The sequence below is a fragment of the Cetorhinus maximus genome, chromosome 2 (assembly GCF_964194155.1).
Source record: "Cetorhinus maximus chromosome 2, sCetMax3.hap1.1, whole genome shotgun sequence".
Lineage (NCBI taxonomy): Eukaryota > Metazoa > Chordata > Chondrichthyes > Lamniformes > Cetorhinidae > Cetorhinus > Cetorhinus maximus.
The window spans coordinates 21,471,418-21,615,596 of record NC_135880.1 but is presented as its reverse complement, the minus strand read 5'-3'; the positions used below and the strand labels follow the sequence as shown (position 1 = coordinate 21,615,596).

At 44.4% G+C, this 144,179-nt stretch overlaps 2 protein-coding genes across 7 annotated transcripts in view; one reads left to right on the top strand and one right to left on the bottom strand.

The window, feature by feature from the left end:
- spata4 (spermatogenesis associated 4) overlaps positions 1-8,454 on the top strand; it is a 17,492-nt gene extending 9,038 nt beyond the window's left edge. The window contains exons 3-6 of the mRNA XM_078561718.1: positions 69-187; positions 3,521-3,741; positions 7,120-7,233; positions 8,091-8,454. Coding sequence (XP_078417844.1) covers positions 69-187; positions 3,521-3,741; positions 7,120-7,233; positions 8,091-8,215 — 579 coding nt within the window. The 3' untranslated portion in view covers positions 8,216-8,454. The remainder of the gene's footprint in view (positions 1-68; positions 188-3,520; positions 3,742-7,119; positions 7,234-8,090) is intronic.
- Positions 8,455-26,845: 18,391 nt separating this feature from the next.
- wdr17 (WD repeat domain 17) lies at positions 26,846-141,692 on the bottom strand. Of its 6 annotated transcripts, XM_078561690.1 has the most exons (31): positions 141,570-141,692; positions 140,171-140,354; positions 139,703-139,933; positions 138,252-138,503; positions 132,664-132,786; positions 130,040-130,227; positions 129,684-129,852; positions 127,231-127,322; positions 122,576-122,658; positions 119,355-119,441; positions 116,450-116,614; positions 113,011-113,213; positions 110,170-110,319; positions 108,447-108,577; positions 103,716-103,841; positions 97,643-97,798; positions 93,831-93,895; positions 83,878-84,010; positions 81,518-81,612; positions 78,336-78,435; positions 74,657-74,796; positions 71,509-71,529; positions 67,562-67,575; positions 59,189-59,198; positions 57,766-57,877; positions 55,029-55,170; positions 53,715-53,817; positions 48,337-48,438; positions 35,499-35,597; positions 32,824-33,007; positions 26,846-27,344 (listed from the first exon to the last, which is right to left on the bottom strand). In XM_078561690.1, the coding sequence occupies exons 1-31, from the start codon at positions 141,690-141,692 to the stop codon at positions 27,225-27,227; spliced, it is 3,903 nt and encodes a 1,300-aa protein (XP_078417816.1). In that variant the 3' UTR covers positions 26,846-27,224. The 6 variants fall into 6 exon arrangements, with proteins under 6 accessions (XP_078417816.1, XP_078417800.1, XP_078417790.1 ...); XM_078561674.1 differs by lacking the exons at positions 59,189-59,198; positions 67,562-67,575; XM_078561664.1 differs by lacking the exons at positions 59,189-59,198; positions 67,562-67,575; positions 71,509-71,529.
- Between the last annotated feature and the right edge of the window lie 2,487 nt (positions 141,693-144,179).

The window sequence follows — 144,179 nt, the reverse complement described above, 5'->3', positions numbered from 1 at the left end:
AACTGTGCAGCCTTTTGAAGCATGTGTTCTTAACAATTAATTCTTTTTGCTGTACTTTTCCTTCCAAGTTTTTTTTCAGGAAAAATTTGAATATTCCCAAGGAACTAATTTATGCTACAATGCATTCAAAACCTGGGGGAGCAGAGTATTTGATACAACACATATACACCTTGCTGACAAATAGGCAGTAAGTATTTTTATTCTATATTATAATATAACTTATTAAAGGCATGCAGTCATTACACTGGGGATGCTCAGATATGGGAAATTTTGTTGCTAATTACTCAGCCCACTGCTGACAGCACTGGCTGCATGCAAAATGTCTGCAGGCTGGAGTGCATTGTTATTCATGAAAGTGTAAATTGTGTATTCTTTGGGGTTTATTGGGTAAGTATTGCCACATTGCTGTGAAAATGGGAACAGGAAGGTCCAGGCTCAACCTCTGTTCTCTGCTGAGTCCTGGCTAACTCATTGTTCTCTCAAACTATTCTAATTGGCTCAGCAAAGAACAGAGATTGAGCATTTATTCCCCATCCCTAAATGTCCTTAAGAATTTGGTGGTGAGTCCCCGTGTTGAACCGCTGCAGTCCATGTGGTACAGGCACATCCACAGTTGCTGCAGTCCATCTCCTAGGTGATACACACTGCTGCCACTATGTATGGGTGATGGAGGGAGATAATGTTTAAGGTGGTGGATAAGGTACCAATCAAACGGGCTGCTTTGTCCTGGATTGTACAAACATATGAATTAGGAGCAGGAGAAGGCCCCTCTAGCCTCCTCTGCCATTCAATAAGATCATGACTGATCTGAATTTAACCTCAACCCCACATTCATGCCTCCCTTGACAACCTCAACCCCCTTGCTAATCAAGAATCTATCTAGCTCTGCCTTAAAAATATCCAAAGACTCTGCTTCCACTGCCTTTTGAGGAGGAGAGTTCCAAAGGCTCTCAACCCCCTGAGAGAAAAAAATTCTCCTCATCTCTGTCTTAAATGAGCGACCCCTTATTTTTAAACAGTGACCCCTAGTTCTAGATTCTCCCACAAGAAGAAACATCCTCTCCACATCCACCCTGTCAAGACCCCTCAGGATCATAAAGGTTTCAATTAAGTCACCTCTTACTCTTCTAAATTCCAGTGAATACTAGCCTAACCTGTCCAGCCTTTCCTCATAAGACAACCCGCCCATTCCTGGGGGAGAATTTTCTCCCGGTCGGGGGGTGGTGGGGGAGAGGGGTGGGGGTCGGGGTGTGGTGGGGGTGGGGGGAGCGGGGGGCGGTGGCGTGCAGCTGATCGGTACCCCTGATCGGCTGGGCGCCGGCATTTTATGTGGGCGGACCAATTAAGGCCCGCCCAGCGTGACGCACGTCCGGAAGCACTGAGCGCACCCTGTGCAGGCGGGTGGGGGGTTGCCTGAGTCGGAGAGTGTGCTCTTTCGAGTGTGTGCATGAAAGAGCACAGAAATCTCCCTGAGGTACAGAGGTGCCTGAGGGAGATTACTTTCACTTATAAAACATTGAAGAAAGGTTAAAAAAAAATAAATTTTGAAGACATGTCCCCTCATGTGAAACTGTCACATGACCTGGGACATGACCATTTAATTTTATTAAAAATTTTGCAAACACTTAAAAAAACGTTCATGAAACCTCATCCTGCCTGTCGATGAGGTTCCATGAAAAATGCGAAGGCCGCCTGGGCTCTCCGCCTGCCCGCCAACCTTAAGGTTGGACGGGCAGCTCAGCTAATTGCATTATTGGCTTTTTAAATGGTTTAATAGGCCTTCGACAGTGCGGTGGGTGTGCAGCCGAGTCGGCTCCATGCTCGCCGAACTGAAAATCTAAATGACACGCGGTGACGTTGGGACGGACACCCAATGTCACCGCGCCTGATTTTACACCTCGGTGAGCAGGCCCTACCCCTGCTCACCGAGCCGAAGATTCTGCCCCTGGTATTAGTCTAGTAAACCTTCTCTGAACTGCTTTTAATGAATTTACATCTCTCTCTTTTCAAGTTTCTTGAGCTTTGTTGGAGCTGCACTCATTGAGTCAAGTGGAGTATTCCATCACACTCCTGACTTGTCCCTTGTAGATGGTGGCAGGCTTTGGGAAGTCAGGAGCTGAGTTACTCGATGCAGAATCCCCGGCCTCTTACCTGCCCTTGTAGCTACAGCATTTATATAGCTGGCCCAGTTAAGTTTCTGGTCAGTGGTAACCCCAGGATGTTCATAGTGGGGGATTGAGCGATGGTAATGCCATTGAATGTCAAGGGGAGGTCATTAGATTCTCTCTTGTCGGAGGTGGTCATTGCCTGGTACTAGTGTAGTGCGAACGTTACTTGCCCCTTATCAGCCCAAGCCTGAATATTGTCCAGGTCTTCCTGTATTTGGACATGGACTGCTTCAGTATCTGAGGAGTTGCGAATGGTGCTGAACATTGTGCAATCATCAGCGAAAATCCCCACTTCTGACTTTTTGATGGAGGGAAGTTCATTGATGCAGACACTATCCTGAGGAACTCCTGCAGTGATGTCATGGGGCTGAGGTGTGTGGCCTCCAACAATCACAACCATCTTCCTTTGTGCTAGGTATAACTCTAATAACTCTAATCAGTGGTGAGTTTTCTCCTGATTTTCATTGACGCCAGGTTTGCTAGGTCTCCTTGATGCCACACTCGGTCAAATGCTGCCTTGATATCAAGGGCAGTCACTCTCACCTCACCTCTTAATTTCAGCCCTTTTGTTCATGTTTGGACCAAGACTGTAATGAGGTCAGGAGCCAAGTGGCCCTGTCGGAGCCCAAACTGAGCATCGTTGAGCAGGTTATTTCTATGTAAGTGCTGCTTGACAGCACTGTTGATGACCCCTTCCATCACTTTGCTGATGAATGAGAGTAGACTGATGGTTGGATTGGACTTGTTCTGCTTTTTGTGGACAGGACATACCTAGTCAATTTTCCACATTGTCAGCTAGATGTCTGTAATTGTAACTTCTATGGTTTTCTTTTAAAATTTGTTTTTGGTGTTTGAAAATGGAAAGGAAATATAGATTTGAGTAAGTTCCCAAGGAAGACCATTAAACTAAATAATAGAGAGGGTCTCAAGAAACACCTATAGACATGGTTCTGAAGAGGGGTTTAAAGGACAAATTTCCTCTGCCTGTTGTACGATGATGACTTTGCATACATGACAAGAAGATTTCCTGTGTTCATTATGCCCAGTGAAATTACAAATTTATTCTAAAAGAAAACACTTGTAATCTTACTAGAAATGTCATTGATGAAATCTTCTGTGTGTGCACGACGCTGCTCGAGCAATCAGAATAAATATCCCTCCCCTCCCAAATGGTGAGAGAGACAGGAAGGTGAGGTTGAAATAAAAGAAGCTGGCGCTTAGGGGAAAACATAATTTTCCTATTTCTAACATTGATTAGGGTAAGAGCATAAAAAAGCCATTAGGGCCAAAAAACACTTAATCACTTCCCTGCTATCTCACTGTGTCCTAATGACATGTTAATTTGCTTTTAGAGCAAAGCTCATCCTTGATGATGAAATGGACTTTAGGGACCATGGCTACCAGTTGAGGCTGCCTTTGATTGCCAGGGCAACTGCCACCAATGCTATTCGAACTAACCTGAGATTAACTGAGCTGTTGGAAGACCCTGATATCTACACAATCAACCAGAAAGCTCTGGCGATTATCAACATGCACATGCAAAACAGGCAATTAGCAAGATTGGAACATCCAAGTGAGTAAACAGACAAAACCCAAATATAATTGACTAAATGCATTCAAAATATTTAAAGCGGAAAGTAGTCCAATGTGTAATAAATAACAGAATTTAATTTCCACACATTTCATGTCTTAATCTGGCTTTCTATCGGTATCTATCTTAACTTGTTTCACGTATTGCAATGCAGCATTGGGCTAATCTTGATTTGTTTTAGATTCCCTATCTTACATCATCAATTTGTCAGAAGTTGTTAGTTAGAAGGTATTAACTAATCAGAAATGATCAGTTAGGACAGAAATAAATAGGTGCACCGGGATAAAAATATGATAAGATGTATGGCACAGGAGAAGGCCATTTGGCTCATCACCACCACTGCCACCCCCACCGCACCTCAAAAGAGAAAAAATACGTTAATATTTTTGGGAGACACCCTGTCTCTTTCCTGATGCTTAACAATGAACACTTGCATTCAAATAGTGCCTTTAATGTCATAAAAAGTCCCAAGATGCATCACAGGAACATTATCAAACAGAAAAAATGACATAGAGCCAAAGAAGGAGACATTACAGTTTGGTTTTAAGGAGCATCTTAGAGGAGAAAAGAGATGTGGACTGGCGGAGAGGTTTAGGGGGGTATTTCCGGAGCATGGGCCGAGGAAATTTATAAACCTGCTCATATCTCTGATTTCAGATTTCCAACCTTTCCATCTTTTTTGTCTTCTTTCAGCAATTAGTCTTGGCTGACATCATTTTGCAATCTTCTGCAAATCAAGCTGATTTAATTACATTCAGTCAAAGTGAAGTCTCAGGTTAAGTTCTTAACAGTATATTGATTACCTCTTACTACTAACGTGTCTACTAACAGCTAATGTGGTTCTGCTATTTAAGAAGGGTTGTAGAGATAAGCCAGGGAACTACAGGCCAGTGAGTCTCACGTCAGTGGTAGGGAAACTATTGGAGAAAGTTCTGAAGGAGAGAATCTATCTCCACTTGGAGAGACAAGGTTTGATCAGGGATAGTCAGCATGGCTTTGTCAGAGGGAGGCCATGCCTAACAAATTTGATTGAATTTTTTGAGGAGGTGACCAGGTGTGTAGGTGAGGGTAGTGCAGTTGATGTAGTTTATATGGATTTCAGCAAAGCCTTTGACAAGGTCCCACATGGGAGACTTATAAAGAAGGCAAATGCACATGGGATACAGGGTAATTTGATAAGGTGGATTCAAAATTGGCTTCGCTGTAGAAGACAGAGGGTGATGACAGAAGAATGCTTTAGTGACTGGAAGCCAGTGTCCAGTGGCGTACCGCAGGGATCTGTGCTGGGTCCCCTATTATTCGTCATTTATATAAACGACAGAGATGACTATGTGGGGGGTAGGATTAGTAAGTTTGCGGATGACACAAAGATTGGCCGGGTGGTTAATAGTGAGGTTGAGTGTCTTGGGCTACAGGAAGGTATAGACGGGATGCTCAAATGGGCAGATAAGTGGCAGATGGAATTTAACCCTGAAAAGTGAGGTGATACACTTTGGAAGGAGTAATTTGACAAGGAAGTATTCAATGAACGGCATGACACTAGGAAGTCCTGAGGAATAAAGGGACCTTGGCGTGTGTGTCCATAGATCTCTGAAGGCAGAGGGCATGTTAGTGGGGTGGTGAAAAAGGCACATGGGACACTTGCCTTTATCAATCGAGGCATAGATTACAAAAGTAGGGAGGTCATGTTGGAGTTGTATAGAACCTTGGTGAGGCCACAGCTGGAGTACTGTGCGCAGTTCTGGTCGCCACATCATAGGAAGGATGTGATTGCACTGGAGGGGGTGCAGAGGAGATTCACCAGGATGTTGCCTGGGATGAAACATTTAAGTTATGAAGAGAAGTTGGATAGATTTGGGTTGTTTTCGTTGAAGCAAAGAAGACTGAGGGGCGACCTGATCGAGGTGTACAAGATTATTAGGGGCATGGACAGGGTGGATAGGGAGCAGCTGTTCCCCTTAGTTGAAGGGTCAGCCATGAGGGGACATAAATTCAAGGTGAGGGGCAGGAGGTTTAGGGGGGATATGAGGAAAAACATTTTTACCCAGAGGATGGTGATGGTCTGGAATGCACTGCCTGGGAGGGTGGTGGAGTCGGGTTGCCTCACATCCTTCAAAATGTACCTGGATGAGCACTTGCCACGTCATAACATTCAAGCCTATGGGCCAAGTGCTGGTAATTGGGATTAGGTAGATAGGTCAGGTGTTTATCACGTGTCGGTGCAGACTCGATGGGCTGAAGGGCCTCTTCTGCACTGTGATATTCTGTGATTCTGTGTCCATTGTTAAAACCACAATAGGAAGATGTGGTTTGCCATCAAACACAGAAGTACCATATGCAAGCTTTAGAAATCTTACATTAGCAGAAGAATGTTTAAAATGGTCACATGATATTCCTTTGCTGTTTTAGCAGAGATTTTACTCATTTAGAATTACTGGATCAATGCCAATTAATTACTAGCAGACACAAGAATTTAGTATGAGCATGCTAAATTTTTGTACAATACCATTGTTCAATATAGGTTCTGGCCCTGTTTGAAGCATGCTGTGTTAAGTAAAAATTGTGGGTCATCTTTTTATGCTTGAACTAAATCTAGTTCAGCGCTATTTGTATATGGTTTTCAATGGTAAAAGAAATCGTCAAATATTTTTCCATGAAGAATACTTCCCGGTTCAGTCGAGATTTGGAGGTTAAGCCTGGTATTTAAAACCTCTCCAGGCCTTGACATAACTTAGTTATTCGCACAGGCCCCTCGCATCGCCTGATCCCATCTCTCGTTAAAATCAGAACCAATGTGAGAACATGGAGGTTTGCTGTGTGCTGATATACTGATAAGTTGGTCATTGTAACCCAGTATTGGGTCAGTACAACTGGTTACTTTACTGGCTTGTGGATGTTTCACTGGATCTCATTTCCCAACAGTATCATCAGCTATACTCTTCAGATGTCACAACAGCGAGATCATTTTCTAGACTCAGCAACCTGACAGATGGACTGCAGTTTTTTTTATCTCTCTCGTCCTGTGCATTCCTATGTGTCTGTGTCATGAAATCTAGGCTCCAGAATCTGGAGGAATGTTGGGATATTTTTTTCTTTTTCTAAATACATGTCACTTTGCACTAAACAAACCCTTCTGAAATTTAAGAAGCATCGCTTAATTTCCGATTTGGCATGGTAACTGCGGCCGCAATTTCCTTTCGGAGAAGGTTACCTTAATTTCCTTTGATTGAACTTTTTCTCCCAATAAAGGCATGTCTCATATGTCTCACGTGTCTCATATTTCTCAATGTTTGATAGCACGGTTTACATGTATCTAGTGCATACTTTTATTGATTCTAAACATCACTTTTTTTTTATAAGAGCGTTATAATTTGAAACCCACACTGGGCGAGCGAGCAACAAGACTTCCACTCCCTCAATATCAATATGAGTGCCTGTACCCTGACAGCAAAAGAGCACAGACAACTGAATCAAGTAAGGTCAAACTCTCCTATTTCTATCTCACTCTGAAAATCTTCTACTGTTTCCTTATGGCGCTAAAACTCCTTGCCTCGGTCTTTTGGTATTTTGGGTTATTTTAAACAGGTTCCTTGACTCCCTTCAGTTTTTCCCTTTTTGTTCTGAAGCCATGGTCTCTTTCTGGGTGGCAGTGAAGCCAGCTCCCTGGTATTTCTGTTCGTCCTGAGTGAGCTGTGGGTGTTGTGTTGACCTGTTTGATTTTGAGGGCCATTCAAACCAAGCCTGATCTAATGTCCCTTATAATCCAAACAGCCTATGCATTATAATTGCTTTTCCTGTTATGTCAGATAGCAGTTTGCAGAATATTCTGTGTGGTTTATTTTGGCACCTACTAAGGTAAGGTTTCTTGCTGGGTCAGTGATATGTGTACCTTCACATATCCTGATATTTGTGCCCTGTCACTTTCTGAACACCTCTGATTCATCTTTTCTTTGTTCCACTCGTCATCCCCTTCCAGACTTTCTGAGGGCTAGTAAAGTTTAATTGAAGGGAATTCTAAGTCAGGCAAAGATATATCCTAGAGGATTAGAGAAGATTCTGTAACCTGACATTAAAACAAAATGTTTATGTATGTGATTTCCAATTCAACTAATTTCTTATATCTCTCCCTCAACAAAGAACATCTCTCCCTTATAGCTTAAAATGTATTTTCTGATAAAGTGTTAACTTGCGTCCTTAACCTCATACCATTAAGAGTTAGTGACCTATAATCTTAATTTCTAAATCCGATTAAGCCTGTTTAGTAACAAGTGTGTTATTATTTGGGGGTGGTACATTATTTCTCCTATTTATTTCATTCGCTCTTGTTTCAGAATCCACCAGCTCAGAAATCCGGAGTAAGAGCAATGTTCACTTTAAGGAGATCAATGTGAAACAGGTGGTTAGAGATTCACAGTTACTGTCTGCAAACCATCAAAGGTGCAACTTTGGACAGTAAAAAGGGTCTGAAATGGAGTTAATGATGTTGATATTCAGTTCAACAATAAAACTGAACTGCAGTGTTTTTTTTAAAGATGTATGTTAAACATATTACTATGGAATACCATTAACTGTACGTTACTCAATTAAATTATGTCAACAATTTGCCAAAGCCTGGCATGGCAGTATTACCAGCATTTCAGCCATTGCTAAAGCTAGGTCTTTCACTGTTATTTTAGAATAAATAAAATTCTTTACCGCATAATGGTGCCTGGCAATCTTTTTAAAATTGTATTTAAGTTCTTTCCCTCTCCCCGAACAGCTGGACTTTTGTGTATTTTGTCAATGCATCATCCACCTTCAGTACCTCATCCAAGATGGCAACCTTCATGCTTGAACCTAGATATTTATATCGATCAGCCACTTAAGCATAGGGGTACGATCCTATCCTCATGATCCTTACCTCATTCAATAGCTATATATCCAATCCAGCACACGTTCCAACAAGGTCACAGTTTAGTGGTCGGTAGTCGTATGGCACTGAGTATTGAGCGTTCCAAGGCAGCCAGAGGGGTGGGCGTGCGGAGGAACAGAGCCCTAAGAAAAAGAATATTCTTTTTTCTGGAACTAACTTCATTTTGCTCTCGAGACCCGTGCAGATTTTGGGTCCACAGAGGATCTTGGTGCAAACCCACTTGGAATCATAGCCATTTACAGCACAGAAGGAGGCCATTCATCCCATCGAGTCCATGTCGGCTCTCTATTGAGTAAACCAATCAGTCCCATTTCCTTGCTCCATTCCTGTAGCCTTGAAAGTTTATTTCCTTTAAGTGCCTAGCCAGTTTCCTTTTGAAATCATTGAGTGTTGCAGGCAATGAGTTACAGCTCATAAGGCTTGCTACATGAGAAAACTGTTCCTCACATTTACCCCGTACTTCTTGCCCAAAACCTTAAATCTGTGTCCCCTAGTCTTTGTACCATCAGCTAATGGGAACAGTTTTTCCTTGTCTAACTTGCCCAAACCTGTCATGATCTTGTACACTTCTATCAGATCTCCCCTCTATCTCCTTTGCTCCAAGGAGAGCAATCCCATCTTTTCCAACCTAACCCTGTAGCTACCCCACCCCATTCCTGAAACCATTCTGGTAAATCTCCTCTCCATCCACACAAGGACTCTCACATCCTTCCTAAAGTGGGACAAGCAGAACTGGATGCAATACTGCAGTTGTGGCCTAACCAGAGTTTTATAAAGATTCAGCATAACTTCCCTGCTTGTGCACTCAATGCCTCAAAGTAGCCCACAATCCCATATGCTTTGCTAAACACTTTCTCAATATAAAAACAGAAAATGCTGGAAAAATTCAGGTCTGGCAGCGTCTGTGGTGAGAGAAACAGAGTTGATGTTTCAAGTCCAATTTGATTACTCTTTGGAACTTTTATTTCAGATTTCCAGCAACTGCAATATCCGGCTTCTGTTCCACTTTCTCCGTATGTCCCGCTACCTTCAATCAATGCACATGCATCCCCAGGTCCCTGCACACTCTTTAGAATGATGCCATTAAATTTATATTGCCTCTTCCTATACCTCCTGCTCAAAATGTATCACCTACACTTCTCTGTATTAAATGCCATCTGTCAGTCGCCTGCCCTGTCTGCTAGCCTATCTACACCCTGTTGTAGCTGATCGGTATCATCCTCACTATTTGCCACTTCTCTGCTGGTCAATGAAGAAGAAATAAAGGCTAGGAATTCTTTCTGTCTCATTGTGATATTTACCTTGGCCCCGCGCCTACTTAAACTGGGCTTGTATTTTATGCATCAGGTCTCAAGCTAGTGGTTTACAATTTGCGGCAGTATTTTGCAGTCAGCGGGGAAGCGCCAGTGTTTGCTGCTGACTGAACTGAGAGATGCGAACTTACCTAGTTTGTTGGCTGCAGCATCATTGACTGATGAAAGGAGTGGTGAGGCATAATCCTGGTGAAGTCTTTTGAAAACCTAAAATCACTTTAAAAAACTTTCATAAACTTATAAATACTTCAGCAAACTTTGCCCTGGGGAACATTTTGGACAAACTGCCTTGGTTTCCAACAGAACCTGCAAATCCATAGTGAACCTTGGAACTTGAAATACTTAGAGCTATCAGAGAAAAGAGCAAACAGTAGCTCATGAACCTCTCACCTCTCTCAAAGCCTGGAATTGCGCTGAAAATTTACAGAGTCATTCAGAAGAGGTTTCTCACTCCTCCACTCTTCAAACATGTGTAGAGGAAGGGTATGCAGAAATTAGGGGTGGAATCTTGTGGAGGCAATGGAGTTCTTGGTTGAGCTGGTGAGGTTGATGAGACTCCCGCGTCGCTTATTTTCAGGAAGACCTGCATCTTGTACAACTCTTGACACTTAACAAGCCTGTGGTGGGCCTTCCCTGGGATCAAGGGCCCTGGGGGTGGAAGTCGTGCCCGCCGAGAGCTGGCAACCAATCAGAGGCCGGCAGCAGTTCTATACTCAGCAGCGCCACTGGGAGTGATGGCAGCAGGGGGTCGCCGAGAGGGGTGGTGAAGGGATGCGGCAGCAAGAGCAAGGAGTGACTTTCAGTGGGTTCCCCCTTCCCAATGCTAGCTCCCTTGATCAGGCTCTGAGTTTTGTGTGCCTTTTGATGAGGCCCCCACCCACCCCCCCCACTGCCCCACACCGGGAGCCCGCAAGCAAACACGCCTAGGGTCTGCAGGTCATGCTCCCTGCATGGCAAATCCCCTGTCCCCTACTAGGTCAATACCAGCAATGTGGGATTAGGCCGTTAAGTGGGCATTAATTGGCCACTTAAGGGCCTCAATTGGCAGAGCACGAAGGCCATTTGCAGGCTTTCTCACCACAGATTTAATGAGGGTGGAGGCAGAAACATGGCGGACTCCCCACCTGCCTTCCTCCTGCCCAATTAAATGCCACCCGGCCACCAGACTCGCCGTGGGGGAGGGCACAAGATTTCTCCCTAGGATTTATAATCCTTATTACACTGCTAACTTAAAATGCTTTTGGAAAGCAAGCGCCACATTTGTAATCCTTCGATTTGGAATTGCCCAACTTGGATATCCTGTTCTCAAATAAACGTGAGCATTCAGAGTGACATAATGCAATTTTGTCATGCATTATACATAGCTCTTTCTATTCTTCGTAGTTGTTTTATGAACTGAGGAGGGAGTTTGCATAGTTATATCTCCAGTACAACGCTAACCAATAATTCATTTCTCCTGAATAAAAATGTACAATAGTTGAGAAATCAGCTCTCCCATGCCTTAGGTTGAACACCATTTTAATTGAATCTTTTGGATTTTAATGTAATTAGGATTTCTGACTTATTACTCGTTTTTACTGAACCATGAGCCACTTCTCTCTACAGGCATTGTTTCAGAACATTTCTTGGTGCTTGAGTCTTTGAAATGAAACAGAGCAGCAGCATTGAGGAAATCATTCAGCGAGATGTTTATTTTGTATGACTATTTTAATTACAAGCTGGTATCAGCCTAAAAATTCCTTCAAACAACCTTGATTTGTGTCTCAGTATTTCATTGTGTGTGTGAAAGTAAAAGCTGGGTTACTGAATAAATTTACTGATTTTGGTGATATGCTATGTTAATAGTTGCCATGAATGCAAAATCTATCTAATTGATGCATTTGTTGAGAAGTGAATGTTAATTAGCCGTATGAGGTAAGCAAGTGGTTCAGCGCCCTGTGTTAGGCTGAGTTTGGCAATGAGCAAGCGAATGAGGCAATGCTCTTTAATCCGTTAGGAAGGCTGTTTGTTAAAAATTACGTGAGGTCAAAATGTCCCACAGGCATTTTATGTTAACACACATAGTGAGAGATGGTAGCCCTAATGTTGGTACACATGCTAGTGTATAGTTAGGTGACTATGGGGAGAATTTTTTCTGTGGCAGGCAGGTGGGCGGGAGCAGGCGATCGGCTGCGCACTGCCATTTTACGCGGGTAGGCCAGTTAAGGCCTGCCCAGCATAACGCACGGTCAGTAGCGCTCAGCGGTACCTGTGCGGGGTGGGGAGAATCGGGGCCTGCGCTCTTCCGTGCATGGGCGTGAAAGAGCGCAACAATCTCCCCGAGGCACAGAGCTGCTTCAGGGAGATTGAATGGATTAGAGAACTTCTTAATAAATAAAGTAAAAATTTATTTAAACATGTCCCCTCATGTGACAGTGTCACATGAGCTGGGACATGTTTGTGAAGTTAGCCAAATTTATTTATTTATTTTATAAAAGCTTCAGGAAACCTAATCCCACCCCGTGGATGAGATTTCCTGAAAAACACGAAGGCCGCTTGGGCTCTTCGCCTGCCCGCCAACCTTAAGGTTGGATGCGCAGTGTTCTTAACAAGTGTAATTACTTTTTAAATGGCCTTAATAGTTTGGCGGGTGCGCAGCCGCCTTTGGCAGGCGCCCGCCGAACAAAATATCGAAATGATGCACGATGACATCAAGACGCGTGCCCGACGTCATCGCGCGTCATTTTATGTGTTGGCGTGTCAGGCCCACCCCCGCACGCCGACCAGAAGATTCAGCTCAATGTTACCAATCCTATTGCTTCCCCTAAAAGGCAGCAAATAACTACAAACTTTATGAAGCGACAACACCAGTGTTTATCTCATTCAATTTCAGTGAATTCTCAGAGGGCAAACCACAAACAAGCAATGTTCACAATTTCTGCTCCTTTGCATAGACATAATCAGCATTTCAGTTAAAAAAAAAAATAAGCAGCCTCAATTTATTTTGCTTAAGTGGTGTTACGAATGTGAGGTTTTATGAGATGGTTATTGTTTTGACGAGGTTCCCCTTACTCTATGAGTGACTTAGAAATAGTCGATATATAGTTTTTCTTGAAAATATTTATTTACACTATTTACAAAGGCCTCATGGTAAGTGCATTACTCTCTGGGCACAGACTTGATCTCTTGGAGCCTCTTAGTTATTTGACCCTTCATTATGCTTACATCATTAACATCATTGTCTAATAAACCTAACCATTAACCCTTTACATTTCCCCCCCAAGTATAGTCTCGAAACTGTTAAATTGTTTTGTAAAACTAATTGCATTCCCACCATCTCCCCACAAAGTCATAACCTCACAAGTTGAGCCTGTCTGGTGCTTTAACAACTCTCCCTGATCTCATCTTGAGTATTCTTGGTTGAGGGTGCTGGTCTACGCACGGTTCATCCGTTTACAGTTTTGGTTTCCTTATCTAAGGAAGGATATACTTGCCACAGAGGGAGTGCAAAGGAGGTTCATCAGATTAATCCCTGGGATGGCAGGATTGTCTTATGAGGAGAGATTGAAGAAACTGGGCCTGTATTCTCTAGAGTTTCGAAGAATGAGATGTGATCTCATTCTCTACCCCAGAGGGCTGTGGAACCTCAATCATTGAGCAAGTTAAAGACAGAAATCAATAAACGTCTGAAGACTAATGACATCAAGGGATATGGAGATCGTGCAGGAAAGTGGCATTGAGGTAGATAATTAGCCATGATCTAATTGAATGGTGGAGCAGGCTCGACGGGCTGAATGGACTACTCCTGTTCCTATGTTCCTGGACTTGAGCCGTCATTTCTGGGGGTGTTTGCAGCAGAGGCCATCTCATCAGTCCCATCATGGTAATACTGGAATGATTGTCTCCTTGCAGCTTCTAAGGGTATCAGAGCCTTTCTGTTTCTTCACCCCAAGTCGTGTTTTACCGAGGTGTGATTGCGGCTGCCGAGTTTCCTGTACGACTATACCTTCTGCTTGACGGACTCTTATCCACACTTTTTGCCCAGGCTCTCACGTGGGTCGTGGTCTTGCTCTATGCCGGCGATTATACCAGCTGGACCATTTATCTTTGTGTGTTTGTTTGTGACTCGTTACTCGGTCATGGTCTTGGAAGGAGATGCTGAGTTTGAGTTGATGTTGCAATTAAGGGAGTTGGGTATTCAGCCTTCTCCCCACCAGTAGTTCTGCTGGTGAAAAGCCATTACTTAACAGCATTGTCCTGTAATTGAGTAAGGCTAACTCGAGGTTATTGTTCTGTTTGATCAACATTTTTGATCGTTTTTACCCATCTCTCTGTTTCACCATTCACCTGCGGACGGTGTGGTCAACTGGTCACATGGTGAAATTCATATTCTGCTGTGAATGGCCGGAAATTTTCATTCATAAACTGTGGACCGTTGTCCGAGGCAACCTCACCTGGGATGCCATGGATAGAGTAAATGTGCCTCAAAGCTTTTATCACAGCTTCTGCGCTTGTGGAATGGACTCTGCTGATTTGCAACCAGCAAGAGTAATAGTCAATGACTATAAGGTAGATTTTTCTTCTGAAATCAAACAGATCCATTCCTAGCCTTTGGCAAGGTCGGGACGGGAATGTTGATGGTAGTAATCATTCTGTTGGTTCTTCGCTGTTGATGGCACAAGTATGGCACACCAAAATAAACTCTTCAATAGATTCCAGAATTCCCAGCCACCATACTGATTATTGTGCCCATGCTTTGCATTTGGTAATGCCCAAATGACCGCAGTGGAGTTTTTGGAGAATGTCTTCTCACATCACTCTCGGGTTTAATAGCCTGTTTTTGAAGACTAGAAAGTCATCAACCATCGTCCAATATTTACGTTGTTTGTGGTATTGTTTTAACACCTGATTTTTTTGGGGATATATTCAGGCCAGCTGTCTTGGCAGTATCTTCTGAGCTGACTGAATTCTGTGTCCTTCAGCTGGGCTTGCCTATTCTCCCTGAGAGGCCAGTAGGTGACTTGTTATAGATAAAGAATATTCTTTCACCTCAGAGGTGAGTGTCAAGTGATGTCCTGTAGCCTGGCCGACTGTAGCTCTCAGCATTGTGTTGGCAGTTGTCTGACTTTTCCCTGGCGTGTACTCTGTTGTAGAGTCATAGCGCATGAGTCTTAGCCAGAAAAGCAGTATCCTTGGAGGAATCTTAGCAATTTCCTTGCAGTTCAGGAGTTCACTGAATTGTAAGCCCATTCAGTAATCTGAAAATTTTTCACAGGCCCGTTTCGCCACTAGTGCTTCCTTTTCAATCGTTGCATAATGTTTTTCAGTCTCTGTCAATGACCCGGAGGCAGAGTAAATCATTTTTTTCCTGCTATTGTCCTGCATCTGTAAAAGAAAGTCTCCAAGCCCCATCGCTGCTGCATCAGCTGCCAATATTGTTGGGAGATTGGGGTCATACTGTGAAAGCACATCCGAAGAGATGAGCAGCTCCTTAATCTTGTCAAAGGCATTCTTTCTGCTCGACTCCCCTTCCCTCAGCAGGTCTCGTAAAGATTGGTTGATAGCAGACAGTTTTGGGATGAAATTCTTTAATTGCCTTGGTCACATGCCCTAAGAATCTGATGGCAGTCTTCCCTAACTCGCACTGTTCATTCAGAGTGAAACCTGCTTGTGCAAGCACTTTTAAAACCTCCAGGATTCTGTGATCATGTTCTTCTTTGGTAGACGCGTGGATGAACAGATTGTCTAAGTGGCGAATAATGCCCTCTTTGCCTTCAAGGATATTGGACATAACGCAGTGAAAGATTTCTGGCACAGAGGATATGCCAAAGGGAAGTTGATTGAAACAAAAGTGACTGAAGGGAGTGGTAAACAACCTTGATTCTTGCTCAAGGGGAACCTGCCAAAAAACCACTGTTGGCATCCAGCTTTGTAAAGAGAACGCTTTTGGACAACTTTGCCAGACTGTCATCAATAGAAGACATTGGGTGTATTTCTTTTTGAACGGCTTTATTTAGCTGTGTCAGGTCAAGGCAGAGCCTGAGTTCGTCATTAGGTGTAGGGACTGTCACTCGACCTGAGGTCCGTTTTGTGGGCACTGTGACAGGAGAGATCATCCCTGATGCAGCATCCTGCCAGATTGCTATTTGACTTCCTCAATCAGCGTGTTTGGCACCCTCCTAGGGGTAAATAAGCAGACGGGTTTGGAACCTGGGCGTAGAGTGATGTGATACTCACTTTTTGAACTTTCCCAGTCCCCAGAACAACCTAGGAAATTCATTCCTAAATACAGCTTCTCCCTGTCACCCTCATCGGCCTTTTGTGGAAGACCAAGTTCTGAACACGGTGTCCTGCTAAGCAGAAAAAAAACTGCTGATTCTGGAGGATATAAAGAGTTTCATTCATTTCTTTATCTTTATGTCTAAGGGTTGTAGTGACCTGGCACCTCACTTTGAAGTCTGTGCCTCCTGGCCATTGTGGCTTTATTTTTGATTGCTGGATCTCAACATTATTAAGCCAGTCCAATTTACCTGATAAGACTGTGACCACAGCCCCAGGGTTCAATTTAAATTCTGCCTGTGTCCTTTGACTCCCAGTTCCAAAGACCAGAACAGTTTATTGGGATCTTTTATTTCCCCCAGGAAATCTTCATCCTGAATGCCTTTATTTACAATTTGCTGTACTTTAGAATGGTGAGAAGCCTGTTCCCACTTTCTTCCCTTCAATTGTGCTTTAGATCTACAGAATTATTTAAAATGTCTGGTTTTGCTGCAGAGAAAGCATTCGGCTTCCCCAGCTGGGTGTTCTCTGTGGTGATGCTGCTTTTGGCACCACATCGGGAACATTTTAAAATAGATGGAAGGGCTCTTCCCACCACTTTGATGGTTTTAGTGGGCTTTTTAATGAGATTATCGGTGGGCAGGGCTCCTGGCTTTGGGCCTATATATTGGATGGACCCCTCCCGAGCCAGGACCTCTTCCCAAAGTACACCCTGCTTCTGCTGTCAAAGCTCTACCTGCCTTGCAAACTGTTCAGCCTTCTCTAATGTTAAATTCTCTTTGGTTTGTAAAAAGTCTGACAACATGTTGTCAAGCGCACTGGCTACGATATAATCACAAATTAACTCATGCTTTAAAGCTCTGTAGCTGCAACTACTGGCCAATTGATACAAGGTTGTTAATATATGGATTCACCCAGCTTTTGGCTCTTTTGGTTGAATCTTGTTCGTTCAATGACCTTAGGGCTGAAGCAATTATTGAAGGGACTCATAACCTCTTCTTAGGATGCTGAGGCCTCCTTGTCTTGCCAGGACATCATCAGCTTTGGCCCCAATTGCATGTAGAAGGGTACAAACCTCATGTTTTTGTGCCTTTTCTTGTAAGCCTGAAGCTGTTCAGCACCTTTCAAACTGTCGTCTCCAGAACTCCCATTGTTGCCCTTGCTGCAGATCCTCAATGTGCTGGAAGGGCTGTGGAAGGGGTAGTGACTGTTCAATGGCTTTCTGACATCATGTCTGGTTCACTGTACCCTATCAAGGTACGTGTTAGTTTGTTCTTCTTCGTTGGATAGGTGAGCTGTTCCAAGGTTTTCACCCATGGGTTATCAACCTGTGGTCTTAGTTTATTAAACTGAGACCTCCAGCACTGCCACCATGTATTAATGATGTTTCCCTCACTCAGAGTGAACATACAAACATATGAATTAGAAGCAGGAATAGGCCACTCAGCCCCTCAAGTCAGCATTTGTTGGCTAATTCCTAATTAGCCTGAAAAGACAGTGGAGAGCTGCTGACGCCTTGTCCTTCTAGGTGGTAGAGGTCGCAGGTTTGGAAGGTGCTGTTGAGTTTTTTGGTGAGTTTTTTTTATATTCTTTCATTGGATGTGAATGTCACTGGCTAGGCCAGCATTTGGCCATCCCTAAATGCCTTTGAGAAGTTGGTGGTGAGCCCCTACCTTGAACCGCTGCAGCCCATGTGGTGGAGGTACATCCACAGTTGCTGCAGTCCATCTCCTAGGTGATACACACTGCTGCCACTGTGTATGGGTGGTGGAGGGAGGGAATGTTTAAGGTGGTGGATAAGGTACCAATCAAATAGGCTGCTTTGTCCTGGGGATTGTATGAACATACGAATTAGGAGCAGAAATAGGCCCCTTGAGTCTGCTCTGCCATTCAATAAGATCATGGCTGATCTGATTGTAACCTCAACCCCACATTCCTGCCTACCCACAATAATCTTTCACCCCCTTGTTAATCAAGAATCTATCTCGCTCTGCCTTAAAAATATTCAAAGACCCTGCTTCCATTGCCTTTTGAGGAGGAGAGTTCCAAAGACTCACAACACTCTTGAGAGAAAAAAAATTATCCTCATCTCTGTCTTAAATGAGCGACTCCTTATTTTAAACAGTGACCCCTAGTTCTAGATTCTCCCACAAGAAGAAACATCCTCTCCACAACCACCCTGTCAAGACCCCTCAGGATCTTAAAGGTTTCAATTACTTCAACTCTTACTCTTCTAAATTCCAATGGATACAACCCTAACCTGTCCAGCCTTTCCTCATAAGACAACCAGCCCATTCCTGGTATTAGTCTAGTAAACCTTCTCTGAACTGCTTTTAACGCATTTACATCTTTCTTTAGGTAAGGAGACCAGTACCATACACAAAATTCTAGATGTGGTCTCAGTAATGCCATGTATGACTGAAACATAGCCACCCAACTTTTGTAATCAATTCGCCTCACAATAAATGATAACATTCTATTAGCTTTCCTAATTACCTGCTGTACCTGTATTCTAACCTTTTGTGATTCATGCACTAGGACACCCAGATGCCCCTGAATCTCAGAGCTCTGCAATTTCTCACAGTTTAGATAATAAGCTTCTTTTTTACTCTTCCTGCCAAAATGAACAATTTCACATTTGCCCACATTATATTCCCCAGCACTGATCCCTGTGGCACACCACTCGTCACATCCTGCCAACCAGAGAAAACCTATTAATGATAACTCTCTGCTTCCTGTTAGCTAGCCAATCTTCTACCCATGCCAATATGTTACCCCCTACACCATGTGCTTTTATGTTCTACAATAACCTTTGATGTGGCACTTTATCAAATGCCTCCTGAAAATCTAAGTACAGTACATCCACCAGTTCTCTTTTATCCACAGCACATGTGACTCCTTCAAAGAACTCCAATAAGTTGGTTAAACATGATTTCCCTTTTACAAAGCCATGTTGACTCTGCCTGATTGCCTTGGATTTTTCCAAATGCCCTGCTATAGCATCTTTAATAATAGCTTCTCACATTTTCCCTATGACAGATATTAGGCTAACTGGCCTATAGCTTCCTGTGACTTGGAGATAGTCAGTGCATAGTCTTTTTCTTAAAACTATTTATTCACACTATTTACAAAGACCTGATGGTAAGCACATAGACTATTCTGTGTCTTACTCTCTTGGAGCCTCTTGGTCATCTAAACCTGATGTCATGCTTACATCATCATTAACATAATTTTCTAATTAACATAAACATTAATCCTTTGCTCTAAGGTTATGTTTTAAATTGTCCCTTTATTTCAAGTTAAAATGGGGTAATGGAGTGGATAATGTGACCTGCTACAAGTTCTGCCCAATGACAAACCTGTGTAGCTTGGTTACTATGGAGACCGGGGGCCCAGGTCGAGTGATATTGAAATGCTAGGTTTAACACCTAAAGAAAGCAAGAAGCAGATATTTTTGCTATTGCAGGCATACTACCTCAGAGACTTTGGACAGAGAGGGAGACCCCCGGAGAGAGACCGAGGGACAGGGAACAGCTGCTGTGGTCAGCAGTAGGTGATGGGTGTTTTCGCTGTTGGCTAGCAGACAGAATGTGGGTCAGAAGGTGTTCTCTGCCTGGAGAAATGGAACCTGCGGAAATTTAAGAACTCTGGTAAATTCATCCTGGTGTGGCCTGGGGAAGGAGTCATTGGAATGAGCCATATGGCTAGAAGCCGGTTTGGGGAGTCTCAGAAGATTGAGGGAAATGACCTTTGATGGTCACTGGACATTATGACTCAGTGAAACAGGGAGATGACTTGGGACTGTTTCCTGTAAAGGTTGCAATTCTGTGGAGTGTTTGCTGTAAGCATATATGCAGTGTGAGCTTATTGGTGATGTTAAGATACTAATAAGCGTTATCTGTTCTCTTGTTTAGAGTATTCATTTTGTGCTAAGTAATGAGTAGTCAATGTTGATTTTAGTTTGTTTGTTGGAGTAAAACTCCTAAAACTTGAAATCTTGTTGTGTAATTCTTTTAAGATTGTCACTGGGATTTCAATTTTTAAAGAAATAGTTATCAGTCTCTACAGGAATCATAATAACGTAAATGATTCAGCAAAGGTACCCTGATGCAGAACACTGAAGGTCACATAACTATTAATATTTATTTTGTTAAAGTCAGCTATCCTGTTTATATTCTCATCCTCTGAATTTGCAATTAGATATTTTTGTTTGAAAAGCAAATCGCTAATGCTATGTTTTTATTTATAATAACAATGCGATTATTTTAAATTAAAATGGTGTACTCATTGTACTGCTTCCTGAAGCGTTAGCTATACTTCTAAGCATAGCAGTATCATTTTCATACTGGAAAAAGATTGCACAATGGATGACACTTTGAAGCGAGTTTTTAATAACAGCTCATTTTACTGAAGTTGGTTCATTTTGGACATTGTAGAGAAGTGACATGCAGTTTACCTATTCATAATTGCCCTGCAGATTATCCCCATTTGCCCCTCCCCACTTTTTCAACTGCGTGAACCCCATCACATCTCTGCCTCTCTTCTGAAGAAGTCATATTGAACTCAAAACATTAATTCCTTTTCTCTCTCCACAGACGTTAACAGACCTGCTGAGTTTTTCCAGCACTTTCTGTCTTTATTAATGCTGCACTTCTTCAGACTCCTATCCATACCTGCTTCCAATGTATTCCACTTCCTGCTCTGCTTCTGGGGGCACAGCCTTCAGACATCTCAATCACAGCCTCATGATCTCCCGTTCTAAAAGCTTCCATCCCTCTTTGCTCTTAAAAATCTCCTCAAAATCCATCCCTTAAATCAAGCTGCTGATCACTTCTCTTAGTTCCTGAAAAAGATACCACATCCACTCCTTCCTTCCTCTGAAGCACCTTGGGGTATTGGCTACACATAAGGTTCTATATAAATGCTAGTGCTTGTTGAACAGATGGTATGTCTTTTGAGGTCTAATATTTCTCCATCAATCACATCACTGAAACAAATTATCTGGTCATTATCATATTGCTGTTTTCGGGACCTTGCTGTGTGCAAATTGGCTGTTGCCTTTCCTACATTACAATAATGGCTACACTTCAAAAGCATTTCATTGGTGTAAAATGCTTCAGGATGTCCTGAGGTCGTGAAAGGCACTATGTGACTGTAAGTTTTTCTTTATGTGGCAGATCATTCCATTTAATAAAACCTGAAGTCCATTTATCCAACAGACAACGTAAATGTGTGGCTGATCCATTGGACCTTTGAGTGGAATCCATTGCTATTGTGCAGGACAGGAAATGTCATACTAAGATGAGTTACTCTTCAGAAAAACATCTGAGGGACTAAAACATGATATGTTAACATCAGCAGCATAAGGATGTCTTGCAAATGTGTCAAACATTTGGCCTTTAATATTCACAACTGTATTTTTTTAAATTTGCTTATTTTACAGCTATGGTTTTTCCTCACAATATATTGTTTTTCTTACATGAGATATATATTCCTTCTGAGAGAAATTTTTCCATCCAATGAATCAGCAATTATGTTTTAAATGAGTTTATTATACAACACAACCCGAATAAAATACATTCTTCAGTGGAACAGGTAGAACACAGAAATGGCAGTCTGTACAGTACCACATTAATACAAAGACATTTAGACTAAAGAAACAATCACAGGGACTTTGTCGACTAATTTGGTGTAACGTTACATAGTTTGGAGTAAAACACAATCCTGTAAGATCACATTAACTCAACACAATGACATTTCAACACTATGATTGTTCATTTCAAAAGGGATTGTCAATACTTGCAAAAAAGAATATGGATACTTGCAAGCAGATTTCACTTTATCCTCAGTATTCTTACCAAGACAGCGGTCTGCATGCATACAAGTAACTTGGGACATTGTCTTGAAGAAAAATTAGACCAATAATCATCAATGCATGATGAAATGGTACAAATCAGATTATTTACGTTGATGAGACAAATTGTCTGCAAAGGGTGATGAAAAATAATAAATGTCTTTAAATTTCTTGTATTCAGTTTAAAACCGTGAGATTGCTTACCATATTCCTTAACTTTACCGCTAGAATCATCTTGCCAGAGACATACTTGGTGCTAGATAAGACTGATGATGTTTCTCTCTCCTTACCTCCTCCCCATTCCTTATACGTGAACTCGTATGATAAGAGCAGACAAGAACATGGGATGAGAAGAAAAAGACATTCATCCCCTCCAAACCCTTTCCTTTCACAAAGCTCGTACAATTTACCTTATTGCAGGCACTATCTAATCGATTAACCCCACTGTGAGAAAAGTTTTCAAAAATAGATTTTTAAAAACTCACCAAAATATCAATCTAACCTCACTTGCCATTTATGATTGGTTGGCTTTCTTGCTGTGATATTTCCAACTATGTTCTAAAGAGCATGTGATCATCACCATTTGCATTTACCCATATGACTCATAATTCCAATCCCATATGTTCATCTAGCTCTTTACTAAAGGCGTTAATCAGCATCAATTTAGATGGTAGTCCATTGACTACGGAGATAATTTTATACACTCCTCACTTCCTCCACATCAAGCTAATTGTATCTACATCTTCTTCTCAGATTTTAAAACAGGTGTATTTCCCCTCACTCTTGTCTCCAATTTGAATTGTTAGCTTCTCTCATAAATCACAACCCCATAGCCTGGACTCATCTTTGTCAAACTTCTCTCATCTGCTGCTAATGCTTTTGTGAGCTTCTGAAGTTAGCATACCCAAAATTGCACAAACTATTCTATTAAAATTAGTCGATTCATTATCAATACATTTTTAGTGGGCAACTGCCATTAACTTACCAAGGGTAAGACTTCCTTATTAAACTAAAATCTAAGAATTTGAAAAGAAACCAGTTTGGTGCATCATTCAATCATCCCAATGGTCTCTTTGCTCAGCATGGCCTCATGGGCCAGTCATGGACGATGGTAATTTTTTAATGTAGGTAGAAAAGGCATCCTCAGTGCTACAAGAGGCTCCCTCAGTCACTCGGAAATGGAGTAATAATTTCTGATTAAAAAAAATGCACTTCCAAATTTCTTGAAGGAGCCCTTTCTCTTGCAGTATCTGTAGCTAGCAGAGAATCAGTAGGAAACTGGACCTAGGGTGATCATTACTGGTAAAGGGAGTATTTCTGCTTAACACAAAAAACCTGCAATTTACAGCCTTTCGGCTTTTAAAGGCCAAATGTGTTGTCAAAGTTGATTACTGAATGTCCGGTTCTTTGTGGTCAACCCATTCAAAAGCCACCTCAGGCAACTAAAACTCTGGCGGTAACTGTGCTATATTTGATCTTGATTCGCCTAAATCAGGAGATAGTTCCTACATGGGATTCTAAAGAAACCGAGCAGCTCTAGGCACCAGGCCTCTGCAGACCATGAGGGGCACTCCAATGATTATTGTCCTCCTTATTTCTGTGCTATGAAGGAAAAATGTTGGGGGGGGGGGGGGGAACAGTTCAGAAACCCATTGGTTTGGTGGTCTTATTTTATACTGTACTTGACATGTGAATGAGAGATGTAAAGAATAGACAAAGCTGCCCTGCTTGTTCTATACACGCAGACCCTTCCTCTTTCCATTGGACTGAAACACTGCAAAATCTTTGGTTTGATACATTTAATGAAAAGTGCAACTCATCAATTCCTAATAGTTCTAAATGAACCATGCTGCTGAAATTGCAACATGCGACACTGATGGATGAATGCTTAATGCTTTTGCCTGAATTTTTTTTCATTCATGGGATGTAGGCATCGCTGGCTAGACCAGCATTTATTGCCCATCCCTAATTGCCCTTGTTCAGGGGGCAGTTAAGAGTCAACCGCATTGCTCCGGGTCTGGAGTCACTTGTAGGCCAGACCAGGTAAGGGTGGCAGATTTCCTTCCCTCAAGGACATTAGTGAACCAGAAGGGTTAAATTCCTCTACCTATTATGTTATTGGGGGTGTTATCCCATTTATTTTAAACTGGTTATACGACTGCTAATATAAGAATTCCACAGTATTTACAGCACAGAAACAGACCCAACTGCTCCGTACCAGTGCTTATGCTCTGTATGAGCCTCCTCCCACCCTATTTCATCTAACCCTATCAGCATATCCTTCTATCCTTTCTCCCTTATATATCTATCCAGCTTCCCCTTAGAGACATCTATACTATTCGCCTCAACAACTCCATGTGGTAGCAAATTAACTTCCCATAAGTAGAAACTTGTTTTCTATATGTCTTTACTATCAAACCCCTTTCATGATTTTAAAGACCTCTATTTGGTCCGCCCTCAGCTTTTTCTTTTCTATAGTAAAGAGCACCAGTTTGCACAATCTTTCCTGATCGTAGTCTCCCAGTTCTCCCAGCACAAGGTCTCATCCTTGCAAATCTTCTTGAACCTCCATATATCAGAAATCCTTTACATCCTTTTTGTAATGGAGACCAGAACTGTACGCAGTGCTCTAAGTTTGATCTAACCAAGGTTCTCTGCTTTTCAATTCTGTTACTCTGGAAATGAACTTCAGTGCTTTGTTTGAGCTTTCTAAGACCTTGCTACATTTAATGATTGCAAACATGTATCACTTGGCCCCTTTGTTCCTCTATGCCATAGTGGGGGTGGGGAGAGGAGGTAGCGCCTATGTTTCTAAGGCAGAAACTCTGGGTTCAAGTCCCATTCCAGGACTTGTTGACCACAGAATGAACTTCCATGGTGTAGTTGAACAGGTTGATAATCAACCTGCTAATTCTTCCAACCATTCCCCAAAGGGAAAAAGATGAAAATACGGAATAAACAATAGTAGGAGAGTGATTTCAGATGAGCGCCATAAAGATGTGTACATAATAATGCCCAGTCACCTGGTAGCACAAAACTTCAATATTGATGAAAAGAGAGACAATGTATGCCATTTCTAGCATGTGTAACCACATTATGAGCTCAACTGAATATTTTAAATTGGTTGGTCGTGTAGCTATTATCCTAACAATTAGGATTGTTCATAATAGGCAGAGTATAGGCCATACTCAACCAGCCTGTGCTTGCAAAACACAAAATCAAATGTCTCTGTTAGATATGATTCTGTGATTGGGCAGCACTTGCTGAACAATCCTGAGTATGCTAATAGCTACGCTAACAACCAATTTAAGATAAGCAGTTGAGCTCGTAGTGTGGTTCATTTACGCATGTTATAAGCGACATACATTCATACGACAGGACCCATTCTTTGTAAACATAAAGAATATATCTTCAAGCCTTGCATCTTTCTTGGATTACCTGGAAGCCTAGGAAGCCCCATTGGTTTCTTCATGGCAATGCCTCAGCCAATCAAAGTCAACTTGCCAACCAATCAGCACCCCTTTTGTCCTGTAATATAAACTGTGATCGTTTGAAACTTGGCATTTTTGCATTTGCCCTGATGAATGCTTTTCAGCAATATTTTAGAACACACGGTGTAACTTCCCACCTGATTTGCAGACAAAATGCCGGTAAACTGAAGAGGTGACTCCATGACCCAGTGGAGCGTTGCTCAAAAGGGAGGGTATTTCAAGTGAGATGCCCATGAATTTCCATCCATTCACTCATTTTAATGGAAGGAAGATAATGGGCATGCATGTCTGTGACTCCCATTATGGAATCACCCCTTGCATTAAGAAAATAGCACTGTATTTCCTCCAATTATTCATTAACTAGGGTGGCATTCAATTTTGAGGGTTTGTGTCAGTCAATTTTACTCAGGTCTATAGGGAAGAGAAAATGCAACCCTGCAAAAAAAAAGAACTGAAATTTTAAAGAAGGAATTGGATCTATCTCACCTATATTAAGGCATGGCTTCCATAATGAACTTAACTAACTGTTAAAAGACAAACAATATCATACCAGGAGACACAGTCAGTTCAGGTCTTCATAAAGAGAATCACTGTGATATAACTCCAAAATCATTGTACTTTACCAAGAGGCAGCAGCGCAGTTACTTCACCTGTGTGAATTGCGCTTTGCAGTTGTTTTAAAAAAATAAATCTACAGATGTAAACTTAAGATTAAAGAGGTATTTGGCAATGGGCTGATCTGATGTTTTAAATAAAAATGTGTTACGTTTTCTGCAGTTTAGTTAATTTGCCATAATTCAGTAATTATTCTGATCTAAAAACATTTACAGTGCCTGCCCGTGGTTTAAAAAAAGCCCATTCTACTAATAAAGTTTTCTTTTTATTTTGATGCATGCACATAGTGCTAAGTAGCACATGATCATAACCTTTCAAAATTTGATTTATAAAATCTAAATGAAACAATCATTCTACCGTTTTAGCTTATATCATTGACCAGCTGACCAGTAGCTGTAAGTAGCATCCATAGATTGGTTGTTAATAGCAGACCATACTATCAAATATCATATTTGCAAGGGAGTCTTAGCGTTTCTCTGGGTTATTTTGTGAACTTTGTCAGTAATCACCATGCATCTTTCACTTATGCTGACTATTGGATGATAAATTACTTGCAAACATTTTTTTTTCCAGAATCGGATCATTCCCTTCAGTAGGTGAAAAAATATTCCGAGGCGTCAAAATTGCAAGAGGTGACAAAACGTACAAAGTGCTAAAGCTAGATTTTGTTTGCTGCGGTATGAGGCATGTCATGTTCCTAGTTACTATGGTAACTACAACTTCTCTCTATTTTGTATCTCAAAGAAATATCCTTTCCTGGCATCAGGGATAATTTACTCTGTCAGCAGGTCTATATGTCAATTATCTAGCGCTGAACTTTGGAGAACCAGTCAAGTGGGGGGGTGGGGGCAGTTCCTCATCATTGTGCTATTACAAAGAATGTATTGTAGAATATACAGTGTCATTGTGTGATGCCATACTCCAGTCACTCATCCTCTATAGTCAGTACACCACCAACCTTAGCAATAGCCACCAATATAAAAGTACTAAAAAAAAGTCATCTCTTTATAATACTGTTCCTATCAGAATGGATTCAGACGTATTCCTGTTCCTAAGGGGGAAAATGGGTTGACCTTTGCCCACATTAATGCATCGTTAAGAGAGATTGCTGACTTTCCATCCTCAAGGAAATACACTGGTCCCTGAAAGCAAAATTAAAATATAAGTGATTAAAAGATGCACCATACCTCAGTAATTATGCTGACCTAACAGCATTTCACAGAGCTCATAGTTTTAAAAAGTCCATAATATTAATAAACGTTTCGCTCTAATTTTGATAATGCTAAGTTGGACATAATTGTAACCTTTCAAAATTTACTTTATAAAATCTAAATGATATGATTATTTAATTGTTTCAGCGTTAACCATTGGCCAGCTGACCAACAGCTGTAAGTAGCATCCATATATTGACTGTTAATAGCTGATTAAACTATCAGACATTGCATTTGCAAGTGAGTCTCATTGCTTTTCTGGTTTGCTTTGTGAGCTTGGTAGCAGCAATCACCATGCATCTTTTATTTAGCTGACTCTGGACGATAAATTATTCGCAAATGTTTTCAGAATTGGATCATTCCTTTCAGCAGATGAAGGAATATTTTGAGGTGTCGACATTGTACCAAGTGGTAAAATTAATTAAGTGCCAAATCTGGATTTTGTTTGCTGTGATATGAGGCATGTCATGTACATCAACACTATACTTATATCGGATAAACTCTTAACCCTAAAAGGCAGTCCATATGGGGGTCGTTTAGATCGGACACTCCTGCTGTTTTGACTGCACCCAACTTTAATTTTAAATGTATACTAAATGTAAGAAATGGAACTATACATAAGCGATTAATTATTAATTAATAATTAATCACTTGTGTGATCATTTATTAATAATTTAATGATTTAATAAATCATTAATAAACAAATTAAATGATTTAATAAAACATTTAATAATTAATAAGTTATTAATTATACAATAGTTATTCTGCTGTGCAGTTTTTCTATACACCAGCATGTGCTGCCATGAAATTCTGCTACATTAATGCAGTGGTTCTCAAATACTGTTGGTCATGGACCACTTCGATGGGACAAAAGACCCTGTGGACCACCTACTAGTCCCACCCCATCCCTTTTGGCTTGGCACCACAAAAAACTCATCAGAAGTCATAGGATGAATAGAGCTGCTTCTGACGAAAGACCAGTGAGGTGATATCTGGAGAGCTTCAGTCTCATGTCGGGCTCCATGTTCCGCTGTTTCCTCTTCTTTGTTTTCAGCCCCATGAATGTTGAAGACCTGATCTTGCAGCTGTTGGGAATTGCAGCAGGTACTTCAGAGCTGAGTCAATGGGCGGAATCATCTGGTCCCATTGGCATCAGGCGTCATGGGAGGGGGGGGGGGTACGATATGGCGCGGGATGGGACGATATGACACGAAAACCCGCCATCATGGCCGGTGGGTAAAACGGCTTTTCTCATGCTCACTGCCACACTTATTGCAAATCTGGGACGATTATGCCCAATGAGTCCAGGGTACAGGGACCATACATGGAGCCAAAACACCATCAAACTTTCTAGCCAAATCCAACTTTCAGTGACTTGCACTTCTGACCAGCCCTCAGACCATGTGGAGGACCCTCACGGGCCACCAGTCGTCTGCGCACCACACTGTTGAAAACCACTGCTCTAATGGAGGTGCTAATCTGTTCATTTGAGTGTTGTACGGTGTGATCACATCTCATATATGTCATTTCACTACTGTACAGATTTTCAATGCAATTAGATTAAAGAATACACTCCTGAAAGGAAATACAAGATTTTCAACTTTTTAAAACTTTTAAAGAGATTATTTTGGCACTTGACCATGACACATGGGGATGGATTTTTGTTTCCACATCACCGCCACACACCCTCTCTAACTCCGAACCTTCCCCCACAACTGTCATGTCTTTTATGTTCAAAACAAAAACAGAATTACCTGGAAAAACTCAGCAGGTCTGGCAGCATCGGTGGAGAAGAAAAGCTTTGATGTTTCGAGTCCAATGTTTTTTGTTTTTATGTCTTTTATGTTCATTGATTCAACCACGGTTGAGCTTAGTTTTGCAATAATTTGGGTTACTGCCAGATAGAATTACCGGTTGAGAGTCAATGTCAGTGTGAGGTACAGATTTGAATCTTGCATTCACCAAGGATTATTAAAAAAATACATGTCAAGCACAAATGAGGCAGAGATCTGCATATGAAGTCTTCGCACCCAGATTTCTTTTCTCAAAAGATGTGTTAGGTTGAGAAATTTCAGTCGTCTCGAGTTTGACCAGTATCAAGAAGAGGAATTCAAGTGGAATGGAAACTTCAGTGTCCTTTCAGCACCTTGTCCTCCACTGCCTCTTCCCCTCACTTCAGTTTTTGCTCTTCCTCCACTTTTCTTCTCTCTCTTTCTCCTGACTAATATTTATCTTTCAATCAACACCACAAAAACAACCTGCTCTTTGTGGGACTTTGCTGTGTGTGAGTTGGCTGACATGTTTCACTGAATTACAATGGTTACGACACTTCAAAGAGCTGTGAAGCCCTCTGGAACATACTGAGGTCATAAAAGGCACTATATAAATGCAAGTTGTTTTTTTCCTCTGCTAATTCTGTCTCCCTCTTTTATTTTTCAATCTCTTGTACGGTCATCTCTCTCTCTCTCACTCAGACTTCTCATTCCCTGATAATCAGCTCTTTCCCTCATTTTCCTCCTGCACTCTGTCATTCTCCTCTTTCATGTCCCAGTAGGGCAGGAAGCAACCAATAGAGTGAGGGAATCGGGGAACATTCGGAGTGAGACAATGGCCGGGTGAGCACATGGGTCAAATGATTCGGGAGCAATTTGGGATGAGCAGAATGTCGAGGAAGCAATCAGGGCAGGTGGCTAGCCAAGATGGTAGGCTGCAAAGCATCCAGGAGAGGGCAGCAAGCAAGTGTGCCAGCAAGTATACCAATCAAGCAGGAAACAATTAAGCTGGATACAATGGCAGTGGGCAGGCTGAAGCTCAATGGCTGAGGCAGAAGGTCACGGGTTCAAGTCCCAATCCGGGAACTTGAGAACCCAGGTTGATCTTGCGGGAGTACCACACAATCAGAGGTGCTATTTTATGGATGAGATGTTAATACATCGGCCTCTCTGTCTATCTGGCAGCTGTAAGTGATCCCATATTGGAAGATGAGCAGGGTAGTTCTCCCTGCTGCCCTGGTCAGTATTTATCCCTCAACCAACATAGCTATATTACACTATCTGCTCTTTGTAGCATTGCTGTTTGTTGGTCCTTCCTGTGCACAAATTGGCTGCCATATTTCCTACGTTAGAACAGTGACTACACTTTGTAAACTGCTTTGGGACATGAACGGTAGTGTGTTAATACAAGTCGTTTTTTCAAGAGCTTTGGCCTCTATTTGGAATTTCAGCTTTTTCTAGATAAGTTGAGTTCTAGGCAATTGTTAGGCAGGATACTCCCCACAACCCTTCTTTGAAATAGTCATGGGTTCTGTACATGGGATCTGGGAGGCTGATGGGGCCTTACTTTAATGAGACTAAACCTGTCTGTTCGCAATCTTGGTGTCATATTTGACCCCAAGATGAACTTCTGAACACATATTCATGTCATTATTATGACTGTCTATTTCCACCTATGCAACATTTGCCTCTGTCTCAGCTCATCAGCTGCTGAACCCCATATTCATACCTTCATTACCTCTATTCTCAACTATTCCAATGCACTCCTAGTTGGTCTTCCACATTCTACTCTCTGTAACCTTGAAGTCATCCAAAACTCTGCTGCCTGTGTCTTAACTCTTGCCAAATCCTGTTCTTGCTGGGTTACATTGACTCCCAAACAAGCAATATCTTGAGCTTAAAATTCTCATCATTGTTTTCAAATCACTCGTTGGCCTCACTCTTTCATATCTCCAATCTCCTCCGGCCCTAGAACCTCTCCAAGATATCTGTGCTCCTCCAATTCTGGCCTCTTGAGCATCCTTGATTTTAATCACTCCACCATTGGCTGTGCCTTTGGTTGCCTAGGCCCTAAGCTCTGGAATTCCCTCCCTACACCTCTTCACCTCCCTAACTTGCTTTGAGCTTTAAGACACCCCTTAAAACATAACCTTAAACAGTATATTATTTCCCCGCATTTCTACTTCCCTTTAGCTCTGAAGAAGAGTCACATGAACTCGAAACGTTAACTTTTTCTTTCTCTCCACAGATGCTGTCAGACCTGCTAAGCTTTTCCAGCAGTTTTTTTTGTTTTTGTTTCAGATTTCTAGCATCCACAGTATTTTACAGTATTTTGCCTTTATCTTAAAACATAACTGTTTGACCAAGCTTATGACCTTCTGACCTAAAATCCCCTTATGTGAAAAAGCATCATATTTTGTTTTAAAATGCTCCTGTGAGGCACTTTGGGATGTCTTAATACAGTAAAGGCACCCGCATAAATATAAATAATTATTGTTGTTGTTTATCCAAAAGACAAGAGTATACCTCTCTGAGGAAACATTTTCCAGTGATATACAGGGAGCTTGGTGAGTAGGAATAAGCATTTTACTCTGAATAGTTTCACGGGAATGTTCGGCTTGGTAAACAATTCAAGGTGATGTCTCAAACTCATTTCATTAAGCTTCTGAAGCAATTTGATTACTCAACTTCTGCTGCTTGGTCATTCCTCACTGACCAAAAGCAAACTACTTTTGATTTGTTCATATTCAGTCAATTGGATTTTGGATTGGTAATTTAATAGGTTATATCCTCATTTCAGCCATTCACAAATCTTTGCCCCATTGATTTGGCACCCTGAAGTGTGACACTTTCAGATGTCATGTGTGAGGCCAGTGAAAGGCACATCATGTTGCACTATAGGATATGTGTGTGCAGCATAAACAATGGCATAGACCATAGGATACACTTGCACTGGAGGTGGCACAGCCAAGATTCTATTAGACTGGTGTCCGGATGAGAATGTTGCCCTATGATGAGAGGCTAAGTAAATTAGGTGTATATTCTCTAGAGTTTAGAAGAACGAGAGGTGATATCATTAAAACGTGTGAGATTCTGAAGGGTAGACACTGAGAGGTTGTTTACCCTGGCTGGGGAATCTAGAACATGGGCCACAGTTCAGGATAAGGGGCCAATCATTTAGGTCAGGAGAAATTTCTTCACTCAAAGGGTTGTGAATCTTTGGCCTTCTCTAGCCCAGGGAGTTGTGGGTGCTCCATCGTGGAGTATATTTAAGGCTGGAGTAGACAGATTTTTGGTCTCTCACGGAACCAAGGGATATGGGGAGAAGGTGGGAAGTGGAGTTGAAGCTGAAGATCAGCCTTGATCATATTGAATGGCGGAGCAGGTTCAAGGGGCTGTATGGTCTCGTTTTCTTATGTAGACCAGTTGGATGAATGGCCTGTTTCTGTGCTGTAAATCTTAGGTACTTCAATGAAATTCCATGTCTATCAGCTATACAAAATAAACTCTAACTGCTCGGCTGTGCTGATAGACAATCTTATACACCTGAATATCAGTACAAATTATGCAAATAAAATTGGTATTACATCAAAGGCAAATTAATTTCAACTAATATTAAAATAAAAATAGGCATATACCTGTATTCGTAAACCTGTGAGGCAGGAGGTATGGACATCAGAGTGACTGGGAAGATTAGAACCTGTGACATAATCAGGGCCGATCAGTCCTTCGATGGGTTCCTCCCTAATCCTATTTAGCAAAATGCCGTACACCTCTCTTTGAGATTCAGAAGGAGGTGTATATGGTAAGTCCTCAAATGACCTGCATAATTTGGAAATCAACTCTGCAGTTAACATTGTAAATCATGAGTCTGAACGTTATAATCAACACTGTAGAGCAAGTGATGAATAATTTAGAACACAACTGAGGCAGAATAAAGGTGATGAATTCATCATCATCACTGCTGGGCAAACAAAATAATTGAAAAGTAGATCTTTATCAGGTCAAGTAGACAGATTTACATAAGGTCTAGCTGTCCAGTTACTAAGATAGGCATTAATTCAGCCTGACAGACCGGCATATTGGGAATCTAAGCATGAAGACCAATGCCTGAAACATTAACCTGCACCATGTGCTCTTTATATAAATGACCCTGTACCTAGTGCTAGTCCAGACTGGCAGCCACTAGTCCAGACTGGCAGCTGCGAGTCCCTCCTCACCATGCTTTCCAATGTTGGTGCAGGAGTTGAGGGATTCCTAGGCCATAAGTACAATGTGAGTACCTTGACATTATTGCCTTGACCACTTATAACTGTTATTGAAGTCCTTGAATGTGTTGTCACCTCCGAATCCATGCCAATCCTTCCTGGAACTCCACGTTTGAATCCCTCTAACCAGGTTTCCGCCCCTGCCACAGTACCAAAACGGCTCTTATCAAAGTCACAAATGACATCCAATGTGACTATGACAAAGGTAAACTTCCCCTCCTCGTCCTTCTCAACCTGCCTGCAGGCTTTGGCATGGTTGACCACACTATCCTCCTCCAGTGCCTCTCCATTGTCGTCCAGCAGGGTGGGACTGCTCTCACTTGGTTCCCATTCTATCGAATCCTAGTCTGAGTACCACTTGCAATGGCTTCTCTTCCTGCTCCCACACTGTTACCTCTGATGGCCCCAAGGACTTATCCATGGCCTCCTCCTATTTCTCATCTACATGCTGCCCCTTGGCAACGCCCGTGTCAGTTTGCACTAGTACACTGACAAAACCCAGCTCTACCTCGCCACCATCTCTCTTGATTCCTCCTAAGTTATCCGACTGCTTATCTGTCATCCAGTTCTGGAGAAGCTTAAATTTTCTCCAATTAAATATTGGGAAGACTGAAGCACTTATCTTTGGTACTCACTCCAAACCTCGTTTTCTCACTACTGACTTCATCCCTCTCCCTGGCAACTGTCAGAGACTAAAACAGTCTGTTTGCAACCTTGGTGTCATATTTGACCTTGAGATAAGCTTCCAACCACATATTCACACCATCGCTAAGACTGCCTTTTTCAACCTCCATAACATCAGCCGACTTCATCCCTGCCTCAGCTTAACTGCGCTTAAATCCTCGTTCATGCCTTCATTACCTCGGGATTTTACTATTTCAATGCGCCCATGGCTGGTCCCCCACACCCACCATAAACGTAAGGCCATCCAAAATTCTGCTGCCAGTGTCATAACTCGCAGCAAGTCCTGTTTCCCTATCACCCTTGTGCTCACTGACCTACTTTGGTTCCCAGTCAAACAATACCTTGATGGCTCATGGTTGTTTGCAGACCCCTCTATGGCCTCACCTCTCCCTATCTCAATATTCTCCTCCAGCCCCACAAACCTCTGAGATTTCTGCGCTCCTCTAATTCCGGTCTCTTGAGCACCCCCAATTTTCATCACTCCACCATTGGTCGCTGTGCTTCAGCTGCCCAGATCCTAAGCTTTGGAATTCCCTCTCGACACCTCTCTATGTTACTTTCCTCCTTTAAGACACTCCTTAAAACCTACCTCTTTAATTGCTATGAGGGGGGCAGATGGTGGTGTAATGGCAATGCCACTGGGCTGGTAATCCAGGGGCCCAGGCTAATGATCTGGGGGAATGGGTTCAAATCCCACCATGGCAGCTGGTAGAATTTAAATTCAATTAATTAATAAATCCGGAATATAAGGCTAGACTCAGTATTGATAACTATGAAAATTATCATCAATTATCATAAAAGCCAGTCCACTAACATCCTTGGGGGAACAAAATCTACCGTCCTTACCCAGTCTGGTCTCTATGTGACTCCAGGCCCAGCAATGTGGTGACTCTTAACAGCCCCCTGAAATGGCTACTTATCCTTCAGCTTTTCATCCACAACAAGATGAGGTCAATTGGTAGTTATTGTAATGCAGTGCTAACTTGATTCCACATTTAGCTTGAAGTACTACTGGTGGCAGCCCTGACCTTGTTGGTAGAAAATAAATGAGGAGTATTTTGCTCCTTTTGGTGATGCAAGGAGATGTTACCAATAACTGTCCTTTCCCACCCCTTCATCCTCCAATGCCAGTGGGTAAACAGCTGCAGCTGTCTGGTGTGACGACTTCAAAATTAATTCCTTTTATTTTAAGAAAAAAAACATGCTAAATTCCTTGGCACTGCTCCCAGACCTCCTTGGTGACCTCACCATAAAGTCATGGCGTAACACTCCAAAGCAGGAGCAGCTGAGAGGAATTTTGCCAGCTTGTACAATTAAACAAGTGCAATAAGTTTGGTTCGATTCAGCGGTTACACACTTACTTGCTGGCTGAGTGCGTGCATGCTCTCCATCCATCTAGCTCGGCCGATAACTGCTCGATCTGTGTCGGGACTGTCACCTCTCTGCATTTCAAGAGTTGGCTGTAACAAACAGGGCAAATCTTTGAGGCACAACTGAAAGTCCAATGGGCAAGTAAAGTGTGAGATGAAGTGAGACCTGACTCTAATTGAGCCACCATCGTTTAAAAAATAACTTAAGAAAGCAGACTAGTTAATGGAATTCGATAGATACAGAAAATAACAGAACAGACTTGAGGGGCTGAATGGCCTCCTCCTGTTCCTGTAGTCTTTCTACTGACAGTCCAAGTGGATATTGAATACTACTGATCCATTAGTATTGCTAACAGCATTGCAATTACTATGGAGGGGGAGACGGTGGAATAATTCACCAGCCAGACTGTAAAGAGGTGACTGCTTAATTCTTTAGTGTGAGGGGACTAAGACCTCACCCTATATATTTTTATGAAATAGATATAAATATCCTCATGGCTATTTCTAAAATTTAAAAAACTGGACAAATACCTTTTAAATGGCTAAAGCTATGTCTGTCTGTGACCCTCGAACAAAAGGAGACATCATAGTAGTATCGTAGAAACTTGCTCCTCATTATCTCTGAAGAGGCACTAACGGCCCCCGTGGGCTGCAGAGAACAAATTCAAAGAGAACTATACAAAGGCCATCTGCATTTCATAAGCCAAGCTGGCCAACTGGAGCCTATTTGTGTGCCAGGACAAAGGACCCCACAATCATCCTTCCAATTCTTAACGGTTGGAATATTTAACAATCTCAGGGACCCAGACAAAGGCTTGCACACCCTCTGTCAAAGCCAGAGTGGAGAGGTGTGAGTCATGTGACATGGACCTAGCTTGTGGAATCAGTAATATTGTCTTGTGGAACTGCAAAGCTCAGTTTGCCATTTAATCAACTACAAGCAGCCTCATGAGAAAGGAGCTCTTTCCAGATTAAATATTTGGCCACAACTACATCTATGCTGGAACTTCTATACCATTGCCTACAAGACAGGCACACAGAGATGAAGCAATTTCATCGCGGAAGTCAACTCTACTCGAAATGTGAATTATAGAGCATCAATTTTCAACTTGCTGACTCTGTGAAGGAATACTTCATTGGACTTTGATTCTAGATTCTGGACCCCTGTGAAACAATAATTCTTTTCTCTGTGGTCTTTGCCCTGTAAATCTTTCTTTTTTCTATCCCTCTTTTACAGTATGAGTACACAGGAGGCAAAGTGGCAACCCTCCTCCCACGGTTTGAGAGTGTGCAAATAAACTAAGCCTTTGAGTTCATCCTATCTTGAGTTTGCTGTGGAGTTGTTAATAGAAAATTGCATCACACCAAAACAGAGGGGTTGGGAAACACGACTCCGCTTATAAAGGTCGGAGGGGGGGGGGGGCGCTGGCGGAGTGGTTCGGCAGAGCTGCGGACACTGCGATACATCAATGAGGGGAAAAGTTAACTGGACTATTTATTCCAGGAGGCAGTCACACCCCTTAGAATAGGGTCTTCTGATTTGGTCAGTGATTAGGGACAGGAGGGTGTGACTGCAAGTGAGGCAGGTATGGGGACCCAGAGGGTAGAAGTGGTGGAGCCTCAGCCTTTGCAATTGTCCAACAGGTTCGAGGTTCTTGCAAACTGTATGGATGAAAATGATGGCTGCAGGGTGGATGAGCAAACTGACCGTGGAACCATGGTACAGGAAGCCATTCAAGCAGAGGGAGTTAGTAGTAGGGGGACAGTATAGTCAGGGGTATAGACATAGATCTCTGCAGTAGAAAGCGTGAGTCCAGGTGGCCATGTTGCCTGCCTGGTGCCAGGATTTGGGACATCTGCTCTGGCTGGAGAGGAACTTACAGTGGGAGGGGGAGGATCCTTGGGTCATTGTCCATGTAGGTACTAATGACATAAGTAGAAGTAGGAAAGAGATTCTGCTGAGGGAGAATGAGCAGCTGGGGCTAAGTGGAAAAGCAGGACTTCAAAGATAATTATCTCTGGCAAAGGATACACAAGATTAGGGAGGTAAACACGTGACTCAAAGATTGGTGTGGGAGAAATGGGTTTTGATTCATGGGGCACGGCACCAGTACTGGTGGAGAGCTGTACAGTTGGGGTGGTCTTCACCTGAACCATGCTGGAACGAGTGCTCTGTCAAGTTGTATAACTGGGGCTTTAAACTAAATAGTAATATCTGTGTATGATTTAATTACACTGGGCAAGAGGTTGATAGCAGTCAGGTTGTCTGGGGGGTTGGAAACATGAAAAGGGTAAAAGTGATAAGTTTGAGGTGCAAGTAAATAGGTTAGATCTAAAGTTAGCATTTTTAGACAAGTTGAGAATTTGTTTGAATATCAAAAGGGAGTCGGTGGTTGAAAGAAACATATTTGCATCTTGCAGGAGTTCCATAAGTAAATAGTAGTGGGGATATTATATTTTATTCTCCCAAAAGCAAAGACAAGATGGAAACATGAAAGATCTTATATTTGGAAGGGTTGGAGCTTCAAAGAGATATGCGAACAATGAAATGGAGGTGACAGGGGAAAGGGGTATATTAGAGTTACAGTGGATAGTTGGATATAGATATTGAGCTAGAGGTGGCTGGAGATAGCTGGAGCTGTTTGAGCTGTTGAGCTATAGATGGAGCTCTGGGCTGGGAGAGGATGCAGTTTGAATCACCAATCAAGTCAGAGAAATCTTGGGCTGCAGCAAGCACTTTTATACTGAAGTGGATTCCACCGCAGAGTCGAAGAGGGTAAGGGTCATGTGGTACACCTTTATCGAAGCTACAGCAGTTTGCCTTGTGTAATATTACTGGATTTCATAGTAGACTTCTATAGGTGGGTATCTGATCAAATAGAGTGTTTTGGGGGAATGTTTTGTAAGGCTAACCTTAATTGTGTAACTGTAACCTTGTGTGCTTAAGTTTCCTTTTATTTTTGTTAATAAAACATTTAATTTAATTTTTAAAATCCCATAAGTGTTACTGGACCTTTTACGGCTGAGATCGATACGTTGTCTTCTCAGTTTCCGAATACAGAAAAAAAGATTATGGCCTGTAAGCCAAGATTCCCTCTGTGATTTGGTTTGCACAGCAATTAACACCAGCTGTGGGCATAACACTGGGCTGTGAATGTTCAAGGGTGCATGACATTTAGGGAGGACAGGAAACTTGGAAAAGATAGAGGAATAGTTCTGATAATTAAGGATGACATTAGTATAGAGAGTGATGACCTTAGTTTTGGAGATCAAAAGCTAGAATCAGTTTGGGTACAGGTGAAAAGGTAAGAAGTCACTTTTGGGAGTGGTTTATAGGCCCCCTAACAGTTGCCACACTGTAGGATGGAGTATACAGGTAGAAATAATGGGGGTTTGTAAGAAAGTTATGGCAATAATCATGGATGATTTTAATCTACATATAAAGATTGGACAAATCAGATTGGCAAAGGTAGCCTGGATGATGAGTTCATAGAGTGTTTTTGGGATAGTTTCTTAGAGCAGCACATTCTAGAGCCAACCAGAGGGGAGGCTATATTAAATCCGGTAATGTACAATATCACAGGATTAATTAATGACCTGATAGTGATGGTGCCCTTAGTGTCAGCGATCATAATATGATTGAATTTCACATTCAGTTTGAGGGAGAGAAGAGTGGCTCTAAGACTACTGTTTTAAACTTAAATAAGGGCAATTATGAGGGCATGAAGACAGAGTTGGCTAAAGTGAACTGGGAAATTAGGTTAAGGGACAGGTCAATAGAGATGAAGTGACAGGCATTTAAGGAGATATTTCAGAATACTCAGAAAAGATACATTCCAGTGAGAAAGAAAGACTAAGGGAAGGACACACTATCCGTGGCTAACTAAAGGAGTCAAATTGAAAAAAAAAATGTATAATCCCACAAAGATGAGTGGCAGGTCAGAAGATTGGACAGAATATAAAGAACAGTAAAGAATGACTAAAAGATTAATGAAGAGGAAGAAATTAGAGTACGAGAGAAAGCTAGCTAGAAATATAAAAACAGATAGTCGGAGTTTCTACAGGTATTTAAAAAGGAAAAGTTTATAAAGTGAACATTGGTCCTCTAGAGAGTGAGCCTGGGGAATTAATAATAGAAAACATGGAAATGGAAGATGAATTGAATAGATATTTTGTGTTTGTCATCACCATAGAGGATACAAATAACATCCCAGAAATAATTAATCAGGAGGTGAAAGGGAGGGAGGAGTTTAAAACAATTACAATCACCAGGGAAAGGGTACTGAGAAAATTATTAGAACTAAAATTGGATAAGTTCCCAGATTCTGATGGACTTCATCGTAGAGTCTTAAAAGTTGTTGCTGAGTTAGTAGATGCATTGGTTTTAATTTTCCAAAATTCCCAAATTCTGGATAGGTCACATCGGATTGAAAAATAGTGAATATGACTCCTTTATTTAAGAAAGGAGAAAGACAGAAAGCAGGAAACTACAGGCCAGTTAGCTTAACATCTGACATTGGGGAAATGCTGGAATCTATTATTAAGGGGGTTATAGCGGGGTACTTAGAAATTTTCTATGTAGTTATGCAGAATCAACATGGTTTTGTGAAAGGGGAATAATGACTAATTTATTGGAGTTCTTTGAGGAAGTAACAAGCAAAATGGATGAAGGGGAACCTGTGGATGTAGTGTACTTAAATTTCCAAAAGGCAGTTGACAAGGTGCTACATCAAAGGTTACTACACAAAATAAGATCTCATCATTTAGGGCATAACATATTAACATGGAAAGAGGATTGATTAGCTAACAGGAACCAGGGAGTAGGCATAAATGGGTTATTATTGGGTTGGCAAGACATGACGAGTGGACTGCTACAGGCAGAGGCAGAGGCCCCACTGCTGGGGCCCCAACCATTTACAATATATATCAATGACTTGGATGGAGGGGCCAAATGTATGGTTGCTAAATCTGCTAATGACACAAAGATAGGTAGGAAAATAAGTTATGAAGATGACATGAGGAGTCGGCAAAGGGGTATAAATAGTTTAAGTGAGTGGGCAAAAATTTGGCAGATGGAGTATAAAATGGGAAAATGTCAGCTTGTCCACTTTGACAGGAAGAATAGTAAAGCAGTATATTTTTTCAATGGAGATAGGTTGCAGAACTCTGAGGTACAGAAGGATCTGAGTGTCCTGGTACATAAATCACAAAAAATTAGTATGCAGGTACAGCAAGTGATTAGGAAGGCAAATGGAATGTTGTCATTTATTGCGAGGGGAATGGAATATAAAAGTAGGCATGTTTTGCTACAGCTGCACAGGGCATTGGTGAGATCACATCTGAAGTATTCTGTGCAGCTTTGGCCTCCTTATTGAAGGAAGGACACAAGTGTGTCAGAAGCAGTTCAGAGAAGGCTCAATTGACTGATATCTGTGATGGGGGGGGTGGTTATCTTACGAGGAAATGTTGGACAGGCTGGGCCTGTATCCATTGGAGTTCAGAAGGTTGAGGGGTGAGCTTATTGAAACATATAAGATCCTGAGGGGACTTGACAGGGTGGATGCGGAAAGGATGTTTCTTGTTGTGGGAGAGACTAGCACTAGAGGACACAGGGCGGTATTGTCCCAGATTTGCACTAAGTGCACCAGCGGGTGTGAGAAAAGACATTTTATCCGCTGGCTGCAATGGCAGATTTTCACGTTGTATCATCCCCTTTCTGCCTCATAAATGACTCAGTCACAGGAAACACACTAGATCGCTGGTGGCCAGCTTATGATTTGCCCGTCACACTGTTACCTCACTGCTTTCTCACTCCATACACACAGTTCTCAATGTTTAGCCTAGGGCTGCTCCAGTGAAGACATGGCCCCAAAAGCCAGGAAGAGTGCGGCCCCCTGATTCAGTGATGCATCCCTGGGACGCCTTTTGGGCCCCTTGGAGGCCCACCGGGATGTCCTCTACCCCAGGTCTGACTGCAGGAGGCCCATTAGACTCACCACTCTGGTTTGGGAGGCGGTGGCAAAGGTGGTCAGTGCCAATGCTGCACACAGGTCGGCCGTCTAGTGCAGAAAGAGGATGAATGATCTCATCCGTGTCACCAGGGTAAGTCAACCATCTCACCAATCTCAACTCACCCACTCACAAGCCCATCACTCGTTCACTGGCATTTCACTCACTGCCGGCTCAAAAGGACATCAACACTCACTCTGTCACACACACCCTCACTTCTCCATCTGGCCTCCTCTCCTCTGGAGACTGCATCCTCATCCATCCACTCAGCACACATGCACACCTGGCATCCTTCTCATTTGGCCTGGCATGCATCTTGCTCACATTCTCTCCACCTGTCTTCATGCATGACAAGATGGCGCACAATCAATGGGAGAGGTCCCGAACCGGGGGGTGGAGTGCCAGATATCAATGTCCACACTCTGTTCGAGAATCGCGCGTTAGAGCTGGCCAGAAAGGATGTCGACCATTCCTGCGGCGATGGCGAGGTCAGTGCCAAGCAGCCACATGAGGATTCAGCACCAGATCATCCCTCTCTCAACGCTACTCTGAGTCCACTGTCCTGTGTTCAGCGTGACTGCCAAGCACTAATAATCTCCATTTTCTCTCCTAGACACATATGAGACGTCATCCTCTGGCAAACTTGACCCTGACCCTAGCACCGAGATAGCCTCGGATGAGGACCCTCGGGGGCAGCACCATTGAAGACTCGTCACGATGCTCACCCATACCCTCCACTAGCACACTGACATACACCTCGGTGGGACCTAGCTGCAGAGCAGCCTCTGGATCGCAATCCAGTGATCACAGCATACAATCTGTCCCACTGCAGGTGGAGGCAGGGACATCCGAGGTCACTGGCACTCGGAGGACTGCTGGAGGCAAAGGATCTGCTGAGTCTGAGTCAGACGATGAGCCTCTGGACTCGATCCTCAATCAGTTGTTGGACCTGCAAAGGCAATCACAGGAACATCAGGAAGGGATGTCTGGTGCACTCCTCAGATTGCAAGAGAAGACGGAGGAGTCCATCTGCCTTCAGTCCGAGGTGATAGCGCGGGCATGCTGATGCACCGAGGTCAACACTGGCAGGATGGCAGCTGCCATCCAGACCTTGGGCCAGGACCTGGGTCCTGCAATGCTGTGCGGGCTGAGCTCCATCGCTGATGCCACAGTTGTTCTCCAACAGTGTCAACGTGAGTGGGGTGCAGGCAGTTCGATCTCATTCCAGCTTCCCCTTCACCTCATGGACCCAGCCAGGGGCCGTTGGGTACCCATAGGGAGGAGGACCAGCATCTCGACACCCTGGGGCCATCCACCCAAGTGACTCTGGGAATTTCTGAATGATCCAAATCCCCTCTTCCGGTGACTCCATCATCTCCAGCTCCAGAGGTCAAGGAGAGCTGTTTAATTGTCCACCACCATTCATGACTGGATGTAGCAGGACTGCAGAGCTTAAAACTGATCCGTTGGTTGTGGAATTGCTTAGCTCTGTCTATCACTTGCTGCTTATGCTGTTTGACATGCAAGTCGTCCTGTGTTGTAGCTTCACCAAGTTGACATCTCATTTTCAGGTATGCCTGGTGCTGCTTCTGGCATGCCCTCCTGCACTCTTCATTGAACCAGGGTTGATCGCCTGGCATGGTGGTAATGGTAGCGTGGGGGATATGTGAGTTATGAGGTAAGATTGTGTTTGGGTACAATTCTGCTGCTGCTGATGGCCGTCAGCGTCTCACGATTGCCCAGTCTCGAGTTGCTAGATCCGTTGAAAATCTATCCCATTTAGCACAGTGGTAGTGCCACACAACACGATGGAGGGTATCCTCAATATGAAGGCGGGACTTCGTCTCCACAAGGACTGTGCGGTGGTCACCCCTACCGAAACTGTCATGGACAGATGCATCTGCGGCAGGCAGGTTGGTGAGGATGAGGTCAAGTATGTTTTTCCCTCTTGTTGGTTCCCTCACCACTGGCCACAGAGCCAGTCTAGCAGCTATGTCAGTTAGGACTCGGCCAGCTCGGTCTGTGGTGGCAAGGGTGCAGAATGTACTCTTGGTGATGGACATTGAAGTCCCCCACCCAGAGTACATTCTGTGCCATTGCCAACCTCAGTACTTCCTCCAAGTGGTCAATACTTCCTCCAAGTGGTCAACATAGCACTGATTCATCAGCTGAGGGATGCCAGTGCATGGTAATCAGCAGGAGGTTACTTTGCCCATGTTTGACCTAATGCCATGAGAATTCATGGGGTTCGGAGTCAATGTTGAGGACTCCCAGGGCAACTCCCTCCCGAGTGCACATCACTGTGCTGCCTCCTCTGCTGGGTCTGTCCTGCTGGTTGGACTGGACATGCCCAGGGATGGTGATGGTGGAGTCTGGGACATTATCTGTAAGGTATGATTCCGTGAGTATGACTATGTCAGGCTGTTGCTTGACTAGTCTGTGAGACAGCTCTCCCAGTTTTGGCACAAACCCCCAGCAGGATTTTGCAGGGATGACAGGGCTGGGTTTTCCGTTGTTGTTTCCAGTGCCCAGGTTGATGCCGGGTGGTCCGCTCGGTTTCATTACTTTTTATTGACTTTTTAATGGTTGAATACAACTGAGTAGCTTGCTAGGCAATTTCAGAGGGCATTTAAGAACCACATGTAGGCCAGATCAGGTGAGGACAGCAGATTTCCTTCCCTAAAGGGCACTGGTGTACCAAATGGATTTTCAAAACAATCGACAATAGTTTCGTGACTTTTAATTCCAGATTTTTATTTGATTCAAATTTCACCATCTGCCGTGTCTCAGTCCAGGGCCTCTTCTCTGTGCAATGTGTAACCTTCAGTCCAAAGTGATGGTCCGGCTTCACACTCACTGGACACATCAGTGATGCCTGAACCTCGATGATGCTTGTCATTGCTGCCAGAATGTCATGGACAGGCGTCACAGAGTTCAGTCATTCTCTCTGTGTGCTCTCAGCACCTTTGAGGTGGGGCTGGATCCCATCTCTTCAGCATCTGTGACCAGTGACCCTGTGCTCCTGAAGGGCTCAGGTGCTGAAGGCTGACAAAGGATCAGGTGTACTTAAAATTTCATGGCTGTTTCTCCACGATATGACCCTGATCACAGAGCACAAGCGAGCTGCCCTCAACTAGACAGGAGTCGGACACTCACAGAGGCTATGTGAAGATCTATGGAGTGTCCTCACTGCATGTTGTCATCATCCCCCTGGAATCTAGAGACTATTAGGGCCTCCGCTGGATCTCCATGACATGATCCTGAGCACTGAGGCTATGTGCGCTGCCATCAGCCACACAGGAGTCAAACTTTCACAGATGCAAGGTGAGGATGTCAGGACTGTCCTCACTGCATCTCATCATCCCCCATGAACCTCACAGCTATTAGGGCCTCATGAGTGCGCCTTCCTCGTCTGGCCAGTGCAATGGCCTCATCGTCAGCATCCTCGCCTTCGAGGACCTCATCACCCTCATTCCCTTTGACGTCCTCATTATCGGAGGAGATGTGAAGCTCTTCCATTCCCCCCTCAGCCAGTTCCTCCCCCCCACTGTTGCAGCGCCAGGTTGTGTAGCACATAGCAAGCTATGATGATGCATGACACTCTCTGGGGACCGTATTGCAGTGCTCCTCCAGACTTGTCAAGGCACTGGAACCTCATTTTCAACATGTCTATCATTTCCTCCACTAAAGTCTGGGTTGCGGTATGAGCCTCATTATACTGTTACTTTGCTGTAGTCTGAGGCCACTGTACGGGTGTCATCTGTGGGTAGCCTTGTCCCCAAGGAGCCAACCCTGCAGCCTTTCTGGACCCTGAAAGATGTCAGTGATCTGAGACCTGCTAAGGATGTAGGAGTCGTGGACCCTCCCTGGGAATCGTGCACAGACCTGTAGGACGCATTTGTGGTGGTCGCACACCAGCTGAACATTCAGCGAGTGGAAGCCCTTGTGATTGACTTAGTTGACTGCTTGTTGCCATGGAGATCTAAGCACCATGCTAGTGCAGTCAATGGCACCCTGGACCTGTGGAAAATCAAAGATCTGCGCAAATCCCAGCGCTCTTGCTTCCTGGCTTTCCTGATCCCAGGCAAAATGCACAAAACCCAGTGCCTTCGTGAATGTGGCATCCTTGACCTCCTGCATGCACTTGTGCGTGGAGGCTTGTGAGATCCTGCACAGGCCATCTGTGGAGCCCTGGAAGGAGGCACTGGCGTAAAGATTGACCGCCGCAGTCACTTTCACGGCCACTGGCAGTGGATCCCGTCCACATCTCTGTGGCGCCAAATCCTGCAGCAGGTAGGGTGTGTGACCGACCAGTTCCATCGACATGTACAGTCTTCGGTGACACTGGTTCTCAGTCTAGCAAGGCACCTACGAGTGACGGATCACTGTGGACCTTCAGCTGCGTGCACAGGAGGCCCTGCCACTCCTTCATACAGAGGGAGGTGCTCCTCCCGTTGGTGACACAGGCGTCTCCTTCACTTTTCTTCTCCTTCTTCTCTGCTCTCTGTAAGCCATAAGCTATACCACTAAATCAGCAGTCTCCATAATCCCAATGTTCTCCTCCTGCAGAATGAAAGAGAGAGACGCGTGGGTTAGCCTATGTGTCCTAAGGACCTCTCTTGGTTAAGTTTCAATGCCCCTTCATGCATGCCAGAGTGTGCTGGCCACCACTTGGATGGCCTGTATGTAGTGTGCTCATTGGCTGTCCGAAACTCCACCCACCTCCGCCCCACTCCACTTGACCGACTGGCAACAGCTCCGGCCAATGTACTGCATGCTGTGCTCTCAGCTGAGGCGCAGGCATTCTCCTAACCCGCACAGCAAGGCGGCACAGTTAGCTTGAACCATGGTGGATACTGGTCCAAACCTTAATAAAGACATTGCAAGGGGCTGTGAGCGCCTCCACCAGTGACTGCGCCATGGCCACCTTTCACACGGGGATTCTACAACTTGTCCAATTGTTTGGCTGCCCCCCTAAAACGTACATTAATTTACAGTCTGTGCCCGAGGGGTGAAAAGTTCAGGGGCATTTGGTGGCATTTTCATGCTTTTGCGTTGCTTGACTGGGTACAGTAAAGCTTCAGAGGCCCAACTCCAGGCATGTCAATGGAACTGCAGCTGCGGAAGGATGTTGACTTTTGACAAGCTTTTCCAAGTGCATGGCCGCTTCCCTCACCCTCCAGCCCTGCTCTGCCTTGGACTAGAGCAGGGTCTCAGGGACGAATCACACACTTACATCTGGGGCAAGCCATTTAAAACCTCCCCTATCCCAATAGCCTATCAGGCCTCAGGACAACAAGGCTGAATAGTTAGCATTAAAACAAAAGCAGAACAAAAGGCCAACAACCTGAAATGTTAAACTCTTGTGTTTGTCTCTCTGCAGGTTCTGCAGAGTGGTTCCTACATTTCCTGTGTTTATTTCACTAGCTAACAATTGGGAATGAGAATTCTGGGCATCCTGTTAATTTAGACCTCAAGGTCAAAGCAATTCAGGCTTATTTGTGCCTCTTCATCATCCCCAACTCAGTGAGTCCAATTGTGGTATCAGCATAGCAGGAGGCCATTCAGCTCACCATGACTGTGCTGGCTCTTTGGAAGAGTTGTTAGTTTTTTTTTATAGAGTGTTTTTTTAAAACACTTTTTCCTCTTTGAACTTGAAAGTCGCTGTAGAGCTGTCCCATTCAGAACCGAGTAGTGCACTTTTGACCATCAGCCTTCAAGTTAAATTTCCCATTTTCTCTCCCCTTCCAATCAGTGTCATCGCTTGCTCTTGCTCTTTCCCCATAACACAGAAAACTTTTCCTTTTCAAGTGTTTATCCAATTCCCAAGTGAATCTACTTCCGTTACCCTTTCAGACAGAACAGGTCAGGCCTCAGTCTAAATGAATGGGCAAGAACATGGTAGCTGGAATTTAACGTGAATGAGTGTGAAGTTATCCACTTTGGTAAAAAAAAACAGAAAGGCAGAATATTTCGTAAATGGTAAGAGGTTGAGAGGTTGACACTCAAGAAGCTCGACACCATCCAGGGCAAAGCAGCCTGCTTGCTTGGAGCATTCACAAACATTCACTTCCTCCACCACCGACGCACAGTGTCAGCAGTGTGTACCATCTACAAGGTGCACTGCAGAAACTCACCAAGGCTCCTTTGACAGCACCTTCCAAATCTATGACTGCTACCATCTAGAAGGACAAGGGCAGTAGACACATGGGAACACCGCCAACTGGAAGTTCCCCTCCAAGCCACTCGCCAGCCTGGCTTGGAAATATATCGCCGTTCCTTCACTGTCGCTGGGTCAAAATCCTGAAACTCCCTTCCTAACAGCATTGTGGGTGTACCTATGCCACATGGACTGCAGCGGTTCAAGAAGGCAGCTCACCACCACCTTCTCAAGGGCAATTAGGGATGAGCAATAATAAATGTTGGACTAGCCAGCAACATCCACATCTCATGAATGAACACAAAAAATTGCTGTACCCTATCATTGTCCAGGCTGATACTGACAAAGTCCACAGCTAGCAGCCGTTCAGCCTGGGGCTTTGTTACTATGTGTGGCTCAGCGCATTAACTATCCCGCACCGAGAGTTTTTCTTTAACTTCGGACCACATTTTGACTTTCTAGGCATTTTGGGTAAGCAAATTTACTCAGTGATCGGTGTTTCTAAAATCTAAACCTTTCACAGGATAAATATTTACTCCCTATAATGCATCAATCAAATTGGCATTAACATATTTCGCAAAATCTATACTTTAGTTGAAGATTTATAATAATTACTTGTCTTAATTCTGGCAGGAATGTTTCGGTATATACTGCCCTCACCTGGTGTATTCATAAAGTGCAGGTACAATGCTGTTGTAATGTCTTCTGATGGCCAGTAATGCAGCAATGTAGCCACAGAATATAAGCAGCTCGTTTCGAAATCTGAAAGGCAAGAATGGAGTTCACATCATGTCGCACAACAAAATTAAGATTGTATATTTCCTATTGTTTCTTTTAGTGAAGTCATACGCTCTGTCTGAACTTGACTAGAAAACTCCTGATTCCTACCTCCCACTGCCACTGTCTCTTGCCACAAATAGACGAAAGTAAATGCGTGATGGAATTAAGGAGAAAAGACAAGTAGACTATGAAACAGCCCAATCCTCCTACCTTATAAAACTCATAAATAGTACGTAACTGACTGAAAATTCAATAAACTCAAACTGACAACATCTGACCTATGGATTTTAAAGCAGAATGCAGATTGCAGTAGACCTTTCATTTCTATTTTGTAAATTAAGGAGACCTGTATTTTGCAACATATTGTGATTATTTGTACGCTGAAATGATCTAAATTGTGCAATCATTATATTATTTTATATATTACTTTTATTTTAATCGTTGTTTCTAACTATGTCATAAATTATGATTACTTGTTTTATTCATATCATCATCACAATTTGGCATCTGCCACCGCGATGATTTTTTTTCAATAAATGATCTGTCTATCTGACTGGCTGAGGCAGTGTGATGTAAACTAATCCCATTTCCCAGTTCTTGGCCTGCACTCTTTTTGCTTATGGTACTTCAAGTGCATATTCAAGAGCTTTTTAAATGCAATGAAGGTTTCTGCCTTTACTACCCTTTCAGGCAGCGAGTTGCAGATCCCCACCACCCTCTGGGTGAAAAAAATTCTCCTGAAAATCATTCTTCCAATTACTGTAAATCTATTCTCCCTGGTTATTGACCTCTCTGCTCAGGGAAATAGGTCCTTCCCATCCGCTCTATGTCTCATAATTTATACATTTGGTTTGTCTACACTTTATAAGTCCATGTGAATTTCTCTCACACTGTCAAGGGAATCGCAGAATCATGCACAAATAAGCCATTCGCCCATCGTTTGGTGCCAACTCTTTGAAAGAGCTACTCAATTAGCCACACTCCCCTGCTCTTTGCTTACAATTCCTTTTCAAGAACATACCAAATGGCTCGATCAGGCTAAAAATAGTTTAAAGCTATCAAGATTACAAGAAGCACGAGCAGGAGTAGACCATATGGTCTGTCAAGCCTGCTCCCCCATTCAATATGTTCATGGCTGATCTTGGGTTTCAACTCCATTTTCCCACCAGATCCCCCTATCCCTTAATTCCCTGAGTGACCAAAAATCTGTCTGTCAGCTTTGAATGCATTCAACAATGGAGCATCCACAGCCCTGTGGGGTAGAGAATTCCAAAGATTCATAAATTTCTCCTCATCTCAGTCCTGATGACACCACATTTAAGGACAGATTGCAGAGAGTCCATCACAGATACTCCTGAACCTTCCTGTGATGATCGGCCTGTGAGCTATAGAGTCATAAAGGCCTACAGCACAGAAAAAGGCCCTTCGGCCCATCGAGTCCGTGCCGGTCAAACAGGTGCCTAACTATTCTAATCCCATTTTCCAGCACTAGGCCCATAGTCTTGTATGCCATGGCATCGCAAGTGCACATCCAAATACTTCTTAAATATGGTTCCCAGGTGGAAGGGCATAAAAATGAAATAAAAGGAAGACTTGCATTTATGTAGCACTTTTCATGGCCACTGGACATCTCAAAAGCACTTTACAGCTGATTAAGTACTGTTTTTGAGGGGTTGTGACTGTTGTAATCTAGGAGATGTGGTGGCTAATTTTCACACAGCAAACTCCTGCAAATGACAATGTGATGATAACCAGATAATCTGTTTGTTGTGATGCTGATAGAAGGATAAATATTGGCCCAGACTCTGGGCATTACTCCCCTGCGCTTCTTCAACATAACGCTATGGGGTCTTTTACATCCACCTGAGCAGGCATGTGTCCCTGACAGTCTACCCTGATTTTTGTTCTCAAGCCCTGGACAGGGACTTGAACCCGGAACCTTGTGATTCAAGGGTGAGTATGAGCCACAGGTGACACTAAAAGAATAACACTGGCCCTCACATCCATGAGTTAAAGAGTGAAACATCCCAGTGGGTCCTGCTGGCCTCATCCAATATTCCGCTGGGTTTATCCAGGACATTTAACAAGTCTTTACCTTAATAACAGTCTTTACCCACATAACTGTCAGTGCGTTACAAAATTCTTTGATTGAAACTTGCTTTCTAAATGCAATGTTATGAAGCTATGCTTTATATCAAAAATGACTTGATATATTTACCAGGCTGAAAACCACTGGTTGAGTTTTTAAAATATCGTTTGATCCCTTTCGCCCCAAGAGCTATATCCAACTCCTTCTTGAAAACATACAATGTTTTGGCCTCAACTATTTTCTGTGGTAGTGAATTCCACAGACTCACCACTCTCTGGGTGAAGAAAGTTCTCCTCATCTCAGTCCTAAATGGCCTATCCTGTATCCTCAGACTGTGACCCTCCAGGTTCTGGACTCCCCCACCATCGGGAACATCCTTCCTGCATCTATCGTGTCTAGTCCTGTTAGAATTTTATAGGTTTCTATGAGATTCCCCCCTCATTCTTCTGAACTCCAGCAAATATAATCCTAACAGACTCAATCTCTCCTCATACATCAGTCCCACCATCCCAGGAATCAGTCGGGTAAACCTTCGCTGCACTCCCTCTATAGCAAGAACATCCTTCCTCAGATAAGGAGACCAAAACTGCACACAATATTCCAGGTGTGGTCTCACCAAGGCCTTGTACAATTGCAGCAAGACATCCCTGCTCCTGTACTCGAATCCTCTCACTATGAAGGCCAACATACCATTTGCCTTCTTTACCGCCTGCTGCACCTGCATGCTTACCTTCAGCGACTGGTGTATGAGGACACCCAGGTCTCGTTGCACATTCCCCTCTCTCACTTTGTAGCCATTCAGATAAAAATCTGCCTTCCTGTTTTTGCTACCAAAGTGGATAACCTCACATTTATCCACATTATACTGCATCTGCCATGCATTTTCCCACTCACTCAGCTTGTCCAAATCACACTGAAGCATCTCTGCATCCTCACAGCTCACCCTCCCACCCAGCTTTGTGTCATCTGCAAATTTGGAGATATTACATTTAGCTCCCTCATTTAAATCATTAATATATATTGTGAATAGCTGGGGTCCCAGCACCGATCCCTGTGGTACCCCACTAGTCATTACCTGCCGTTCGGAAAAAGACCCGTTTATTCCTACTCCTTGTTTTCTGTCTTAAAAACCATTCAACTATGAATCCATTCAAGTCAGCAGTCTACAAGATCCGTATACTTTTAACTCTTATTGCATTGTAAAAATACTGCATAATCCATCCTCCCACTTTGTGACTTATTTATGTGTGTGTGTGTGCACGAAACTTGGAGTGCACATGTGCATGAAAGTCAGGCCGTTTTGATTATTTTTTTAGATCAGTTTAATCACAATAAATACCATTCTCTTTTATCTTAAGAAAGCCTATGAGGAAACTCGTCTTCCTGTGTCTTTTACAGCCACAGGAAATAAACAGTTAAACACTCACTGAATTGGCAAGCATATCCTTTAAAAAAAAACCTGTTGTCGTCAAACAAAGAGTGGGAAAAGAGGGGAGCTATTCTACCCCTCCTCACCTGATCATAACAGAAAATCTTGCTGATCATTACCCATCAGTGCAGCACTCCTTCAATAGTGAACTGAAGTGCTTCAACTCTTCTGCTGCTGAAACCCTCATTCATTCCTTTGTTACCTCTACCTATACTTGCCTATTCTAACACACTCTTGGCCAGCCTCCCATGTTCTGTCCTGTGTAATCTTGATGTCATTCAAAACTCTGCTGCCTGTGACCTTATTAGCACCAAGTCCCATTCACCCATCACCCCCATGTTTATTGGCCTGCATTGGCTACCAGTTGAATAAGAACTCAATTTTAAAATCCTTGTTTTCAAATCCCTCCATGGTTTTGCCTCTCCCTGTCTCTGCAATATCCTCCAGTCCCATGTCTGATCTCGAAAAACTGTGAGGTTAAGGGTAGACCCCTGACACCTGGTCTTTATACACTTATGTAACTTATCTTGACAGAGACAGCCATCACATATCGTGGACCTTTAACCAACAACCCTTCCTTAAGCCTGCTCCTATATACGTGAGCACAAGTGAGTCCTGAGTTAATATCCAATACCTGAACACAATTAAACATCCAATTGATGTATAATTAACATCATGAGGGAGGTCTTGTGGTGCAGTGGGTAGCCTCCCTGTCTCTGAGCCAGAAGCTCCAGGTTTGAGTCCCACAATGGGACCTGATGGCCACAGAAGGTGTGTTCAAAATGTGGTCAGGCAGGTTAATTATCAACCTGCAAATCCTTCCAATTTGCCTACGGCAGGCGGAGAATCTTCAGGTCAGCCAGAACTGTGTGGTAGCTGCAGTTCAACAGCCTCCCCATGCTAAAAAATACTCCTCTTGACACAGGATGCACTACCAGAGAGAGACAGAGTTAAGCCCCCATAGCCCTCCGAGATATCTGTGCTCATCTAATTCTGACCTCTTGAACATCCCCAATTTTAGTCACTTCACCATTAGTGGCTGTGCCATCAGCTGCCAAGGCCTTAAGCTCTGGAATTCCCTCCATTCCACCTCTCTTCTCTTTCTTCCTTTAAGACGCTCCTTAAAACCTACCTCTGCAGTCAAGCTTTTGGTCATCTGCCCTAATATCTCTTTATGTGGCTTGGTGTCGAGTTTTGTTTGCTAAGGCTCCCGTGAGGTGCCTTGCAGCGTTTTATTACATTATATTTACATATAAATAAAAGTTGTTGCTGAAGTGACAACCTTGATCATGTGGTCAAGTCCTGGACTGGAGCTTGAACCCATGACCATCAGACTTAGGTATAACAGTGCTGCTACTGACTGGAGCTGGCAGCACTGTGGTACGGTTTACATAGAGCGGCACCATCACATGGCTTGTTGAGATACAGGAATGGTAGCTGAGGTTGCTGCTAAATGAGCTTGGTGACACACACAATGTTGGTACACAAGACTTGTGCTCTCCCACCCATAACATATGTATAAAAGCACTGTGGAATGGCATGTCGGTACGCAGGCTAGCACTGTGGAATAATGTTTCTACATGGACAGTGTGTGATGCAGCAGGTCGGTTTACTACCCTTTCAAGCGACTGTGATGGTTCAACAAATGCCTTGTTACAGAGCAAATTAAACCTGATGACCTTTAAGCCAAGAAGGGTGCTTTTCATTTAAATAGGCAGCAATACTTGCATTCTAACTTACTCACTACACTTGTGTAGCATCAGCCGATCAGTGCGGATGTAGCTGAGCAGGTCCAGGATCCCATGGACGGAGTCCAAGGTCCAATCACAGCTACTTAGCTGTTCTGTCAGGTAGGAAGAAGCAAGAGTCAGTCAGCTGCCATCTTTCCAAGCGGCAGAGAAAACATTGATATGATTTTCAAACATATGTTGCAACAGGCGTTATATTAGACAGTAACAACAGGGTTCTAAACAAGCCACAGAGGAAAAAGCCAGAAAACCGGAGATAGAAGGGAGCTGGGCTGGTCCCTGGCTGGGACATAGGCTGCTTTGAATAGAAAGTAAATGTCTTTACAGATAATACTTGGTCCACGTCATCTCAAGGGCCTAGTTTGATCACTTTAGAGGGTCAGGGAGGAACTTTACAAAGTACTTTTTTTCCCATATTAGGTCTGGATTTTTTCACCTTTCCCTGGAGTTCAAAGGTCACCTGGACGTCAGGGGAGCTGCTGGGGAGTGAAGGATTGTTTAGCCATGAGGGTCGAGCCATTGTGGCACAGGTTGACTTGATGGACCAGTTGGGTTACCAGTCAATGTTGTATGTTTGAAACTAAAAATAAATCAAGGGCAGAAACTTATTGAATTCGATGGGGTTGACTTAGGGCACAGTGTAAAACAATCCATTTAACATCTTTGTACAATTTTATTTCCATTGGCTTCAGGGAAAGTTCTGAACCTGAATTCTGAGCTAACACCAGAGTGAAAGAAGATGCCAGATGGTAAGATCCCCCCTGCTTTTCGCTGTGTCCTTTAAGGAAGGGAATATGCCTCCCTTCCAGGCCTGCACCTACACATGGCTACTGGTTGGCAGCCACTGGTCCAGTAAGCCCATTAGCTATAAACAAGGAAAAGGTCCCTGTACTTTCTTAGGCCTTCTACAATGGCCAATAAACGTGGTTTGTTGTATATTTTATATCTTGGATCTATGCTGAGATGACACTGGTTTCTATGTGTGCACCAGGTTTTATTTACAGTGCCTTAACAAGTCTACTCCATGCTTCAGCTCTAGCTTTCAAGTCTTTCTACAGTGTGTTTACTTTACTCTGAGTCCACACCCAGGCTTAACCAATCAAGCACACTGGGCATCAATAGCAAACCGACTCAAATAATCAAACACAGAACAACAGAACACTACGGTAACCTTGTCAGTGTAAGCCACATCCAGAAAATGAATTAAAACAGCAATCAAGAAAATACTGCACCCTCATTAATTTTAAAACACAAAATATTTTAATTACAGAACAATCAGTAAGGCAACTGTAATCAGTGAGATTACCTTTAACGTAAAGAAGGCCAATTGGAAGTGCTTTTTCTGGCACAGGACTCAATAAATAATATTTTACTGCTTGGAATGTCTCCCCTTCATTGTGATACGTTTCCGCGATTTGTAAACATTCTTCCAAGGTTGGTAAGTGACACTGTGAGGAGAATTTTACACATGTCAATCACAGCATTAGTAAACTAAGTATAAAATAATTCACCATTATAAAGAGCATAAAAAATGCTGGAGTTAGCCATTCAGCCTCTCGAGACTGCTCTGCTCCATAAGATCATGGTGGACATCTACATCAACTCCTGGACTATCCAATATCCCTTAGTACCCAAAAACCTATTGATCTCTGTCTTGAATACACTCATCACCTGAGCATCTAAAGGTAAAGAATTCCAAAAATTCACAATCCTGAAGTGAAGAAATTTCTCCTCATCTCAGTTCTAAATGTCTGATCCCTTATCATGAACAATGACCGCTAGTTCTGGACTCTCCAGCCAGGGGAATGAAGTTACCTCTCGTTCTAAACTCCAGGGAATACAGATCCATTCGACACTGTCTATCCTCATAGGACAGCCCTGTCATCACAGGATTCAATCCAGTGAGCACTTGTTTCACCTGCTCCAAGGTAAGTATATCCTTCCTTCGCTGAGGAGGCCAAAACTTTTCAGTGTACTCCAGATTTTGGTCTCACCAAAGCCCTATATAATTGCAGCAAGAATTCCTGAATCTTATATAACCATCCTCTTCCCATAAAGGCTGGAATACAATTTGCCATCCTAGTTGCTCGTTGTACTTGCATGTTAATCTTTTGTGACTCATGTACAAAGACGCCCAAATCCATCCAAATACCAGCAATTGCTAGGTTCTCACCTTTAAAAATTCTGCTTTCCTATTCTTCACGAGGTTGCCACCTTCTTGCTCACTCAGTTAATCTACCTGTACCCCTTTGAAGACAAGTTGCATCCTCCTCACAGTTTACTTTCCCACTTGGTTTTGTATTGTCAGCAAACTTGGATGCGATACACATGGTCAATTCATTTTTAGTTGGCTTTTATCATGCCTTGCACAGCTCCTTTGCTGCCTACAGCTTAGGCTGGATGAAGAGAAGTTACCGCTCTGTTTTTAGATGCTGATCAACCTTAAAATCTTTACTCTAGTTTCCTTTTTCTCCGTATAATAACATTTAAAAAAGACCTACTATGTTTGGGATTCTTCTGCCGCCCCATTACCCCACCCCAACCTCCGTCAGCACAACACCCACAGGGCACCAACAGATGGTAAGACTTTTAATTCTTTTTGTGGGTCAAGATGGGGCAAGGGTGCTTCATCCGATCTGACCCCTGACCCCATCCAACCCTCAACCAGAAACTGCCTGAGGATTAAAGATGCAGCCAAGAACCAAAGTGAAAATTTCAAGATGTCCTCAGGCCTCCGTGTTCTGGCCGAGACTAATTTCTGACCCACTGAGAAATGAGGGGAAAGCCCTTCTTTTTAAACTGTTTCTCCCCCTCTCCTTCTCTGGACTCCCCTTGATTGTGCCAAACAACAAAGGGACTGACTGTCTGCCCCTCTCTTCCACTTTGTCTGTGATAGGCACGCTCCTGAAGTCTGGCCTCCCTCCCAATGAGTTTGACAACCCACCATGCGGGGAAATAGTATATTTAACATCCTGATATCTCACACTCCCAAAGGCACAGCATAGTGTCATTCCCATCCATCCGCAGCACCGTGCCTCTGATTCTATGTCTTGTACCCGAAAAATACTCAAAAACCCAAGCAATAAAATTCTATTAAAATCAAACGACATTAACCTGCTTCAACACAGCAGCAGTTCCCCGCCACCCCACCCCAACACGCAATATCCCATATTGGAATAGCAGTTATGCAAAACACAATCCTAAACTGCTTTACTGCTGTTTGCTTTCACGTTGTGCGTGCGGGAAAGCAGCTGCAAAGAGTCAGGGAAGAACAAATTGGATGCATTTCCACATACAGGTTAAATATGGTCAGCTGAGGGTGGGATGAGATTATAGGCATATGGATGCCTCCTTGAGTTGGGGGGTTCATAAACTATTGGCTTAAGGGGGATGGGTAGAAAAAGAGCAAAGAAACAGTTACAATACATGATAGCCTGTTCTCCAAAGGGACAGGCTCATGTCCACTATTTGCATTTACTGCCTCATTGCTATGTACTGTATTATTGGTGCCAGGGTATTGGTTGCCTTGTCAAACTGATCAAGCTGGCTAGTTAGTATAAATAGGAAATTAAAGAGGGTGGCAAAGAGAGGAAAGGGTGGCGGGGTTGGTTAAAGGGAAGGGGTTAAGGGAGGAGAGTAAACAGAAGGGGGTAAAGAGAGGGGAGGGGTAAAGAGAACTGAAAGGGAAAAGAGAGGTGAGAGTGGGTGAAGAGGCAGGCGTTAAAGAGAAAAGAAGAGGGAAGAGACGCAAAGGGGGTGTAAAAGAGGCAAGGGGTTAAAGAAACGAGAGAGTTAAAGAGAGGATTGAGAGGGGGCAAAGAGAGGCGAGGGGTGAAAAAGAGGATGGAGGGAGGTAAAGAGAACTGAGGGAGGGGGAAAGCGAGGAGGGAAAGGAAAGAAAAAAAAAGTCTCTGGAGAAGTTTGGGCCGGCAACTGTAGCAGACGTAAGGAAATGCTGTTCCCTGTGAACCTCCTGCTGCAGTTTATTGCATAAACTGTTCTGAAAAATCGTACAATGCCCCCTCACAACTCCCAAACTTTACCTTCTCATGAAGATCATTCATCTCTGCAGTGCTTCCTGGATAAAGCGCACACAGCTTGACCAACAGAGGCTCACTGTCAGGTATCATAGTCAACAAGTCAGCCGCTAGATCCCTGCAAAAACATATCACAATAATTAAAATGAACCTAACAAGAGAGACAGAATGGATCTATTGGACCAGAGTCATTCCATCATGAGTAAACAAGAGCAAAACACTGCAGATGCTGAAAATCTGAAATAAAAACAGAAAATGCTTGAAATTCTCAGCAGGTCCGGCAGTATCTGTGGAGAGAGAGCTAAAGGGCAGGATTTTTTGCACAGGTTTCAGGAGCCCAGCATGGGGACCAAAGGGGGGGTCCCGAGCCTGTACTTGTCAGGAGCCAACTGGAGGAGCTATTTTCCAGGAGGCGGTCTCTCCTATTGGTTACCTCAGTGCTCACTGGCCTATTAAGGACAGCGGGTGGCCTCAAACGTACGAAATAGGAACAGAAGTGGGTTATTCAGCCGCTCAAACCTGCTCCACCATTCAATAAGATCATGGCTGATCTATTTGTGGTTTGAATTCCACATTCCCATCTACCCCAGATAACCTTTGATTCCCTTGACGAACAAGAATCTATCTACTTCTGCCTTAAAAATATTCAATGATCCTGCTTCTGCCGCCTTCTGAGGTAGAGAGTTCCAAAGTCACACAACCCTCAGAGAAAAAAAATTCTCCTAATCTCTGTCCTAAAAGGGCGACCCCTAATTTTAAAACAGTATCCCCGAGTTCTGTATTCACCCACAAAAGGAAACATCCTTTCCACATCCATCGTGTCAAGACCTTTCAGGATCTTATACACTTCAATCAAATCACCCCTCACTCTTCTAAACTCCAAGCCCAACCTGTCCAACCTATCCTCATAAAACGACCCACTCAATCCAGATATCAATCTAGTAACAAAAACAGAAAATGCTGGAAAGACTCAGCAGGTCTGACAGCATCTGTGGAGAGAGAAAAACAAAGTTAACATTTCGAGTCCGTATGACTACAGACATTACCTTTGTTTTTCTCTCTCCACAGATGCTGTCAGACCTGCTGAGTCTTTCCAGCATTTTCTGTTCTTTTTACAGAGTTCCAGCATCCGCAGTATTTTACTTTTATCAATCTAGTGAACCTCCTCTGAACCGCCACCAATGCACTTACATCCTTCCCTAAATAAGGAGACAAAAACTGCACACAGTATTTGAGATAAGGTCTCACCAATGCCCTGTATAACTGGAGCATGACATCCTTACTTTTATGTTCAATTCATCTTGTAATAAAGGATAACATTCCTTTAGCCTAAATTAAAAGCAAAATACTGTGGATGCTGGAAATCTGAAACTCTTGATTACATACTGTACCTGCATACTAACCTTTTATGACTCATGCACAAGAACACCTAGATCCATCTGAACTTCAGAATTCTGCAGTCATTCTTTGTTTAAGTAATACTCTGCTTTTTTATTCTTCCTGCCAAAGTGAACGACTTCACATTTTCCCACATTATATTTCATCTGCCAGATTTTTGCCCACTCATTGAACTTATCTATAACGTCTGCAAACTCCTTGTCTTCTTTACAACATACTTCCCTACCTATCTTTGTGTCATCTGCAAATTTGGGTAACATGCCTCGCTCTCCTCATCTAAGTTATTGATGTAAATTGTAAAAGGTTGTGGCCCCAGCATAGGCCTCTGCGGGATTCTACTAGTGACATCCTGCCAATCAGACAAAGACCTATTGATGCATACTCTCCTTTTTCCTCCAGCTAGCCAATCCTCTATCCAGGCTAACATGTTACCCCCTACACCTTGAGCTTTTATTTATGCAATAACCTTTGATGTGGCACCTTATCAAATGCCTTCTGGAAATCCAAGTACAGTACCTCTACAAGCTCCCCTTTATCCACAGCACATGTTACACCTTCAAAAGAACTCTAATAAATTGGTTAAACATGATTTCCCTTTCACGAAACCATGCTGACTCTTTCCAATTACCTTGTGTTTTTCTAAGTGCCCAGCTGTAACCTTTTTAACGATCGACTCTAACACCTTCCCCATGGCAGATACCAAGCTAACTGACCTATAGTTCCCTGTTTTCTGCCTCCCTCCCTTCTTGACTAGAGGGATTATATTTGCAACTTCCCAGTCTGATAGAACCTTTCTAGAATCTAGGGAATTTTAGAAAATTAACACCAACCCACCTACTACCTTATTAACCACCTCTTTTAAGACCCTAAGATGAAGTCCATCAGGACACAGAGACTTGTCCGCCCGCAGCTCCATCAGTTTGCTCAGTACTGCTTCCCTAGTGGTTGTTCCTCCACCTCGTGATCTACAGTTTTTACTGGAATGTTTTTTATATCCTCTATTGTGAAGACAGAAGCAAAATATTTGTTCATTTCATCTGCCATTTCCTTATTATCTATTATTAACTTCCCATTTTCAGTCTCTAGAGGACAAACACTCAAATTACCTGTTTAAGTACCTGTAGAAATTCTTGCCATCTGTTTTGACTTTTGTAGCTAGCTTCCTCTCATACTCTAATTTCTTTCTCCTGATTAACCTTTCAGTCATTCCCTGGCGTTCTTTATATTCTGACAAATCATCTGACTGTCACTCAACTTTGCACAATTACATGCTTTTTCCTTAAGTTTGATGCTTTCTCTGACTTTAGTTAACCATGGATGGAGGGTCCTCCCTTTAGAATTTTTATTTATAGTAGGGATATACTTATTCTGAGTATTCTGAAATATTCTCCTTAAATGTCTGCCACTGTTTCTCTATTGATCTATACCCTAACCTAGTATCCCAGTTCACTTCAGCTAGCTCAGCTTTCATGCCCGCATAGTTGTCCTTACTTAAGTTTAAAATACTAGTCTCAGACCCACTCTTCTCCCTTTCATACTGGGTGTAAAATTCAATCATATTGTGGTCGCTGCTACCCTGAGGTGCCTTTACCCTGAGGTCGTTAATTAATCCTGTCACACTACACAATACCAAGTCTAATATAACCTGCTCTCTAGTTGATTCCCCTCGGACTGGTGAAAAAATCCTTCAATATGGTCTTGTTGGGGCTGGAGGTGCTTCCGCTGATGCCCATGGTTCCCTCTTTGGAGACTGGTGCCTCTGGCTCAAGTGGGTCCCTGGACTGCTGCAGGGAGGCCTTCTCCGTTAAGCTGCTGACCTCCACACGCTATAGGGGGGTGGTTGCTGGCTGCTCCATCATCAGCAAAATGTAAATTGACTGCCCTGCTCTCTGGTGTGAGCAGCTGGTCCACATTCCTTCCCACCCTTTGGGAAACCTCCCCAGCGGTAGGAATGCATTAGGGAGCTATACCATATATATATACCGTATATATTGCTCCCTGCTACTTTCCTGGTCTCCTCCACTTCCAACTCCTGTCCCCAGATGGCTGGGTAAATTCAGACCAACATTTCAGGTCAGTGACCTTTCATTTTGAAACACAATTCTGTTCTCGGCAGTTGCTGCCTGATCCTGCTGAATACTTCCATTGTCGTCTGTCGTTACTTCAACCCTGGTAAATGTTTACATTAATAAGTGCCTGCAAGCCTCTTGTTCATCACCCTCTATTGTTTCTCACTCTCCTTTAAGTCCTTGCAAGCCATGTACCAATCTGACTGAGCAGGTGGGGAGTTGACTTGATGCAAGGCCTCAACCCTGAGGAACCAGTCTCCAGCAGAATTTTGACAGTTCTGATTTTCTTTCTCTAAGAGACTTGTCAGGCAGCCTGGCTGTAATTAGGCACTCCCAGCAACAAACACCACCACACCACAGTGTTTAATCACTGAGATATTTTGCTAGGCATTGCATCATGCCCTTCATATAAATATGTATGGTTCCTTAACTATACAACCTGCATTATTTATGAGGCTGGTAATTGTACATAATTGCCCTTTTATATACATTAACTTGAATAACAATAATGCTTCTTCACAATTTTCAAAAACCACATACAAGGACAAAAACAAAGTACGGATTGGGAAAATGCCATTAAGACAGGCCATTGACTCTATAATGGACTTCACCCTACCCATTTAATATCTGGAAGGAAAATTCTATCTGACCTCCAAGTGTAACCAAGTAAAACTCTATTCATCAATCCTCATGTCTCTATCCAGGTCTGCTGCCTCCAGTCAGGATCCCCCTCTTGCTCTGTTAGTACAAGACTTGCTGGGATCTGTAGAGTGCTGATCATCTCTCAGTCTGCACCTAAGTCACCAAACCGTGAACCAGTCAGTTCATTTTTACTGCAGTTAATCGTCTATACCGCAACTGCTTTTCCTGGGAAACATGCAGAGACGCTTGTTTTTCGTTGTAACAAGCCTATAGTTTAGTCTCATAGCAGAATTTTCCATATTATTCCCTTCTATAATATGCAATCTTTCCCCTTTAAAAACATGGCGTGGAAAACATTTAGCGAAATTCTAATAGATATAAAGTTACCTGAAGAACAAAGGAACTATCGGGATAAGTTGGGGGAACAAAAAGGAACGTATTAGTAGTAGGGGACAGTATAGTGAGGGGGATTGACACTGTTTTCTGTAGCAAGGAACGAAAGTCCAGAAGGCTATGTTGCCTGCCTGGTGCCAGGCTTCAGGGCATTTGCTCAGGGTTGGAGAGGAACTTGCAGTGGGAGGGGGAGGATCCAGTGGTCGTGGTCCATGTAGGTACCAACGACATAGGTAGGAGGCGGAAGGAGGTTCTACATAGTCAGTATGAGGAGCTAGGCACCAAATTAAGAAGCAGTATCTCAAAGGTAATAATTTCTGGATTATTACCGGAGCCACGTGCAATGAATGCGTGGCTCAAAGACGGGTGCAGGAGAAGTGGGTTCCGATTCATGGGGCACTGGCATCAGAATCGGGGAAAGGTAGGATCTATAACGTTGGGACGATCTACACCTGAACCGTGCTGGGGCTGGTGAGCTCGCGAGCTGCAATAACTAGGGAAGTAGAGTGGGTTTTAAACTGAATAGTGGGGGCAAGGGATAAAATTTGGGAAGATATGGTAACCTAAAGGATAGGGACAAGGCAAGGGAGTAAGGCACTAATATAGGAAATGATAAGCAGATTGTGACAGGAAGGGGCAGAGAGTACAAATTAAAGAGTAAATCAGCAGAAAAGGAAAGATACTACAAAAATAATAAAAGGACAAGACTAAAGGCTCTGTATCTAAATGCATATAGCATTTGAAACAAAACAGATGAACTGATAGCACAAATAGAAATAGTTAAGTATGGTTTGATACCCATTACAGAGGCATGGCTATAGGATGACATAGATTGGGGCCTAAGTATTGAAGGGGAGGTGATACTTAGGAAGGAGAGGAAGTTAGGAATAGGTTGAGGGGTGGCTCTGTTAATTAATGATGGAATTAGCACATTAGAGAGGGGTTACCTAAATTCAGGAAACCAGGATGTAGAAGTGGTTTGGGTTGAGATGAAAAAAGATAAAGACAAGAAATCACTTGTGGGAGTGGTGGACAGGCCCCCTAATTGTAACTACATGATAGAGTATAAAAGAAGAGCCTGTCCGAAAGGTACAACAATAATCATGGGGGATTTTAATCTACATATAGACTGGAAAAATCTGATTGCCAAAGGTAATGTAGATGAGGAGCTCATTGAATATTTTTGGGATAGTTTCTTAGAACAGCACGTTCTAGAGCCAACCAGAGAGCAGGCTATACTAGACCTGGTATCGAGCAACGAGATAGGATTAATCGATAACCTCATAGTGAAGGCATCCCTAGGAAGCAGCGGTCATAATATGATTGAATTTTACATTCATCTTGAGGAAGAAACAAGTGCATCCATGTTGGATCCTGGTCACTAGTTTGGTTGGACTAATGGATCCGGGTTGCACGCTTGTTTTCGGATGACCGAGCTGGTACCATAGACAGGGTAGATCAGCAGACAGGTCCTTTGAACACATTCTATTTATTTACAAAGGGACTCAACAGCTACACTTGTGTGCTCACAACTCAAACCCTGTCTCTATATTGCATACTCTAACGCTAAACTACTCCTACTGACCATTGACTACTTGACTACTAAGGTAGCCTGCGCTACTCTGCTATTGGGTACTAAGATCATGTGATCTTTCATCATAACATTCTTTTTAAAGGTATATTACACATCAGATTATCACAGTCCAAGACTAGTAATTATGAGGGCGTGAAAGGGGGAGCCAGCTAAAGTGAACTGGTAAATTAGATTACGGGATAGGTCAATAGATGTTTAGTGGCAGACATTTAAAAGGATATTTCAGAATACACAGAATGAGAAAGAAAAATTCCAAGGGGAGGGCCCACTATCCGTGGTTAGCTAAAAAAATTAAAGAGAGTATCAAAATTAAAGAAAAAGCGTATAATTGCACAAAGTCAGGCGGCAGGTCAGAAGGTTGGAAAGAATATAAAGAACAGTAAAGATTGACAATAAGATTAATAAGGAGTGAAAAATTAGAGTATGAGATAAAGCTAGCTAGCAATATAAAGACAGATAGTAAGGGTTTCTACAGATATTTAAAACAGAAAAGAGTCAACAAAGTGAGCGTTGGTCCTATAGAAACTGCATCTGGGGAATTGATAATGGAAAGTAGATGGCGGATGAGTTAAACAGGTATTTTGCTTCGGTCTTCACTATAGAAGACACAAGTAACATCCCACTAATAGCTGTAAATTAGCAGATGGAAGGGAGGGAGGAACTCAGGAAAATTACAATCACCAGGGAAGTGGTATTGAGCAAATTGTTGGGGCTGCAGCTGACAAATCCCCAGGTCTGGCTGGACTTCACTCTAAGGTCTTGAAAAAAGTGGCTAGTGAGATAGTTGATGCATTGGTTTTAATTTTCCAAAATTCCCTAGATTCGGGGAAGGTTCCATTAGATTGAAAAATAGCAAATGTAACTCCTTTATTCAAAAAGGAAGGGAAACAGAAAGCAGGAAACTACAGGTCAGTTAGCCTAACATCTGTCCAAGAGAGAATGGTAGGCACTATTATTAAAGATGTTATAGCAGGACACTTAGAAAAATTCAAGGTAATCAGGCAGAGTCAACATGGTTTTGTGAAAGGGAAATTATGTTTAATCAGTTAACTGGAGCTCTTTGATGGAGTCACATGTACTGTGGATAAAGGGAAACCAGCGGATGCATTCTAATTAGATTTCCAGAAGGCATTTGATGAAGTGCCACATGAAAAGTTATTGCGGAAAATAAAAGCTCATGGTGTAGGGGCATAGGCATGGATAGAATTTTGAACAGGAAGCAAGGAGTTGGCATAAATGGGTCTTTTTCTGGTTGGCAGGATGTGGTGTGCCACAGGGATCAGTGCTGGGGCCTCAAATTTTTACTATTTATATAAATGACTTGGATGAAGGAACTGAAGGAATGGTCGCTAAATTTGCTGATGACACAAAGATAGGCAGGAAAGTAAATTGTGAAGAGGACACATAAGGAGGCAACAAAGGGACATAGATTGGGTAAGTGAGTGGGCGAAGAGCCAGTAAATGGAGTATAGTAGGGGAAAATGTGAAATTGTCCATTTTGGAAGGAAGAAAAAGCTTATTGTTTAAATGGTGAGAGATTACAAAGCTCTGAGATTCAGAGGGATCTGGGGTTCCTGGTGCATGAATCACAAAAGGTTAGTATGCAGGTATAGCAAGTGATTAGGAAAGCTAATAGAATGTTATCATTTATTGTGTGGGGAATTGATTACATAAGTAGGGAGGTTATGCTTCAGTTGTACAGGGCACTGGTGAGACCACACCTGGAGTATTGTGTACAGTACTGGTCTCCTTATTTAAGGAAAGATGTAAATGCTTTAAAAGCACTGCAGAGGAGGTTTACTAGACTAATACAAGGAATGGGCGGGTTGTCTTATGAGGAAAAGTTTGACAGGTTAGGCTTGTATCCACTGGAGTTTAGAAGAATAAGAGTTGACTTGATTGAAACCTTTAAGATCCTGAGGGGTCTTGACAGGGTGGATGTGGAGAGGATGTTTCCACTCGTGGGAGAATTTAGAACTAGAGGTAACTGTTTTAAAATAAGGGGTCACTCATTTAAGACAGAGATGAGCAGAAATTTTTTCCCTCAGAAGGTCATGAGGCTTTGGAACTCTCTTCTTCAAAAGGCGGTGCAAGCAGAGAGTGGAACTTTCTGTGCCCGCTGGTGTTGGGCATCATGGCGGGCCTGAGCAGACAATATGGCGGGAAGGCCAAAAATCAGTGTTATGAAGTTATGAAAGCAGTTTGCAATCATCCGCTCCTCTCATCAATGGCAGTCGAGGTTTCTCGCCACCACGCGTCAGGAACTTCATTGTAATATATCTGCATATCATTGTAAGCCCAGCTAGCCTGAATCATCCCCCCCATGCTGGATTATCCGAGTGCGTCGGCAACAGCATTTATAAGGCGTGCAGCTGGCGAGCTGCACTTCGAGGGGAACTCAGGGGTGATTGCACAGTAATGCTGCACAGTGCTCGCTTGGATTGCCTGTTAGACCTCAAGGTTGAGGTGTTGGGCATTCAGGCGAGGGCACAGGCAAATCACATTTTCCTGGCTGGCTGACAGTGTGGTGCCGGGGCAAGGGCTGCACTGCGGTTGAGGTGAGTTGTGGGGAGCTGAGACAGTTCAGGTGCAGCCACACTGACAGACTTGAAGTCGGGTCTCTAGCTTACCTGCCCACTCAAGCAATGCAGAGGCCTGAAAGAGCCACCAAATGCTGCAGAGTTTTTCACCTCTCGGGCACAGACTGTAACCTAATGAGCATTTTAATGGACTGCAGAACAGTTGGATGACTGGGCACGTTGTACAATCTCCTTGCTAAAGTTGGCCATGGAGCAGTCACTGGTGGAGGTGCTCACAGCCCCTTGCAATGTCATCATTCCAGTTTGGACCAGTCTCCCCCATGGTTCAAGCTAACAGTGCAGCCTTGCAGTGTGGATTAGGAGAATGCCTGCACCTGAGCTGAGAGCACAGCATGCAGTCCAATGGGCAAAGCTGCCGCCAATCGGTCAGGTGGAGTGGGGTGGAGTTGGGTGGGGTCTTGGGCAGCCATGCAGTGCACTAAACTCTGGCCATCCAAGTGGTGGCCAGCACTCTCCAGGAGGCATTAAGGGGCCTTTAAACTTAACCAAGACATGTTCTTAGTACACGCAAGCTAACCCACATGTCTGTCTCTTTCATCCTGCATGAGGAGTACATCAGGGACATGGAGCCTGGTGACCTAACTGCATGCCTCATGGCATACAGGGAGTGGAGACGAAGGAGAAGAGAGTGACAGAGGAGCCTGGCTGTGCAGAGGGAGCAGCAGCACCCTCATGGAGAAGGGAGGGCTGGGGCTCCCACATACGCCACTGAAGAGCACAGCAAGCTGTCTTTGGTCGGCGCCTAACTAGACCCAGGGTCTATAGACTCCGCCTTTCATTCCTGCTGATGACCGAGAACCAGTGTCATCGAAGACTGCACGTGTCTAGAGAACTGGTCCGTCGTAGTAGCCAACTGCTGCAGGATTTGTCACGACGGGGGCATGGAGGGCATCCACTGCCAGTGGCCGTGGCACTGACCGCGGCTCTCAATTTCTATGCCAGGACATCTGCGTGAGATATCGCAAGCCACCACGCTCAAATACATCCAGGAGGTCACAGACGCCACCTTCGCAAAGGCGCACAACTTTGTGCATTTCATCTGGGATCAGGAAGCAAGAGCGCTAGGATTTGCCCAGATCTCAAGTTTCCCACGGGTGCAGCGTGACATGCAGAGGGAACACTCCATAGATCCTCACATAGCTATGTGAATGTCTGACTCCTCTCTGGCTGATGGCAGATCGCTTGCGCTCTGTGAACAGGGTCATATCATGGAGATTCAGCAGGGAAACTTTAACTTCTCCTGATCCTGTGGCATCCTCGTGCGCTGAACCCTTCAGGATCACGCTGTCACCAGACACAGAGGCTGATGGGATACAGGGGCCAGCCACACCTCAAAGGTGAGAGCACACAGAGAGAATGACAGTACTCTGTACTGCTGGACCAGGACATTCTGGCAGCAATAATAAGCCCCATTGAGGTGCAGGCATGACAGCTGTGACCAGTGACAGTGAAGGCACATCATCAGTGTGCTGGGAAGGATGCACAAATCACAGGGGCAAGGCCCTGGATTGAGACACCTGCCTTTATCTTGCGCAGAAACCAAGGTTTCACATCTGAGCAATATGAACACTGCTCATCAGAACAAGGAGCCATTGGCAAGGAGATATTCTTGGGATTTTATTAACAAATTGAACATTATGTACAAGTGATTAACATCTTCTTAACCTTCCTAACTCTGCCGATACATCTTGGTGCTCCCCCGACAACCACAGCGGAGGAGGTGCAGGCAGCCTGCTGACTGCAGAGGGCGTCCTCTGGAGGGCCAAGACCCGGAGGGCCCTGGCCTGCTTTTGGGGCCCTGCTGTGTAGCAGTGGCATCCTCCTCGGCCTGTGGAGCTGGAGCTGCTGGGGTCACAGGAAGAGGAGATTCAGATGGGTTGGACACTCCTGGAGTCACCTGGGTGGATGGTTCTGGTGTTTGCACCTGCTGATCCTCCTCCTTATGGGCGCCCAAGGGCCCCAGGTTGACTCCTTGAGGAGAACAGGCAGCTGGGGTGAGATCGAGCCGTTCAACACCCCCCTCACGTACACACTGCTGGAGGCCAGCTATGGCATCAGCGATGGAGTCCAGCCCGCGCAGCAGTGCAGGAGCGATGTCCTGGATCCAGGTCTCCATGGCAGCCGCCATCCTGCCAGTGTTGACCTCGGTGCGTTGGCAAGCCGGAGCTATCACCTCAGAGTGAAGACGGACAGATTCCTCCATCGAGCCTTGCAATCCGAGGTGTGCAGTGAACATCCCTTCCTGATGTTCCCGAGCTTGCGTTTGCAGCTCCAGCAACTTTGACAAGACCGAGTCCAGGGGCTCATCATCTTGCTCGGACTCAGTAGATTTCTAGCCTCCAGCAGTCCTCCGAGTGCCGGGGACCTGGGAAGCTCGTGCCGCCGCCTGCAGTGGATCAGACAGTGCGATGTGCTCACCAGATTGTGATCCCGCAGATACTCTAAAGCTAGGTCCCACAGAAGTGTGTGCCTCTGCGCTGGTAGAGGGTGTGGGTGAGCGCTGTGATGAATCTTCAATTACTGCTTCAGCAGATTCCTCTTCTGAGTTGTCTTCGGGGTTTGAGTTGAGGACCTGGGTCGTGGACTCCTTCAGGAGTTTCCCAGATGTGCCTGCGGAAGCAAGGGGAGATAATTAGTTCATGGCAGTGTCCTGTGAAAAAGGACACATCACTCACAGCATGGTTGTCTGATGAATATTGCACTGCTGGATCCTCACTTGGTTGAGCACTGTCGACCTCACTGTCAGCACAGGACTGGTCCATATCCTCGCCGGCTATATGACTCTATTTTCAAAGTCTGTGAGGGCCTTGATGTCAGGCATTCCTCCACCTGCCTGTGACCTCTCTCTCTTGTTGTGTGCCAGCTTGTCCTACATAAATACAGGTAGAGTGTATGCAGAACACCTGCCAGGCCAGGTGATAAGTTTGCCTGGCATGTATGGGTAGTAAGTGGTCCCAGGAACAGGATGAGGGCAATGAAGATGTATGTGAGAGAGTGAATCGTGATGCCACTTGAACTGGAGTGAGTGAGATCCCTGTGCAAGTGTGATGGGTTGTGAGTATGTGAGTGGAGATCGATGAGAAGAGTGACTTATCCTGGTAGAACCGAGGAGGTCATTCATCCTCTTTCGGCACTGGGTGGCTGTCCTCTTTTGCAGGGTGTTGGCGCTGACCACCGCTGCCACCACGTCCCAAGCCATATCGGTGATGTTGCTGCCGCTCCTGCAGCCAGAGCAGGGGGTAGAGGACATCACAGAGGGCCTCCACGGCATCCAAAAGGCATTCCAGGGATGCGTAACTGAATCAGGAGGCTGCAGTCTTCTTGCCTTTCGGGGCCATGTCTTCTTTGCAGCAGTCCTGGGCTGGAAGCACTGAGAGGTGTGCCTGGGGCTGCAGTTTAAAAATGGAGCCCGGTGTGATGGCGTGGCGGGTGAATGAGAGGCTGACAGCCAGCGACGCAGCCTGTTTCCCAGGAATGCATAATTAATGAGGCGGGCTTGGGACGATACGGCATGATAAGCCACCATTGCGGCTGGCGGGTAAAACGTCCTTTATCCCGCCCGCGACCACACAGTGCAAATCTGGGACAATTCCGCCCAAAGTCTTTGAATATTTTCAAGGCAAAGCTAGATAGGTTCTTGATTGACAAGGGGGCGAAAGGTTATCAGGCGTAGGCAGGAATGTGGGATTGAGGTTACATTCAGGTCAGCCATGATCTTCTTGAATGATGGAGCATGCTTTAGGGGCCAAGTGGCCAACTCCTGCTCCTAATTCGTATGTTCGTATAATCCTCCAAACAAATTTCTGATGATTGCTCCTTTTCTCTGTTACTTTTAGGGAAAGGAAAATGTCTGCCTACTTTACAACTTGCCAAAATCTTTACTTCTTAATATCTGAACCCATCTCTGTTGAGAAAATGTTGCCACCATTGTATTTTTCCACTTCCCTGCATAATCTTGAGGAATTACTGTGTTCTACGGAGCATTTGGGAAATTGAAGTGAATCTTTTGAACGGAGCTGATATTTTAGAAATTTGACAACGTTCCTATTTAGCGGCACCTGTTTTTCAGAATTATTCAACAGGGCAACAGACGTGTGTTACACCTCATTGAATGAACAAAAAGTGAAGACAGCAGCACGAAAATAAATCAGGCTTAAAACAAGCTTCAACTTTCACTGTGTGCAGATGTTCTTATGCTTTACTTCGAAGAAAAGTGTTAAGATAAAAAAAAAGCAAAATTATTGTCTTCTGGTGGAATTGAGTTCATGTTATTGATCTACCCCCAATGCTGAAAAGCAAAATGGATAAATGGTTTTACGTGTAAGATATAAGTCAATCAGCTTCACGCAAAGTCATGTCAAAGTCACATAATGCATTCTCGGCCTTTGCCCCTACATGAATTAAAAATCATGCAGTACAACTTTTCTCCCACACTCCGAAACAAATTCCACCTTTACCATTGCATACACCATCGATTTCAGTGAGGCTTGCAACAAATGTGCTTCCGCATTCATTGAAAATTCTTCGATGAGTTTTATTAATGTTCTTTAATTGGGTGTAACAAATGTGTTCAAAGTTGCACCATGGAATCCTGTACAGTTGCAGCAATGTATTCGGCGTGTACATCACTGACAATAATTTCATTCCACTTGAAAGTACCCAATTCCTTCAGCTATTCACACCAGAATTGGTCAACAACACATGCAACTGAACAATATGCAAGTTTACTACACAGGGTCAACTTGACATTTTCGCAGCTCCACTGCAGCGCTTTACTGTCCCTGCATGATTTTTCATTCACTAGGGTTAACAAACTAGTCAGGAACTATTGGCCACAACAGTTCCCAATATTCATTTCAATCATGTGGATCTTTGCGTCGGGAGTACAAATTTGCATGATCCACACTTAATTGTGAACATCTGAAAAAACACTGCAAACCCCCAAAGCACCAAGCAATAACAGCAATCTTTATCGCAATGTGAGAATAGTGAGTCCACATGCAATCACAAGGGTAACAGCTAATATTTATGCTTCTACCAGCTGTGGGAATACCTGTATCCAGTACACGGAAAGCTAAAAGCAGAAGGTTAAAAACAAAAAGTAAATAAAAATTGATACTCTTTCTAAAATGACAGCATAAATGAAGTCAATAAGAAATGAGCAATTTACACTCATGCCATGCATGTGACACTGAATAATTTGTGACCCAGTGATAGTCAGAACATTGTGCCTTGGATGGGCAGGATGGAAGTATGTGGCTGTAGTTCCTCATACGTAGCTGCACATAACAGCAGCCACTGAACTTCAAAAGGTAATTAATAATGTGGAGTTTCTTAAGGCATCTCAACACTCTATTCTTGAGCATTTTCAAACACAAATGATTTGGTCATCTGCCTCACTGCTGTTGCTGTTTGTATTTTGGTTGCCCAGTTTACCTACATTACAATAGTAACTACATTTCAAAAATGATTCACTGGCTGTAAAGGGCTTTGAGACGGCATTGAATGGAAAGTATGATATTAATCTAAATTATTGAGCTCCGGGTCTTGGCTGTGCCATTGGGATGGCAGCTCTGGACAGGGAAGGAGATGCTATCATGGGTGAAGTCAACCCTTTATCAAAAAAAGAAGAACTGGGAGTTAAAGGTTATCGGGGGTAGGTGGGAATGTGGAATTGAGGCCACAAGCAGACCAGTCATGAACTTATTAGTGGTGGAGCAGGCTTGAGGCGCCGAATGGCCTACTCCTGCTCTTAAATTCGTATGTCCGTATGTACGTATGTTCCCATAATGTACCTTCCAAATCATCAGGATGTCCCAAAGCATTTCACATGCAATTAAATGATTTTGAAGTGTAATCAGTGCTATAATGTAGACAAACACAACGGTCAGTTTGTGTACAGCAATGTCTAAAAACAGTAGCGAGATACATTTTTGGGTGTTTTCTTCGTGTTTGTTACAACGTAAGCTTTAGGCAGTGCACCAGAAACACTCCCCTGCTCTTCATTAAATAGTGTCATGAAATCATTTGCATCTACCTGCAAGGGAAGACAGGTCTAAGCTTCAACATCACGCCTGACAGATGATACTTCTGACAATACAGCACTTCCTCAATGTTGCACTGAAGTGTCAACATAGATTATATTTTTTTTATTCGTTCATGAAATGTGAGTATTGCTGGCTAGACCAGCAATTATTGCCCATCCCTAGTTGCCCTTGAGAAGGTGGTAATGAGCTGCCTTCTTGAACCGCTGCAGTCCATGTGGTGTAGGTACACCCACAGTGCTGTTAGGGAGGGAGTTCCAGGATTTTGAGCCAGCGACAGTGAAGGAATGGCGATATATTTCCAAGTCAGGATGGTGAGTGACTTGGAGGGGAACTTCCAGGTGGTGGTGTTCCCATATATCTGCTGCCTTTGTCCTTCTGGATGGTAGTGGTCATGGTTTTGGAAGGTGCTGTTTAAGGAGCCTTGGGGAGTTCCTGCAGTGCATCTTGTAGATGGTGCACGCTGCTGCTACTATGCATCGGTGGTTGGAGGGAGTGAATGTTTGTGGATGGGGTGCCAATCAAGTGGGCTGCTTTTCCCTGGATGGTGTCAAGCTTCTTGCGTGTTGTGGGAGCTGCACCCATCCAGGCAAATGGGGAGTATTCCATCACACTCCTGACTTGTGCCTTGCAGATGGTGGACAGTCTTTGGGGAGTCAGGCTGGCTCAAAATCCTGGAACACCCTCCCTAACAGCATTGTGGGTGTACCGACGCCACATGGACTTCTACTTGCCACAGGATTCCTAGCCTCTGACCTGCTCCTGTAGCCACAGTATTTATATGGCTTGTCTAGTTCAGTTTCTGGTCAATGGTAACCCACAGGATGTTGATAGTGGGGTCTCAGTGATGGTAATGCCACTGAACGTCAAGGGGCGATGGTTAGATTCTCTCTTGTTGGAGATGGTCATTGCCTGGCAATTGTGTGGCACGAATATTACTTGCCACTTGTCAGCCCAAGCCTGGATATTATCCAAGGCTTGCTGCACATATCTACACATATATCTACAGTGGGGCTTGAACTACAACCTTCTAGTTTGGAGGTAAGGCTGTTCCCACTAGGTTGACACTTGGCATCTCACAATAGTTCCCAACTCCATTGGCCTGTTGATTGGAGGAGGAAGAAAACGAATACGATCAAACAACTCTACAGCCTGGAATTTTTGAGAATGATAACTTCAGGTGATTACAGAATGATGACCATTCAAACAGTTCAGATGAGCTCGTATATTGGAATGGCAAAGCTTGGGCAGTTTAATACAAGAATCTGAGTTTGAGCTTGACATTTGTTTATTCCTTTCGTGGGGTGCAGGTGTCGCTGGCAGGAGCAGCATTTGTTGCCCATCCCTAAATGCCCTTGCTTGCTAGTGGCTGTGCTGTGGGTCTGGAGTCACATGTAGGCCAGGCCCGGATGGCAGATTTCCTTCCGTAAAGCTCATTAGTGAACCAGATGGGTTTTTTATGGCAATCGATGATTAGTTTCATGGCCACTATTACTGAGACTAGCTTTATATTCCAGATTTATTAACTGAATTAAAATTCCAATAGCTGCCATGGTGGAATTTAAATCCAAGTACCCAGAGCATTAGCCTGGGCCTCTGGGTTACTAGCCCAGCGACATTACCGCAATGCCACCCCGTGGGTCGCACTCGTGCTCCTGAGTCAAGAGATTCTGGGTTTAATCCCATCTTCATGATCAGCATGAAGTAATTGAGGTTGATACTCCAGTGCAGGGAAGTGCTTCCATTGAAGTCAAACTGTCGTAGACCAATTTCACCCCTGAGATGTCAAACCAAAGCGGGGTCCACATGCTCCTGTGTGCAGGGGGATGTTAAAAATTCCACCTTACTATTTGAAGAGAAGGAGAAAGGACCTCCCCTCCTGCCCCACCCAGCACCACTAAAAAGCAGGCTAAGCCGTCATTCATCTTGAAGTTCTTTTATTCCATCACACTCCTGACTTGTGCCTTGTAGATGGTGAACAGGTTTTGGGGAGTCAGGGGGTGAGTTACTCGCCTCAGAATTCCCAGCCTCTAACCTGCTCTTGTAGCTACAGTATTTATATAGCTGTGCCATAACATTCTATGATCACTGCGATTCAATGATCCTTGGCATACATTTTACCTGAGTGATTACTTTTGAACTGCTCTGTGCACTCACCATGTTGTTGTTGACATGCACTTGCGGGCCAGGAGTTCCAGGGCATAGTTTGTCACAGGCATGGCGCTATCTCCCAGCACTGTTCCCACACAAACTGCCAGCTCCAGCTCATTTCCACGGATCAAGTTCGACATTGCCAGCTGTATTCAAAGTGAAAGAGTCGTCAAAGTTGTCGGTACGCCTTAAGTTCTTAATAACAATTTTGGGAAAAGGTTCGAGAAAAAATGGTATATTGTTATTCCAGCCTCAATCTGTCGAGCAACATACCTTAAAATTAAAATGATGCCTTAACTGTAAGCACGTATCCCTCAATAGGATGATACAGTCCTTATTTGGCTAATATTTGGTGGTGGTGTTTTACATTTCACTCAGGAATTCCAAATTGCTGCAGCAACGTGCACACACATGTTGTAATCTGAAACTATGGGTAGTAAAGGTAGAGGCTCCAATGTTCTTTCCATCACATGGCTGACTGGGAATCTCTCCCACTCTTGCTGCCTGCTATTGACATATGTTAGAAGGATTTGCAGGTTGATAGTGAACCTGATTGGCTGCATTATGAACACACCTCCCTTTCCATCAAGTCCTGGAGTGGGACTCAAACCCAGGGCTTCTGGCTCAGAGGCTGAGTTGCTACCCACTGTGCCACAAGACCTTCCAGCTAATGTTTGCTGTCTATTAAATGAATTTTCCAATTTCTGATGAGTATTCTCTGCATTTGACAACTTACACAAACAACAGCTGCATCGCAGGCTAAGCCTTTACTTTATTTTTGGTTAATTATATTAAGCTTAATTATATTAAGCAATAATAAAATCTTTCAGAACTGTTTTAAAGGGAAAGGCATTAACTATTATATAGCAAATACAGTGATATTTTATCAATTATAAAAATTCAGCTGGGAACTTATAAAAGTTATGAAACAGAAACCAGGGGCTGAATTTTGCCGTCGGCGAGCAGGGAGCGGGGGCACTCGCCAATGCGGGATGACGTCGGGGGGAACCTGATGGGACAGGTAATTCTGGATAAGAGGTAGGTATAAATTATCCAAATGGGTCAGAGAAGCAAATGGGTTGTTTTGAGGTAAAGATAATTAACTTGCATTTCTGTTTGGAACATCCCAAAGCATGCCGCATTGCCATGGAAATGGATTGAGGGGGTTAGAAGGTTATTTTGTTTAATTTATCTGGGTGTTTCTCACAGAAGGCAGTTGCAGATTTGGTCTTGTGTAGGTTGCAGCTCAATTCCAATTTGTGAGGGGTAAAAGAAGCTGAAAGACTGGCATAAACTTGGACCTAGAGGAAGAAATCTCCAATGACCCACACAGTGAAAGGCAATTCGCCTTGTGGCAGAAAGGAAGCAGATGGAATAGTTAGCTTAGAAAGAGCTGTAAAAAAAGCTGTTAGAGCAGACTGGGAAAAAGCAATCTGTCTGTCCAAAGTCAAGGCAAGAAGGCAGTGGAATCCTTGCAGAGAGAAAGAGCTCTGTAAGTCTAACTGCCAGATTGGGAAACTAAAGAGAAGTAAAAGTGAATTCTGAAGGGTTATGGCATACCTTTGGATTGGTCCCTGAAGTTAGGAATGAATCTTCGAAAATTCATAAGATAAGGGAACTCTTGGCCTGGTGAGTGGGTGGGGAGTAAAAATGAAACTGAATTTATAGCATAACTAGCTGTGAACTATAGTGTTAAGTTAGTAGTACTTGTTTTCATTAAGTTCTTTTATATATACAATAAAGTTTGCTTTGTTTAAATCGTGAAATGTTGTAGCATAGTTCTTTCAGATAATTATTGGGTGTTCAGATTTTTCTCTAAATGTTAACGGTCCCTACCAGGATCATAAAACCCTTCATCGCAATGTCTAATAATTTCTAAATCATTCTTGGATTTTATCTTTCACTACCCTGGAGGTGTATTCCACAAACATTGCGTGAGGATGAATTTCCTGGCTTCAGTCCCAAAGTCTCATTTTACTAGTTTGAACCTGTGTTGCCTCACAATTCAATTCAATTCTGAACTGATCTTCCCCATTCCCATAAATATCTGATTTACCCTTATAAAGTCACCTCCCAGACACCCAATATTCAGGCTGAAAAGTCTATTTTTTTTTTCAGTCTTTGTCAATCACTCAGACCTTTGAAACTAGGCTCTCATAACTTTGCTCTGCTCTTAAATGTCCCCCTTACATTCTAACAACTAGAACTGGATACAGCACTCAAGGTATGGCCTTGTGCAGTTTAGCCATGATCTCCTTTGACTTGTTGTCTACAGTTTTCATTAGCGTGCAATAGAATGTGATTCAAGCACATTAATCAGTATTAAAAATTAAACCTTCTGTGTGATCTTACATAAAGTCTTTCATTCATTTCATTTTAAAATTCTCCACCATTTTCTTACTAACCTAATACTGTACTCACGATAAATGTATCTATGGAATCATCCATACTGCCCTTTGAATGTAAGGAATGCAGAGTTGTTTTGTTGCGCTAGTAATCCAACTAATGCATTCGTAGCACTCAGCATAAAGTAGATAAGTACAGGAACATGCCTAAATAATCATCACTCTCCACTGCAGATACAGCTAATTGAAAATAATCATTTAAAAAAAATTCAGAAAATATTGATGGCCTGTAATTTAAGCCTGTAGATCCTTTTGAGTGTCGAAAAAGAAGATTTGTTTTGCTGAAGGAAGCAGCCTCAACTGCATCTTTGATTTGGTTTACTCAGAAATATTCTTGGTGTCTCCTTGTGATTTTTTTAGGTTATTTTGATTTGATAGGAGTGTTCAAAATCATGAGGGGTCCAGGCCGAGTAGATGGAGAAAAATAGTTCCCATTGGAGGAAGGGCCAAGAACGAGAGGACACTGACTTAAGGTAACTGGCGAAAAAAAAACAGAGGCGGCATGAGGAAAGTTTTTCAAGCGGCAAGTGGTTAAGCCTGAGAGTGTGGTGGAAGCTGATTCAATAATGGTTTTCCAAAGGGAACTGGATGAATACCTGAAGAGAAAAAAAAATTGCAGGGCTACTGGGAAACGAAGGGGGGGTTGGGATTAGCTGAGTTGCTTTTGCAGACAGCCAGCACAGACATGATGGACCAAAGGGCCTCCTTCAGTGCTGTAAAGTCCAAGAACCTATTCCTAAAGCACAACTTAGGCTTCTACATGCTTGTCAGTTAGCTAACTCCCTCTGGGCTTCTGCTTTCAAAGGTGCACTGAAAGCTGTGCCACATACAACCAATCAGCTAATCTCTACAGGGTGACGACCCCTGATGGTTTGAATGCTTGACGATTATGTTCAGAAAAGTTATTACAGCAAGGCAGCACTCCCAATATCTCTCAGCTCATTGGCATGCATTCAGGCAAAACAAAAATCCATGTCCGATTTATGCAGTCAAAGTGATCAAAGTACGCGGAAGGGATTGTTAACTTGATTTGTTTGATCAGTGAGTGTGAAAGACAAGTGAATGAGCGGTTATATTGCTGATCACCTAAGCTTTCAATTCACTAAAAAAAAAATGACTACCTGGGCTGTGGCCCATTTTTCTTCAATCTAGGAGTCTCTTTGAATGCACTTTTTGCAGTAAATGAATTTCAGCTAAAAGGGCAAAAGATGCAACAGGCAGAGAATTGGATCTATTTGGGAGCACGGGGACTTGTAGGTGATGGAATAGGGATGCAGTACCTCAATATCGTTCACCGCAAGGTGGCAACATGCAGCCAACACTGCTCGTCCGTCCTGGAAGTACCATTCCGCCAGCTCCTTACTCACTCTGTGTAACAGGCTGCAGGACAAGACATAGCTTTCAGTACCTGTTTATTAAGTTCTGCACAACAACACTTGTCATCAGTAGTTCGGGTCAAACTGATTTGTTCTAAAGAATTAGACAACAAGGGAGATACTGTGATTTGATGTGCCACTCAGCATCAATCGGGGCATTTTCTTTTTATTGACAAGTTGTTTAACTTCAGTGGTTTATCACTTAATTTGTTTTTCAGACCGAGCAACAGCTTGCATCACACCAACATGTTGAGCTGCGTTTTATTTCTTCTGGGACGCAGGCAGAATAGACAAGACAATCCAATCCTAGTTGATCTAAGGATCTCTAAAAGGCCCCAAGAGTCAACCATACAGGGTGGGCTGCATTCAGATGTAGGCCAGACTGGGTAGGGGTAGCAGGTCCCTGGGCATTAGTAACCCAGTCAGTAAGGTCATTAAGACAGAAGCAAAATTCTGCGGATGCTGGAAATCTGAAACAAAAACAAAAATAGCTGGAAAAACTCAGCAGGTCTGACAGCATCTGCAGAGATGAAGACAGAGTTAATGTTTCAAGTCCGTATGTCTCTTCATCAGAACTAAGGAAATATAGAAATGTGGTGAAATATAAGCTGACTGAGGGGGGTGGGACAGGTAGAGCTGGATAGGGGGCCAGTGATAGGCGGAGGCAAAGAAGAGATTGCCAAAGATGTCATCGACAAAAGGACAAAGGGGTGTTGACAGTGGTGATATTAGCTAAGGAATGTGCTAATGGTGACATTAAGGGTAGCAAGCAGGACAAGCTAGTGACAGATGTCCCTAGTGGGGCTGGGGTGGGGGGAAGGGATCAAAATGGGCTAAAAGGTGGAGGTAAAACAATAGATCGAAATAAATTTAAAAATAGGTGGGAAAAGAAAAATATATTTCAAAAATTATAAATAATTGGTTAAAGGGGGATCGGAAAGCGGGTGGGGATGGAAGAGAGAGTTCATGATCTGAAGTTGTTGAACTCCATGTTAAGTCCGGAAGGCTGTAGAGTGCCTAGTCGGAAGATGAGGTGCTGTTCCTCCAGTTTGCATTGAGCTTCACTGGAACATTGCTGCAGGCCAAGGACAGACGTGTGGGCATGAGAGCAGGGTGGTGTGTTGAAATGGCAAGTGACAGGGAGGTCTGGGTAATGCTTGCGGACAGACCGAAGGTGTTCTGCAAAGTGGTCACCCAGTCTGCGTTTGGTCTCTCCAATGTAGAGGAAACCGCATGCAGTAGACTAAATTGAGGGAAGTGTAAGTGAAGTACTGCTTCACTTGAAAGGAGTGTTTGGGCCCTTGGACGGTGAGGAGGGGGGAAGTAAAGGGGCAGGTGTTGCACCTTCTGCGGTTATATGGGAAGGTGCTGTGGGAGGGGGTTGAGGTGTAGGGGGTGATGGAAGAGTGATCCAGGGTGTCCTGGAAGGAACAATCCCTGCGGAATTCCACCAGGGGGAGTGAAGGGGAGATGTGTTTGGTGGTGGCATCATGCTGGAGTTGGCGGAAATAGTGGAGGATGATCCTTTGAATGCGGAGGCTGGTGGGGTGACAAGTGAGGACAAGGGGGACCCTATCATGGTTCTGGGAGAGGAAGGAGTGAGGGCGGATGTGTGGGAGATGGGTCGGACACAGTTGAGGGCCCTGTCAACCACCGTGGGTGGAAAACCTCGGTTAAGGAAGAAGGAAGACATATCTACTAGAGTAGAGAGTCAGAAGCTTTTTCCCAGGGTGGAAGAGTCAATTACTAGGGGACATAGATTTAAGGTGGGAGGAAAAAACTATAAAGGAGATGTACGGGGCAAGTTTTTTACGCAGAGGGTAGTGAGTGTCTGGAATTCGCTGCCAGAGGAGGTGGTGGAAGCAGGTACCATAGTGGTGTTTAAGAGGCAGCTTGACAAATACATGAATAGGTTGAGAATAGAGGGATATGGACCCCGGAAGTGCAAAATGTTTTAGTTGACGGGCAATGTGATTGGCGCAGGCTTGGAGGGCCGAAGGGCCTGTTCCTGTGCTGTACTTTTCTTTGTTCTTTGTTCTTATGTCAGAGTAACTGTTTTTGAAAGTGGCATCATCAGAACAGATGCGACGGAGGCGAAGGAACTGAGAGAATGGGATGGTATCCTTGCAGGAAGCGGGGTGTGAGGAGCTGTAGTCGAGGTAGCTGTGGGAGTCGGTAGGCTTGTAATGAATAATAATGGACAGTCTATCACCAGAAATTGAGACAGAAAGATCAAGGGTAGTATCAGAAATGGACCATGTGAAAATGATGGAGGGGTGGAAATTGGAAGCAAAATTAATAAATTTTTCCAGGTCCAGACGAGGGCATGAAGCAGCACCGAAGTAATCATCGACGTACCAGAGAAAGAGTTGTGGGAGGGGGCCTGAGTAGGACTGGAACAAGGAATGTTCCACATACCCCATAAAGAGACAGGCATAGCTGGGGCCCATACGGGTACCCATAGCCACACGTTTTATTTGGAGGAAGATCATTACTTTGATTCTTTCAGTTCCTATTTTTGCAAAAGAACATTATCTTGCCCTAATGTTAGGTCTCAGCATGCATAAGATGCCTGGGTATTCAGATTGGAGTTGTTCTCCTTCGATCGGAGAAGGTTAGGAGATCTGAAAGAGGTGTTCAAAATCATGAACGGTTTTGATAGAGGGAATAAGGAGAAACTGCTTTCAGTAGAAGGGTCAGTAACCAGAGGACACAGATGCCAGGAACCAGGGGCAACATGAGAAATCATTTTTTAACCCAGTGATCTATAATGCGTTGCCTGAAAGGGCGATGAAAGCAGATTCAATAGCAATTTTAGAAAGAGAATTGTACAAACACTTGAAGGGAAAAAACGTACAGGGCTATGGGGAAAGTGCAGAGGAGTGGGATTAATTGGATAGCTCTACCCAACAGCTGACACAGGTATGATGGGCTGAATGGCCTCCTTCGATGGTGTATCTTTTTACGATTCCATGACCGATAATGGTAATTTAAAGAAAACGACTTGCCTTTATTCCTATATATTATTCACCAAATTCTTTATTAGCTGCTTTCTAACTGGCTGGGTGAAATGGGAAGTAGCTTACTCATTGTAATCTTCTGACTTGTTATTCCCATCACCACACGCTGCTCCATTTGGTGCTGAGATCTGTGGTCCTTGAATATTTCCTTCACGCGCTGCCTACAGATGTAAGATAAAACAGGAAAAGATATCACAGGGCCAAATTTCTAACTGGCTGCAGATTGGGATAGGGATGGCTGTTAGATAACCTTTTATATCACCATAATTGAAAGGACCATCTCCCTAAAACAAAACAGGAATTGGCAACTGACAACTGAGGTTCCTCAAATTTCTGTGCACTGACAATCTCTCTACTTGGCTTCAGACTTCTCCAGGAAGAGCCACTATCACTGCAAACCCTCACCCCACAGCTTTGCCTTGACTTGAGTGACTGGTTCTGCCACAAACCCGGCACTCCCTGGGGCTACATGACACCCCAGTTAGAGTTGAACTGCTAAACTCTGGAACGGTGAGGAATGACCACACCTGAAAATGTAACAATTTCTACTTGATGCTGATACCAGATGCAAAAAAATAAGTGTTCCCAGTTCAGGTTAGATGCAGAGAAAATCTCAGTACCATAGCTCAACTCTCTTTGGGAAAACACCCTTTTGTCCATTGAAATCTCTGTATGACCTCTCTGAATGACTGATAGTTTTGAGATTTGAATTGTTGCCCAGTACAAGGTGGGTGCAGATGGGCCAAATCTGTTCAATTTTAGACTTTTACCAGCAAAGCATCCTGCCTGTACTTGTACATACAGGGAAAATGATTGCCCTGTAACGAAGTGGAATTAAAAGTAGGTATCATTGCAGTTCAAACCATGTGGTGCAATTAAGGTTGACAGCTCTAGCTGTAAACATTGTTGGGCATTTGATCACGTCTTCTTCTGCCCATATTTTAACATCCACCTTTTAAAGGTTGGGTCTCCTGTGAGTATTTTTGTTAATGGTGTCCTGTCAGCAACCGTGGGAAGTTCCGTGAACCAGGAGGTCACATGTGAGCAGAAAAAAAATGGGAAACCAAGAGCAGGGAAGAGAGCTGCCCAGTGGACAGCCCTGGTTCGATTCATGGTCTGTGATAAAGAGCAAGAGAATAACTAGGGAAAGAGTGGGGCCAATTAGGGACCATAGAGGTAATCTGTGTGTGGACCTGGAAGATGTGGGTACAGTCCTCAATGAATACTTTGCGTTGGTCTTCACAATGGTAAAGAATGATGCAGGTATAGACATCAGGGTGGAGGACTGTGAAATATTAGAGGGAAATTAACATAGAGAGAGTGAGTTTAGCGGCCTTAAAAGTGGATAATTCTACAGGCCCGGATGAGATGTATCCCAGGCTGTTGAGAGAGGCAAGGGAAGAGATATCAGGGGCCCTGGCAGTCATTTTCAAATCCTCTCTGGCCACACACAGGTGAGGTGCCAGAGAACTGGAGGAATGCTAATATTGTCCCATTGTTAAAAAAGGGAGGAAGGGATAGACCAGGAAATTACAGGCCAGAAAATGCTGAAAAACTCAGCAAGTTTGGCAACATCTGTGGAGAGAGAAACAGAGCTAACCTTTCGAGTCCGTACGACTCTTCTTCAGAGCTCTGAAGAAGGGTCATACAGACTCGAAATGTTAACTCTGTTTCTCTCTCCACAGATGCTGCCAGACCTCGTATGTTTTTCCAGCATTTTCTGTTTTTATTTCTGGTCCAAACTGTGATGCCTCAGGCAATCAGATAGATGACGTGACACTTGTTTATACATGATAATGCCAGCTTATGCAAGATGCCAACACAGACCAAAGCAGAGTTAAGCTCCTTCTTCTCTGGCCAAGCAATGCACTTAAACCTCAAACTTAACCTCTGGAAGAACAACCCCATGTCAGCCACCCAGTGACCTCTCTGACTTAGACGACCAGTTGGGGAATATGTGGAACTGCATCCTGAGGAAACCAGAGAGAGGAGCCAGTACAGTATGCATCATAAAGAGTGTCACAGTGTTAAAGAACGTAAGAGATGCCAGATGCAGGTGAATCTGACAACACCTTTTAAGTCTTACCCTCATGATCTTTACCCTAACCCAGCTCAGAACACAAAAGGGTTAATCTGAACCATTTTAGCTATAATCAACTGGTATATATTTTGAAAAGACAGAACATAACATGAGAATGAGGAATGCACAGGACCGATCCAGAATCATTTATTCAAACTCGGTTGGATATTTTAAAATAAAAGGAACTCTGGCTGTGTAGGACTAATTCCACATCCCCTGCAAGGAGCAGCACTGATATGGAGCGAGGATCAGAGAATCAGCGTCCTTTGCAACTGGCTTCCCTGCTGAGATTGATGAGGTTCATCCTGATGTGTAATAAGACGAGCAATTGGTAATTGGTAGTTACCTGAGTAACAAGCAGTGCTTCATTCAGCTGGCCTCGAGAGGTGAAAAAGCTCACGAGTTTCTTCACATCTCCGGTAGCAATACAATATGGGATCACTTCATCATTCCCTTCCTGAATCAGCTGGTCAGCTCTCCTGTGGAAACAGTAACATCCTGTATGTTTCACATCACTAAATACTTTCTTGTTTGGTTACCCTGACGGACAAATCAGGCTTCAAAAAAGGTGCCCTTTTGGCTCTCTTTATCTTTGGGGATGGGTTTCGCTTTATTTCTGGTCCTCCTGGGAGATCTGACATGTGTGGCCAGATCGGCCGGGATTCTCCGTGCCCGCTGGCATCGGGCGAGGTCGGTGGTGCGAGCGGACAATATGGCGAGAAGGCCAAAAATCGGTTTCACGGCGCCTTGAAACCAGTTTACGATCGTCCGCTCCGGCCGCCGATGGCGGGCCGGGTTTCCTGCCACCGGACGTCGGGAACCTCCTTGTGGTACACCTGCACATCATCATAAGGCCAGCCCATCAGAATCGTCTCCCTGCACCGCCCCCCCACCCCACCGCTGGATCATCCACCCACATCGGGGTGATTGCACGCTGTCGTGCTTCACAACAGCATACAAAAGGCGTGCACTTGGCGGGCTGCACTTTGAGTGAAACTCTAAGGGGAGTACGCAGTAATGTTGTGGAGCGCTCACCCTGGTCACCTGTTGGACTTTAAGGTTGAGGCATGTTGGGGTGGGGAGGCAAGGGCTGCCCTGGGGTTGAAGGTACCACACAAGCATGCGCAGGGTTGGGGGGGCTGGTGGGCGAGGGAAGCAGCCACACATTAGGGAAACCTTGTATAACATGACCATTCCTCTGCAGTTGAGAGAGTTGAAGCACAGCCACATTGATATGATTGGATTCGGGCCTCCAGCTGCTCTGCCCACTCAAGCAGTGCAGAGCCATCAAAGTGCCACCAAGTGCTCCAAAGCTTTTCACCCCTCGGGCACAAGCTGCAAAGTAATGAGTGTTTTAGCGGACTGCAAAGCAGTTGTACAACTGTGCACGTTGTACAATCTCCTTGCTAAAACTGGCCGTGGAGCAGTCACTGTTGGAGGTACTCACAGCCCCTTGCAATATCATCATTTTGGTTTGGACTAGTCTCCCCCATGTTTCAAGCTAACAGCGCAGCCTTGCAGTGTAGGTTAGGAGAATGCCTGCGCCTGAGCTGAGAGCACAGCATGCAGTTCAGTGGGCAAAGCTGCTGCCAATCGGTTGGATGGAGGTGGGTGGGGTTTCGGGCAGCCATGAAGTGCACTAACACGAGATATACAGCTAGGTCACCAGGCTCCATGATCCTGATATATACTCCTCCTGCAGGATGAAAGAGAGAGACGCATGGGTTAGCATGGGTGGACTAAGAACCTGTCTTGGTCAAGTCTGAAGGCCCCTTAACGCATCCCGGGGAATGCTGGCCAGCACTGAGCGTCACATGAGTGCAGTCGATGGCATCCTGCACCTGTGGGAAACCCCAGATCTGGGCAAAATCAATTGCTCTTGCATCCTGGCTGTCCTGGTCCCAGGAAAATTGCACAAAGTTGTGTGCCCTCATGAAGGTGACCTCCGTGACCTCATGGATGCATTTGTGGATGGGGACTTGTGAGATCCCACAGAGATCACCTGTGGAGCCCTGAAAGGAGCCACTGACCTAGAATTGAGCACCGCTGTCACTTTCATGGCCATTGGCAGTGGATGCCCTCCATGTCCCCATGGCGCCAAATCCTGCAGTAGCTGGTAGGTGTGAGCCACCAGGTCCCTAGACACGCGCAGTCTTCAGCGACACTGGTTCTCGGTCATCTGCAGGAATGAAAGGGGGTGTCTATGGACCCTGCTCTTCGGCAGCATGTGCAGGAGCTCCAGCCGCCCCTTCTTCCCGAGGGTGCTGCTCCCCACTCTGCACAGCCAGGTGCCTCAGTCGTGCTCTCCTTCGTCGTCTTCGCTCTCTGTAAGCCACGAGGCATACAGCTAGGTCACCAGGCTCCATGATCCTGATGTACTCCTCTTGCAGTCAGCTTGCTGACTGCTACGCCTTGTCTGTGATGACCTTGATGGGCTTCCTCTGGAGAGCCGAAACCTGGAGGGCTCCGGCCTCCTTTCGGGCTCCTGCTGTGTGGCAGTGGCACCCTCTTTGGCCTGTGGAGCTGGAGCTGCTGAGGTCACAGGAAGAGGGGTTTGGATGGGCTGAACACTCCCAAAGTCACCTGGGTGGATGGCTCCGGGGAGTACACCTGCTGATCCTCCTCCCTACGGGTGCACAATGGGCCCCTGGCTGACTCCTTGAGGAGAAGGGGTAGCTGGAGTGAGATCGAGCTGCCCCACACCCCTCTCGCGTACACAATGTTGGAGGCCAGCTATGACATCAGCGATGGAGTTGAGCCTGCGCAGCAGTTCAGGAGCGACGTCCTGGACCAAGGTCTTCATGGCACATGCCATCCTACCAATGTTGACCTCGGTGCGTTGGCATGCCAATGCTATCACCTCAGCTTGAAGGCGGACGGACTCCTCCATCGTGCCTTGCAATGTGAGGAGTGCAGCGGACATCCCTTCCTGATGTTCCCGAGCTTACCTTTGCAGCTCCGGCAACTGTGACATGACCGAGTCCAGAAGCTCATCATCTGTCTCGGACTCAGCAAATATTTGGCCTCCAGCAGCCCTCCGAGTGCCGGACACCTGGTGTTGCGAGAGGTGGCCGAGTTGGTATTATTGCGAGAGTTGATCAGCAGACACTTCTTAGATGGAAACTTTCAGTTTATTTACAAAGGTTCTCAGCAGCAACCACACTTTCACTTCAAACTCTATCTCTACGCTACCTACTACTAACCACAGAGGTAGTCCACGCACTCTCCTATTGGGTACTAACGATCATGCAATCGTCCTTAAAAAGTATTCTTCTTAAAGGTATATTACACACTAAATAAAATCATAATTACCACATCCCTCCCCCTTTATCAGATATATATTTTACATTTACAAGTACAATTTTCTCAAGACAACAAAATATTTACACTGATAAGTAATTTACAAACTCAGTGTTTCTGGATGTTTTCTTATGCGTATAGAACGTCGCAGATCCACAACTTCAGATTCTTTGTCAGGAACCTCCTTTTCCGGAGATGCCTGAACATCAGGTGCTTCGGTGGGCACCTGCAGCTCAGAGTCCTCAACTCTTACAGGAACATCAGACATGTCTATCCCGGGTTGAGAATCCTCAACAGGAAACGCTGAACTAGTCATGAACACTGGTGGAATCGATTCTTGGTGATTTGTTTCTCTCTTTAGATGATCCACATGTCTCCGTATGGATTGGCTTTCCACCTCCACGCAGTAAGATAGAGGTCCAGTCACTGCACTTATTTCACCCGGTAACCACTTTGGTCCTTCTCCAAAGTTATTCATGTATACCGTCTCTCCCACGGTAAATTTCCTCTCACAACTATCCCAGTCGTGTCTAGTTTTCCGGCTTCCTTGACTCCTTTCCACCTTCCCCTCTAAATTTGGCAGTATTAAGCTCAATCTCGCTCTGTGACAGCGTTTCAACAATAATTATGCAAGTGTGACACCTGTTGTTGTGTGAGGGGTAGTCCTGGAATGGAAAAGAAAGCGTGCTAGCTCGGTTGCTAAGGAATTTCCAGTTTGCTTCTTCATGCCTGCCTTAAAATGTTTGAACCCCCCTTTTAGTCAGTCTATTTGAGGAAGGGTGGAACTGTGAAGTTTTTACATGAGCGATACCGTGGAGGCTGATAAACCTTTGAAACTTAGCACTCGTAGATGCCGTGCTGTTATCAAAAATTATTCGAACAATCTCCATCCACCACTACTCTCCTCAGTCTGGCTGAACTTGTTCTCTCACTGAACAATTTTTCCTTAAACTCCTCTCACTTCCTCCAAATAAAAGGTGTGGCTATGGGTACCCGCATGGGCCCCAGCTATGCCTGTCTCTTTATGGGGTATGTGGAACATTCCTTGTTCCAGTCCTACTCCGGCCCCCTCCCACAACTCTTTCTCCGGTACATCGATGATTACTTCGGTGCTGCTTCATGCTCTCGTCTGGATCTGGAAAAATTTATTAATTTTGCTTCCAATTTCCACCCCTCCATCATTTTCACGTGGTCCATCACTGACACTTCCCTTCCCTTCCTTGACCTCTCAGTCTCAATTTCTGGAGATAGACTGTCCACCAATATCCATTACAAGCTGACCGACTCCCACAGCTACCTCGACTACAGCTCCTCACACCCCGCTTCCTGTAAGGACTCCATCCCATTCTCTCAGTTCCTTCGCCTCCTTCGCATCTGTTCTGATTATGCCACTTTCAAAAACAGTTCCTCTGACATGTCTTCCTTCTTCCTTAACCAAGGTTTTCCACCCACGGTGGTTGACAGGGCCCTCAACCGTGTCCGGCCCATTTCCCGCGCATCCGCCCTCACACCTTCTCCTCCCTCCCAGAAACATGATAGGGTCCCCCTTGTCCTCACTTATCACCCACCAGCCTCCGCATTCAAGAAATCATCCTCCGCTATTCCCGCCAACTCCAGCATGATGCCACCACCAAACACATCTTCCCTTCACCACCCCTGGCGGCATTTCACAGGGATCATTCCCTCTGGGACACCCTGGTCCATTCCTCCATCACCCCCTGCACCTCAACCCACTCCCACGGCACCTTCCCATGAAACCGCAGAAGGTGCAACACCTGCACCTTCACTTTCCCCCTCCTCACTGTCCAAGGGCCCAAACACTCCTTTCAAGTGAAGCAGCATTTCACTTGCACTTTCCTCAATTTAGTCTACTGCATTTGGTGCTCCCAATGCGGTTTCCTCTACATTGGAGAGACCAAACGCAGACTGGATGACCGCTTTGCGGAACACCTTCAGTCTGTCCGCAAGCATGTCCCAGACCTCCCTGTCGCTTGCCATTTCAACACTCCACCCTGCTCTCATGCCCACATGTTCATCCTTGGCCTGCTGCATTGTTCCAGTGAAGCTCAACGCAAACTGGAGGAACAGCACCTCATCTTCCAACTAGGCACTTTACAGCCTTCCGGACTGAATATTGAGTTCAACAACTACAGATCATGAACTCTCTCCTCCATCCCCACCCACTTTCCCATCCCCCTTTTTCCTAAAATTTATATATATTTTTATTTTCCCACCTATTTCCATTATTTTTAAATGTATTTCCATCCGTTGTTTTATCTCTTCCTTTTAGACTATTTCGATTCCCCCCAGCCCCTCCACCCCACCCCCACTAGGGCTATCTGTGCCTTGCTCGTCCTGCTTTCTACCTTTAATTTCCCAATTAGCACATTTCTTAGATAATATCACCACCGTCAACACCTCTTTGTCCTTTTGTCTATGACATCTTTTGGCTATCTCCACCTATCACTGGCCCTTTATACAGCTCTACCTGTCCCACCCCCCCATTAAACCAGCTTATATTTCACCTCTTTTCTATTTTTTCTTAGTTCTGTTGAAGAGTCATTCGGACTCGAAACATTAACTGTGTTCCTCTCCGCAGATGCTGTCAGACCTGCTGAGTTTTTCCAGGTATTTATGTTTTTGTTCTAGATTTCCAGCATCCGCAGTATTTTGCTTTTATCAATAATGACTACTTCTGGTAGTCCGTCAATGGCAAAACTTTGACGTAGCTTCCCAATTATAGCAGACGTTGGTGACTTCCCCTCATATATGTCCATCCATTTTGAGTGGGCATCGACAATGAGCAGAAACATTGTTCCAAGGAAAGGTCCCACATAGTCAATGAGTAAATGCACCCATGTTCTTCCTGGTCACTCCCAAAGGTGTAATGGAGCTGTTGAAGGTAACTTTTGCAGCTGCTGACATTACACAAAATTCTTCACTAAATTCTCTATTTCACCATCCATCCCAGGCCACCATAGGTGGTTGTGTGCTATTGTCTTCATTTGGGATGTTCCTGGATGTGCGCTGCGTAGTTCAATTAAAAGTGGCTCCCTTCCCTTTGGAGGTATGGTCATTCATGCTCCCCACAATAAGATGCCATCCTGGCTGGTTATTTCATGTCTTCTGCTGAAGTACGGTTTCATTTCGTCAGATACAGGCTCTTGTGACCAACCATGAAGCACTTGTTCTTGTACTTGAAATAGGACTGGGTCCCGACTTGTCCAGTCTCTGTCTGTCCAGTCAATCTGTCGAGCGCATACTGGCGATGAGTCTAAGAAATTTAACTATAAAACAAATTCCTGTGGAATGGGACATTCTTATCATTTTCTTGAAAAGGCAAATGACTAAGTGCACTGCTGTTTGCTATTTGATTTCCAGGCCTATGTACAAAAGTGTACTCGTAAGATGCCAGGATTAAAGTCTTATTTGTGTCTCTGTCTTCTTTCTATGTACCTTCTTCTTTCTGGTGCTGACTTTAATCTCGGTCTTCCTTTCAGCTTCAATATTGGCCAGACTACTCTCAGATGCAAGCTCGACTTGACTGAGCTCAGTGGTTGAGTCTCCCAAAATTTCATTATCAGTCTACTTCTTAGAATATTCTGCGATTTTCGCTTCCAAAGCCTCTTTAGCTTCATGTAGCTGGTTCTTCAGCTCTTCCATCTCTTATGTGTTTGTTTGCTGCCTCCTGGAAAGTTGAGCATTGTTGTGTCTTTTCTGCCAACTCATCCTTCAGTTTATTCAGAGAAATGCTGAATTCTTTCTGTTTCTCTTCATAATTTTCCAGAGGTACAAACTTAGGCCTGAGGGAATCTTGTAGTGTGTGAAGGTCTTTCAGCAGGCTTTCTTTATCCTTTCAAAGGCTGCTCCCCTCATCTCAAAATCTGTCATCAAGCAGGGTCTTTTCGAGTTCCTTTTGTTGTTCTACCATGTTCGACTTAAGGTGGCCTACGTTTGTTCAGGCTGTTGAGTCCTTACACACTCCTTTTCCAAAATAGGAAGCAAGGAGAGATAATTAGTTCATGGCAGTGGCCTGTGAAACAGGACACATCACTCACAGCATGGTCGTCTGATGGGACGTTGCACTGCTGGATCCTCACTTGGTAGAGCACCCCTGACCTCACCGTCTGCACAGGAACGGTCCAGATCGTCGCTGACCAGCTGGATGGCTCTGTTTTCAAAGTCTGTGAGGACCTTGATTTCAGGCATTCCTCCACCGCTCTGCGACCTCTCCCTGTTGTTGTGTGCCAACTTGTCCTGCATGAATACAGGTGGAGAGAGTATAAGCAGGACACCTGCCAGGCCAGATGAGAAGAGTGACTTACCCTGGCGAATGGAGGAGATCCTTCATCCTCTTGTGGCACTGGGTGGCTGTCCTTTCTTGAAGGGCGTTGGCGCTGACCACCACTGCCACCGCCTCTCAAGTCTGGTTGGTCACGCTGCTGCCCATCCTGCGGCAAGAGCAGGGGTAGGGGACATCGCGGCGAGCATCCACGGCATCCAAAAGGCATTCCAGTGATGCTTCATTGAACCTGGATGCTGCAGTTTTTGCCTTTCATGGACATCTTCCCTGCAGTAATCCTAGGCTGGAAGCACTGAGCTGTGTGGCACCCAGCGTAATGAGGTAGCGAGGTGATGGCGTGGCAGGTAAATGAGAGCCCGCCTGCCATGGAAACGGTGTTTCCCGGGAATGCATAATTAATGCGGTGGGTTTAGGACGATGTGGCGTGAAAAGCCGCCAATGCGGCCGGCAGGTAAAACATCGTTTTACCCACCTGCTACCGCACTTAGTGCAAGTCTGGGATGGTTCCGCCCATAGCCAGCATTGGCAAGTTAACAAAAAGGCTTGGTTAATTCTGCAGTTGAAGGCCTGGTGAAAAATAGCATTTAAATTTTTGTTATCCTCCCCAAATCTATCAGCTCTTCAAAGTGGAGATCAGAAGCTCAAGGGAGCGGGAGAAATCAAAGCTTTGTTCACCTCCTTCTGGCATCCATATGTATTTTTTTCTTTGTTTTTGGGATAGGAGCATCGCTTGCCCATCTCTAATTGCCCTTGAGAAGGTAGTGGTGAGCCGCCTTCTTGAACCACTGCAGTCCATGTGGTGCAGGCACATTCACAGTGCTTTTTCCCCTCTAGTAGTTTGACACAACTGAGTGGTTTGCTAGGCCAGTTCAGAGGGAAGTTAACAATCAATCACATTGCTGTGGATCTGAAGTCATCTGTAGGCCAGGCTGGGTAAGGGTGGCAGATTTCCTTCCTTGAAGGACATTAGTGAACCAGATATGTTTTTATGATAATCCAGATGTTTCAGGACCATTATTAATTGATTGAATTTAAATTCCCCCAGCTGCTGTGTTGGGTTTTGAACTCATGTCCTCCGAGCCACTGATTACTCGTTTAGTAACATTACCACTGTGCTACCACCCTCCAAATGTATGATCTGCCCCTTCATTCTTTTCCATCTTCTGAACCTAAGTATTTCAGCAATTTGTAGTATCTTGATAAACTTGGATGTGACAGCATGCAGCTTCAATTATTTTTCATGTTCAATAAGTTATTTAATCATTTATTGCTTTGTTGTTTGTGGGATCTTGTTGTGTGCAACGTGGCTGCCTTGTTTACCTACTTTTTTATTCTTTCATGGGATTGGGCCATCACTGGAAAGGCCAGCGTTTGTTGCCCTTCCCTAATTGTCCTTGAACTGAGTGGCTTGCTACACCATTTCAGAGGGCAGCTAAGAGTCAATCGCATTGCTGTGGGTCTGGAGTCACGTGTGGCAGCAGATTTCCTTCCCTGAACCAGGTGGGTTTTTATGACAATCAGCGTGATGGTTTTGTGGTCACCATTACTGAGATGAGCTTTTCAATTCCAGATTTATTAATTGAATTTAAGTTCCATCAGCTGCCGTGGTGGGATTTGAACCCATGACCCAGAACATTAGCCTGGGCGTCTGGATTACTAGTCCAGTGACATTACCACTTTGCCAGCGTCTCACCGATATAACCAAAATGATTGCATTTCCAAAATAATCCCATTGTCACTAAGTGCTTTGGAACATCCTGTGGATATAACTAGGTGCATTATGCATAGATGCAAATTCTTTCATTTCTTTCTTACAAAGAATTTTAGAATAGGGCCTTACATGTTTTAATAATTTGTCTCCCATTATTCTCACCTTGTTGATGTTGGTTTAGTGAAAGGGGCAACTGCTTGAGTAGCTTAAAGACAAGATTGAAAAGAATTACATGTCCAGTTTAGGTACATAACAAGCAGCAAAATCCTGGTCAAAATCCTGGATCTCCCTCCCTAACAGCACAGTAAGTGTACGTACACCACATGGACTGCTGCAGTTCGAGAAGGCAGCTCACCACCAACTTCTCAAGGGCAATTAGGGATGGGCAATAAATGCTGGCCTAGCCAGTGATGCCCACATCCCCGTAAAAAATGGATTAAAAAATAGATAAATATTGATTGTTGACTGCATGCCAACATTGCGACAATGTTCTGTATCTACAGATCTATAATACATTCTGTGCAAGTGGATTTGAGACTACGTTTGTCTGTAAACAAGGATTTCCCATATTTGCACTGTAACATTCATCTTTAAATTGTTTCTGAAGGTGTAGACATTCATCACACACGCATGATCAAGTTACATGTTTTTAGTTCCATAAACGTAAGTTGATGATAGTAATGCTTGCATTTATATGGTGCTTTGTCACATCAAACAGTCTCATTAGAAATGGGGCTATGTCACAGGACCGACCAGAATTTCCTAATGCTTGTGGCGTGCAGTAACTGCTGCTAGGTCAGCAGATATGATGCCAACTCTGAGCTGGCAGTGCCCTACAAGATGAGCTTGAGTAACAAATCTATGTTATTTTGAATGAGGGTGAAATGTTGGCCAAGACACTGGGAGAATAGACCTGTGAGCCAAATGGTCATTCAACAGATTACTTGGAATCATTGCATAACTCCACACAAAAAAAAGTGCTCACCTTTGCATCAGCTTCCTCCAGTATTTCATTGATACCCCTGGTGCCACTGATAGCGCTTTATCCCACTGAAAAACCAATAAAGATTATCTCACTCAGACAGACTCTTCGTTCCTCAAATGTCTCTTATAAATATCACAGCAACCTTGGCACACTGTCACCTATTTCAATTCTGATAACAATGTCAGAGGAAGACAAGATAAAGTACTAGGCTTAGGTGTTGCCATGGCGATTCTGCTCTTTCTACCTTTTAGTTCATCTCCCTGCAAAGAACATTTTATGTATAATTTTAAAATGCCAAGTTATTTTTGGTTGTTTAAATCCTGCTCCACACACACAATATAAAAACACTTTGGACTTTTTGTAATGAGGGTGAATTATCTTTTAATGCAAAGAAGGAATCATTTGCCAGATCTGATCATGAGTAACATGGAAAGTTGTCATCTGTTGCTAGACAGAATATTGATTTTCGTGGCTCCTCCTACCTTCAACCATTGGACCCCATCCCATGCGCTCACCACCTGGCAACTTAGGTTAAAATGGCCTCCTCGCTACTCATTATTGCAAAGCACAATGGATACACAAGAAACTATTCTGTTAAAGGGGGAACTGTTTACATGAAAAACAGTTTGGTCAATCTTTTTTCATTGCTTTACAAGCACATAACAACATGAGTTACCCGGAATTCTGTCATCGCCTCATTATGTGTAAAATGTCAATCTGATAACACTTAAAGGTGCTTGTCAAATACTTTTTCATGAAGACAATGCTTCCTTAATCTAGAATGGTTCTCAAAATTCAGAAAAGGTGACAATTACTTACGCAAAATACAAAGAGATATTGAGGCAGGTTTTCCACACTCTTACCACATAAATTACTTTTTAAACATTTCTTTTGGACATTGACATACACTATGGCCTCTGTTCAAACTATAGTTTTACCACAGCAAATAGTTTGGCCCAGAGACCTTGCATCTTTTAAAGGAAGGGTAGGCAGATGATGATACAAGGCCCATGGAGAGAGAGCACAGCCAAGATGGGCTGAATAACTTCCCTTTTGTGTTGCAAATTATGATGTTTCTATTTCAGTTCGAAAGCTTTAGCAGGGAATGAGTGCCGAGATATCTCACAACAAAAATTCCAACAAAACCACACATTATAGTCATTTTTCAAGGCTCTTTGTTGAAAGCAACCTTGCAAGGGCAGGTCACAGAATTAGGGTTGATATTTTATAGGCCTATCCTCAACCACACTCCCAAACAACAAAGCTCAACACTGGCAGCGAAGATTCATAAATAAAGATCACAAGAAATGGGAGCAGGAGTAGGCTATTCGGTCCATCGAGCCTGTTCTATCATTTGATAAGGTCACATCGGTTCTGATTGTGGCCTGAACTCCACTTTCCTGCCCAGCCCCCACAACCCTTGACTTCTTTGTCAATCAAAAATCTGTCTAACTCAGCCTTGAATATATTCAATGACCCTGCCTCCACGGCTCTCTGTGGAAGAGGATTCCAAAGTCTAATGGCGCTCTGACAGAAGGGATTCCTCCTCATCTGTATTAAATGGGAAGCACCTTATTTTTGAATTGTGCCATCTAGCTGAGCCCTTATTTCCCAGGCAGAGGGAGTTGTGTGTAACTTGTCATGTCCCTTTAAGGTCTCAAGGTATAATTATGCACGCTAAGATCATTTAAAGGGCAGGTCTTCTTAAACACTGCCCAAGGCCAATTAGAGGCTGTTTTACTTAGCTTGTTAGAATCTCCTGTGGTGACTGGCACAAAGCTTTCTTCAGCCATACATCCAACATATTGTGACTTTCCACAGTTACTCTCGGCATTTGCAAGTCTGTAACATGCTCATGTCACTGGGCTATTTTTGTGACAAAAGACATCTTAGCATAGACATGTCCTTTGCCTGACTCATCCCCTCTCAGGAGAGTGCATGGGCTGCCTTTAGTCTGGCTCCTACTATTTGACCTACCTGGCTTGGGTCGTCCTAACAGGACTTGTACCCCTGCCAGCATAGCTCTCGGGGTCATGGGAGCCTAACTTGAGTACTGCTGAAATAAAGAGACGTGCTGTCGAAGCTTTTTGTCTTGCATTCATCAGGACAGATGCAAGAATGCCAAATTTCAAAGGGAATAACAATTTATACTGCTTGAGAAAAGGAGTGCCGATTGGTTGGCAAGTTGGCTTTGATTGATCGGCAAGTCGGCTTTGATTGGTCGAGATGTTGCCAAGGCGAATGCACCAGGGAGCTATTGTTCCCCCATACTTCTGTTTATAAATAAAATGTGCAATTTCTAGGCATATTCCCTTTGCCTGCAGAGGACAGGTCCCTGTATATGAACATAAGTAGTTTTTAGCAAGTGTAAGTGAGCAACATCGTGAGCCTGACCTGTTCTCTGCAGGCAAAAGGAATATGCCCAGAAATTGCATATTTTTTTTATAAACAAAAGTATGAGGGACAGTAGCTTCCAGGTGCATTCGCCATGACAACATCTCGACCAATCAGAGTTGACTTGCCAACCAATTAGCACCCCTTTTAAAAAGCAGTGTAAATTGTTGTTCCCTTTGAAATTTGGCATTTTTGTGTCTATCCTGATGAGTGCAAGACGAAAAGTTGTGAAAGCCTGTCTCTTTTTTCAGCAATACTCAAGATCCGTGCTATCGAATGGCTATTTGCAGCCTACCTTCCATATCAAGATGCAATCCACAGGGAAAGTTGTGGGAAGGCTGTGGGATGGCAACAGAAGGGAATGTCTGGAAATCTTTCTTCCTTTTTTTAAAAAAAAAATACTTCTCTCAAAGTTTTTTTGCACCTGTCACGAAAGTGTGAAGTCTGAAGAGTGATGGACAGAATCTATTTTTTGAATGTGCGTAGGAGCTCTCCCCTTATGAAAATACTCCTATTCTGTTTTGCTGTGGTCTATGTTGTTATATTGGCTCCTGTGGCTATTCTTTATGCCTGAACCAAGACAATACATGTGGCATTGCAATTTGATTGTGCCAGGCAGCAATGCCACACCCAGCTATGTCTACATAATCACACTCGCCATCAGCAATGACCTGGCTGATTCTCTCCTCCCCAAGCTCAGGGCAATTTAAACATCTCTCACGCAACCAGCTAGTCGATTGAATCTGGGGCCTGTTGGTATCGGGCTCAGCTGTTTTCTGGTTTTGCCAAATGGACTATCCAGGGGCCAGTTGTTAAGACATTTTTGAGTGAATCAGTAGGCATTGTGGTCAGTAAATGTTGCTCAGGAATAGAGAATAGCCTCACAGCTACTACCGACATGAGCTGCAGTCAGGATAGTTGCAGCATGTGTTCACTTCCAACAGACAGATAGAAGATAGCCTTAACCCCAGTGGAGTTATCCGACTGCACTAAACATGGCTTCAGCATTTAATTGTATTATCTGTGTTAATTGCATTAATGTTATTCAATTAGTGTCAATTTGTGCTAAATGACAGGTGGTTTGTGCATTTGGATCCACAGGGACCAGCACTAACATGGTCCATATTAATTATATTTAAACCCAGCTACCAGAGAAAGAACACATTTATCCTACATCTACTTGAATGAATTTAAACTCAAGTCCCACAGGTGAGAACACTGTATGGTAGAATCTACACAGAGATTTCCTGATCTGCTGAAGATTCAGTGAAAACCATCTAGAAACTGCAAATATAGCCATTTTTCTCGAGTTCTGGTGGGTGATGGAGTGAAGCCATGTGGAAATTTGAGGTGTGCGTGAGTTCTTAAACAACCGTGCCACTCAATTCCTGATCGATTGTCACTGCTAAGGGCTTTACCTCCCCGAGTTCCACCATTAGCTCACAGTATCGCTGGATCTGCCCCAGTCGCAGGTGAATCTCAGCCGCCTCCTTCAGCCTCTCCTCTTTGCTTGGAGCGCCAACTCCACCTCCAAACTTGGACATCTTCACAGTTGTTAACTCTTGAGCTTTAGACTAATCAAAATAAATTTAACTTTAAACAATTCACGTATGATAGTCAATGTTCATCTCGAGGGCAAGGCTAAGAGTAGATATAAATGTAAGAAAGAGTGATGGTTTTATAAAAAAAAGTCACGTTAACTATTTCAAAGGCGATGTTAATTTTTATGTATCGCTAACCGATTCTGAATAACATGCTCGTTTTGTACACTTGGCTCATCATTTCTTCCCTCCATTGAAACATGGCATAAACCCCCTTTGGGTGGGACAACTGAGATGTTGTCCCTTCCCGCCCAACCTCCCCCCCGCCCCCCCACAAAGACGTCCTCAGGCCTACCTTTTGGGACGACTGCAGGAGGTGTTAGATCAAGGATGAGAGTGCACCAGTGGATTATGCATCAGCTTCAGATGACTTAACTGAGAATTGATGTGCTTCAATTAAGAAAAGCAAGAGAAATAAAGGGAAATTGGATGGAATTTATTGCAGCCCGTTGGTTGGGCGGTGGGGGGGGGGTTGGGGGGGGGGTGCGCAGTGGGGTGTGTTGGGTGGGGGTGCTGCGTCAGTGGTGGTATCATCGCTGCTGTGGTTAATTGTAGGAGAGGACCCTGCTCAGACTCCTGGCATTGATAAAATCTCCCTCAATTAAGTCGGAGGGCAGATGGGGATAATGCAAAATTCCCAGACGGCGCCAGTGGCGGGATGTCAATTAGGCTCATTAATGAGCCAATTGGCACCCATTATCCCTGAGCGCACTGCAAGCTAGTGGTGGGTCAGATATTAAATGGGTTCCTGTGCCTCCTGAAGGCCACCCAGCCAACCGGAGGGTGTCTCTCATTATCAGGCACTTGGTACCCGATCGAGGGAACCAATAAAAGCCGCTCCTGTTCCCTTGCCTCTGAAACACCTCATTTCACACTTACTCACTCGCCTTTGGCCTGGGGTCCCTCGGCGATCCTGCGGTGCTGGTGGGTGCATTTCTGGCAGCTGCCACTGCTCCCAGTGGCGCTAATGGCAATGAGAAGCTGCCGGCCTCTGATTTCCGCTGCCAAGGTCCTAAATCCGGGGAATCCCGCTGGCCACTTAAGTGCCCGAAGGGCATTTAATACTGTGGAGCTTCCTCCTCGGAACTGACAGAGGTACCTCGCCCAGTTCTGCAGTCGGTGGGTGGGGCCCCATCCAGCCGATTAAATCCCGTCCGTTGTTTCCAATCGCTGAAGGGTCAATAACGCGAGGGCACAGAGTTGAGGTGACTGGCAAAAGGGCCAGAGGTAACGTGAGGTAAACCTCTCTACGTGACAAGTGGTGAGGATTTGGAATACATTATCTGACATTGATATGGTGGATGCTGATTCAATAGTTCCTTCAAAAGGGAACAAACACTTGAAGGAGAAAAATACTGCAGGGAAACAGGGAAAGGACCCGCGAGCAGGAGCAACTGGGTTGCTCTTAAAAAGAGCCAGCACAGACTCAATGGGCTGAATGGTCTCCTCCTTTTCTAGGATTCTAGCAAATTCTTGCACTCCACTCGATATTCCATTTGGACGTGACTGCAAACTTGCATCAATGAAAACTTTGGGTAATCACCCATGTTTTGCCAAAGTTGTGCACTTCATTAGGATCCTTGCTATATATATATATTCGATATATTCTCTTATTCTTTTCCTGACTCAAATTCAGAATTAAGGGTACAGTAGTGCAGCGGTTACGTTCCTGGACAAATAAGCCAGAGAACATGGAGTGAAATTCCACCATGGCAATTTTTGGGAGTTTTGATTCAGTTTAAAAAGTATCAAAAAGTGAAAAAGAAAGATAGTATCAGTAAAAGTGACAATGAAGTTACAGGTTGAGTATCCTTTATCCGAAACCCCCGGGGCCAATTGTATTTCGGATTTCAGATAATTTCCGTTTTCGGGTATCGCATATAAACTTACATTACAATAGCCTAAGCCTAGGCTAGCTATAGCCTAAAGTAAAGCAAATGGCTAGAAAAGTAGGTTGTGTCACTGAATAATAAATACAGAGTACCTGTAATAAGTTCCTTTGACACATTCACTACAAAAAGTGCGAGTGCTGACAAACAACTAGACTTCCTGAGCTAAAGGTCGATGAGGTTAAAAAAGTGTGTGGTTTTGGATGCTTTCGTTTTTCTGTTTTCAGATAAAGGATACTCGACCTGTAACCAATTTTTTTCCTTAGGTAAGAAAACTAGTTTTCCTTATTCGGTCTGGCTTATATGTGACTTCAGCCCCACACCAACACAGTTGACTCTTAATTGTCCTCTGAAGTGGCCAAGCAAGCTTCTCAATCATATCAAACTGAAACAATACTATACGGACTGCAGCAGTTCAAGAAGGTGGACCAACACCGCTACCACCTTTTCAGTGCAACTAGGGATGTTCATCAAGCGATGTCCTTACCAGCGACACCCAACTCCTGAGAAGGAATTTAAAAATACGTGCTTCAGAACCATCCCGACTTGGAGATATATCGCCGTTCCTTCACTGTCGCTGGGTCAAAATCCTGGAACTCGCTCCTTAACAGCACTATGGGTGTACCTACACCACATGGACTGCAGCGGTTCAAGAAGGCAGCTCACCGCCACCTTCTCAAGGTGCAATTAGGGATGGGCAATACATGCTGGCCTAACCCAGATCCCGTGAATGAATAAAAAAAACCTGACTATTATGTTGCTGAGAACTGTAAAAGGAAACAGCAACTGGTCTGGCTAATTTTTCCAGGAAGTGCACAGAAGATGCGAAATTATGAGTTACGGGGCTGAGATGACCAGCAGTGATATCAGGGTTTAAAATAACTCATTTTCTTTTGATTCATTTACAAGATGTGGTGTCACTAGCAAGGCCAGCATTCGTTGCCCATCCCTAACTGCCCCACAGAAGGTGAAGGTGAGCTACCTTCTTCGGTGCAGTCAAGTGGTTTGCACGGCCATTTCAGAGGGTAGTTAAGAGTCAACCATGTTGCTGTAAGGCTGGAGTCACATATAGGCCAGATAAGGTAAGGACGGTAGATTTGCTTCCCTAAAGGACATTCGTGAACTGGATGGGTTTTTAGGATAATTTAGTAGTTCCACTGTCATCGTTACTGATTCTAACTTCTTATTCCAGGTTTAAAAAATTAATTGAATTTAAATTCCCCAGTTGCCATGGTGGGATTTGAACGCGTGTCTCCACATCATTAGTCCAGTCATTGCCTCACAAGTGTCAGGCAATGACCATCTCCAACAAGGGAGAATCTAACTATCTCCCCTTGACATTCAATAGCATCATCATCGCTGAACCCGCACTATCAACATCTTGGGGAGTTACCAGTGGCCATAAACTTAACTGGACCAGCCATATAAATACCGGCTACAAGAACAGGTCAGACACTGGGAATTCTGCGGTGGGTAATTCACCTCCTGACCCCGCAAAAACTTTCCACAAGGCACAAGCCAGGAGTGTGATGGGATACTCTTCCTTTGCCGGATGAGTGCAGCTCCAATAATACTCAAAAAGCTCAAAACCATCCAGGACAAAGTGGCCTGCTTGAATGGCACCCCATCCACTACCGTAAATATTAATTTCCTACACCACTGGCACACATTGGCAGCACTGTGTACCATCTGTAAGATGCACTGCAGCAACTTACCTTCATCAGAACCTTCCAAACCCACGGCCTCTACCACTTAGAAGAACAAGGGCAGCAAGTGCGTGGGAGCACTGCCATCTACAACTTCCCCTCCAGGTCACTCACCGTTCCTTCACTATTGCTGCATCAAAAACCTGGAACACCCTTCCTAACAGCACCGTGGCTGTACTTATACTAGATGGAGCTGTTGGAATGCTGCCTGCTTGACTTATAGCCTTGGGTTGCTGCGTAACACAATGAAGGCTGTTCATTTTTGTACCAAAAGATCAATTATTTTGAGTGATACCAACATCACTGAGATCTTTGACCCGAGCAATGACATGATCCTTATGGCGTGAGGGGGTGTCTGTTGTAATGAGGCCATGCTGAGCACACCTTGTCAGTAGGTGGATGCCATTTGTTTTGGCTTTTCCCACCCCATTAAAGTTCCCCAGAAGTAAGGTCTCTTCTTCTTTTGGGATCAAGGTCAGAACAGAACTTTTCCTTAACATCTTCATCAGAGTCAAGGGTCTGGGCATAAGCACTGATGACGGTGGCATATTGGTTACGTTTAACTTCTTTAACCTCAGCCTCCTCTTTGCCAAAACTAAACTGACCACCAGAGACGTACAAGATCTACAGTTTATGGATGACTGCAGTGCTGTTGTCCACTTTGCACCAAATTTGCAAGCCAATCTCGATCTCTTCAATTCTTCATACAAGTAACTCGGCCTGTCCTCGAATATGGCCAAAACAAAACTCATATCAACTCTCACCTGGTCAGCCAAATATTCCATCTCCCAGATGTGTTGACGGAGAGACTTTGGAATATGTTGAGCACTTCCCAAACAACAGCAGCTTACGTCTCTCGAAAGGCCTCCACAATTGACAAGGAGATCCAACACAGTTTCAGCTGCACCAGCTCAGCCTTCTACAAACTACGGCAGCGACTGTTTGACAACAAAGACCTCCGCAAGTCAACAAAAGTCCCAGTGTACAGGACAGTTGTAATCACCATACTCCTGTACTGCAATGAAACTTGGATCAGCGATACATGAGAGTGCTAGAGAAATTCTATCAGCAATGCCTGCGCCACACTCTCCAGATTCAACGGGAGGACTGTCAAACAAATTCTCATTTCCTTCCTGAAGCCAGGTCCACAAGCATTCAGGCAAAACTCCTGCAAAATCAACTTTGATGGGCTGGAAACTGTGTCCAGGTGGTCGAAAAGTGTTTCCTCCTCCAGGTCCTGTTTTCTCAATTCTCAAATGGTCAATGTTCCAAGAGAGGACAAAGAAAATGCTTCAAAGACACACTGAAGCTCTCCTTGAAGTGCTGCAGCATTGACATTAATACAGAGTGAAAAAGACATCATTGAGATCTTTGAACTGAACAATGACATAATCCAGAAGTGCCAATGCTTTGAGCTAGAATACCTCCATGTGGTTTTGTATTTGTCTTTTTGGTGTAAGAGAGTGTCTATTATAATGAGGCCATGCTGAGCACACCTTGTCGGCAGTGTGGGACTGGCAGGAGCTCTCTACCAATCATTCGAAATGGCAACAACCTATCCATCAAGCTGCATCACACTTTGAATCCCAATGTCTTAATGGTGAGGTAGAGCGGCGGCGGAGAAGGACAGAAAAGAAAGCAAATCCGGCATTCTGAAGACCACTATCTTGTGGGACATCCTGCCCCATGTTCCCAAAGGTCTGTGGGTCGAGAATTGGCCTGTTCAGTCACATGTAGTCCCACGGCAGAAACTTGTGACCCTAAGTGGATGTCGACCTTGAATTGATGGACAGTGGCCTCCATCACCAATGACCACATGGACTCCGACAGTTTAAGAAGGCAGCTCATTACCATCTTCTCAAGAGCAATTAGGAATGGGCAATAAAAGTTGGCCTAGCCAGAAACACTGACATCCCAAGAACAAATAATAAAATGTAACATAACGACTTTGTTACTGTATGTTCCCAAATGGGAAATTACATCTTAGTTCTCTTGTGAATCTATTTGCTGCCTTTGAAAACACTTTGTGGCATTGTGGCCATAATTTTTTAAGAAAAATAACAGGCAAAGGAATTCAACCTTTTCGCCTGTTCGTTACTTCTAATCGTACAGCATAACATCGAGCCACATATGTCAGTCCTGACCTTGCTGATATTTGAATCACAGTACATTATCCTTTCATTATTTAATTACTTTTACATTGGTCAAATATTTTCCTTTGTGAGCCTATCTTTAATTTGAGATACCAGGTTTAATTTGAAACGGTGTGATAAACCCTCTGCAAACGTTACTTACAGTTTTGAACCTGACCAGATGTTTCATGTGCATTATTCCTTTGCAGTAGTTTTGAGGAAGTAGACTGTCATCCTGGTTTTTTAACACAGCCACCAAGTCCCAGAGATTCTTACTGCCTCCTGGGGGCTAAAAAGTACACAGGCACGTATTTAGATCATTGAACCACTCAAGTTTGTTTCACCATTTAATGAGATCAAGATTGATCTGCGATATCACTCTTCTAACCGCCGAGGCCCCTTATACCTCATTACTTTTGGTTAACAAAAATTTTATCAATCTCAGATTTAAAATTAACGACTGATCTAGCATCAATTGCGTCTCCGGATTGCGGTCCAAATTGCTATCATTTTTGTGTAGGTCCATTTCCTAATTCCGCTCCTGAAAGCTCCAGCTCAAAGTTTTAAACTTTACCACACCCCCCACCCACCACCCCTCTGCAGTCCTAGACTTCCCAGCCAGTGGAAATAGTTTCTCTCTGCTTATCCTCTCTGTCCCTCCTTGATACCTTGAACACTTCAATGAAGTTATCCCTGTGATGGCCTTTGACCCGGAAACAGTGCAGCAGGAGGATTTGTAATTTCTTCAGAATGCCTGTGGAATCTTTAGTTGTGTTTATGAAAGTTTGAAAAGGTCTGTTAAGAATTTACATGAATTGTAAAGGGGTCAGTTGCAATTTTCTTGAATAATAAAAAATAGTGGTTCATGTGATCCAGTGACCCTTGCCCTGGAAATAGTACCAACAGGAAGGAAGTTAAGATGTAAAAGTTGTGTGGTCAGACACAAAGGCAAATTACAGAGGAAGGAGAGTTGTAGCAGTGGGAAGAACAGAGAAGGCACATTTATAAGGTGCTATGTATATGTAATACAGTTGAACAGGTCAGAAAGGTGAAGCCAGGGTTAGAGCAGGGGTTGTAAGTTGGACAATTTTACTTTTTTGCTTCAGGTTTGCCAGAGCTGACTGACTGTTTAATGGCATTTATTAAGGGTTCAGGATGAAGGTGTCTCTGGGGAATCTGCCATCAAGACTGCCATGAACCTAACTAAGGAGGTTCTGCAGGAGGGTGCTGTTCAGGTGAAAATCATCTCTGGGGACTTCAGATGAAATACAGCTGCCTGTGAACATGAGCCGAGGGCCAAATTGATTGAGTGAGAAAGTGAGAGATCCTACGTACTATGTTAGAGAACTTTGGAACTGCACATGGTGCCACATGTCTATGGGGAGTCATGTGGGGGCTTGTGGTTGTGTAAGGTGTATACTTGTGGCATCGACTATTTGAAGTGAAATTTACCTTTTTATTTAGTGTCATATAAAGTATCATTTACCTGTTAACGCTTGTTTAATTTGTGTTAAAATAAAAAATTACAAAAAGTGAAATCTTGTTGGTGATTTCTCCATTTGGGGTTCATTCAATAAATTTGGTTATTTTAGTTTCCAGTTTCCCTACAGGGATCGTAATGCAGCTGAACCTTGTAAATTCTGGGGAATACAACCTTAGTTTGTGTAATCGCTCCATGTAATTTAACCCTCAGAGCCCAGGTTAATTCTTGTAAACCTACACCTATAAGGCTATTGTACCGTTCCTTGTGTGTAGTATTTTCATATCTGGAACGATTACCTGTTACATATTGATCAAAGCACGGAAGGTCTAGTTGAAAATGGAGGACATTATAAGCAATGAAAGCCAAATGTCAAAGAGACCACTAAACAGACTGTTGACCTCTTACCAGCAAATTACAGCAACATGGCTGAAATGTTGTCGCTTAACTTTTCTTGGCTTAAATGAACATACACATTTTGAGGGGAAAAAAAAAGTTGATAGTAACACAGAACCAATCAAATGTTTGCAAATTTCCTAAATACCAACAACAAAAAAAATGGATATAGCAGATATTTTTTTAACTGTATAAAATGTATTTATCTGTCACATACCTTCCAGCTGTTAATGGCCTGTGAGAATTACATTCAGTACTTGGAGGACAAGTTAAATAGAAGCACTGCCAATCCATTGCTAGAAAGCAGCATTTCCTTGTACTGTTTCACTTTGCAGCAGTGGATGGGTTATCCAAATACAGTGATCAGGTACTAATTGTTTTTATTTGTTCTTGGGATGTGGGCATCACTGGCTAGGCCAGCATTTATTGCCCATCCCTAATTGCTCTTGTTCAGGGAGCATTTAGGAGTCACACAGACAGCAGATTTCCTTCCCTAAAGGGTATTAGTGAACCAGATGGGTTTTGTGATAATCGTGGTCATCATCAGGCTTTTAATTCCAGATTTTTATTGAATTTAAATTTCACCATCTGCCATGGTGGGATTCAAACCCAGGTCCCCAGAGCATTACCTTGGGTCTCTAGAGCACTAGTCCAGTGACACTACCACCATGCCACCACCTCCCCAATGTGAGTGGTATTAGTCAATAACAACAATGCAAAGGTAAAACACTGCAGATGTTGGAAGGCTGCAATATAAACAACAAATGCTTGAAAGAATTGACAGGTCTTGCAGCAGCTATAGGGAGAGAAACAGGATGCAAACCGCAAAGTATTTCCAGGAGTTTCTGTTTATATTGAAGCAACTTGCATTTATGTACCACATTTAAGGCAGTAAAACATTAAGGCACTTCAGAGGAGCCTCATCAGACAATTTGACACTGAGGCGCATAAGGCGACATTCGAACAGATCATCAAAAGCTTGGTGAAAGAGGTAGATTTTAAGGAGCGTTTTAAGGGAGGAGAGAGAGGTGTGAAGATGGGGAGGTTTTCGGAGGTAATTTCAGAGCTTAGGGTTCAGGCAGCTGAAGGCATGGTTGCCAATGGTGATGCGAAGGAGATCGGGGGTCTCAAGAGGTGTGTGGGTTTGAAGAAGGTTTTTGTTCTGTAAACTAAAGTTATCTGCATGTTAGGAACATAGGAGCAAGAGTCGGCCATTCGGCCCGTCGAGTCTGGTTTGCCATTCAACTAGATCGTGGTTGATTTTCTACCTCAATGCCATTTTGCCGTGTATTGTAATTACTTGTATACATTTATTTATTACTTGTATACTGAAATGTTCATATTTGTGTAATCCTATCCTATGAATTATGATTACTTGTTTCGTATCATCATCATAAATTGGCTCCTGCTGCTATGATGATTTTTCAATAAACCAATTATCTATCTATCTGCCTATAGAGATAGGAAAGAGTGAGCCCATGGAGGATTTGAAATCAAGGATCAACATTTTAAATTCAAGGTGTTGCTGCATCAGGAGTCAAAGCAGGTTAGAGCTGACGTGTGAATGAAAGTTGGTGTGAGTTACAGTGCGGACAGCAGAGTTTTGGATGAGTTGAAGTATACTGAGGGTGGAAGATGGAAGGCATCTTAAGGGAGGAGAGAGAGGTAAAAAGACAAGGTGGTTCACAGAAGGAATGTCAGAGCTTGGGGTTCAGGCAGCTGAAGGCATGGTCGCTAATCATGTCTGAAGATAACAACAGTATTTACTTACCTTAAATAAAACAAAGCTCTCTATTTAAGTTAAATAAAATGAGCATTAAAGGTCAGGTAAAAGCACTCTTTATCACTGCACTAGGAATCAATCCCACCAATTCAATTGAATTTAATAAAAATCTGGAATTAAAAGTCTGATGATGACCACAAAACAATTGCTGATTGTCATAAAAACCCATCTGGTTCACTAATGTCCTTTAGGGAAGGAAATCTGCCGTCCTTACCTGGTCTGGCCTACATGTGACTCCAGACCTACAGCAATGTGGTTGACTCTTAAATACCCTCTGAACAAGGGCAATTAGGGATGGGCAATAAATGCTGGCCCAGCCAGCGACGCCCACATCCTATGAATGTATGAAAAGAATGTAACTGCTTTTTGTGCACAGACACAATGGATGTCCCACCCTTATCAAGTAACGTCTTTTCAGTCAATGAAAAAAAATGACGATTTTTACACTGGGCCTTCACTATGTTGCTGGGGCAAATGTCCCTTTCCTTGATGCCCTCAGCACATGGGTAAAAGCAGTGAAACAATTGTATTTAAATAGCTTTGTGATTACGTTTAAGACATCCATTTGGATTTCTTCACTCTACTAATTCGGCAGAAGTGTGAAGCTGTTTAAAATAAATACTCTACTAAAGGATTGGAGAGAGGAATTTAGCATTGTAGCAATATTATGTAGGCTCCGCATCAACTTCAGTACTTCGGCAGTAAACTTGGCTGTTGGTGAGTCTGTAATTGCTTCAGAAGGGCACAGCCAGGAGAGACCTCCCTTCAAGAACAACTTCTATTTATATAGCACCCTTATAGTAAAACATCCCAAAGTGCTTCACAGGAGGATTATAAATCAAAGTATGACACTGTGCCAGATAAGAAGATAGATCACCAAAAGCTTGGTGAAAGAAGTAGGTTTTAAGGAATGTCTTAAAGGAGGAAAGCGAGGCAGAGAGGCGGAGAGATTTAGGGAAGGAATTTTAAAACTTGCGGCCTTGGCAGCTGAAGGCACGGTTACCATTAAAATGGGGAATGCACCAGTTGCCAGAATCAGAGGAACGTAGATACCTTGGAGGGTTGTGGGGTTGGAGGGAGTGGCAAGGCCAAAAAGGGATTTGAAAACAAGAATGAGAATTTTAAAATCGAGGTGTTGCTTAACCAGGAGCCAAAGAATTAAAGGTCAAGTCTAACTGCCGAATTAACAATGAGGCACCTTCATGAGCTTTAGTGGTGACGATAAAAGGACTTACTGACAAACATTCAGAGAACCATCTCAGCTTCTTTATCCGCACATTACTTGTGATTTTATCCAGCTCTTGCTTGATATCTCGGGATACTTTCCCACAGAGCAGAGGTGGAGCATCCGATGCCATTGCACGATCTGAAACAGAGAGAGTTAATTTTGGTGTGAATTGGCTCAAGAAGAAGCTCTTTGTACTGCCATTCTCATACAGAACCAACGTGACTGATCGGTCAGAGGGTGATATTAACATATTTGAGAGGACCAAATTTTCAACCCTGTTGAAGAAATAAGTCATTGTGAATGTGAACAAGATAGGTCAGATTTTACTGAAGCAGGTCATCTGTGGCGTGCCCTGCTAGTTAGGCTTCATTGTGCATACTGTGTAGCTAGCATTTGAGGGACCTTAACCCAAAAGGTGTCATTGGCTGACACCTTCAAATCTTCCAGTTTAGGTAAAAGGTCATCCACGTGAAATGTTGGACTGAATATTCTGGAGGTGGTGGGGGGGGGGGGGGGGGGGGGGGCGGGGTGTGGGGTTGGGGGGAGGTGGGGTGACAGGGCCCCAACGTCAGGGTCAGGACCATTTGCGGGTCCTGACCCTGATGGTGTCCGAGCCTCGTCTGCCTGCATGATCTTCCCACAGGTAGCCAATTATCTGGCTTCCTATGGAAGCCCCATCCGATTAGCTGATGGGTGCTTCGGAGGTGGGAGGACCGATCAGAGCACCCGAGGGTGTGGGCAGACTGCAGCCCCACAAGGAGAAGTGGGTGCTGCCGATGTAGGTGGGAGACTGCTGGGGAGTCTCCAGTTGAGGTGCCTGCTGAAGACTTAAAGTTGTAAGAAGTAAGTGTGGCATAGCTGTCAAGGCCATCATTCGAAGGCTGTGGCTCAATGATCCTCACATCTCTGGGGTTGGGGCAGGGGGGTATGATTTAAAGGAGGCACCTCCACAGGGCTGGGAAAACACAGCCATTAACTCTGTTTCTCTCTCTCCACAGATGCTGATTGAACTTCTACGTATTTCCAGTACTTTCCGTTTCTGTTACAGGATTTCCAGTGGCCAGTGTTTTGCTTTTGTTTTAAAAGATAGTGGCTGACACTTTCTGTTTCTGTGCTCTCGTTAGTTCATCAGCGTCCATCATGGGTGGGATTACATTTGGCCTGGCTTGCTGTGCGATCACCGGCCTCTGTTGGCTGTCTTTCCTGCAACAGCCACTGCTCCCCACCCACAGTGTCGCAGATGCCAACCAATCACGGTAGGCAGGAACTCCGCCCCCAAGGTCCGGGTCCTGGGGAAAGGCCCACGGGTGACCCTTCAACTGCCTGATTGGCTCAAGATTCCACCCAGTGTGGGAAAGGTGGAGCTGAGGTTGAGGAGCTCAGGCAGAGCAGGTTTGAGGTATCAAATGTCCTGCTCCAACTCTTACTTCTTACAGTCTTATGCAAATCATTTATTGTGAACATATCTTTAGCTCGGATGAAAAAGTGAATCCCCGAATAGGATCCCAGTCAAAATCCCAATTGGATTTAACAGAATTCCAAGTTGCTAGTTTGATGCTGCACTGAGAAAACTTCCATTATCCAAAAAAGAGGTCAGTCAAACAATCCAAGTTTATTTATTTTCTTATGATAGTAAATTGCAGGGCTCAAGGAAGACATGCTCAAGGAGTTTTTTTTTAAATAGGAAGGGTGCAGAGATAAATCGTGATGTAATCAGGTAACATACCTACCTGTGTTCCCAATTATTTCCTCCCACTGTTGGTCAGCCAGAATGTTTATTTGGAGAGGAGAAATCAGAGGTGTTAATGACCACAGCCTCACGGTGGAGTCTCTTGAACATGATGCCATGGTGAAGGGCCTGTTTGGATGACAGGTCAAACCTGGGTAATGGAATTAAGTTCCTGTTATTTACTGCAAAGATTCAAAAAGGCAAGGTTAGAATTTTAAATTCTGAAAACTACAGCTACTATTATCAAATATGCTGCACTCGACAGGCTGAATGGCCTCTTTCTATTCTATGAAAAATAATAATGAGGCAAAAAAAGCACCTGAGTTGTAAAACATTTATCTTGCAGATATCTTGCTATAAACAAAATTAGGTGCGGATTCGATTAGGGGCATGTTGCTTCAAGGTGCATCCTCACAGGTTTGGAGGCTTTAAGTTTGACCCTGCCTCTGCACAGTTTCTGATCTGTACCATCGTCCAGGATAGCGTTGAGCAGAAGTTGGAATTCTGTCTGCTGGCGCTCAGCAAGTTCAGACTGGGTCATCCCAGGAGACTGGCATTATGTGCCCAACCACTGCTAACCAAAGAGATGTGTTGTTCGTTCTCTGGTAATAAAGCATGTACATGCCCCCAAAGTAAAATAGGCAAACAACAACAGCTTGAACTTATATAGCGCTTTTAACCTAATGAAACATCCCAAGGGGCTTTACAGAACCATTATGAAGCAAAATTTGACACTGAGCCATATAACGTAGTATTAGTCAAAGAGGTAGGTTTTAAAGAGTGTCTTAAAGCAGAAAGAGAGGTGGAGAGGTATAGACAAGGAATCCCAGAACTTAGGGTCTAAACAATTGAAGGCACAGCCATCAGTAGTGGAGCGATTATATCGGGGATGCTCAAGAGACCCGAAAAAGGACCTTCAAGTTGTGGGGAAGGGGGGCGGGGGGGGAATGGGGCAAATAAGTACAAAGGTGCATGATAGAGACTGAGAGGTAAAAACCTTCATTTACAAACAAAGTATTGGGAGCATGACAGAAAAAGATGTAAATTGAAAAATGATCCAAGGGGTCACATCAGGCCTAATACCTCTTGGGCCGCAGGTTGAATGAATTATAAGGCCCATGTCCTCAGTTTTGACTGTTCTGGTAAACCACAGCTTCCCTCATGCACTGCACATTGTGATAAAAAAGGTTTTATGCCCCAAAATGATGGGGAAATTCCTCTGGTCTTTACCTACTTTTCATCCATAACGGTGCCTCAGAAACTCAGAAGTTAAGTGGGGAAAGCCTCAAGCAATGTCCGACCCTATCCTTTGCTTTCAGATGTTGATGGACCCACTGTGCATGACCAGCTTTTTGTTAAACCTTTTACATCAGTTCCTTTTCCCATTAAGGCTCTAACCTCTTTTGAATGATAAAGGCCAGAATTGTGGGACTGCACACAGCTGTTTCCAAATCTACACTATTAGCACTATTAAGGGTTTGATAATATCACCGTGGAAATAATGGCTCGAATCATTGAAAGCTAACGGGAGAGGGGTGGTGATAATCAGCACTAGTTACTTAACCCATTCAAAATAAACAGTCAGCAGTGTTCCAGAACATTTTTGATTTTTATGTATATACTTATTATTAATAATTTACTAGGAATCTGACATCAAACAGCAAAAGCCCCTTGTTTTTCATTAGACAAATGGACTCCCGGATTATTTCTCTGGCTGGGAGTATCCCAACTGACTCCTGTCGTCAGTCTTAGATTCATTGAATGAATTTTAAAAATAAATAAACCATTCTTTAAACTAATTCCACAAGCAACATCTTCAGCAAACAAACCGTGGTAATAAATTAAAAATCCCTTTTACGAGCAAACGGTCAGAATCAAACAACTGCAAAAGATAATAAAGGAATTTGAAGAGACAGAGCATTTTCACACTCAGTGTTCAGAAGAAGGACCTTGAGGATCATAAGGATGAAAGATCAAGTAGTTTTTATTCACTAAATGTTCATTAAGTTCTTTATCAAGAAAAGTATCAGTGTCTAGTTTCATACTTCACCTCGGGATTAAGATAACAATAGACTCTAATTGATGTTTCGATGAGATTAATAACACTATCACCTCAAACATAGGACAGAATTCTCCGGTTGGCGAGCGGGGGCGGGGCCTGCTCGCCGACGTGTAACATGACGCGCAGTGACGTTGGGCGGGTGTCCCGACACCACCGCGCATCGTTAAGATTTTCAGGTCGGCGGGCTTGCACGGTCAAAGGCCTATTAAGGCCATTTAAATAGTAATTAATTAAATTATCTGAGCTGCCCGTCCAACCTTAAGGCTGGCGGGGGGGGGGCAGGCGAAGAGCCCAGGCAGCCTTCGCGTTTTTCATGAAACCTCATCCACGAGCGGGATGGGATTTCATGAAGTGTTTTAAAAGTCAATAAAAAATTTTAAAAATAATTCTTTCATATGTCCCAGCTCATGTGACAGTGTTGCATGAGGGGACATGTTTTAAAAGTTTTTATTTCCCTTTATTTAAATTTACACGTGTCAAACCGATCTCCCTGAGGCACCTCCGTGCCTCAGGGGATCTCTGCGCTCTTTCGCGCACATGCGCAAACGAGCACAGGGAACAACTCAGGAACAACCCTCCCGCCCACATAGGGAGGCCCGCCCACGTAAAATGGCAGCACGTCCCCAACCGGGGGCGCCGATCAGGTTAGCGCCCCACCCGCATAACCCCCCCTTCCACCGATGGGGAGAAAATTCAGCCCATAATTTTTCATTCTCATTCCCCATTGCATATTATTATCTTAGATTGAGCTTGCCTATTAAAAGCAAAATGCTCCATTACCATAGACATCGGCACCATGATCGTACACAGTGTCCAGACAAGTTCCATCTCTAGTGTCCCAGACACGAATAGTGTAGTCCCAACTGCCCGATATCAGGAGGTAGGGGACTTCAGTGTTCCACATTAGACCTCGTACTGGTGCTTTGTGTCCACTTAGAACGTTTATACAGGCATCCTGTGTGTAGTCCCATATCCTCACAGTGCTGTCGGAGAAATGCAGTGTGTTTACAACAACTTCGAAACTCAAAAAACTCCCAGAAATTCAAATGTAGCCCTCTTGTCATAAAAGGCATTTCAATGCTGTTAAAAAGGCAATTTGGTTTATAACTAAAGAGAAAGATGCGAATGCTGCAAATCTGAAACGAAAGCAAAACCACGTGGAAATATACAGCAGTTGCCGTAATTTGAAAAGAAAAAAAATAGGTTAACGCTTTCAATGGTTTTTGACAATGGGTCTCTGCCTGAAACAAGAATTTTGGGCTGGATTTTCAATCCGGGAACCAGCTGACACCTGGATTATTTCCAGATCCTGACCCCACATCAACAGGGTTGCCAACTGTGATTAAATATAAATATAACCACACACTTCAGCCATTCATCAGCCACCACATCCATCCTTGTGATGTAATGCTTTCCTACACCAATTGGAAAGCAAAAAGACCTCATTACCCAATTGGATGATGTTTGATTGTCAGCCAAATAGTCTTTTTCAAGAGAAAAGCTCAAGAAAAATGACAAAATAAGAGACTTTTTTTTTTAAATGCCCTGATGATCATTCTCCAGGGTTGCACAGCAGCGTCCTGGAGACTGATTTTCAATTCCTGGAGACTCCGGGCCAATCCTGGTGGGTTGGCAACCCTACGCATCATTGGCCAAAACTCAATTTTTAAATACAAAGACGCTAATTGGGCTGGAGGCGAGTTTGGTGCCGAATGCCGTTGCCAGGTGTGAACTAGTTCTGGAGGGTAACTTTCGAAAGCAGATGGCAGCCATGACTGGGATGGCCGATTCCTCAAGGAATGGAGTAGGCAGGAGAGTAGAGGGCCAAAAGCCTCACGGTCCACCCAAATTTCCAAATGCTCGCTCATCAGGTAATAAAGCCGCTCTGCTCAAACGATGGCAACTTTGTGTTTGACTATCCTTTTCTTTAAGCAAGGTTTTAAGTCAGCAGCCACAATAAATAACAGCTCCCCGCTGTGTCTCCGACAGTTAGGCACTAAAATATCCCAGGTTGCTTGCTCTTCCTGTTCTTACCTTTGAAAATTTAGCTCTGTCCCTCTCCAGCCCCTGAGCAAGTTCTTCAACGAGCTTACCAGCAAGTTAATTGGAGGAATTCGGGTTGTTGGCTCCCCCCAACCCTCCCTTTGAAAATTGCAGCGTGTCCCAGAGGCGTCGGAAGAGTGGCACGCCATCCGAGAGCGCTATTTTCAAAGTGCACCTGCACCAATCTTGCCTCCACAGGCAATCGAACACCCGGCCCCATATCTTTTTCTTTAAAGATCCAGATGGATTTATTGTATGGGTACAGTATTTTCAGTTTTTTTTGCTTCATGACCACTTTGTTTCTGTAACTGCACAATTCTGTCACTGATAGACTTGCAACCAATTAACTGATAGGATCTTCCTAAAGACTTCAGGACAGCCAGGTTTATTTCATTCATGCGTTACTGCAAATGCGAACAAAGATTTCTTCCCTTTTTGTCTCTGGAATGGGCAGCTAAATCTTATTGGTCTAAATACCTTGATCAGCAAACACTTTGGAGGTGAATTTCTGTGGGAGTTCTCTTGAATAATGCTGAAACCTGGAGCAATGAACTGTTTGCACCGATTCTTTCATGGGTTTCCTTGGCTCGTCTACCTAAGTGATGGGGGCAGTCTGCGTTGAGAAGGAATTCAGCGCCTTAGTTTTATCTTATTTCATGTAAAGTCCTTCCCAAACCACAAACTTGCTTGTCACTTCTTTTCTGCCTTCATTTTAATGCATAATTTATCTCCATAACTGAGCATTTTATCCGGAATCTCACCACGAGCAACCCCACAGGAGATCCACCAGTTACAGCTGGTTCTACCATCCATCTACTTTCAGAGACCTCTCATGGTTTAGAAGCCTGGTCTTTAAAACCTTCGGTTAGTGTTCGCATCTTGTTAAACCCTTGTATTGGTCAGTGTCACAGGTCTTGTGGTGCAATGGTAATGTCCCTACCTCTGGGCCAGAAGCTCTGGGTTCAAGTCCCATTTCAGGTACCTGATGACTTTAGAAGGTGTGATCAAGGCTGATATCAACTTCTAAATCCTTCCAACTTGCCTTGATGGCAAGTATTAGAGAGGGAGAGTTTCCTGGTCAGCTGTATTCCAAAAGGCAACAGCAAACAACCACAGTACTTTACCAAGTATAACCATGGGCTAATCTAATGGAAGTGCATGGTTACCAATGCCCTCTCATAAGGCATGGTACCTGAAGGAGGAGGCCTGATCAATATTGATACAGATGCTAACAGCTACAAGAGGCAGGCATTCAGCATCAAGCTTATTTTTAAAAATAAGATTACATAGGATATATGGCACAAAAAGAGGCCATTCGGCCCAACCAGTCGATGCCGGTGTTTAAGTTCCACTCAAGCCTCTTCCCACTTTTCCCCATCTAAACCTGTCAGCGTGTTCCCTTTTCCCTCATTTCCTTGTCTAGCTTCCTCTGAAATGCATTTACACTATTTGTTTCAACCATTCCCTGTGGCAGTGAGTTCCACATTCTCACCACTCTTTGGGTGAAGAAGCACCTTCTGAATTTCCTACTGGATTTCTTGGTGACTATCTTATACTCGTGGCCTTTAATTATGCTCTTCCCCACAAGAGGAAACATTCTGTATCCACTCTATCAAAACCTTTCATAATTCTAAAGACCTCGATTAGGTCACCCCCTCGGCTGTCTTTTTTTAAAGAGAAAAGAGGGTCAGCCAGTCAATTCTTTCTTGTTATTTACAGTACATCTGTTGTTAACACTGTAAATCCTCTCTGCATGCTCTTCAGTGCCTCTATATCCTTTTCATAATATGGTTTGGCACTTCCCTACTTTTCAACTCCATCCTTCTAGAAATAAAACCTAGTGCTTGGTTTGATTTTTGCCACAACTTTTAGTGACTGTTGGATTTGTACTCCATTTTGCAAAATATGTTGGTTACTTTTGATTTTACATCCCTTTCTGCAAAGGGGGCAAATCGCATGAACATAGTGCCCGCTAAAAATGGCGGGGGCTGTCATTAATAGAACGGAGCTCCCACGTTTGAAGGGTTAAAAGCAGCGCTTGAAGGCAAGGCGATTGCAAATGGAGAAACTATTTTCTTCATCGTCAGCAATCACCTCTCAAAGCAGCTTTGCGCGCTGACTCACTGGAATAAAAGGTTTTGCCACCACCTATTTCACTGTGCTCAAGAAAGGATACCTGTCATCAGAACCGCTGCAGAGGATGCCTTCCCTCAGTGGAGACCACCTGACATGGAACACTTTGGCAGTGTGCCCGGTGAAAACTTTCAGTGGCTGGTCAGAACTGGTCGCTAAATAGTAAACGCGAACACTCTTGTCCTCGCAGCCTGTAGCTATCATATCTCTGGAAGGTAAAGAGGGTGTTTAAATAAACATATATAATAAAAGGGAGGGAACAGTTTTAAAAATGAAACTTTTGGGGATTTGTTTTTATACCTCTTCTAATCACGGCAAAGGATGTTACGGCGAGAGAAAGGAACACGTCGCGCTGATGACTGTCCAGGAACAATAATAAACGTGGGGCACTCTCGGGTCAGGTCAACTAGCGAAGAGAGTTCCCTCAGTTCTGCCCAAAGAATATGCCTTACCTCCAACCTCAGAAAAATAGCCGTACTGTTAGCAAGGTGACATTTTCCATTTCTGGCACCTGGTGTGCTTCATCGCCTGAGAGAGGTTATCAGTTTTTGTACTACTACTACTTTCATATGACGGAAAAAGTTTATAACAGAATATATAGTTTAGCTACCCGTTCGATGGCATCATGAGGTACCTAGTGGAGAAACAGTGTGCCACCTGTAGCAAATCTCGGAGGGCAGGTTGATGTGATAAGTTCCGTGGTCTGTGATTCATGGTCACAACTGCACTTCGGGTTGACTGTCATCTTCCACTTTTTATTTGTTCATGGGATGTGGGTGTCGCTGGGATGGCGTCGATCAGAGGGCATTTAAGAGTCAATCACATTGCTGTGGGTCTGGAGAAACATGTAGGCCAGACCAGGTGAGGATGGCAGATTTCCTTCCTTAAAGGGCATTAGTGAACCAGATGGATTTTTTATGACAATCGACAATGGTTTCACGGTCATCATCAGACTTTTAAATCCAGATTTTTTATAACTGAATTTAAATTTCACCATTCGCCACTGTGGGGATTTGAACCTGGGTCCCCAGAGCATTACCCTGGGTCTCTGGAATACCAGCACAGCAATAATACCCCAGTGACCATGCCACTACACCACTGCCAATCCCCTCTGTTGCCCCGGCCTACCCAACTAAAAAGTCAGTTGGGAGACAACCAAAAAAAAGGTGGCTGACCTGCAGCAATTTTTTCGCTTGGCTGGGCATTAACTGGCTCCGGGCGAGACTTCCATCCCCACCTGGAGAGGCTGTCCTGCCTTGGAGACCTGTCAGCCAATCGGACTGGCTGGCAGCTCTGCCGTTCCAGCAGTGCCAAGTTTGAGCTGTGGCCACTGCTGGGATTGCAGGCAGTTCCCAAAGAAGAGGAGGTTATGGGGATCGCACTGAAGGTCAGACCGGGGTATCAGCGGCAAGAAGGGTGAGGCAGGTGGGGGCCTGTGTTTGAGAAGCCAGGGTGAGGGGAATTAGAGGAGGGGTGCGACCTTGGGATGGGAGCCTCCGATAGGCACAGGATGAGGAGAGTTAAAAGGGTGGTATGACCTTGGGATGGCAGCCACCGCTGGGCACAGGGAAGTCCCAAAGGAGGTCCCCATTCCCCCTCCCCACATCAGCTTGCCCAGTAAAAGCTGCCGGGCTACCTGCTTTGCCTGGGCTTCCCCCTGCTGTGAGCAAACTAGCGTCAGGAGCAGGATGAGGCCCTTAAGTGACCATTAATTGGCCACTTAAGGGCCCTCAATAGGATAAGCTTGCTGCCCGACACCTTCACCACTCACTGTGATATGGGAGAACAGTTTGGGGGCGTGTGGGAAGGCAGCTGGCAGGCCACACGCTACACTTTTACCAGTCTCCCCAACCTTTCAATCCAGTCCATGGAGTAGGTGGGTGCATTGCCCTTTGCCAGGAGCCTCTGCTGTTCGGTTAGGGATGAGGTCTTTAAGCTGCATGCGTCCCATTGTTTATCCATCTGGATAGTGGGTACCAGCTGCATGAACATTAGCTCATGTTTTTCAGAACCGCCAGTGTGATTTTCAGTTCTTTCTCGGTGGGTTCTTCAAACCTGAATGAATGGGAAGGCTGGTGTGGTTCAGGATTCGCAGGCCACGATGGCGTCACCACAGAAGGCAGACGGGTCAGTGCGTGACGGCACTGGGAGCCACTAAGCTGGAGTGGACTTAGGTGCCCCTGACATGGTTCTCACGGCAGTGTTTAGCTGCATGTAGGGATGTGTGGCCACTGCAGGACCATGAGGCAGAGCAGTGTACTGCACAGAGTAGACTAAGTCCACTACTGTGGTGCAAAGTATTCTGGTTGTAATCCTATGATGTTCCAGTGAGTTTCCTGATCAGGTTCACCCTGGTTTTTACTTTTTGGCTAATGTTGATGAGATGACGTCAACAGGTGAGAGTCTTGTTTTGTGTCAATCAATGCTAGTATTGTGACTGAGCCCATGTCGATGTCGGCTAGTAAGTGTATTGTGACTGCAGAAAGTCACCTCTTGCAGGACCGCTATAACTAATAAATAGAGGGAATGTCCTTTGTCAGTCTGGGTTCGTTTCGAACATGGGTCCCAGAAACGGTGTTAACCAACTGCCTTAACTTAAACCCTTTTTTCTTGCTTTTTTTCTTCCTCCCTTCTTCTTGGCTCAAACACCTGCTAGTGGAAGCTGGCCAAGGAGCTGTACTGATAGAGCATCAATGGCTGGACTGTCCCACCCTCCTGACTGAGGGTGTAGTGCAGAAGGTGGAGGTGCGAGGAGCTCTTTTACTTAAAAAAAAATTGCAGATTAATTTCAACTGCTTTCATGACATGCTAACTTTGACCCAGCTGAATAAGCATGGCATTCATATGGGCAGCACAACAAATAATATGGCTCACACTCTACAGGGATAAGTGGTAGCAAATCCAAAAGAATAAGTGAATAAGCTGCCCAGTTGCAAGGATTTACTTACTTATTATTCTGGCTCCAATCACAGCCAAAAACAGCAGCTGGATGCTTGTACCTGTGCAGAACTTTCCCATCGATCGTTCGAATGATACTGCAAACAAACAAGAAGTCAACTGCGTTTGGGCAGCAGTAAATACACTCAGAGACCCCATGGTCAGGTTTTCAGCTGCGGAATGATTACTTGGTGTGGGTGAGCGTTGCAAATCGTGGCCCCAGATGTTGTGTCAGGATCCAACACTTCCAAGAGAGTCTGCAGCTTTCAAAGTGAAGGCAGGGAATAGGGAATGGGGAACTCGCTTGCCTCCAGGTAATGGCTCATTAAGCTCCTTTTGGACCTTGTCACTTGGTCGTGGGCGTGTGTGTGTGTGTGGGGGGGGCGGGGGGGTGGGGGAAGGCGTCGGATTTTGCTAAACTTGATCATTCTGGTATAGGTTCACAGCGGGGCAAAGGAAAAGTTATTTTTCTAACGCACCGGATCATGCATGGTACCTCAGTGATTCCCGTTCGCATCCTGTTTCATGCCTTTATCCCCATGGCCCTCTGAGGCAAGGCAGCAGCAGGCTCTAACATGGCTGCCGCCTGCCTTTGCCGCTGGCACCAGCCAGGCAGTTTCATTCTCCTGGAGAAGCTCGGCGCCACTGATTGAGCGCCTCCAGCTCAATTAGGGCATTTACATTTAAAAATAGTGTCACGTGAACGATGCAGGTGAGGTGTGGGGTCAGGACCCGCAATTCATACGGGCAGCAGATTCCCGACCCAGCTTTGAAACTCCCGCCCCATTGCTGGTGACCAAAAGCTATGCTCCCTGCCTCCATCATTAAGCATCTCCCCTGCGCCTGTTTCCACACTAGCTTATATAAAAAAATATAGATGAGGAAATTGCAGATGCACTAGCCAGAAATTTCCAAAGCTCTCTCAATTTGGGAGTGATGCCTTTGCACTGGGAAACTACAAGTGACAACCCATTATTTAAAGTAGGAGGAAAGGGAGAAACTATTGACCTGTTAGTTTAACATCAGCTTTGGGAATGTCACCATCAGAGTGACTGAGCACTTGGGCAAGTAAGAGCTAAATCAAGGAGAATTTGGAGTGGTAAAGGGTAGGCCATGTCTGATTAGCCTCCTTGAATTGGTTGAGGAGGTGGATTAAGGGAGAGCAAGAGGATTCCTATCCCACTTTTACATTGTTCATATGGCCTGATACTGACCTTCCTAATCCTCTTGAGCACAAGCCCAAGAACAAATGGTCCAAAGCCATCATATGTTCACCCCGACAGATGGACAAGTTACAGGAAGTCCATTTCATGTATCTCCTCTCCTTATGCTTTCATTTTTGCTTTCTACCCTACATTGTTAGTGCTGGGATTCAGACAGCTATTCTTTCTTTGTTCTGCATGGAAAGAAAGCAAGATAACTATATTCAAAAGCTCCACTAATCTAACATCCACCGTGTGAGCAGACTGGGTCTATTACATAGAAAGTGCAGCACAGAAACAGGCCATTCAGCTCAACAGCTGGTGTTTATCCTCCCCATGAGCCTCCTCCCATCAGTCTTCAAATAACTATCACCATAATCTTCAATTCCTTTCTCTCTCGTGTTTTCCTAGCTTCCCCTTAAAGGTACTGAATGCCTCAACTATTCCTTGTGGTAGGCAGTTCCACATTCTAACCACTCTCTTGGGTTAAGAAGTTTCTACTGAATTTCCAATTTGACTTATCACTAACTATCTTATATTTATGGTTTAGTTTTAAACTCCCATGCAAGGAAACATTTTCTCTGTGCCTACATTATCAAGCCCTTTCCTAAACTTAAAGGCAGTGTTTGATCAGAGTATCCATTTTTAAGACTGTCGTTTCAGCCTTCCATCTGAATAACATGAAAGCCAAGGAAGAATCTCATGTCCAGTTTGGTGGCCATGACCCATGGCTTACCCATGACCCAATGCCAAAATAACTTGGCATCACACTTGACCGTACATTGACCTATTGGCAATACCTCCAGAAGACCAGAGTCAAGGTCAAGATGAGTGTGAATCTCATACAGAAACTGATGGGTGCCATCTGGGGCAGCAGAGCCAACACACTGCGTGCAGCTTCACCCGCTCTGGTCTACCCAACAGCAGGGTACTGCTGCTCAACCTGGCTCAGGAACAGCCACACAAGCATGGCAGATATCCAGCTCCGGGAAATCCGAAGATTATTTCTGCGACGTTGAGACCAATGCAGCTTGGGTGACTTCCTGTTCTAGTACCCATTGAACCTCCTGATGTTCGCGGAGAAAATATCCTCCTCAAAGAACACCATCGGCCTACAGCTAATGAAGCACTCCAGTCGACGCTGGACTTCACAAGAAAACCCGCGCGCTCGTCTGAAATTCCATAGCCCCAAATACAAACTGACGAAAGCCCCGCCCCCTCGATGACACATCTCCTGGCTGACCGCCAACATCTCCAGCTGCGACCTGTTAACCGAGCCTGGTGGTGAAGTCCCAGGTTTCAACCTTCCGTGGAAAATCTGGAAAACCCTCAACCTCTTGAGGATGGGCCGAGGATATGTGGCCGCTTGCTCCACAGGTGAAACATGAGGAACAGCTTAAATGGTGACTGTGGCCATCCATGTCAGACCATCTCCCACACGCTGAGCTTCTGCCCTGAGAGATCCTGGTGGCATCACAGCCATTTACCATTGATGCCGTTGAATGGATTGTTAACCTCGACATTGAACTATAACTGCTTCCCGGCCATACGAATAAAAGAAATCTTAAAGGCCTTTATCAAGTCACCCCTCAGCCTTCACTTTTCGAAAGAAGAGCCCCGGCCTGTTTAATCTTTCCTGAGAATCTTAATCTCATTCCTGGCATCATCCTTGTAAATCCTTTTGCCACCATGGTGTCCTTGGTGCCACTCTTTTACTAGCATGGGGGTGCTTTATAGGCCTGTTTTCAAAAAGCATTCCTTCACTTCCGCTAACAGGAGACAGGTAGAAGAAAAGGAATGAGAGCAGTGGGAGAAGGGCTAAAAACCAGCAAAATCTGGCAACGAAATGAGCTGGGAGCAGCGACAGCGAGATTCAGAGAGCAGGAGGATTTGTTGATCATGGGAAAATTGTATTGCTCCAGTCCATTATAAATCATACAAACGTCCGTAAACTGTACATGCCTCCTAATGTTCTTACACACTGTTAGCAATTTTTTAGAAATGAGACAAATGACGAAAACAACACTTACCAGAATCCATCGCCACTACACGTTGCTATTCTTTTAGAATCTTTGTGGCTCCAAGCGATACAGAAGATTCCATTTTTTCCATGCTTCAAAGAACAATAAAAGACACTAACGACCAACCGTTATATCAAAGTAAAAACAAGGTATTCATTTAGATATCTAACAAGAAACTGGCTGCTTCGCTGATTGAAATTAGATAATGAATCATCAATGTACTGCAATTAAAAATTGAGAATGCTGGAGTCACTCAGCAGGCCTGGCACGATCTGTGGAGAAGGAAACAGAGTGAATGGGCCGAATTTTAGATCCAGGGTCCCAATTCTGCCACTGGGCTAAATTCCGGATCGGGAACCCAGGGGTGGCCTTCGAAGGGATTATTGAGGGTGCAGCCAATGAAGAGGCTGCCTCGGGGTGCCTTGTCCAATTAAGGACAATGGGTGGGCTCTGCCACTGGGAGGGCCAATGAGAGTGCCCAATTCTCTGGGCGGCTGGCGCTCCCACCGGGACAGGCAGACATTGCCTCTGCTGCTGCATAGGTGGGCGAATGTGAGGGCGTCTCAAGATGGAAGTACCCTCTGAAGACTTGGAGATGGTACAAAATACATTATGGCCACAGCTGCCAGGCCACCACAGCAGAAGGACAGCCTTTGCACCGGGTGACTTGTGGCCACAGGTCTGGCCCTTGCAGCTGAACAGATCCATGCTGGGCTCCTTTGTAGGATATGCCTCCCACCTTGCCGCAGAGGGACTGGTTAGAGTGTGTGAGGGGAGCATAGACATTGAGATGGCCGATGTCATACCAGCAGTTTTCAATAAAAAGATCTAGGCAGGGTAAGAGGCCAGTATGAGGGGTCTAGGTGGAGGGGGAATACTAGAGACAGGTAAAAGGGTCCACTGCGTGAGGGAAGAGTCCTGGCCAAAGTAGTAGGCATGGAGGCAAAGGTGACAGAAGAATTGATCAGCATCATGCTAAACTCGCAATTCATTGTGGTGGGCTTGTAAGGGGATAAAGCTGAGGTCTTTGCTAAGGACAGATTTGTCAGGGTCAGAGAGGGGAAGGTCAGAAGGCATCGAAGAGGTGAGATTAGAGAAGGAATGGGGTCACAAGGAAGTGAAGAGATAGAAGTGTCCGAAGGGGTCTTGGTACCCGTGAATCTTTGAAGTTTGTGATTTTTCACACATGAAAACAGGAAAAAAGGTTCTTCTGTTAAAGCGTCAGGTGAGACGAAAAGTGAATTGGAACCATCGACCAGGAGACTTTGAGATAGATTGAGTGGGTACTGCTGCAGAGAGAAATGTAGTATTGTTTCATTACCATTACCATTGTAGTACTTGGAAACAAGAAGTAAGTATTTTGGGATCCAGATGAAGCTGATAATATGTTTGCACTTGGCATCACAAATCTGTATCATCTAAATCCCTAGACATGCTATTGGTTTATAACCGTCTGGACGATTTATGTGACGCTATTCTTTATTTAACCTGTAGGTGAAACATTACATGCCAGACTCAGAATATTTCTTTGCCAAAGGCTTAGTCAGGCTATCTAGAGAGCTGAGAGTGATGCCTTCCACCGACACTAATCTTCAAGTTGAAAATATTGACTCTTTATTAAACTACATTTTAGTTAGAACCATTTGATTAGACTTCTTATCCCTTATTCTGATAGTTACACAAAAAGGGTAAATGTCATGCCTGTGTTAAACTGTGCTGTTTAAGAGTGCTCTACATTTCACTCTCCAAACATCCGATCCTCGTAATGACTCAGATTTATTTCCTCAATTTCTTGGCAAACGCTCAAAAATGCATTCAAATCCATGCACAGAGAGTCACACAGTTTTAATCTTTCCTTGTTTTATTTCAGTGAGTTTCTCTAGTACTGAAACAACTTTGGCAGATACTTTGTGGACACCACATGAAAGGAATTGATGTTGCGTTGTGCAAAAAGATGAAACAGTCCTCAACATCAGGAGTGGAGGGGAATGGGAGACGTCCATGTATGAATACAGACTGACTTGAGGCTCTTTCCCTGATAAACAGACAGTTTTCTTCTTCCTGTCTGATGTCCCTTCCATACACCGATACGATGAGAAGTCTGAATAGCGCCCCCCCATAAGTCACTCACACTTTCCTTTGTTCATGCTCTATGGGCCAAACCTTCTGGTTTCTGGGGAGGCCCTGCCTGCTGCTGGTTGAATACCGGTGGCAGTGGGATGAGGCTCTTCTGTTACACTTAAGTGGCCACTTAAGGGCCTCAATTGGTCTCTTGGCGGGAAGGACGCCTGCAAGCTTCCCTGACCTGGGCTTGATCAGAGAGAGAAGGGAGGGCGGCGGGATCTCCACTCCTCACCCTCCCACCCGATCACATGCCACTCCTGGCTTCCAAACTCGTCGGAGGGTGAGGGGTGCATTAAGTTCCACCCATCAAGTCATCAGATTCAGGATGGACATCAAGCATGGGGTGGCATGAAAGACATCAGAATAATTTGTGTATCCACAAACAAAGGCAGAAAAAAATAACAAAAGAGAAAGAAAACCTTGTATTTATATAGTGTCTTGTCATGTCTTTCAGAAGCATCACAAAAGTTTCATATACAGCACAATGTTAGGAACATAGCGAGGAGCATTAACGGAATATGTTGAGGCATTAAGAGCACGAAATGTAAGAATAAAGGCATGGACCATTAAGAAGTTAAAGTAAGACAGTCAATAACACTGTCCTATTTATGCAACAAATTAAATCCCAGGGCAATCATTACAGATGTATACAACACTGCAGACTCATGTGGCACTGCAACAGGATATGTTTAACTCCATGCCAGTGAATGTGAGTAGTTTGCAAACATCAGTGATTCCTGAGGTGATTTATAACATAGAAACATCGAGTAGGCCATTCGGCCCTTCGAGCCTTCATTATGATCATGGTTGATCATCCAACTCAATAGCCTGCTCCCGCTTTCTCCCCATATCCTTTGATCCCTTTCATCCCAAGAGCTATATCTAACTCTTCTTAAAAACAGACAATGTTTTGGCCTCACCTACTTTCTGTGGTAGCGAATTCCACAGGCTCACCACTCTCTGGGTGAAGAAATTTCTCCTCATCTCAGTCCTAAATGGTCTACCCCGTATCCTCAGAGTGTGACCCCTGGTTCTGGACTCCCCCACCATCAGGAACATCCTTCCTGCATCTACCCTGTCTAGTCCTGTTAGATTTTTATAGATTTCTATGAGATCCCCCCTCATTCTTCTGAACTCCAGCGAATATAATCCTAACTGCCTCAATCTCTCCCCAAATGTCAGTCCCGCCATCTCAGGAATCAGTCTGGTAAACCTTCGCTGCACTCCCTCTATAGCAAGAACATCCTTCCTCAGATAAGGAGACCAATACTGCACACAATATTCCAGGTGTGATCTCGCCAAGGCCCTGTATAATTGCAGCAAGACATCATTGCTCCTGCACTTGAATCCTCTCGCTATAATAACCTTGAAATGCCGTGCTATTTTTTAATCCCACATATAAATTGAACATGTTATTCTACATATTACACGCAAGAGCTGTGTTAAAGTTATAGTGGCTGGGAACATAATGGTGAGCAGGACTAGTGAATACAGTAGGGCTGTTAGTGACTTATGATATCTCAACTGAAGCAATGTAAAACCAGGGACATACCAGGGAAGTGTATGCTTATATTTTAGAGTTCGATACTAATGTACAAAATACTCTGTATATTCTACAGTCAAATTTTTAACAGAATAGTTCTAAACTCCAATGAGTATAGACCCAACCTGTTCAACCGTTCCTCATAAAACAACCCCTTCATTGCAGGAATCAATCTGGTGTACCTTCTCTGAACTGCTTCCAATGCAAGTATATCTCTTCTTAAGTTAGGACAGGAAAATCCCGCCGCAGAATACAGCACCAGAATGGTGGTGCTCGAATAAGTGTTAATGAGCTCCAGATAAATTTAGTCATAAATTATGCATTCATGCCGTCTCCATTTTTATTTTATTTTAGTAAGATTGATAAGTGCGAGTTTTGTTGATAATAACTTGTTGATGATAACTTTTGGATAACTTGCTAAATTTAACTGCCATTTTGGGAAGATGCAAAAGATTCTACGGCACTATTCAAAGAAGAGCAGGGAAGATGTCCTGGTCAGCATTTACCCCACAACCTAAATAATCTAAAACGGATTATTTGGTTATTTGGTACCTTGCTATATGCAAACTTACCATTGCAATTCCCAACATAACAGCAGTGATTATACATCTAAAGCACTTTGGGACATTCTGAGAAGGTGAACGGTTCATGTTATTAACTTCTTCCAATTCTGACGAGAGGTTATTGACCTGAGACCTTGGCTGGAATTTTCCAGCTCCTCTGCGACGGGTTCCCCGTAGGAAGGCCGGCGAGCCATTGAAAGCTCTGTTCACATCGGCGGGACCAGAAGATCCTGCTGGTGTGAGGGTTTGGAAAATTCCGGCCATTTTCCCTCTGTTTCCCTCTCCACAGATGCTGCCTGATCTGCTGCACATTTCCAGCTTTTTTTTCATTTTTAACCTCATGGATTTTATAGTCACTCTGAAAAATACTAAAAGGTCAACTTCTATTTTACTTCTTGCATTTAACCATAAGAAGATAGAATGTAACAACTTACCTCATTAAACCTAGTAACCGTTTTCCCCTTTTTCACATCCCAGATAAAGGCTCCGTTGCGTGAGGTTGCACCTGCGATGCAGTTTAGATCACCTTCAAGTAAAAAGGGCATTAATATGTCGTGGTGAAGTGTCCAGCGCTTACACTTACAAGTTTTTAAATGAGTAAACTGCTCTTGTTCTAGTCACTACAGACACAAAGACACAGCTCCTCAAAGTACAAATATGGAAACATAGCACAAGGATGGGATCTGACTTGGTTGTGATCAAGGCAGTACGGGAGGGGCACAGATCAGGTTTAGTTTAGGGGGACACGGGCAAAATTGTGTAAATTAAAATCACAGTGCCTGCTTAATTGTATACTAGAACAAGCTGAAAATAAGTTTTTAATTATTGATTCAAATTCATGGCACTAAGTAGTCTCTAGGACAGGTTTTCATAGAATCGTAGAATGATACAGCACACTCGGCCCATCGTGCCTCTGCTGGCTCTTTGGAAGAGCTACCCAATCCCCTGATCTTTCCCCCTAGCCCTGAATGGTATTTATCCAATACCTTATTGAAAGTTACTATTGAATCTGCTTCCATCCATCTTTCAGGCAGCAAATTTCACATCGCAAAAGGTCAATGTTTAATTATCTTTTCCTCCTGTAACTGCTGGTTATTTCGACAATCACCTTAAATCTGTGTCCTCTGGTTGCCAATTCTTCTGCCACTGGAAACAATTTCTTTTTATTTACTCTACTAAAGCCCTTCATGATTTTGAATATATCTATCAGATCTCCCTTTAACCTTCTCTGCCCCAAGGAGCACCATCCCAACATTGCTAGTCTCTCAGGATATCTGATGTCCCACATTTGCTACTATTCCCTGGGGTGGTTGTCAGATCCTGATTTCACTCAACTCTTTTCCCTCTATCTCTGCCTGTTCTTATAACAACTCTTTGGGCTGCAATGTAAAGTTGATGCCCACCCCACCACCTTCCCACCCATCCCTGAGCTCACCCCCGTAATACAGGGGGGAGTAGTGGATGGGTGCCAACATCAGCAGCCGGCCTGCCATATTTAAATCGGTAATCCAGGATGTATTAGGCTTGTTGCCAAGCCAATTGACCCTGATAGTATTGCTGCCCGTGCCATAAAATGTTTGGCGTGGGCAATCGGGCGAGAGTGGGCAGTCTGATTTATTAAATAGTCTCCTGAAAGGGCACAGAGGAAGTGGGGGTTTATCTTCGGGGGCTGCCCTTTGCTGATTGGGGCAGGGTTGGGGGGGTGGGGGGGTGGGGGGGGCAACCCTCCCCCTAAGATAATCTCCTCCCTTTCTTCCTACCTGTTCGCAGCCTTAAACTCAACAACCCTCCCACCTACCCTCCTCCCTGACCTTCCCAAACCCTCCCTGCCCAAGACCCCAGACTGACCTGATTTCGGGGATCCACTGTGCCTTCTTCCTCCTCCTCTTGCAGTCCCGGCAGTGCCCACGAACGTGCTTTTGGCGCTGCCGGGACTGATGCAGCTGCCAGCCAATCCAATTGGCTGGCAGCTCCTGAGGGCAGGGCTTCCTCTCCAGTGAGGGGTGGAAGTCCCACTCCGGCCTTGTTTAGCCCAGCCGCGTGGCTGTGGGGTGCGCCAGTGTGGATAATCAGCAGCTCTTAAAACATAAGCCTTGGCTTCGCTTAATCACAATTTCTTGATTTGGCTTGTCTTTTCATGTATTACTGGGTAGCACAATGTTAGTGTTATTGGACTCGCACTCTAGAGGTCTGGACATGGTAGCTCGTGGAAATTTAAATCCAAATAATTAATAAGTCTGGTAAAAAGCTAATCTCAGTAATGATCACCATGAAACTATCTGATTATCCCAAAAAACCCATTTGGTTCACTAGTGTCTTTTAGGGAAGGGAATCTGCCACTTTTACCCGGTCTGACCTATATATGACTCCAGAACCACAGCCATGTGGTTGACTCTTAACTGCCCTCTGAAATAACGTGGCAAGCCACTCAGTTCAAGGGCAATTAGGGATGGGCAATAAACGCCGGCCTTGCCAGCGATGCCTACATTCCATGCAAGAATAAGTTAAGAAAAAAATCCTTGAGGTGAGGAAATCTGCCATCCTTACCCAGTCTGGCCTACATGTGACCAGACCCACAGCAACATGGTTGACTCTTGGCTGCCCTCTTAACTGCCTCTGAAATGGAAACCCCTTCAGTTAGAAGGTGGCTCACCACTACCTTTGTCAGAGCAATTGGGGATGGGCAACAAACGCTGGCCTTGCCATACCCTATGAGATAAATGGTGTGGCCTGATGGCTTTAACAATTCACCTGAGCTTCTCACTAGAAGGAGCACTACTCCATGTGAGGGCAATGCAACTTCAATGGTGCCGACCCCTGTGTCGGCATGATGTGCACTCGGTATTTAGCAGTACTGACAAGGGGTTCCTGATCAGTGATCGCTTACCTGGAGCCCAGGACAGGGAGTAGATTACTCCCTCATTACCAGGTGAAGTGTAGACTGCTGTCAAGGTGTTTATATCCCACACCTTAATTGTCCCATCAAATGATGCCGTGGCTAGGAGGTTTGGATCGTCTGGTTTAAATTTACAGTCGAAGATTGTTTCCACGTGACCCTAGAATAGAAATTAAAAACAAGACCCATTTTGGGACCCGTTAGCCTTTTTTCTAATCATGCTACGTCCACAGCTATTTGCTCTTCATCCATCACAGCACAGAGGATACCAGTGATAGTCACTACGGGTGCAATTTAAAATGCAATTGGAAGTGCAAAATTGGAAAGTGCAATTGCCTAGAGCCTACCAAATCTCTCAGGAAGTTCCATTTCTTCTCTCCCATGTCATACAGCCCAACTCCACCATCCATGAAACAACACACGGCGTGTCCAGGCGGAAGAGAAAACGCTTGATTTTGAGAGAGGGTCGGAGGGGGGATGGCTTCACTAGTCGATGATGTATGGTGGTTCTTTGACGGGGAATGTGTTGAATAGCCTGAAAAGGACATCACGAACGTTCACTTCTAACATTCTCTTCCGTTCTAAAATAGCTGTCGTTAACCGACAGCGCTACACCCAACATACCGAGTTACCCAACCATCCCCATTAACTGACACTGATGGAGGCTACTAAATAGTCTTGGGGAGTTTCGATATTGAAAGTGCCCATTGCAGTTTTATGCAACGTTACACGGAGAGATATATTTTGCTTTCATTATGATGCGACGTACTTAAAAGAAAGAAACAAAATAATGACAAATAATCGGCTCTTATTTTTAAAAACAGCCTCTACAACTAGATGGTGTTTATTTGTTCTGTTTCCATGCAATTATTGAGGAGCAGGTTTCTGCTCGTAACAGCTAGTTTCATTGGCTCTGAGTTCCCTTGAATTGCAGGCCAATCTGGCCTCAGAATGTCTACCCTTAGCCTGTTGGAAAACACTAACTGGGGCCTGAATTGCTTTTCTTTTCTTTTGACTGAAGTCTCAACATAAAGCCCTTAAACAGAAGACTCAATTTTTCTCTCTGTATTTTTAGGAAGCTAAAGTATGAAGTCTTTGATTGTTTGCCAGCCGCTCTGTCACATCAACAAAACGGGATGTGATTTTTTCACCAGTTTATTTATTACAAAGGGTCCTCGGTTTAATCATTTGTTTTCAGTCCCTGGCAAAATTGAACATTCCTAAAACTCCAAGAGTACATTTTAGGAAGGAGGGCAGCTGGCACACTAGTGTTAACTCTGATCAGGACAGAAACTTCTATTCCTTTCTCCCTCATGTGTTAACTAACTTCCCCTTAAAAGTATCCATATGCTATTCACCTCAAGTACTCCCTGTGGTAGCACATTCCTCATTCTAAACGCATTTGGGTGGCAACACCCTGAGACTCTTCTCGTGGTTTAGGTGGACCTTGTGCACCGTCCTTTGAGCTATGATGGGCCTTAGTGATTTTTAAAATTGTGAGTGAGGGATGATATAATATATTATTGAAACATAAGTTTCTGCGGGGACTCAACATTGTAGATGCTCGAAGGATGTTCCGAATCGAGGACTAGGGGACACAGTTTCAAAATAACGGGTCCCCCATTTAAAAATGGAGATGAGGAGAAATTACTTCTCTGAGGGTTGTTAAGTCTTTGGAATTCTCTTCCACAGAAAGGAGTGGAGGCTGGGTCATTGAATATATTCAATGCTGAGTTAGATTTTTTTAGCTACAAGAGACTCAACGGTTATGGTGGGGGGTGGGGTGCAGGGAAATGGGGTTAAGATCACAATCAGATCAGCCATGATTTCATTGAACGGCATAGCAGGCTCGATGGGCTGAATGGTCTACTCCTGCTCCTATTTCTTATGATCTTATGATAAAGCACATTCTCCTGGATACATATATTGGCGACTGTTTATTATTTTATGACCCCTAGTTTTGGTCTCCGCATAAGTGCTCTATGCCTCAAACCCTTTCATAATTTTAAAGACCTCTAATAGGTTGCCCTATAGCTTTATATTTTCTATATCCTGTTTAGGGTGAGGATATGGCAGCGTTGCAAGAACTCTGCAGTTGGCTATGTTCTACCAGATCGATGGTTAATGTTGACACTCGGGGCTGAATTTTACCCTGGCGGTGGGGGTCCTTCCAACGGGCCCGCAAGTGGAGGGTGGGGGGAATTCGGGGGGGCACAACTCTGCAGGACCCAGACCTGCATTTTGTCAGTGGCAGCCAGCTAATTTGTTGCCGCCAGGGCATCTGCCCATATTAAGGACAGTTACCTGCCTGCCAGTCAGTCGGGAGGATCGGCCACCATAGGGACTGCACCTGGAAGAAGAGGAGACTATGGAAAGACGGCATTCCTCCAACATGGCAGTTGAGTTCTGGGGCCACCGGGGTCACTTGGGCAGGTTCCTGTCAATGGCAGGCGGTGAGGGCAGGTGGCACCATTGTCGTGGAGTCAGCCACTCTGGCCTGGAGGAGCCCCTCGGTGCAGCAGTAGAGAGAGGCCCTTAATTGGCCACTTAAGCGGCACAATTAGCTTCGGAGCAGGAGGGCTGTCCTCCGCCTTCTCTGTCGCTGGAAAGATGGCATGGCGGTGGGGAGACGACAGGCACTCCAAACCCCATTTTCACTTGCCATTTTACGGCACTCCCCTTGCCTGCCAGTCCATCACCAGAGGACTGGTAAAATTAGGCCAAACAGATTCCCTCAGCTTAATCAGCAAAAGTAAGAAAAATGTAATCTGAAAAGAGAATGCATTTAAGATAGCAATTCATTGCAAAGGACACAAATTTGTGTTGTAAAATTACACTTACAACAGATAAGTATTATAAAGGGACATCGATTTGACTTTATTGTGGACTTGGGTAAACATCATAACTTTAATCAATTAACTTTCCAATTTTCACTATAGGCCATGATGTTTTCTTTCAAGTTGCTACCTACATTTTTTCTTTGGTGAGGAACTCAGCACATGTAAAGCATGAAACCCTGTCTTCTTCAGCTTGAAGTTATCAATTGGTGTTGTTCTTGAGACATTCCAAACACGTAAGACACCAACTTGGGAATCTAAAGACCAGCAGAAGGATATTGGAATATGAGAAAAATATTCAACAAGCAGCATGATACGTCTACAATTAATCACACGGTCTAGACAATAGGCAGCTGAACAAGGTAATATTAGGTACTACTGGCTTTCATTTTACATAATCCTCCCAACAGAAAAGGAACAAGGTGAATTCAGGTACTACTGATATAACCCTACTAGTATCTGTTACAAAATGGTTGACAGACTGCAAAGAAGAAAGAAAGGCTTGCATTGATATGGCACCTTTCACAGCCTCAGGATCTCCCAAAGCGTTTTACAACCAATGAAGTATATATTTTAAAAAATTTCATTCAAGGGATGTAGGCTTCGCTGGCTGGGCCAGCATTTATTGCCCATCCCTAGTTGCCCTTGAGAAGGTGGTGGTGAGCCGTCCTCTTGAGCCGCTGCAGTCCATGTGGTGTAGGTACACCCACAGTGCTGTTAGGGAGGGAGTTCCAGGGTTTTTGACCCAGCGACAGTGAAGGAACGGTGATGTATTTCTAAGTCAGGATGGTGTATGACCTGGTGGGGAACGTGCAGATGGTGGTGTTCCTGTGCATCTGCTGCCCTTGTCCTTCTAGGTGGTAGAGATTGGGGTTTGGAAGGTCGTGTTGAAGGAGTCTTGGCGAGTTGAAGTGTAGCTACTGTTGTAATGGAGGAAACACTGTGAACAATTTGTGCACAGCAAGCAGCAAATGTGATGATGACCAGAAAATCTGTTTTAGATTGTAGGAAGGGGGAAGAGCTTCACTGCTTCAGATAGTACCGCAGGATCCTTTACCAATAAAAGAAGACAGATGGGGTCTGTATTTAATATCTCACCTCTGATAATGCAGCTCTCCTTCAATGCTGCACTGCAGTGTCATCCTAATTCACATACTCAAGGTTTTGGATTTGGACTGGAACCCACACCCCTCTAACTCAGAGGTGAGTGGGCCATAGCTGACATCTGATAAACTCATACATGGACATTAGTGTTTTTGCTTTTCACTCATGTGAACTAGTAGCAAAGCTAAACTATTTTTACTTATGCAAAAGTAATATAACTACCTACATAATTAAACAGATGGAACCATTTTTATGAGTTAACAGTGCCTGATCAAGCACGGCATATTTCATGTGTGAGAATGAGACAACAAAAGTCACTATACTCTACCCTCTGGAACACTCTTCCCAAACCACTTTGCCGAGATGCGTTTCTAACAACATTTCCTCTCGATCACCAAGACCGCTAACGTTCACCACTGTAACATCACCTCCCTCAGCTCACCTGGCGTTGAAACTCTTACTCGTGACTCTATTACCTCTAGATTTGACTATTCCTTCCGATGCTTGCTTGGCCAGTCTCCCATCTTCCACCGTACATAAACTTGGATTCATCCAAAACCTTGCTCCCTGTATCGTAACTTGCATCAAGTCCTGTTTACCCATCAGCCCTTAGCTTGCCGACCTATTTTGGCCCTCAGTCTGGCAACACCTCAATTGCAAAACTCTTATCGTTGCTTTGAAATTCCTGCATGGCCTCGAACCTACCTATCTCTGTAATCTCCTGGACCCCTGCAACCATTAGCGATCTTTGTGCTGCTACAATTCTGGTCTCTTGTGTGTCCCCATGGGTCATTCCACATTGGTCGCTGTGTCTTCAGCGGCCTAAGCCCCAAAGCACCGGAATTTCCTCTCTAAACACACACTCACTTACTCTGTCTCTCTCACTCTTAGTCACTCCCACACAATCACTCACTCACTCACTCCCACACACACTCACTCACTCCGACACACACTCACTTACTCTGTCTCTCTCACTCTCACTCACTCCCACACACACTCACTCACTCCCACACAATCACTCACTCACTCACTCCCACACACACTCACTCACTCTGACACACACTCACTTACTCTGTCTCTCTCTCACTCCCACACACAATCACACACTCTCTCACATGTACTCACTCACTCTCATTCTTTCTCTCGCACTCACTCACTCACACAGCCTCTCTCACTCACTCCCACACACACTCACTCACTTTCTCTCTCTCTCTCTCTTACTCCTACATACTCACTCACTCTCTCTCACTCTGTTCCCTAGGCCCACTCCTTGGCACTCTGTTCCCTGGGCCCACTCCCTGGCACTCTGTTCCCTGGGCCCACTCCCTGGCACTCTGTTCCCTGGGCTCGCTCCCTGGCACTCTGCTCCCTGGGCCCACTCCTTGGCACTCTGTTCCCTGGGCCCACTCCCTGGCACTCTGCTCCCTGGGCCCACTCCTTGGCACTCTGTTCCCTGGGCCCACTCCCTGGCACTCTGTTCCCTGGGCCCACTCCCTGGCACTCTGTTCCCTGAGCCCACTCCCTGGCACTCTGTTCCCTGGGCCCTCTCCCTGGCACTCTGTTCCCTGAGCCCACTCCCTGGCACTCTGTTCCCTGGGCCCACTCCCTGGCACCCTGTTCCCTGGGCCCTCTCCCTGGCACTCTGTTCCCTGGGCCCACTCCCTGGCACTCTGTTCCCTGAGCCCACTCCCTGGCACTCTGTTCCCTGGGCCCACTCCCTGGCACGCTGTTCCCTGAGCCCACTCCTTGGCACTCTGTTCCCTGGGCCCTCTCCCTGGCACTCTGTTCCCTGGGCCCACTCCTTGGCACCCTGTTCCCTGGGCCCTCTCCCTGGCACTCTGTTCCCTGGGCCCACTCCCTGGCACCCTGTTCCCTGGGCCCTCTCCCTGGCACTCTGTTCCCTGGGCCCACTCCCTGGCACTCTGTTCCCTGAGCCCACTCCCTGGCACGCTGTTCCCTGGATCCACTCCTTGGCACTCTGTTCCCTGGGCCCTCTCCCTGGCACTCTGTTCCCTGGGCCCACTCCCTGGCACTCTGTTCCCTGGATTCACTCCTTGGCACTCTGTTCCCTGGGCTCGCTCCCTGGCTCTCTGTTCCCTGGGCCCAATCCCTGGCACTCTGTTCCCTGGGCCCACTCCCTGGCACTCTGTTCCCCGGGCCCACTCCCTGGCACTCTGTTCCCCGGGCCCACTCCCTGGCACTCTGTTCCCCGGGCCCACTCCCTGGCACTCTGTTCCCTGGATCCACTCCTTGGCACTCTGTTCCCTGGGCTCGCTCCCTGGCTCTCTGTTCCCTGGGCTCGCTCCCTGGCACTCTGTTCCCTGGGCCCGCTCCCCAGCACTCTGTTCCCTGGGCCCTCTCCCTGGCACTCTGTTCCCTGGGCCCGCTCCTTGGCACTCTGTTCCCTGGGCCCGCTCCCTGGCACTCTGTTCCCTGGGCTCGCTCCCTGGCACCCTGTTCCCTGGGCCCGCTCCTTGGCACTCTGTTCCCTGGGCCCGCTCCCTGGCACTCTGTTCCCTGGGCCCACTCCCTGGCACTCTGTTCCCTGGGCCCACTCCCTGGCACTCTGTTCCCTGAGCCCACTCCCTGGCACTCTGTTCCCTGGGCCCGCTCCCTGGCACTCTGTTCCCTGAGCCCACTCCCTGGCACTCTGTTCCCTGGGCCCACTCCCTGGCACTCTGTTCCCTGAGCCCACTCCCTGGCACTCTGTTCCCTGAGCCCACTCCCTGGCACTCTGTTCCCTGGGCCCGCTCCCTGGCACTCTGTTCCCTGGGCCCTCTCCCTGGCACTCTGTTCCCTGGGCCCTCTCCCTGGCACTCTGTTCCCTGGCCTCGCTCCCTGGCACTCTGTTCCCTAGGGTCACTCCCCGGCACTCTGTTCCCTGGGCCCACTCCCTGTCCCACTCTTCGGCTCTGTTTCCCTGCACCACCCCACCCCCTCCCGGCGCTCTGCCCCCGAACTCACTGCTGCTCCTCTAATCACAGATATCTTTCTCTCCCCCATTTGATTTATTTCTATCAGCATCAAACACGGGAGAGAAATTCCCTGTTATTGGCGGAGCTGCTCCTTGCAGAATCTCCCATTCCAACTTTACTGTTTGACTGGCACTTTCAAGACTGGCTCCGGGTTCCACATAGAGGAGCTTTGCGGCCTGTGGGCCGTATGTCGGACAAGCCTGCCTGAGGTCATATTAAGTTAGATGCACTATATAGAAACAGGCTGCTGTTTATGTTTGCCTAACCACATTTAGAAGACTCTAGCAACACCGTCTCTTCAAACATTCCCTTTCCGAGCTCTCCCTTTATATCTTTGATTCTGTGCTCAGTTTCCGCCCCTGTTCCTCGTGAAATGCTCTGAGGAATTCTTCAATGTGAGGAGTGCAATCTAAGTATAATTAGTTATTTTATGTTACAGGTGATTTTTTAAAAAATTCATTCATGGGATGTGGGCATCGCTGGCTAGGCCAGCATTTAATGCCCATCCCTAACTGCCCTCATTCAGAGGGCACTTTTAAGAGTCAACCACATTGCTGTGGGTCTGGAGTCACATGTAGGTCAGACCAGATAAGGACAGCAGATTTCCTTCCCCAAAGGATATTAGTAAACCAGGTGGGTTTTTAAACAATAATTTCACGGTCATCATTAGACTTTTAATTCCAGATTTTTATTGCATTCAAATTTCACCATCTGCTGTGTTGGGATTCAAACCCAGGTCTCCAGATCATTACCCTGGGTCTTTGGAATACTAGTCCAGTGACAATGCCATTAGACCACTGTCTCCCCGATCTTGAATCAAAACCTTAACTGGAGATTCCCTGGGAGTTGTCTGATCTGGGTGATCAGTGACCAACTGCCTCCCAAAAAGTGGCATCTGTTCTAATTTTGTTGTGCGTAGAGTGGTCATTTAAGCACCCTTTCATGTTCTTTCTCGTGGCCGCTCGCATGCGGTATCTTGAGGAGGATGACTGGTGCGGAAACTGCCAGTTCCTGCACAGCCACGCATGCGCACAGCTAAAAGGTTACACTGCCCCAGGGTAGACCTGAGAGCTCTGCTGATCTCTTGCTGATGTTATGCTGGGAGCACCCTGGGGAAATTCTCAGGGCCTGTGTATTCTTGTGCATCACATATCCACAGGTGACCCAGTTCAGAGCTCAGCCCACTTTTACTTTACCCGCTGTTTTCTTCTATTTGCTTCTTCTTTTATTCCCACGATGTGGGCATTGCCCTCAGAAAAGTGGTGATGCCACCTTCTTGAATACAATTGAGTGACTTGCCTGGTCATATCAGAGGGCAGTTAACCACATTGCTGTGGGTCCGGAGTCACATCTGGACCAGATCAGGTAAGGACAAACAGATTTCCTTTCCTAAAGGACACTAGTGAACCGGGGAGGTTTTTAGGACGATCTGATAGCTTCATGATTACCATTACCAAGACTAACTTTTTAAGTCCAGGTTTATTTAATTAACAGAATTTAAATCCCCCAACTGCTGTGGTGGGATTTGAACTCATGTCTCTCGATCACTAGTCCAAAACATAACCACTAAGCTTAGACCACACCTATTAAATAAGTCATAATATATATTTGCTTCTTTTTTTTCTGTTGTTGATAATACCTACCTCCAGTTATGAACATCCCAGGAGCGCTGGGGACCCAGGCCAAACATTGTACTGAAGCTGCAGCACTGGGGAAACTGAAGGTTGTAATACAGGACAGTGATTCTGAATCAACCAATCGAATTCCATTGTGTAGATTGGACACCAGTAGATAGTCCGTGGAGAGCGGATCCCATTCCAGGGCCGTGATTGGATCCTCTTCGTCTGTTCCCTCCAGGGATTCTGGTCTCAGCACGTGCTTCTGACTCTTGGCCCCTGGTGCCCAGAATAGAGAAAAAGTCTAGGCAATTATTGCTAAACTAGAAGAAGTATCGTTTGCATCATACTAAATGGCTTGATGTAAATACATTCTTTACATGATCACGAGGTCACAGGAATTTTATTTTTTTGAGGAAGGATGTGAGTGTTCTTGAGAGAGGGTAGAGGAGATTTAGCAGAATGTCTCCGGGGATGAGGAATTTTAGCTACAAGGTTAGGTTGGGAAAGCTGGGGTTGTTCACCTTGGAGCAAAGGCGATTGAGGGGGCAATCTGACAGGGGTGTACAAGGTTAGGACAGTGTTAGATAAGGCAGACGAAAAAAAAAAAGTTGTTGCCATTACCTAGCAGTACAAGGGCTAAGGGGCAAAGATTTATGTTTCGGTCAAGAGATACAGAGGGAATGTGAGGGAGACCAGCTTTACACAGCTCGTATTAATAACCTGGAACTCTGCCTACGAAGGTGGTGGAAGCAGGGGCAATGAATGATTTCAATAAGAAATTGCGGATATACTAGAAGGAAATAAACTTGCAAGGCTACAGGGATGGAACAGGGGAATGGAACAGATTGGATTGCTTGACAGAGAGCCAGCATGGACTATGGGATGAATGGCCTCCTTCAGTGCAATAATGACTCTATGACAACACTGCTCCCCATCTTCACTCGTGTACTTATTCCCACTTCTCTCACTCAGGCATATGAATATTAATACACACACACCCATCTATTTGTAAGTGTCTACTCTTATAAATGCAAAAGGGTATGTGGGGGTGGGGGGGAGGGCAATTTTTATCCTCTTCAGTCCCAACTGAAATTAGGCAGGTTGACAATTAAGAATAGTAGGATGAAACTGGGCAGCGTAAGCCTCACTGCCCTAACCGGAATGTCCCACCAGTCCACCTGCCCCTTCCTTGCCAGGCTGCTGTTAGTTATCCCCGCCTACTACATGCTAATTCTTCTTGAGCCACTTGCATTAGCACTGGTGACAGCACAGAAATCATTGATCCACAGTTCTGAAATAACTAAGGCAGTCGGCAGGGAAATGCCTTTGGCTGTAGCTTAGATGAACTTCCATGAGAGGAAAGTGCAATCCGCAACTTTTAATAATACAGATTAATTGTTCAAACGATCAAAGTATCATGTAACTATAATAAGCCAGCTGTGCATTGCCAGTTGTGAATCATCACAGAGACCTACCAGGCTGAAAAATGGACAAGCTCCCATCTGTGTGTCCAAATACCACCTTCCCTTTCTTTCTAGAGTGCCACCTGAAAAGGCAGATGTCTGACAGGAAGCTGTGAGCCTCCTTGTGTACTGCGACCCCACAGTCTGCTCCAGAGATCGTCCAGATATACAGCGGACCTCGATGAGAGACAAATGCCATTGCCTCACCTGAATTCCAACACCAACTGAGGGAAGCGGGAATCCCTGGAGAGAATAAAAATAACAGTTTTTTTGGATGGCTATAGTAGGTCTTTGCCAAGCCTTGGCTAACATCACTACACGGTTGCAAAAAATAGATCATGGTGGATGGTTAAATTAAAATGTTAACCTCAAAAGACTCATTGTGTGTTCTCAAAATATTATTCTGTACCCTGACGCTGTAACAAAAATTGAGCCCGTCACTCAACAGCAAGTCTGAGCACGATCTAATGGTTACTGTACCTTTTGTGTTGTCCAGTCTCGCTATCACCTTTTGTTCTGCCACGTTCCAAATGATAATTAGGTTGTCGGCACTCGCACTGGCAAACATGTCAGAGTTGTGAGGACACCAAGAGATAGCCGTGATGGTCTTTTTGTGCTCAGACATGATTGCGTAAAGTTTGAATTCATTGTACCTGTGATCAAGCTGAACCACACAACAAAGCAAAATTAGAATGCAACTTTTAGTGGGAATAGCTGAGAGCCCATCTAAAATTTTGTGCCCATTTCTGGAGGGCAAACACTTGAGTAAAGGCAAATTCTGGATCCAGCCTGAGAAAGGCTGCGACTGAAGGAGCACAGCTTCACTTTCAACAAATCGGATCCTCTCCAATAAGATTAAGGGAGATTAAGGAACGACATCTCCAACGCAAGGGGTTATCAACAGATATTGCCCACCAACAGATATCTATCCGTCTGTTGGCCAGCACCTGGAAACTATTTATTTCCCCAACTAAACCACCAAGAGTTAAACATGTCCATCAGAAAACCTAATTTCTATTCCTTACACATAGTGTTAAGTGCAGCATGTTTTGAAGGACAAAGTAACTTTGAGTCTCTAGCTCTCCACCACTGGGGTTTCTCAGTCTATTGTAGACTAATTGATAAAGATTCATTACTATGATTAGACAACAATTCCACTATTATCATATCATGTGACTACCCAGATGGTAGAAGGCAAATATGATGGACCTTGGTCTTCTTATGTTTAGAAATTCCTATCAAGGAGCAGAAAGATATCTAACTATCTTGAGGTTGGATTCCCCTTCCTAACTAATTAACTTAAGCACCTCAGTTCTCATCCCACGATAGGTTACAGAAATGCATCATAGCTGGAAAGCTTAAGCAGCCTCTTTATTCTATTATCAGGGACTGAATCATTACCTGTCACTAAACTACAGTGCATCAGTCCAAAAGATTAAAGAGAAAAAAAAAATCTATTACTGCGATTCTAGACACTGTCACTCCTGTTAGGTGATGGGTAGAGGTCGGCTATCATGGAGACAACTTACAATTTAGGGAAACAAACTACCTCTGCTGTGGCCACGTCTTCATTCATTTAAAAGAAATTATCCTTTACCTACAGTATGGTCATTCCTGTCAGCAAATAAGAGAAATCACAGGGACAATTTTCTTTCAAGACTTCACAATGCTGCATTACTTTAATTCCTTTCTGCACAGATTGATGATCCAGGAACAGGGGAATTCCAGCTCGAAAATTTAGGACTGATCCTTGGTTTTGCCAAAGACAAAAGTAAATCTAACTGTTCCCTTCTTAGTGGAGTAAATAAGTCTGTACAGGCTGAAGATATGGAGTAGCAGGTATGTTTTCTAGCCTACTTAACCACAGCATTGGGTTTACCTGGTAAACGTATATCGCCAGTGTAGCACAATATGCAAATCTGTCTCCACTGGCAACACAAACATCTTTGTTCCAAGGCTGACAGCCAGCAGCCAGAAGTCCGACCTGTTTAACCTGTGACATCTTCACCTGTGAACATATGATCCATGCGTTAATAAAGATTGAAATGATTCAAATATTTTACTTAATAATTGGTAACAATTTCTGATATCATTTATTTTATTGAAAGAAAAAGCTGTGGTTTTCTCACAGGCCATGACATGTTTATTGAACAGGATGGAAGGAAAGCCAAATCAGGTCGGTCACACTTCATCGACCCTATTGAATGGCCATTGAGCAGTCCCACAGAAATTTGGAGGGGTGTATAAGAAACCTTTGCCCACCTGGGAGCCTATTCATAAGACTCTGATACCACCATTCTGGATTCATCCTTTTCTTTCCTCCTCATCGGTTTTCAGGAGGGAATAGGATAAGCAACTGAAGGGCAAATCTTACAGGACTTCAGGGGAAGTACAGAGGGAGTGGGACTAGCTAAATTGCTCTTCCAGAGAGCTGCCACAGCCTTGAACGTCCGCCCTCTGTGATTCATAGGGAAACGCGGCACCCTAAAATCTGGAAACCGCTGAGAGGTTTGGAATTTCCCTGTGAATTATCTTTACTGCCTGATTAACATATTTGCATTAAACTGCTTTCACACATCTCTGTGAATAAACATCTTCTGGAACTCTGCCTCTGAAGGCGGTGGAGGTGGGGGTCACTGAATATTTTTAAGGCAGTGGTTGATAAATCCTTGTTAGGCAAGGGAATCAAAGCTTACCGGGGGTAGAAACAGAAATACCTGGAAAAACTCAGCAGGTCTGGCAGCATCGGCGAAGGAGAGCACAGTTGGCGTTTCGAGTCCTCATGACCCTTCAGAACGGGGGTAGATGGGAAGGTGGAGCTCGAAAAACAAATAGATCAGCCATGATCTTACTGAATGGCGGAACAGGCTCGAGGGGCCGAATGGCCTACCTCTGCTCCTATTTCGTATGTTTGTATGTTCATATAAAGTGTTGCATAAAGGAACTTGACAGAAAGGTTTTGCCCAGTATGCTAAAATAGTGCACAGGAGGGATTCCAATTGCAAATTACCTGCATATCATTCAATAGCACAAGTAAAGTAAACCAACTTGTTGTATGAGAAGTTTACTATATAAATTCACAATGTCATGCCTGCAGGTTTCTACCTCTGTTTGTGGACAGGCCATCAAGCAAATAAAATCATGGTTCATTTTCACCCTTATGCGCTATTTTCTCTTTCTCTTCTTAAGATTGTACTGGAGTCTCGTTCCAGTTCTGTGCCAGGTTTACCTCATTTCATAAAAGCAAAATTCTGCGGATGCTGGAAATCTGAAACAAAAACAAAAATAGCTGGAAAAACTCAGCAGGTCTGACAGCATCTGCGGAGAGGAACACAGTTAACGTTTCGAGTCCGTATGACTCTTCATCAGAACTAAGGAAATAGAGAAATGAGGTGAAATATAAGCTGGTAGAGGGGGTGGGACAGGTAGAACTGGATAGAGGGCCAGTGATAGGTGGAGGCAAAGAAGAGATTGCCAAAGATGTCATAGACAAAAGGACAAAGGGGTGTTGACGGTGGTGATATTATCTAAGGAATGTGCTAATGGGGACATTAAGGGTAGCAAGCAGGACAAGCAAGTAGCAGATGGCCCTAGTGGGGCTGGGGTGGGGGGAAAGGATCGGAATGGGCTAAAAGGTGGAGATAAAACAATAGATCGAAATGAATTTAAAAATAGGTGGGAAAAGAAAAATACATTTTTTTAAAATTATGAATTATTGGAAAAAGGGGGATCGGAAAGGGGGTGGGGATGGAGGACATAGTTCATGATCTGAAGTAGACTAAATTGCATTCGCTGCTCCCAATGCGGTCTCCTCTACATTGGAGAGACCAAACGCAGACTGGGTGACCGCTTTGCGGAACACCTTCGGTCTGTCCACAAGCATTACCCAGACCTCCCTGTCACTTGCCATTTCAACACTCCACCCTGCTCTCATGCCTACTTGTCCGTCCTTGGCCTGCTGCAATGTTCCAGTGAAGCCCAACGCAAACTGGAGGAACAGCACCTCATCTTCCGACTAGGCACTTTACAGCCTTCCGGACTTAATATTGAGTTCAACAGCTTCAGATCATGAACTCTCTCCTCCATCCCCACCCCCTTACCGATCGCCCTTTTTCCAATAACTTATCATTTTAAAAAATATATATTTTTCTTTTCCCACCTATTTTAAAATTTATTTTGATCTTTTGTTTTATCTTCACCTTTTAACCTATTTCGATCCCTTCCCCCCACCCCAGCCCCACTAGGGCCATCTGCCACTTGCTTGTCCTGCTTTCTACCCTTAATGTCCGCATTAGCACATTCCTTAGATAATATCATCACCGTCAACACCCCTTTGCCCTTTTGTCTATGACATCTTTGGCAATCTCTTCTTTGCCTCCACCTATCACTGGCCCTCTATCCAGTTCTACCTGTCCCACCCCCCTCTACCAGCTATATTTCACCTCATTTCTCTATTTCCTTAGTTCTGATCAAGAGTCAAACGGGCTCG

Excerpts from the sequence above, each read along its gene's own strand:
- wdr17 (XM_078561690.1), bottom strand. The coding sequence starts at position 141,692 with ATGTCACAGGTTAAACAGGTCGGACTTCTGGCTGCTGGCTGTCAGCCT. Across the intron at positions 130,228-132,663 it reads TTCCTCACCAAAGAAAAAAT|GCTATTCAACACATTCCCCG; the intron begins GTAGGTAGCAAC and ends TGTCCTTTTCAG. Across the intron at positions 53,818-55,028 it reads TGGCCTTCTTTACGTTAAAG|AACAGCTAAGTAGCTGTGAT; the intron begins GTAATCTCACTG and ends CCTACCTGACAG.